The sequence below is a fragment of the Zeus faber genome (assembly GCF_960531495.2).
Source record: "Zeus faber genome assembly, chromosome: 2".
Taxonomy (NCBI): Eukaryota; Metazoa; Chordata; class Actinopteri; order Zeiformes; family Zeidae; genus Zeus; species Zeus faber.
In genome coordinates, this window is record NC_137189.1 from 16,926,048 (window position 1) to 17,057,264 (window position 131,217).

General features: G+C 43.0%; 3 protein-coding genes across 5 annotated transcripts in view; 1 reads left to right on the forward strand and 2 right to left on the reverse strand.

Annotated features, from left to right (window-relative positions):
* fndc1 (fibronectin type III domain containing 1) overlaps positions 1-18,364 on the reverse strand; it is a 35,204-nt gene extending 16,840 nt beyond the window's left edge. Inside the window, exons 1-13 of one of the 2 annotated variants that reach the window (XM_080024462.1) lie at positions 18,251-18,364; positions 11,358-11,570; positions 9,863-9,931; positions 7,389-7,646; positions 7,129-7,227; positions 6,797-6,920; positions 6,314-6,501; positions 5,508-5,615; positions 5,171-5,359; positions 2,698-5,085; positions 2,440-2,522; positions 2,134-2,245; positions 1,580-1,933 (exon numbers count right to left, since the gene is read on the reverse strand). In XM_080024462.1, coding sequence (XP_079880588.1) covers positions 1,580-1,933; positions 2,134-2,245; positions 2,440-2,522; positions 2,698-5,085; positions 5,171-5,359; positions 5,508-5,615; positions 6,314-6,501; positions 6,797-6,920; positions 7,129-7,227; positions 7,389-7,646; positions 9,863-9,931; positions 11,358-11,570; positions 18,251-18,323 — 4,258 coding nt within the window. In that variant the 5' untranslated portion in view covers positions 18,324-18,364. Of the gene's footprint in view, positions 1-1,579; positions 1,934-2,133; positions 2,246-2,439; positions 2,553-2,697; positions 5,086-5,170; positions 5,360-5,507; positions 5,616-6,313; positions 6,502-6,796; positions 6,921-7,128; positions 7,228-7,388; positions 7,647-9,862; positions 9,932-11,357; positions 11,571-18,250 lie in introns of both variants that reach the window. The other variant, XM_080024461.1, reaches the window with a different exon arrangement.
* An 8,587-nt stretch (positions 18,365-26,951) lies between these two features.
* On the forward strand, positions 26,952-119,788 carry otofa (otoferlin a; the record flags this gene model as incomplete). 2 transcript variants are annotated; one of them, XM_079996979.1, is made up of 46 exons in its annotated part: positions 26,952-27,030; positions 33,337-33,395; positions 55,916-56,004; positions 66,453-66,552; positions 68,458-68,657; positions 79,624-79,697; positions 79,885-80,011; positions 80,369-80,423; positions 82,172-82,303; positions 83,256-83,318; positions 83,561-83,645; positions 83,987-84,146; positions 84,269-84,455; positions 84,954-85,140; positions 94,188-94,411; positions 96,234-96,342; positions 96,484-96,670; positions 97,001-97,121; positions 97,236-97,336; positions 97,609-97,699; positions 98,247-98,363; positions 98,542-98,694; positions 102,624-102,816; positions 103,069-103,193; positions 103,479-103,613; positions 104,536-104,697; positions 105,791-105,910; positions 106,035-106,196; positions 106,307-106,469; positions 107,201-107,271; positions 107,489-107,518; positions 107,632-107,766; positions 108,173-108,248; positions 109,099-109,244; positions 111,567-111,701; positions 111,953-112,090; positions 112,263-112,390; positions 112,536-112,706; positions 112,851-113,011; positions 113,094-113,236; positions 113,777-113,865; positions 114,723-114,821; positions 117,029-117,270; positions 117,619-117,797; positions 118,123-118,223; positions 119,608-119,788. In XM_079996979.1, the coding sequence occupies 46 exons, from the start codon at positions 26,952-26,954 to the stop codon at positions 119,786-119,788; spliced, it is 5,985 nt and encodes a 1,994-aa protein (XP_079853105.1). The 2 variants fall into 2 exon arrangements, with proteins under 2 accessions (XP_079853105.1, XP_079853104.1); XM_079996978.1 differs by lacking the exon at positions 119,608-119,788 and adding an exon at positions 118,799-118,979.
* Positions 119,789-124,015: 4,227 nt separating this feature from the next.
* On the reverse strand, positions 124,016-130,457 carry drc1 (dynein regulatory complex subunit 1 homolog (Chlamydomonas); the record flags this gene model as incomplete). Its single annotated transcript, XM_080023191.1, has 16 exons — positions 124,016-124,090; positions 124,654-124,756; positions 124,849-125,004; positions 125,154-125,288; positions 125,372-125,487; positions 125,761-125,850; positions 125,989-126,409; positions 126,525-126,659; positions 126,843-126,982; positions 127,436-127,558; positions 127,646-127,732; positions 128,068-128,205; positions 128,465-128,648; positions 128,796-128,908; positions 130,121-130,205; positions 130,351-130,457. 16 exons carry the CDS (start codon positions 130,455-130,457, stop codon positions 124,016-124,018), a joined length of 2,208 nt encoding a protein of 735 aa, XP_079879317.1.
* Between the last annotated feature and the right edge of the window lie 760 nt (positions 130,458-131,217).

Sequence of the window (131,217 nt, forward strand, 5' to 3'; positions counted from 1 at the left end):
CAGCTGTGAGCCATGGCAGCAAAATACTAAGAAACACGATAATCTTCCATGACGTTTCTCACAATACAAGAAAGGAAAAACAAAACAAGTAAACTGCGAAACCAATCCTGTGCAGATGCAACGGATTCATTAAGGCCAATTTCACACCTATGGGAAAAACGACAGAATCCATAAGGCTAACCTGCACCACAAACAGTATTTCAGTGTTCATCTGCAGCCGGTGTTCCTTTATTACAAAACAACTCAAGGACGAGCGCAAGACATCCCAGTGCAGCGTGAGCCAGGGCATTCTCTCTGTGTTTGGTAATGCAATTCACAAGCAGTGTGGGTCCAGTTTGGGAGGATAAAGAGATTAAAAACAGTCTGGGATGGAAGGAGCCCAGCGCCCCATTGCTGAACCCACCCCAAGCCAGACAGGCTTGCAAGAACACAGGGAAGGCAAAAAGAAAGACGAGGAGCGCTCAAACCGGATGAAACAACAGATAAACATTCGATGAGCAATCGGACAAACAAAAAAGCTGTGCACGCCTTCCTGGGCCGAGCAGCGGCAAGGGGATCCGTAGCCATTACGCAATATTCAATTGCTCAAGAGCTAGAGCATCAGGCGTCAGGGCCACCATGACCCTTTCGTTCAATACCATTCCTGACGATTCCGCTGCCGCTGAGAAGCAGGACGCGCTGCAGCATCAGTCTCAAATCATCAAACCAATGCAGGGCACACACGCACGCACGCACGCACGCACGCACGCACACACACACACACACACACACACACACACACACACACACACACTCTCTCTCTCACACAAAAATAAAACTGCTGTATGTTTCCTAAAGTGGCCTGTGAACCAAAACCAAAACCTACCCTTAAAACGGTAAGTCAAATTGAGACTCTGGGTGTGATTTTCCCCCTTTAGACTTTACAAGGACACATTTTTCCAGTGAGTTTGAAAGTTTGTCTGGGTGGGTTATAGCTTAAACCTTCCCCCTGTTGGACGTATAACAAGTTTTTAGAATTAAAGGGTTGTAGTATATACATGTAAGTTATGGCCAAGATGCAAACTTTGTTAAATATTTTTTTGTAATATTAATAAGTTATTTGGACAGAAATAGCTGTCAAACAGAAACACTTCAATGTTTAAATTCCGATGTTTTTCCAAACTATAATGGACTTTCTGCGCGAGTGTGTGTGTGTGTGTGTCCTCGTCAGATTGTGTGCTAGCACTGGCGGAGCACAGCCGACAGCCTTTGGAGTGTGTTTAAACTGGTATTATTTCAGACCATAACTGGGCCCCCAGATGTGGAGTCTTAAATGTGGCTGGTGTGGTCTCAAAAGGACACATACTTTTGCACACAGCAGATCACACGGTGTTACAGGGTTCTGTGGGCACAGAGAGGAAATACTTATGGCTGCAGTTGAGATGGATGTAACAAACAAGTCAAGGAAGGGATGAAATGGGGTGCAGGAGGCATTCTTGTAGACACACAGATTATAATCCCTGTTTGGAATAGTGAAAATCCAGCCAGAAAGCATTAAGCAGAGAAGTGGTACCACATGTACTCCTGCTTTAAGACTCACCTTCGGGATAACAGTCTAGGATTCCCTCGGGGTCTAGCACTGGGTACCCATATTCGTCGGTCTTGGTAAAGGTCCCGGGTGGGCAGGTGGGATAGGGCTGGGTGGTTTCTTCAATGTGCTGTTCTGTGGTGGGGGGCAGTGTGGTGGGCTCCTCTGTGGTGGTGGTGGGAGCCATTGTTGTGGTGGTGGTCGTGGTAGCGGTGGTTGTCCTGTGGTGCGGCCGGTTCAAGCCAAGTACAGGCTTCCCACCCACGGTGAGGACCTTGTCTTTGGGGTTTATGACTGGCCGGCTGTCCCGGCCATGGCCAAACAGGGCCAGGCCCTCCTCATTGACCAGTGGACTCCCCTGGTGGTCTAGTGGTGCAGGGGGATGAAAGAAAAAGATTGGAGAAAAGCGTATTTAAGGTCTCCTCAACGACTGAGCAATTCATTAATAAATGGTACTTAAAGGGTACATTTTGCGTGATTTTGAGGCCAAAACCTGATTATGTAATAAAGCAATGTCTGTAAGGCAATTTACTATATATATAAAAAAATGTATATTAGTATATTACCAAAGATGGTTCGTCCATCATCTCCAAGCACCACTTTGTTGGGGCGACCCTGAGAGTCCTGGAGTACTTGTCCTTCCTCGTTCATCAGAACCCCTTGAACCAAGTCCACAATCTAAGAGATATGAAACACTCATAATATTAAACAGGAAGCAAGTTTTGTAATAAATTGTTGTATGGTATATCTTATAACACAGCTTAAAAGGTCATTTGAATATTCATGTACATTTTAATATCTGTTGCCTGGGATTACAACAGGCTCTTTGGTCATTAGGAATGATAATTGTTGTTCTGTTAAGATTTACATACCCATTTAGTTCCATCTGGCCCTGTGATGAAATGCTGGCGAGGTTTGCTCTCGTCAACGGAGGAGGAGGGCTCTTTGTCATTTGCTGTTGTAAGGTTGGGACGGCCATTTTTATCTATAACAATCAGATTATTTTGAAAAACAAAATAGAAAGCAAATTTGCTCAATGCTTTACTGAGTAGTGTTGTTCTATCTAAATGAATACAATTTAAAGACACATCTCCGCTGCATCCCCAGAGACGCCAAAATATGTACTTTACCATTTCCATATCCAGGTTTTACCGCTCCCCCATTCGTGGGTTTCCCTCTGAAGTTTGGGTAGCGTGTTCTTGTTCCCTGGCTGTTTGAGGATGATGCTGACCGGGAGTTCTCCCCATATAATCCCCCTGTCCTACTGACACCGGTGCCACTACTGACCCCACGGTCTGAGGTCAACACTGGTTTGGGCAAGTTTGAGGAGGCAGATGAAGCTGAGGAGGAGGAGGCTGAGGAATCAGTGTTGGACAAACTGAGTCGGGTGTTTTGTGCCGGCTGCACTCTGAATGGCAACCTGCCGCGAACCCTCCCGTTGGCACCCACAACAGGACGGCGCAGCGAGGGAGAGGCTGCAGAGCCGGTCCTTCCTCCAGTTGGAGAGTCTAAGGATTTATGCTGGTCCACTGAAGTTAAAGTAGGTGTTTTTGGGGCTGCTGTGGGATCTGGAACTTTTTCAGTCCTCTCATCTGTTTCTCTACTCCCCTCATAGAGATATTCCTCTTCGTGGTCATTGTAATTGTTTTTAGAGCTTCCTCTGTGGACTGGCAAACCCTGTCCACCCGAGGAATGATGGGGATTGGAGTGTGAAGATGATGAGGTAGATGATTGTCTAGATTCACTGAAATCGTTTTTCCTAATTGTCAAAGAGGGTTTGAGTGAACTTGCTCCCTCACCACTTTTTAACGGCTTACGAGTGGACGCCGTATTAGGATCTTCGCTGGTTTCCTGTATTGTGGACACGCCCGCGGCCCCATTGGCCCCAGAGACCCTGGTGGGAGTGCCCCGCGAAATGGGCCGACCTGCGCCGATAGAGGACGAGGACCTGTTCCAGGGGATCCGGCTCTCCTGTCTGGTCGACGGCAGCCTGGCTCCTGATCCAAACTTGCCTGGGTAGCGACTAGCGAGAGAGGGAAATCTTTCAGCAAATGATGGGTGTAGTCTGACAGGGGGATGAGAAGGTTTTTCATCACTGCTCTCCTCCCTTTCCTCGCCATCCTTCTTCTCCTCTGTGGTTTGGGTGTTTGTATTCGGTGTGGCAAGGTGGCTGCTGGAAGTCTGCTCATCAGCTTTGCTAGCTTCACTTTCTGTGTTTTTGTGTTTGCCATCATCTGCATCCTCCCTATATATTGTGTCTTGTTTCGTTTGGGTGTGTGAACTTTGTGGATTGTGTGTGTTGCGTGAAGTAGCAGGATTGTGGGATCCTCTGTCTGATGTTGATTGAGGGATGCCTGAGTTGTGCATTTCTGAGGAGGCTGGACTGTTTGTATGTGAGCTTGTGGGGTTTTGTGATCTGGAGGACTGTGATGCCGCTGAAGTGTCTGTCTTTGATATTGACTCGCTCTGGGTTCCAGTTCTTGCATCAGACCTGGACACTGCTGAACTGAAAGTGCTCAATTTCTCACGGTTCTGAGATCCAGTTGGCATAGCTGATTGTGATGTTGAACTCTGTGTGTTTGAGGTTCCTTGGTTTTGAGTCCTGCTTGGCAAATTTGAAGTGGACCCGTGTTTGACACCAAGTGCAGTTCGCGTTAAATTCCACCTGGACAGAAATCCGTGATTTCGTCGACCAAAGCCATATCTTGAGCCAATCACAGACCCACTGATTCGCCCGCCTGTGGCAGAACCTCTACCCACAAGCGGTGCTACTGTACTTGACTGTGAAGAAGTCTGCTTTGGGGCAGGAGTGGAGGGTTTACTTTGAACATAGGTATCTTTGCTCTCTGGCATCAAAGAGGCTGTATAGTCCTTTTTGCCAACTGCTGACTCCTGAGATTCAGATGTGTGAGGTAGGGAGGAAGAGGATTGTGTAGAGGAGGATGCTGGTGATGAAGAAGAAGACGAAGCCTTGGATCCTGGTTTCTGATGGACCCTGATCTTAATGGGCCTCCTCGGGGGTGGTTTCGGAGGATTAGGGACAGGTTTAGTAGGAGCAATAGTGGGAGTCTCCGTTTTAGGGCTTGGGGTCTCAGGAGTAGGGGTTTGATGCTCCTCACCATGGCCCTTTGTATCCACAGATTCAGGGTAAAATACATTGTTGTCTGGTTCTTTCTTCTCCTCTACAATCTCCTCGATAACCGCTTCCTCCTCTGGCGGTGGCGTGGTGGGTGTTTTCCCTTCTTCCTCCTTTCGCGATCTTCCTCTGCCAGACCCTCCGTTCCTCACCGAGCCCCTCACAGCAGAAAAAATGCTGTGATAGGAACGAGTCTGGGAGAGTGGCCGTGTTCGCCTGTTTGTAGATGGAGCCTGGGTAGTAGGAGGGGCTGTGGTTGGTTCTTCCGTCACCTCTGCTGACTGACGGTCGATATCATCAAGGTAGCTGTCCTGCTTAGTGGGTGTGTGGCTTGGTGTATGGCTGGCATGGCTTTTTGAGGACGACGAGGCGCCACCGCTGGCTGGAGAGAGAGAGAATGTATTACCTTTATGGTTATAGCTTAACCCAGCACAGCTGTACTCACACACGCAGTCAAACTTACTTACTTCCTGGCATGACCACGCTGAAAGCCTTGCTCTGTGGCCCCTGTCCCCTCCTGTTTGTGGCTCTGATTTTAAAGATGTACCGGTCCCCAGGTGTAAGGCCCTCTATGGTGGCTTTGGTTGTGCTACCACGGTGTGTCACACTTTTCATTCCAAACGGCTTCATTGCAGGAGCATAAGACAGGATGTACTCTATAACAGGGCGTTTCAAAAAACACTATTCAATTATCAAATGAGATCTTCCAGGCATTTTTAATAGCTGTTGTAGTTAGACAAGCTGATCATTTGAACTATTTCCAGTTATATTTAAAGTGTTTTTTAAGAGTTATCCTGGTCTGACCTCTTATCCTTCCATTGGGTTCCTCAGGCGGCTCCCAGGTTGCAATGACAGCCGTCCCCTTCCCTCTCAGTGGCTTAACCTCAAAGTCTTCTGGTGGACCCGATGGTGCTAAAGAGCAAAATAACATAGCAAACGATTGGACAGGCTGTAATTAAGAGTAGCACCGGGAGAACAGAAGCACTGGGAGAAAAAAAGCAAACAAAAACAAAAGGGAATTGCTACTTGAGCACATTAAATTGAGTGAGAAAATTCCCTTTCCACCACCTGTTAAGTCTGTGAGGAAAAACGGCCCCCATACATTTCCAGGAACCTCGAACTGCAGCTCAGCTCTGAGCCAGGCAGTAAACGCTGACATCCCAGTGAACCCCGTTTCAGGAGCCATTGTGACATTGTAGGAAGGCTACAATGACGACAAGAACGGCCGGCAAAGCCAGTATCAAATATCCTGAATGGGAGCATTAGACGCTGAATGCGTTCAAGTGTGGCATGAGGTAATACGCAGAGCACTGCAGAGTGATGGGGCGGCGATGTGGGTTTGATAATTCAGTTATGCTTGAATAAAATGAGGGATCAGTGTACGTTACATACATGCATAGCTGTCCAAATAAACCTTGTAAGTCATAACAAAAATCTAGACGCAATCACTGAACATTGCCGATATTAGTCATGAAAACCAAAACTTTTAGGTAATTCTGTCTGACAGATACCTCGAGCAAGCAACTATTGAGGGCGCAGTCACCTCAAGTCATCATTATTTTAAGTGTAAAACTCATCTTTTGACCATACCAGGAAGCTGCAACGCCTACCTGATTCCGGGGTCCTTTGGAAGACGGAAACGCTCCACTTGCCGTGGTTCTCCCCCTGGGTGATTCTGACGGAAAACTCATACATGCCGTCGGCGGACAATGTGTCAATCAGCATTCTCCTCTGCGTGCTCTCCTTGTATTCCCAGCGAGCCGACTCGCCCTTCTCCCTGTACTTTACTGTGTAGTACCTGCAATGAAGTCGGAGAAGAACAGAGATCAGAGATGCTTTATTCCAGTCAATATAATGTGTGTGTGTGTGTGTGTGTGTGTGTGTGTGTGTGTGTGTGTGTGTGTGTGTGTGTGTGTGGAGGCTCAGACAGTGAAACACATCATGGCAGACGACCCACATCTGCATCGACAGACAGCTCCACTTCTATTGATGTCAGAGACATATCTTTGCACTCCCACTCCCATCCAACTTTATTCACAGACATACTGTACCCCCCCCACACACACACATACTGTACTATGCACCAGTTGTACCTGACTCCTCCAGTGACTGGAGTGACCTTCTCCATCTCCACAGCGGGGTCTACCCAGGAGATCAGCACCGACTGAGCAGACATGACCCTCACGGTGATGTCCTTGGCCTCATACTCCTCTGGCTCTGGATAACACACACACAAGCACGGGGGGGGTTGGTCTCGTGTACTATTTCATAAAAGGTTAGCCAGTAACTGAGGTATAAGCAGAGGTATTTACAGGTAATTACATTACGCAGAACATGAGCTCCTCTCCCCCTGGCAAGCTTGTTCAGTGGAGACCGATAGCTGTAGTGAGTATTTAGTGTCTATACCAGATGGATGTGTGAGTACCTGGTGGTGTTATTTTGGTCATGACAGTCCGGCTGACGGGTGCACTCCGGCCCTGTGCTCTCTGTGCCTGCAGTGACACCACATGAACCGACTCAGACGCTATGAACAGAAAGGGATACCAGGCACGGCCGGGGTTTACACTATGGACACCAAGAATACAATACAGGCACAATGCATACATTTAGACTAAATTAATGGAATTGATATGCTTTGCTCTCAATGATTTACTTCTAGTGGAATTACGGTGTGTGCTATTTTACCTAGTTTGTGTGCATTGCGGTTGCGTTGGTCCGATTGGGGCTTGGTGCTGTGCTGGCGCCTCCTCTCCAATAAGGGGGTTCTGCGTACCAGAGCCCGCCGCTCGAGTTGCCGGGGCCCTGAGGAGGACTGAGGGGGTCTTCTGTGTACCCTGGCGTGAGGAGACCCTCCGGATATCTGAGGTGTTCTGTCCACTGCCGCCGCAGGGGCCTGTACGGGTGGTTCAGGCTTGGCCGGAGTCACTGAGGACACTGCAGAACCTTTTTTTTAAGCACATGAGGATTGAGATGGGTTTAATTAGATGACAAAAGAATTAAGCTTGTCTTTATCACCCATGAAGCCCATTTGTCATCCTCAAACTGAAATGGAAAGTGTCTACAAGGTGGCTGTTATCCAGCTCTAAAAGTCACGCCCGTCTGCATACATAATTGCACACCACGTTCGCTATAACGCCGATTATAAACACAGCTTGTTGTCAAAAACAAAGACAGGCCACCGTGGGACTGTGCCGCATAGCATTGTTGTCTGCCTCCACTCCTGGCGATTCTTGCATTATAAACGCATCCCAGCATGACACCCACATGGACACAGACTCTAGACCGCCAGACAAGCTCCGTCATCCATTTTTGCAGCACTGGCGGCCGCGCCGGGCGATAGCACTGACAGCATAATGAAAAACACCTCTGCCCCTCCTGCTTCTCCTCCTCCCCTCCCTCTTGTCCTCCCTCGTCCCCTTCTTTCCTAATCACTCTCAGATGAAGAGGAAAAGGGATCCTTTCCCATCATGCCGTCTGTCTGTGCGCACAGCTGAGGGAGCGCTGACAAATCAAGCTAAAAGGCAGCGGATTTGGCAAAACTCTGAGGGCAATAGGGTCGGCAGTTAGAGGATACCGTTATGTGGGTGTTTCCCCCCCGTATCGCTGAATGAGTGAGGTGAGCCACCCTGCCTAGAGGTTGTATGGACCATGGTTTATGCACCTGTTGAGGAATAATAGTATAGAATAATAGTTTCGGGTTTCAGCTGAGAGTTCTAGGGACACATGAGCTAAACTCCGATCCGGAGGCGCTGGTACTCCTGCCAGGAAATACCTGTGGTGGAAACAGCTGCTGTGATGAATTTGGTACATGTTGCTCAGTCTTAATCTGAGGATTTGAGCAAGCGAGGTGATAGAGAAGAATGCTGAAGAAGAAGTAGAATCCTTTATTTGTCCTACAGATACACACACGGAGTGGTGACAACACACAGGGAGCGCTGGCTGAAGAAATGTGGTTTCTGCATTTTCACATCCTCGCTCTCCTTCTTCCAGGGGCAGCCAGGAGCAGTGGGCAGCCATTTTTCATCAGCACCCGGGGACCAATTCCAGAGATCCATGATCCATGACCTCTTTGCTGTGAGGCAGCAGTGCAAGCACCGTGCCACTAACTGACCGTGGCACTAACTGGCTAATGACGTGCAGGGGCCACCAACTGACCGTACCACTAATTGACATGACAAGCAGAGGGAAAGTTTCTGAGATGACAGGGATGGTTTGTGTCAAGGGGATCCCTTGCCTCTCTTCCCAAGTCCCTTTTGCACTCTCTCCTGCCAGTACAGCAGAGTGAATCCCTTTCCCACTGCACGCAGGGAACACTGAGTGATGGGTTACAGATTAGCTATTTGCTCTGTTGGCAATTTGATGATGCGCCAGTTTCTCTTTCCAACTCTTCCCTTTCCTGCATTTTTTCCATTCACCTCCCTCCCGTTCTTCTCCTCTACTATGTCCAGTCGGCGTCTTCCGCATGCCTATCGGTCTGTCCCGGCAGTCTCTCTGTCCTTCCGTTCACGGACATAAGGTGACTACACGTCCCAAAGAGAGCTGTGTTTGTGCAATCTCCAAGCTCACAATTTTGTTTTCCATGCTGGTAAAGTCAGAGGGTGTGGTTGAGCTTTGTCAGACTCTTTTTAAATTATACAATTACGCAACTACGGTCTATTGTTTGTTCCTAACTGCAACCACTGATTGGGAGAGCATGGTTCTAGTTCATTCTGAAATAAATCATGATAACAGCAAGTAAATTGGTGATTTGAGTTAGTGATTACTGGCCGACGTGTTCTAAATTCTATTGGGCAAACTTTTATGGTTCACCATTAAGACATTTTTTAAAAATTGGATACGGTTAGAGGAAGGGGTGGGAAAGGATATTTAGATTTATTTTCTCTCAATTAATATAAAAAGAGTAACGAAAGAAACTGCCCACATTCCATTTGATTTCACTGCCTCACCAGACCATAATATCGCCATCTATTATCACATTAATGGAGTGGGCTCTTGCTACATCTGCAACGACAGCAGATAATCTCAAAAGGCTGTTTCTGTTTCTTTCTGTCGGGAACATTCAACTTCTTTTATTTTCCCAGGGGGCTTCGGGGCAGACTACTTTGATCTCTTGTGTGTGAAGATATGTCTGCCACATTGGCCTGTGAGACGGGCTTTACCAGCTGAGGAGATGTTGACAGGAGCTCCTCCCAACACGGCAAAGCCATCCAGGTTCACCCACTCGGGATCTGAGGAAGACAGGGGATTTCCGGGTTGGGTTAGACTGACAAAGTCAACAAACGTAGGGTCATCATGCACCGTGAGCAGTCAGGATGGTGGGTAGTCATGATGTGTGTAGGGTTACATCTGAAAAAATAAGAGAGTCAGCCAAAAGTTTTGAGTTGGGACATCAGCGTTTGTTTGTTTGCTCGTTCGTTTGTTTTTTTGCGCTCTCTCTCTCTCTCTCTCTCTCTCTCTCTCTCTCTCTCTCTCTCTCTCTCTGCCTCTCTCTGCCGCTCTCTCACCCATCTCCCCCATGAGTCATGAATCTCTCTTTGAGGCTCGAACGGCGACTGGCCAGTCACATTAATGATGCGGGGGGAAAGGGACGTGGTGTTATTTATTTGTGTTATTTGTGAGCAGCGCTGCCAAACACGCCACTGCGTGGATCGACAAAAGAGGAATCGATCCGTGTTTGGATGGAATGCTTGGAAGCGGAACACCGTGGCGAAGCCGGAGTCAGAGAGACTGCAGCGCTGCCTGGAACACACTGGTCGGCACGCATGGAGGCTGTAACGAAAACGTTGGAAGAGAACGGGTAAAGACGGTACTTGAGGCACACACATAGAGCTGTACTTAGAGCCACGTGCTTTAAAATGTACATCAATGCACACTCAACGGATGACCACAACAGAGGGTGTTGGGTTAGAGCAGCAGGGTTGTGTTTGGTCATTGGTTACACGACCCCTCAACGTCAAGAGACGAAAAAATAACTAATGACAAAAGCAGGCCTGACCTCTTCCATATGGCAAACTGTTTAGAAAAACGCGGAAAGACCCAGGCTTGGGTTTTATAAGATCAGATTAGGAACCTAAAAATAAGAGACTGAAATGACGGCCGAGTGACTGCCCCGTCGTACTGATCTCAAAACCAACATGTTTGGCCTCACAGCTGCAGCCTCCACAGCTCTCCGGTGTTTCTGGTGAAGAAGAGGGCAGCATCCAATAATGAAGTCATACCATGATAAAAATAAGTCCATCGAATACACACACACACACACACACACACACAGACACACAGACACACACACACACATACACACACACACACACACAAACACACACACACTAATACATACACACCACCTCACCTCCTGGCGTCCGCACTCCTCATCCCCTCCATGGTCTTGGCACTCCTCTTGAGAAAGTGCAGATCTCTGTGCTCTAAAAACACTCTTTCATTTAAGCCAGTCCTTCTTTTTTACGAACTCAACTCCCCCGCTCCATTTTCTTTCCTTCTTACTGAGTTTTCTACTCTTTCTACCTCGCTACCAGCCCACCTCTGGCTGTGTAGCACAAGTCTTGATCGTAAACTAATGTGAATCTTTGCACTTTGAAGACCCCACCACCGACACCCTTCTCCACCTCTATCTCTTTCTCTCTCTCTCCATCTTACCTACATCCTCCAGGGGGGGTGCGTGGCCGTGCTTGTCCTTGCCTGCTTTGCCAAAACGGTGAGGCCTCAGGGGCTTGGTGGAGCCGAAGCTGTAGCGCTCCACGGGCCTCCCATCCAGCTGGACGGGCAGTTCCCAAGTTCCCCTCTGGGCCACAGCTGACGCCGTTGTAGCCGCCTGCTGCCTCACGCCGTGTGGCCTCGTCGACTTCTCTGCTGCAACATTAAACAAGTCTGTGTGTTGTTCTCCACGCAAATTTAACAACTGAATAATGAACGTTTAGCGGATCGGCACAATGGGATGCTCTGTGGTCTGACTTGGCTGGATCTACCCGGAACGAAACGAGCGAGATGGTTCTATTCCCTGGATAATAACGGACATTTTGTACTTTTGATTTGTGAATGTGAAGCATCTACCTGGGCGGCACACCAATGTTAAACTTATCTAATGCATTTCAGTCCAAAGTACTTTCTGAATTTGATTTTCAACGCAATTGTACAAAAATATGTAGAACCATAATAAGCTTCCCGTTATTTTTGGCGTTAAGTCGTATGGTGTTATATCAAGGGAAACCTGTCCTATGTGGACAGAAAAACTGAAATATCTGGTCAAGTTTGTAATGATAGTCAGTGATATGATGATAAATAGGAGGTTAGGAGGTTAAATATGCATATATCAAAATTTTGAAGTGACTTTTATAGCACCGGCCACTTGTGGCCAAAACAGTATTCATTGGTTAAACATCGAAACATAATACAAGGGTTAACTATCACAACAGGCATATTAGATACCTTGGTAATGATATCTCCACCCATCTGTCAGATTTGTTTACCCTTATTATAGAACCCAGAATCGCGATTGTGGCGCTGCCCCTTGGGGCCGCCTGCGCGAGCACCGCGTGTCGATTACGCACATTTGAGTATTTTTCGAGCTTATAGAGCTTCTGCGTATTCACCGGGTGTCATGACATTTCACTGCATATATGTATGACCGTATGTGTATGTATGTGACAAATAATCTCTTGAACTTGAACTTGAACTTGAACTTGGTGGTGATCGTAGCGGTGACGGTAACGGTGGTGGTGATAGTAGATACACAGTATATACAGTATATACACACTGGTGTTCACTGGTATATTACGCACATTATAGAACTTTTATTATTAAAATGTGCATATGAACACTAAAAATATTGATATTTATGATATTTAGGTATTTATGCGATCATTTCTCTGAATAGATGTTGATAATTATAAACAAATGCATTCACAAATGTTGAATGCATTTAAAATAGTAATGCAAATATGAATGACATTTGAATTCCAATTAGGAGTACATTTTGCCAAGTTACTATGCATTGTTTATTAACATTGAAAAATAAACATCCAGGTGTGTGACTATCCAAGTGACCTATGATGATTCAAGGAGTTTTTAAAGGGAAACTAATAGTAAAAAAGTTGCTTCTTAAAGGTATTCCTAACCCAACCGAGGTGTGATGAAGTAGTAATGTGGAATATGTCTCTTGTCACTACACAGTTATTTGCAGAGATTGCTTTGGCTGGCCACAAACAGTGACACAATGAGTTGTGCCTTGATTTATGAAATGAGTTTAATGTTGATTTTATCGTGGAAATTCCCTTTGAGTAAAGTGTGGTTTACATAGTTTGCATGCTCGTCCTTTACGGGGGTCAGATATAATCACTGACATCGTGCATCTGTCCGTCCCACTCATAAACAGTTGGTTTCTTGTGACGGCCTTGGTCTCCAAAGGTTTACAGCACTAGTTTTTGGTTTTCGCGAGGCTGCAAAAATCCTTCTATCCCTCTGAATTCTTGTCGTCTGCAGGTGTGAGTCCAGCTGGATCTGCGTGTTTGGCTTCCGCAGAAAAAAAGGAGAAGAAAAGGAGAAAAAAGAAGACGCTCGCCAGTCAAGTTCGTCATGCGGGAGTTTACAGTCGCAGCTCGTTGGCGGCCTCCAGCACCCGCTGAACTTCGATCCTAAGAACGTGCTGAAATTCCTTTTCATCGCCGTGTCTGCTCGAGGAAGATACCACCCCTCTGGCAGATATCAAGGCTCCAATTCCGGCTGAGACCATTTGTACATGCATCCCGATAAAGGTCTGGTCCAACAAAACACAAACAGAACACTATCTCTCTCCATTTTTTCCTCATTAGAAAGAGTCGTAGGGTGAGGTTGGTTTTGGTCAGCCGGGTGGGGGGGGTGACAGCAGTGGTTTCTGACTGACATTGAGAGTCTGACAAGAGCAGTTGATCCAAAATTTGAGCACCAGGGGGTTACAACAAAAACAAGTCATTGCATTTTAGGAAAAGATATTTAACTGGATTGTTTCATTGGAATTTCAGATAATCCTTCGATACTGAATCAGCTGAAATTCAATTGCATGTGTGGACGCACACATGCAATACACTTGGATTTACTCAAATACTATTTTAAGGTATTTGTCCTTGATTTGGATGATTCTCATATAATATATTTTGTCTCCTAAAATGAGAATCATCTTAAAATATTATTTTAAGAACAAATATACAATATCTTTTATAATCTTGAACACCTGATATATACTGATATACTCTATTTGTATTTTTATTTTTTTTTTTTTTACTGAAAGGGTTTTTAATACACGTTAACTGAGCTTGTCCATACCCAAAAACTGGACCATGAACATATTTTAGCGTAACCAATTGAGGTAAATGCATTAAGGGTGGAATGTGTCTTTGTGTCTTAATACAAGGTCATGATGAACAAGTACTTTTTAGACATTTAATACACCAACTTGAGTAGAATGTTGAATAAAGGACTTTTGAGTATTGTTTTCTCAGGGCATTCAGACAATTACTTGTGAATATAGAATATGAGTAGTTTTCCTACTGTGACACACACACACACACACACACACACACACACAGACACACACACACACACACACACGCGCACACACACACACACACACATAAAAGAGTAAACATGAGGAAGAGAGCGGAAAGAATTGGCGATGTAAAGAATAAGAGTAGGGGCTGAGGGTTCACTATATTATTGGCTTTATTTAAGTGTGTGTGCATTTCTGTGTACTTTTTATTTGTGTGTTGTCTGCATGCATGAGTGCATACATAAAGGAAAGGTATCAATAAAGTAAAAGTTCACGGAGTACATACCATAGAAAAACATGTCCTTGTAAAACTATAGACAATTGTTCTGGTCATGCACCTGTACTTTTCCCTACTTTTACAAGAGCCCCCTTTCACCTTAGCCACAAATGCAAAGCCTTTGCCCTGCTGGTCACCTGTATTGGGTTGACATTAGCCCCTAATAACTGTCATCTGTCCAAACTCACATCAATTACCACTTTCACTACCAGCATGGAGGGAAAAAAGCTTGGCTGCCCTTCAGCCCAGGACAACACCCTGAGCTGCATCCATCTGGGCAGGGCAGGGGAATGTCATACAATTGCGTTTTTTCCCCAATGGCATAGCCACCATTCCTGGTTTTGTCGAAATCCTCTTTCACCCTGCACATCTCCGTAAAGCCAACAATCCAGACCTACTTCTGTCAGTCACTGGGGCGCGTGAATCATCGAGACAGTCGCCTCCGCCTAATATTACACTGCTTAAGTGGTGCACTTGTGCTTAGCCATGCGAAAAAGCAGTGTTTTTACAGCAACAAGCTGGGGCGAGTAGCATTGAAACTACGGTCTATAACCTGTTATTTTTAGACATTGATGACCTCCAATTTAATTCACTAAGCTTTTGAATATCTAGGGCAAATTCAACCCCTTGATCAGATGCGGATTAAAAGCAATGATATCACAGTTGAGGTTGCAGTAGGAGGGGGATGCTGTGACTCACTTTATCTTACTTCCTTCAACCACATTAAACCAGGTGGTCTGAGGATTGAGGCCGGCGATCAGGTTAACGCCTATGAAAGTAGTCAGGCGTCAGAGCTGGATGTCTATGCGTTTGGGTATCGCAGTGTTTTTCAACCACCTAGCGTGCCGTGAGAGCTCGCCAGGTGTGCCATGAAAATGCTTCAAATTCCACTTAGCAAAATAAATAGCGGAAACTAGCTCTTGTGTTGCAAGATTGAAATTGCAAGGCTCCACTAATTCATCAGTTCCAGCCAGAATAGCAGCTTTGCGTGAATCAGAACAAGCTCAAGTTTCACACTGAAAGTGAGAACTATTGGAAGTGATTAAAGTCTGAAGAGTCGTTTGGCTCTGAGTTTTGGATGGAATTCTCTCCAGGATCATTTAATTCTGTCAAAATTATTTATTTTGGTGAATGCAAAGTGTAAATCAGCAACATGCAATATCAATTATGCCAAATGCCTCGACTTTTTTTGCTTTACTTTGGAATTTAGTCCAAGGCAATTTAGTCCAAAATTGTTTTCAGCTTGGGAGTCGAGGATTCGCTCGCTCGCCCACTCCTTTACCAGAGTGAGTAACGATTCACGAGCCATTTAAAAGGTTTGTTTGCTATAAAGGAATCGGTCGCAAGCTTTAACTCGCATCAATAACTATTAGTAGGCCATAAAAATAAGCACCGTTCTACCAGTTTTGTGATGTTTTGAGCGGTTAACAGGATAGTGGTGTGTCGTGGGACTATTCCATTGTAAAAAGTGTGCAGTGGCAGAAAAAAGGTAGGTAAACTCTGCTTTATAGGATTCATCTGTTTCTCCGCTCTGACACTTGGCATCCCGGTGTGACAGGTGCTCTGGCCACCCGGGTGCTGCCTGTTTCAACAAATGCAACAGCGCAGAGAGATGACATCATGACGCGTCAGCGATGGCAGATTTGATGGACGACCGAGTGGCAGGTGACGGGGGAGCCGGGTTGAGCTGCGTCATGTGATCAAACAATCCCAACATACCCAGTGTATGGAAACTATTAACTGCATGCTGCTCCCTCTCTTTATCTTACTTTCTCTCTGTCTTTCCCTCGGCAGTTCCCCCTCCTCCTCATACACAAAAAGTTCAAGCTGTGAGCGGTTCCCAGCTCTCCTCACGCAGATCTGTCACAGGGTTGCTCCTGCAGAATTCCACAGCGTTAAGTGGAGCGGAGAAATTAAATTCCGCTGGCCTGTAAGGACATGATTTCCCCTCTCTCCCCTTCACACTTCTCTCTCTCTCTCTCTCTCTCTTTCTCTCCGCTCTCGCCTTCCAGCGGTTGACGGACTGCGGTCCACTGGAAGAATTTGACATTTTTTTGTCATCCAAGGAAGGCGTATCTCTCTCTCTCTCTCTCTCTCTTCTGTTTCCACCGCGGGCATAAAGCTTTTGAGTCATTTACAGAAGACGAGCTTCAGACTGCATAGCTCAGCGGCTAGTGCCGCAGTGCTCTGGGGCCAGGCACTCGACTCCAGGGGGCTCCGGGAGCTCGGCCACTGCCACTCAGCAGTGAAAGACTGTGGCTCTTCATGGAGAGGCTACCTGGTGTGAATGTGTGTGAACGGTTAAAAAAAAAAATGCAAGGTTGTTGCTAAATGATGAAAATGAAAGGAATCCCATCTCATTATTCACAATTACTGATTAATACATCATTAATTACAAGGTTGAAGGGGAGGTGGAGGTGGAGGGGAAAACGAGGAGCATGAGAGAGGACAAATATTCAGGAAGAAGGAGAGGGTCAAGATGAGCAAAGATCAATTTACAGAAGGGAAGAAAATGAAGAGAAGAAAAATATAGAGGTGGGGAATATTGTAATGTGGCCATTCCTCAGACCCAAGTGTTCCTCTCCAAAATTCCCAGAACTTTTTCCATTTAAAAGTTTTCCTATTTTTTTTTCTTTTGCTTTTGAGGAGCGTAGGGTTCTCTCTTTGAAGGTTGATTCCACCAATCAGACCTGCACAGTTGCTTGCCTGGTCTCTGTCTCCCCGAAAAGTATGATGACCACAGGCATCCTTCTCACTGGGGTTACCTGTTGGTCCTTTAAAGCCCCTTTCACTGGGTTTATAGTGAAGCTGTATGGACAGGTGCATGGGTGTGTCCTGTATGCTTTGACTCTCTTTGTGCAACCCTTTCTTTTCCAAAGAGACGATAGATCCAGCAATAAACCAACTGAGACCCTTTGAAGCTCCCTTCTATCCACTTTTTGGACTGCACCGACACTTAGATGTCTGAGGGGAGGTTTTCCTCACCCTCTCAGACCTACAGGCATTGGCCATAAAAATCCTAATTTTAGTTGAATCGTGCCACACCAATGTGTATTTGTCATGTTATTCTAATTGTTTGACAGAGCTCCTTCCTCCTGGATGAGGTAAGGGCTTATTCCATGACTGCTGCTCAGAGAGCCACATCATATTTTCCTTTGCTAAAGTGACATGGACATGGAGAGGATATGTCAAGGTCCATTTTTCATAATTGCGGCTCTTAAATTGTCCCTTTACACATCTGCGAAGCATTCATCATATCCGCTGACATTCTCACCAGCTACTATTTATTAAGCTGTTTTTTATTGCACCAATGATGGTGGCTTAGAAAGTTTTCACACACGCGCGCGCGCGCACACGCGCACACTCACTCACACACACACACACACACACACACACACACACACACACACACACACACACACACACACACACACACACAGAAGAGAGAGAAATACACAACGACAGGATTGGACTGCTGGATTTGGTTTCAGGTAGTTTAGCAACGTTGACAAATACATTTGAAGATCAAGAAAATGTACATCATGATGAATAATACAAAAATATTCCACCTTGATCTCAAAAAAACAAACCTAACTCTTCACACTTGATTAAATGGCCCCTCATCAGAAATAGAATAAAACACATTCACGAAAGTAGAATTTAAAAAAATTAAAAAAATTTAAAATTAAAGTAATGCACCTGCTCAGAAATGAATCAGATATTGAGAATTACCTGTTAATCCTCGTCCCACTGTGCAAAAGGTGACAAATAGCGCAAAGAGCGTCGAAGTCGCAGGGAAAGCCATAGCGCGTGTAGTGCGCTGCTCCTGTGGAAGGACGCAGCAGAGCAGACTGATTGATCGGGGTGGGAGAGGTCTGGAGCAGCAGTGGGCGGCGGGACAGGGGCCCTTTCCTCCCATGTGTCTCCCTCTTTTGGTTAAGAGCGGCATTAAATTTGTGCATAACAGCAGGTGAAAAGAGAGAAGGATGGCCCCTGGCCGCAGAAATATGGAGCGCAGTTTAACTCGTGGCCCAGGGATACCCAATGCCAATGTTTAACTTAAATGTTGTATCAGCATTTGATTGTCAAGACTGATAAAATGGTTGCCGAATTGTAAAAAAATTATATTACAAGTGGTAGTGGTAATACATCATTACATCATTAATCTCATTTTTAGATTTTTGAGTAAATCAGCATGGCAGAAAAGTTTCTAAACATACAGAGGTGTGGAGCACTTTTTTTTTTACTAGCACTGGGTGACTACAACAGAAGTCAGGCTATGAATCAGGAAGGCTGGCTGACATCCAGGTGTCATGCGCTGAGCGCACTCGGCTACGTAGATGGGCACTCAGGGCTTGCGGCCGGCTGGGGCATCTGGCCAATTGCGGTATGACAGGCCTTGCCTTTGCATGGGAGGTTGGTGGGCATGGTGGCCCCCGACAGCTCGCTGGGCAGTTCGAGCAGGGTGTCGGTCTTTTGGCGTGGGACCTGACCGGGCGTGTTGTCCTTTTCTGCCGTCCGCTGCCCGGGTTCTGTGTCTGCGGCTGCGTCTTGCGCCTGCACATGGGTGTGGGTTGTATGTGGTCACCTCAGGGGTGCAAGGTCTCTTCATGCTCTCTGGGACTGGTTCATGCTCCTCGGGGCCGTACATGGATGTTGCTCTGCGGGCTCCCGGCTTCTCTGGGGGCTGGGGGTCTTCTGTGGCTGCAGGGCAGGGTGCTCTGGGCGTATAAGGCTGTCTATACGGCAGCGGGACTCAAGGGTGGCTTGGGGCCTTTTCTGCTGCTTGTGGGCGCAACTCTATAATTCAGACCTCATATAACAGAACCAATTGGTAGAAGTCCCATACACTCTTCGGTTGACACTTCACACGCACACACATCACACACACACACACACACATCACACACACACAGACACACAGACACACACACACACACACAGACACACACACACACACACACACACACACACACACACACACACACACACACACACACACACACACACACACACACACACACACACACACACACACACACACACATATACATACAGGCACCTGCTTTGAACACACCCCAGAACTCCCTGCTGGTTACATCCCTCTCCTTTCCTCCCTGATTTACTGCCGTAGCTATGACAGGAAGGCACGTGCCACGTGCCCAATTGCTGTTCCAGTTTTCCTGCACTCAATTAACTCTGTTTTGTCAATACATGATGTCATCTGATGTTTCTATGTTTACGTTTTTCCATGTACATGTTTATTTGTATCTATGTTTATTTGTCCCACCCATGGTGATTCTCACCCTCTTGGAGTAGTAATGATGATTAGTTGCTTATAGACCAAAACATGGTAAGATGGTTCTCCAAAGAGGGGGATTGGTGGTGGTTCTGTGTCACAAAAAGCTTAGCTTTTGTCATCCTACAGGTTGTTACATCCCACAAGAGCTGCATTGCAGGTTGAGAAGTTGAACGCCACTTGCAGACTAATTCTGTCCTAGATGCAATGCCACAAATACTCTGTGTTGCATGCCCAGCATGCTGACAGCACAGATTAAGAAAATAAAAAAGGATGTGTTGTGCGTTGTGGTGTACATTGCTTTGGTCACTGTGTTGGTCGCTTGGCTGCCTGCATTTGATCGCTGTGTTGGTCACTTGGCTGGCTGTTTTTGGTTGCTGTGTTGGTCACTTGGCTGGCTGTTTTTGGTCGCTATGGTGGTCGCTTGGCTGGTTGTTTTAGGTCGCTGTGTTGGTCAATTGGCTGGCTGCTTTTGGTCGCTGTGTTGGTCACTTGGCTGGCTGTTTTTGGTCCCTGTGTTTGTGTAATTATTATTATTATTATTATTATTATTATTATTATTATTATTATTACAGGGGTGAACATCACTTCTGTTTCCTTATAAGGGCATACATTAAACACCCGACAATTTTCAACAAATTATTATTAATTATTGTCTTATAACAGGCTATCCTTGTGGCCACGTTGTGCTTTAATTTTGAAAAAGAAAATGTTTATTTGTCTGTGTTGGCTCATAAAAGAACATGTATTATCCTATCTCCATGGATAATTGTATGATATATTCATAAAGTATAAAAACCTTCTCATGGCAAGGACCCCTGGTAGACCCCGCCCTATAATAAGGTGTTATTATATATATTATGTTATATATATTATATTTTATTATATATTATATATATTAGATTATATTAGATTATAGTTATACTATATATTATAATATTTTATTATACTTATAATAATAAGTAGTAGTAGAATTATTACTACTACTACTACTACTACTACTACTACTACTACTACTACTACTTATAATAATAATAATAATAATAATAATAATAATAATTATTATTATTATTATTATTATTATTATGATTATTACAGCATTTATTAAAATGAGCAGGTGTTGAATGTATGCCCTTATAAGGAAACAGAAGTGACGTTCACACCTGCACCTGGGACCATTGGCGCCTGTTTAATTCATGACCTGTTTCATGTGATATTATTCACTTGGAAAACTGGAGTAGGTAAAACAAATGTCTTAGCTTAGAATGGGGACATTATTCACTTCATTCACAGAAGCAAAAAGTAAGCTGACAGCCGGTGGCGGTAACGCCAAAAGGCGAACGTTAGCTAACTCGCTGGCTAATCCCCTGACTGAAGTTTAGTGTAGGAGACGGTCCAACGCGGTGTCAAATAGGTGGAGCGAGTAGGTGACAGTGGAGGAAGCTCCATGATTTAATTCAATAATGCTGTAATATGAATATTACAATAATATTAATAAACCAATAATAGTAATGTCAACTATAAGTGTGTTAACAACAATACACGTTGGTTGTATAGCGTCCTTTCCAGTGCAAACGACTTCGTCGGTTTGCTTGTGGAGAGCCGATACGGTTTCATATTTTTCAATCGCTGTATGAAAAGTATCGGTGTCCACGCTTTTCTTGTGTCCGTTATTAGTGCACACAAAGAAACACGGACTCGTCGCTTCAATGTGGATTTCGGCGGGGCTGGTAAATCCACGTCTGCTGTGGGCTCCCACCCCCCCCACAAATACTTGCTGTGACCACCCGATGGCGGTGTGCATGAGGGATGTTTTACTCTGCATCAGCAAATTATCTGTGTCACGGAAACCACTGTAAAATGTACAACCTACAACAGTGCGCACTGTTTACCACGATGTTCAGACTTCATTCCGCATAAAAGCTTCCAGCCAGCAATACATCAGCCCCTTTTGTTTTCAATTTCTCGAATGATCTGCTTCGTCTTTCCACCAAATCTCCTGACACTTCTACAGTAACTCCCGTGAAGCCAGCAAAAAAAATAAAAAAATAAAAAATAAAGCTGACACGCCTTATGTCACCGAATCCCATTTTCTTTTTCAAAGTAGATTGCGTAGAACACAGCTTGATGTCCCCGACCAAAACCAAAAACGCTTTTTTCCCCCCCCTTTTTTGTTTATTGAGGCTGAAACAGATGACTGGCTCAGCCCTTGACAGTGCAGGAAGAACAAAAAAAAAAAAAGATTTGAAACCACAGCAACACAATCTTCCATTTTGTTTGCGAAGATTAAGCCTTCACAAATAAATACTCAGAATTGATCAAACACAAACAGCAGTTGCTCATCCGTGCGATTCCATCGGCCGACGCCGTTCCTTGTCCCTCGGGGCCTTTATCTGCGTTGGAAGAAGACGTCCCTCGCCAGCCGCTCCCCACGAGAAGTTCTGATTCCAGACGGCAGCGTCTGGAAGTGTCGACACTTGTGGCTCGGGGCCGTTTCCCTGCTCGGCGGGAGTCTGTGGAGGTGAAGGGGGCGAAATTATGGGGAAGGCGCACTGACCGACGGTGGGACAAGATACCTGTAGGGTTGTAGTCCGAACAAGAACCAGGTCATTTGAATACAGAGAGAGAGAACGAACGAACAAACGAACAATTGGTTGAATGTTATTGTGGCTCTTCCAACTATTCCCTAGCTGTTTGTGACATGGACAGTACTAGTAATACTGTGATACAAATTTGGGCCTTGGTGGATGACGTGCGCAAACCTTTTACTAAAGTAAAAAGATATATATTTTCAGACTGTTAAAGTGTATTTATGCTAATAATCTGGAGAGAAATGCTCCAGTGCTCACCATGACAATTTCCTCATCTCCGAATACGTACTTGGGGGGAATAAACTTATTCTGATCTTGTTAAACTCGAGACCAGAGCGATCTGTCCCGAAATTCCGACTTAGGTTGCCATTCCTTTGCAGGTTTGGGAGTAGGAGGTCAAAGGAGGTTTTGCAAGTTCTGACTTCAATTGATTGAAGCATATGTGCGTATAAGGAAATGGGAATGACTTCTACACCTGTAGTATGACCACTGGCTGAAAGTGCAAACACCAGGACACAAATTGACTCGAGTAAATTAGCAAAAGTGAAAGTACCATTCATTTCCACTTGTGTAAAGTAAATAAGTACATACCCTTGAATGTACTTCAAGTATTACAAGTAAAATGAGTCGTCATATCCAGTGCCCTTCATTCAAAGTAGCTTTGGCCATAACAATAAAATGATGTAATGGAGGCCAACCACCTGCCGTAGTGGTGACAGGAATTTACCTAAAGTTGGAGAGAAAACACAATGTGATTGGTTTGGTGGATTGGTTCCTCTTGCTTGGTCTTGCTTGTGATATAAGTGTAGTATAGTAAAAAGTTACAGTATAAAGATATTTGAAATGTAGGGTTAGGGTTAGGGTAACTTGTACTTTGTTATTTTCTACCTCTGCCCTTAGGAATAGATGGTAATGGAACATTAAACATGAAGAGTTTAGATTTGAAAGTAAAATCCAGCTATGTGCCTGAGGTTGTTTTTCTGTAGTGTTTTCACCGTCTTCCTTTTATAGTTTAACAAAATTACAGCAGAAATAATTAAGTTTCAATAGAATAAAGTATGAAAGTATGGATCTTTTGTGCTGACCCATATGGTGGCCCTGAGAGCTCAACACAATGCAACTTAAGAAAACACATGCAAACAGATCACCCACAAGCAAATTAAGAAAACATCTTCACTATCACGACAACATATGGGCAGCATTTAGAAAACATGCTGCAAATCCGATGTCGAACGAACTGCATACCAAAATGCTTTGCAAATTTGATTCCGAACCGTACCAAGACGTTAGCAGCAGATCCTTTTAAGTTGCGAGGTGGGGCCAAGACCTGCCTTTTGGAGTTGCTCTGACCCAGTCGTCTATCCCCAATTTGGCCCTTGTCAAAGGCGCTCAGATCCTTACACTTGTCCATTTTTCCTGCTCCTGCAATGTTATTCACTTCACCTGTCAGTGGTTTTAAAGTTGTGGCTGATCGGTGTAAATAAATAAGATACAGTTTATGCAGTATGAACAGTATCGACAGTAGAACAGTGGTGGTGAATATGTTAGATATACAGTAGAACACTATGAACATGAGCAGCAATAGCAGTAGGTAGTGCAGATATGGTATAAGTATAGAAAGTGCAGGTGTAAGTACAAGTAATGCTAGAAGCAAGATGTTATATACAGAATAAGGTATGGGGTATGATATGAATACTACACTATGGACATCATATGTACAGTATAGATTGGATACAAAGTTTGGCCAATTAGTTGGAATGCTGAGGTATATGGAATGTCCCAGAGTCTACATGTATCGGTCACATGGATCATTTTTTGAGTAAATTGCCCCAATAGAGACGGCTCATTAAGGTTGGTCTTCCCAAAGGCTGAGCTTCATTCCCATTGTGATTTCACCAATATTAAGGAACAGAGAGGTTAAGAGAAGACTATAGACCACTTCCTTGAACCACTACAACCTCAGGAACCTTTCCGGTTGGTTCTAAGTAAAGGCAGAGGTACACTTATTCCAAAAGATGACCACACCCATCATCTTTCTCATTCAACTTGCAACTGTCAATTCAGGTCTCTGTCTGCTCCTGACAAGGACAACACTCAGTGGACGAGCGCCCTTATATTTGCTTATAATGAGCAATATGAGTAATAGCACACCCAATACCTTAATCTTTTTACTGAGAGCAAAATGTGTCTTGTGGAATTTCTGTTGCATAAAACATTAGGCAACAGTAAAGAGTGAGGACCATCCCTCGTGAGACCTAACTCGGCTGCTGATTTACTGTAGGGTGTCCTGTCTTATTATACACAGGTTGCCTGAGGTTATTTGTGTCAGCATGTGCCTGCATATGATTACCCAGGGCAGTGTGTGAGGCGACAAGGAACTTGCCATGTAATAGGCCATCTCTTGGTATGCTTGTATCAAAGAGCATAGCTACATTCCAGTTTTATTGATGTGTTTTCATAAAGTGCAAAACGGTCATTTATCTTTCTACTAAACCTCAAAATGAATCATAATCCTTTATTTATTCCATATCATGCCCAAACTGTGATGTATGCTGTCTCTTGTACCTACGTATAAACAAGTCAACCCTAAAAGCACTGATGTGCTCAAGGAGACTACAAATTAAGGTGTGCATGTGACATTATGACTGAAAAAAAAAAAAAAATATATATATATATAGATATATATATATATATATAATACAAGTTATACATCATTCCTTCAACACTCAGTTATCTTACATCTGCTGATGTGGTCTGACGTGGTCTCGTCTGTATTTGTCGCATTCATTCACTGGGATGATGAAATAACTGACTCTCTCTTTAGTGCCTGTCTTGTCCTGGTATCTTTCCCGGTGTTTCTGGGAGAGCTGGGGATAGAGATGTCTGGTAATTATTTAAGTTTTACGGTTTAACAGAATGTGTATTCTTCACTTTCTGAAACACAAAGTCTCACAAAGCTGACCTGCCCAAAGGTTTTGAGCGCCATCTGACGCTTGAAGTCTACATTGAAATGACTCCAGTATGCTGCGCTGACCGCTCGGTTGTGAGCCAGTCCCCGAGGGGTCGTCAACTTGTTGGTGGAGACTAAAGGGAATGTGTTGATTGAGGGGTTCTTGAAGCCAGACATGCCCCTGATGCTGTATTCCCGAAAGTATTCGGTGGCATTCCCAAACGGGTGTCCGTACGAGGATTTTGCGTATGGAATGTGGCCGCTGAACCTGGAGTTACACAAAATTATAAACAACTCATTCCACAGCTATTTGCTTTTCTTTCCTGTGCCAAGTAATCCATTCAATGCCCAAAGAAGCCCAAAATGTCTGGGCTTTCATGTTATAATTTTAGAGTAAAGTGATAATCTTGCGTTCGGTGGATAACATTGCCAGTCCCGGAATTCCATTTGAATCTACAAAGACACTATAGAGTCTACAAAAACACCAAGGTCACTTTCTTTTCTCAAAAGTATGGCTCCTTATGTTGGTTGAAATGGTTGTTCATATTGAGCGTTTACTGACCACAGCTATCTCCCTGATCCCTGCATCAACAATGGAAACAGCAGAGGAGCAATATGCACAACACAGATACATTGAGTGGCTATTTCTTATTAATTACCGGCTAAAAAGGTATCAAATATGGGATTTTTTTTCTCAAATAAATCTCACGGATTACCATTTAAAACCTGTAGCCTTTCTTGACACATCCACAATAATCAGGCATCTTAGAGACCCTCACCCGGGCATCAGAGCAGGTGGGGTGTAGGTCCCATTATTTTGTGTGATCTTCATGCCATTCCCTCTGAGAGACATACTGCATAGGCTACCTGGAACCCAGGCACGGTAAGAAATACACAGCAAAGGACTGAGCCTTGTAAACTAGCCACAGCTATACGCAAAGCGCGACAACAAACGGTTGCCTGGCAACTGTCCTTTAGGCAGCATCGCTACGGCGGACGTCAAATCTGAAAGAAATCTGAAACGTGCGCACCTTTTCCTCCCTTTACACTCCACACTCCTATCCCCACTGCTGCTCCAACAGCTCAATTCCCCCCGGGGATGAATTAAGTGCAGAAGTATTTTTTTTATTTTAAATTATTCTGTTTGATAGCGACTCTTACGCCTTATGGTGAAGATGTGTTCCAGTAATTCCCTTTTTTACTAAGGCCCGTCATTGATTGGACTGTAGTGCTATTTTCCAGTCAGATAATCCTTCCCAGTACTAATAATGCTCCAGCATCTTTCCCCTCCTATTCCTCCTAGAGCGGCTTCCCACTCCACAGCGCGCGTCAGGATGCTGCAGCCGCGGAGCGCATAGCGTCAGCATAGAGCCAAAAACTAGAATCTTTCAATAATTGAAGCCACTTCTTTGTGTCAGCACACGAAAATGTACATCATGTCTGAATAATGAGGAAACCCCTTTTTGTTTTCACCGGATTTGGACGTACATTGAAACCATTTTCAAATAAGAAACTCCCCTCACCTTAAGTTTTTATTTGTATTTTTTGGATTTGGAAGAATACGGAATATTTTATTCCGCCCAGGACTTCATTATGGCTCTTTTGGTTCATCTCAAGACAGTTGCCTTTCTTCGAGGGAAAGGGGACCGAATGGCCAAAGTTACATTCCGAGGTGCAGTATATATTCGTTTTCTATTTAACCGTGTTGCTCGTCACATCTAAGTCTGAACAATACATCATGTGATCTGTTGTGCTTAAGCAACTGGGATGAGGAATAATGAGGAATTAAATGGTTTATACTACTCGTAGTCCGTGCGCAAAAGTTGGGGAACACCCCCGTCACCCCTGCCAAGATCCTCTGCGACGCGGGACGCGCACTGCTTTACAAGAAATATTCATTCATAAACTCGTGAATGCGATTCATGGATTCACAGCTTGGCATTTCATTAAGTATAAATTGTCTTTAATGTGCGATTGAAACGACCGAAAACAAAAGCCTAGAGATGTATTGATCGGTTTGGGGGTAATTCCCGTCGCTTTTCCTCAGGGCATTGCAGAGTTGCATTTTACAACTCCTCCATGTGGTCATCACCGCGCCCGACGCGGGCCATTATTGTCCCTTGCACACTTATTCTTCTTGCTCTGTATTGAATGAACAATGGGGCTGTTGATGGGTGTATGGCGCATTACAGGGTTGGATCAATAGATTAATCTGTATCATCGATCATTCGTGCATGAGCTATGTACTACAGAGAGAGAATATGCTTGTTTCACTGTGTGTGTGTGTGTGTGTGTGTGTGTGAGAGAGAGAGAGAGAGAGAGAGAGACAGAGAGACAGAGACAGAGAGAGAGAGAGAGAGAAAGAAAGGAGACAGAGAGAGAGAGAGAGAGAGAGAGAGAGAGAGAGAGAGAGAGAGAGATAGAGAGAGAAGACAGAGAGACCGACAGAAAGAGAGGGATGGAGACCAAAAGAGAAAGAGCGAAAGAAAGAGAGAGAGCGGAGACAGAGAGAAAGAGAGAGAAGGAGACCGAAAGAGAGAGAATGAAAGAGGGCGAGAGTGGAAAAAGAGGCAACATTTCAGCACCTCGGAGAGCAACTGTTTGACAGTGGAGCATCTCTGTTGATCTCTATTAAGTTCACTGCTGTCAGCATCCATAGGGGGCTAAAAAACTCTATCTGACCCTTCCTCCCAACCCCCAACCCCCTTCGCCCTCTTCATACATGGACAACCTGCAGTATGCACATGGGTTTTTAGCATCACACAAGCGTGTTATGCATGTGAAAGAGCACATTGATTTTCTTCTGTAAAGCTCGACTGTATATGCATCATTCTGTGAACAACCAAGAGGGTCTTGAAAATGTCCCCCCTTTTTTCTCATTCTTACTATTTTTATTTGTGTCGTGGGGTTGTGTTAAATCACTTTAAGAGAGGAATTATTAAGTTTGCGTTGACAAGAAAATGTAATAGATTGCCAGAGTTGAATCAAATAGCCTACCCACCGTCATTTACGCTGGGTAATTCATTAAAATTATACCTGACATCAAGAAAAACAAAACCACCAAAGTATTCTTCACTGCTCTCCCTATCCCCAAGGAAACTATCCTCAACCCCATTCTTAACTCTAAAAAACAATTTAGATATCACACAAAATCAACGCAAAGGATTGTCCCGCTAAACGAACTGCCGACTTTGAATTAATCTGGACTCTATTCATCAACTCCATAAGCTGATAATTTCCTGAACACCAGCAACGATTTAAACACACGCCCTTACAGTATTAATATCCACCTCACATGCACTGTGAAACAGCCTCCTGATGATCAATTTTATCATCATCATTATTCTGATTGATAATGGTGATGGTGACAGGCAAAAAACAACAGATAAACTTGTGGTCACTTTATACAGGTATCCTTCCAAAGAGCCTATCATGATTAATTATGAATGAGAACATAATAAAGTTGTATCCAGGCTGATTGTGAGATGACAAAAACAAAACCCTTAATCCAAAACATTATGTATAAATTTAGTTTCATCATCAGTCATTTAGTTAAAAACTGGATTTTTTTTTTAAGGAAATTGATGGTTTGATTGGAGTGTTTTTGTTCATGCAGTTCACAATTTCTTGGAGTACAATGTTTATTATTAAACAGTTGGGGTGCAAATTTGGCATTGAACACCCATCTCAGCACGTGGCAGAGGAAGTCTTTATTTTCTTCTGTTTAATCATCTACTACTCAGTGCTTCCTCTTCCATTTCTCTCTTGCCTTGTTTTTCATCTCTTTTACCCCTGCTCAGTAATATCATTCATTTAGTCAGCCTTTTCACATATTTGATATCAATACAAGTTAATGGTCTCATACTGATCAACATATAGTCATTTATACAGTATATATACCTCACCTAGAATAGATCAGCTCATCAGAATTTACTCAAATTCTGAATAGCATGTTTTTTGTTTTGTTTGCCTACTCCTTTCAGATTTTACTGATGTGTGTCTTGCCTTTGCCGGTGTTTCTCCTCCTCTGAGATGCTGTTGATAGTCTTTGCTCCTTTTCCCTGGTAGCAGCTGTCAGTAGAGTTTCCTGTGAACTCAGACAACTTCCTGTCTGGAGGGGAAGGGCCTTGCCGGGAAACTCCCTGCCCTGTTAGAGTAAAAAGAACACCAAAAACCTCTACAACCCCCGGTGTAGAGTGGAGATGTTATGCCATCCGTCTCGACAGGCTCCAGTAAACATAAAGGAGAGGTGGTTTCCTTATTTTATGTGGCATATGAATTTCATAATAGAGTGGTACATCGGCTTACGACTGTAATACGTTCTATAAGAACGGTCGTGTGTTAAAACAGTCGTATGTCGAAGCAATTTTTCCTATTTGAATTTATTAAATCATGAAGAGTGAAAATAAACAAAATACACAGCACAAACACAGTCAATATGAAAAAAATATCAATAAACCACGAACTACGTGCACACACGATGTAGGTCGCCCACTGACTGACTGCTGACTGACTGCTGACTGACTGCTGACTGACTGCTGACTGACTGCTGACTGACTGCTGACTGACTGCTGACTGACTGCTGACTGGCCGCCAACGCGCCAACTGCAAATTTCCACGGTCGTACCTTGGAGCAGTCGGTCGCAAGTCGATACAAATTCGCTACTCATATCTAGGATTAGTCGTAAGTAGATGCAGTCGTAAGTTGAGATACCACTGCACAGCTTATCTATTGTTGTCTGTTAATAATTTCAATCAATCACTCCCTAAAGCTAAGAATGATATGAGGGAGAAGGGGGAGCTTCTCGGTCAGTCCATCTCAAGGCCTCCACATTTTTTTATTTTATTTTTTTTATAATTTCCAGAAGAAAATCGGCAAAAAACATTATTTTAAAGAATGGATATCATAAAGGGAGAAACTGAAGGATAAAAAAACAAAACACATTTCTGATTTATGCCATCTCACTGCAAACAAGTCTTTGATCCGGCCCAAAGTCTTTGTGTACTAGATATTGCACAAAGTATCAGTGCCGCTGGCCTTATCAAAGAGCAAACTCCCTCCAACAATTGAGGCGGGAGGAAGGAGGTCAGACAAAACAGATGATGTGTCGCGTCTTACTGTGTATGTCAGAACTAAATGTGAGATGAAGGCATTATTTCTGCCACGGAGAAACCCAATCAGCGCCACTTTGTTGAAGATGACCTAACAGCTTGTCTCTCACTTTTCTTTTATGTTTCTCTTTGCCAGAAACCTTCTGTCTTACTTTAAACTTCTGCTGTTCACGTTGCTTGTTGGGCAAATTTCCTTATATGCTGGTCTGTCATGGCCGTAGGACAAAAGCAGTGAAGCTCAAGCCTTGTAATGCTTGTATCACGCTTTCTTTGGTTCATTTTTACTCACTGAAAACCAAACTATGTCAGTCTGCTCAACTTCCAATTGTTCTCTGTTTTCTCAACGAACTTGTGTTTTCCAGCTTAATGTTTTGGCATAGCTGATTGCACCCCGAGTCAAGTCAAATTCCTGATTGTTGTTCACTGGAGCTCCTCTTTGTTCCTGCCTGTCATCGGCTGTAAGCGGGTAAGAAGGCGGAATGCAGGCGCAGGATGAAAGACGAGACACTTGGCACCCCGAGGGAAGTCTGCTAACAGTGCAGGCGCAGTGTGACACCAATACCCTGATTCCACTGCGTTTAACACTGACCCGTCTGAAATCCCAGTAAAATGAAAGGGCGATTTAGAGAGGAGCAGCTGTTGGCCCCGTTCTCCTCCATTGTGTTACGCACTATCGTGGTGTCTTTGTGGTGCTTTTTATCTACCTTTTCTGTCTCTCAATAACCAGAGGGAAATGATGGACTGGCTGCCTTCTACTCAGAGGAAATCCTGGTTCATTTAATTTACAATTCGGAAAGTCTTGTTTTCATTCTTGTGTGTATGCGTGTTTACGGCTTCCTAACCCTACAACAAAGCTTTATTTGTTCACCACTGCTAAAGGGCTCCACGATGAACAGTGTTGTCACGGGGTTGGTCGACAGCACCTTATGTTGTCTTGACATGGTCCGCGGCTCGGCTGGTTTAAGACACATCAGGGTGACCGCGATGCCTCCGCTTTGGCTCATGGAGGAGGCGTATTATTTTCTGACGCTGACATTTGAGTTATCATTTCTTCTCCTTTGAAGGATATCTGTTTAATTAAAGAAGGGATTTCCGAGTGGGAGGAGATAAGGGAGGGCGAAATTCAAATTGACATTGTCAACAGACTGATGTGTGCACATACACCCAACGCAGGCTGACTTGAATTTGAGGGGCCCTAGAAAATGTTGAAAACTGAAGACTGATTTCTGGCTGCTTTGATTAACGAAATGAAATAAATGGCTGCAGCAGGGTAATAAAGCGTATAGTCAAGGCTCTCATTACCTTGACCCTTGTGTCTCCTACACCATTGTTCCATTCAATGCAAGTCGCTGTCTGAAGATCTTAGCTTGCCCTGGTATGAAATGCACTCGATAAATAAAGTATGACTTGACTTGACTTGACTTAGCTTCAGAAATCCCTGCCCTTTACATGAACGTGGACGAGTTAGCAGCTCCATATGTGAAACCGGTGCCACCAAATATGGTAATTCATGTGGACATGTGTAGAAACAAGATGTTGAGTTTTGAAGCGCTCAAGCAGAATTTATTAATGTCCGCTTCAAACAATTATCACAGTCCAACTGACAGTGTCTGTAATTACCTGATGAATGCCCGTCTGTGTGTGTATTTTTGCACAATGGTGGACTAACACTGTATATATAGTATATATGTGTGTGTGTGTGTGCATGTGTGTGTGTGTTCTCAGTAAGCATCAGCTGTCCACTTGCGCTCAAACAAGCATCAACGCCCACACAACACACAATGCCTCGGACACAGAAAGCAAACTGCCTCATTAACAAAGGGGTGTGCACACACACACACACACACACACACACACACACACTGCACACTGTGCACTTCTGGTCATCAGCCTCACCTCACAAAACAGCCAGATGATAACTGTTTGATGTCCTCGTCCATGAGGCATTTTGGTGTTATTTTCGCTGAGAATATTTTATTGTTGTATCTATTTTCTATGTAGACATCAGGCCACTTTCAATCAAAACACTATTATTTTCAGGTTTATATTGGAATATTGGATACAGTGGAGTGTGTTTTGTGTGATTCTTATTTTATGTTTTTGTTGGGACACTGAGGTTCTTGTGGATCTACAGCACTGAAGTAGTCGATCTGTCTATCTGTTATGAGGGAAATTCATTTTTTGTCTTTCCATGTGTTTTCCTATAAATCTTTGTCATTTTCATTCATAATTTCTCCCTCTCTATCTCTCTCTCTCTCTCTCTCTTGCTCTCTTGCTTTCTCTGTTTATCTCCCCTGTCACTTTCAGGGTTATTATGAGTCATATTAAAGTGCTCTATTTGTCTGCCATTTCTTTTGTTTGTCTGCCGTGGCTCCAGTCAGCCTCTGACTGTTTATTTGTGGGTTCTTTTAGGTCATTATGTCATCATTTATGTGTATGATCCTATTCTGATATGTTTTGTAATATTTATTATTAATTCATACAAAACACGCCTACATGGGGTTTGCCAGGTAGTAAAATACAGTACAATATCCATCCACATCCAGTATCCATATCCATCCAAGTAAAGCAACAACAAACAACATCTGTTAAAGTGTATTCAGCATATTATCTCCATTCTTTTTTTGTGAATTCCGCCTACAGTACCCATCTGCTACAAGAAGATTAAAACAAATGCTAATATTTATTTTTTGAATATGAATACCCTGGGGTATTTCTTTGCCTATAAATGCTTTATGCTCTGATGTGTGTCAGCCAAGGAGCGCTAACTTCACTATGCTTCCCATTCCATTACTTTAATGGAATGGGAAGTTTTAATGTCCCATTTAAACCATTTTTAACCTCCATCATTCTCTTCACCTTCCAGGTCTGTCCTTTTACAGCCGTATAGTGGAGAACTGTGAGGAAGAAGCACACTTTAATGAGGTCAGTATATTTTTTTCTTCCTCCATTACACAACATTGATCCTTGATAGATAACACAAAGCAATTATTTTGGCACAAACAGTGATGCGTGCACATTGCATCATGTATTTAAATTTTCAATGGAGAGTTGATAGCATACACTGTAGAAATAATAGGCATAGTGTCTGTGATGTAATCTGTTGATATCTGAGGACAGGATCTGAAGCCGCGAGTTGTGGGTTTCATGCTTGTTGCCAACTTGACAGGAAACAATGTCTGGCGGAAAACCATCAAAAAGTTGAATGTGAATGAGGGACCTGCCAATCAAGGCAACTCCACCCCCGAATATATCTTTCTCTGACCCATAATATCCTCTTTGTGGAATATTCATTTTTAAAATCACAACCCAGACACTTATAGAAGGAGTAAAGTTAGTTGTTGAGACCCTAAGACATTAACTTTGTTTCACATTGTTACAGTAAGTTTCTTCTTTTTCCATTCTGACTTCCATTCAGTTTAAGGTTGTCTGAAGCAGTATCTATGCCATCTATTAGACCAACTACAGTGTAAGGTACTTCCACATTGGCTTCAACACTGGCAATGGTTACACTGTAATGGTTGCAAGGTTCATGATGGTAGTCATTGGGTTTAGATGGATAGAGGTGCAACTACTGTTGCCCCTGGGCATAGAGTTTTATACCTGCATCTTAAGTATATTCTCCATACTTTCCTCTGTTAATTTTATCTTTTACATTATTTAGTAGAAGAAGAGACCTTTAATAATGTGTCTTTATAGATAATCCCCCCAGTTGATATATTGTTTTAATGGTAATTGTTAGCAGTAGGATTCTCCTAAATGCCAAACAATGTTTTTGATATTTCCATTTCATTGAGATCCTCATGAGGTATGGGATCTGGCTAAATCCAGTTTAGTCTGGTATGGAGATGTATCACATAATGTATATTATCATGATCACGCGTTCACCTTTTAACTCTAATTGGTTCTCAAATGTTGATGGAGCGTATCCTATCTAGTGTCTGTTAATGAAATTCCCCCAATGCCTTGGACCTGAGAATGTAGATAGATGTGGAGATCTTTACCCAAGCGTGTCATTGAAGACTTTGTGCTGTGCGATTGAAATGAGACATTCCACAGTCCACTGTTGTCGTGTGGAGGAATGGAACACCTCAACCAGGAAGCAATAATAAAAAAGAGAAGATGAAAGAGGTAACGAGAGACAGTGCCTTTAATTGAAAACAGAAAGTATGTTTGTGTTGTATTTGTTATGTTATGTTATTTCCCTCTGCTTTGAGGTGTAGAAAATTATATATTTTTCTGTGGAGAGACATCAAAGACCTGAATATGCCATTCATTACCCAAACATGTTGGGGCTCTATCCTAGAGTGGAGAGAAGAGGGAAGAGCGAGGGAAAGGTGGGGAAAGTTTAAAAGATGACAGCCTACGGAAGGAGGGAAAGAAGGTTACATTAGACACGCCGGGGAAATCACTAAGGGATGAATATGTGTGTCCGTGTGAGAAAGAGAGAAAGTGCGGCAAATTAAAGCGAAAGGCTTAAAATTGAAGACTGGCCTGACTTCTTTTTGTCCCTGAGTCCCTGTTTTGTCTGCATTTAGGGAAAAGAAAAACAACAAAAATTGGAAGCAAGCCCTCTGCTTAATGGTGCTCAAGCAGAGGCGCTGCTTCCTCTGCTGAAACTCAGCAGCATTATTTTTTGGGTAATCAGGAAAATGTAGAAATTACTCACTCTCTGTATGCGCAGCCTAGCATACGCACTTACATATGTATGTGCATGCAAATGCCCGCCCACGTGGACAAACATAATTTCAGAAATACAAACACCCAGCTAGATGTATTTGAGTTTTCAGTGTGGCTGTCTGTTCAGAATTGTCTTCACAAAACAGATTTAAGGTGGCTCAGAAGGAAGCATCCAACCAACAATGTGCATGTCCAAACCCTGGTGTCTGGCTCATAAAAAGGTACTCAGTTGAAATGTAAAAATGCTCATAGGAACGCCACTAGAAATCTATAAGGTTCTATATGCCGCATTTTATTCTACTCTATTCCATAGTAGCTGGTATGGAACTTCGGGGTTGGCGATGAGAAGTGATTCCATTTGACAGCCTCATCCGACGGTCTGGCCTTAGTCCAGCGTGCCCCTGTGCTCGGGAGATCATTACCGTCACTCAGCATCAATGCAGAGCCCACCCTCACCCAGGGGGCAGCCCGTTCTTCCAGAGTGCCCACAGTGGTCTGGACCGTGGATTTGTGTGTGCATGTGCATGTGCCCCGCTGGTGCCCGGGCGTGCACGGACTTGCAACGTTGTCAAACTTGCATCTCCCGTCCACCGATCCAAATGCTGGAGCAGCTCCACATCGCATCTTCCTCATCTGACAACTCCATTCCTGGCGCGAGAACATCTACATGCCTCAATTAGCACAGCCCGGTCGCACAGCCCAACCCCTCCGTGCAAGATCCATTAGCATAGAGGGATGTGTGACTCGTAGCTTCATGCAGGCGCTGTTTGTAAGCCTTTCAACTAGCGAGTGGAGAGACCGAATGGGGAATCTCTATTCATTATTCATTCTCGTTTTGGGGCCGGCTTTTAGGAGAGGTACACTAGGGCTTCCCCCCGTCTTGTTTTGTATTCAACTGGAGCAAAGGCTGAAGCACTGCAGTGTAGTGCTACAGTGGACAAGTGTTATCTTCCATGGAGACTATCTGAGTTTTGTGTGTGTGTGTGTGTGTGTGTGTGTGTGTGCGTGTGTGCGTGTGTGTGTGTGTGTGTGTGTGTGTGTGTGTGTGTGTGTGGTGTGTGTGTGTGTGTTTCTGATTTCATGAAAATGAATACGATAATGTATGCTTGGGATTCAAGCTTCCAGGTTTGCTGTGGGGGGATTTGAACTGTACAGACAAGGCGAGAGGAATATTACAACAAAAACAAATGAATACATACATACTCTTCAGTCATTACTTTTTCAACTGCTACAAGCCAACACTCAGAGGCTTGTCTGACTTTTTAACGAGAGAGGCTGTGATTACATAACGCAAGATAAAAAATAGAAACACGGATACATTAAATCCCATGACTTTTCCATGGCTTTGTTTTTTCTATGCATCTCGCCTACTGAACTCCATGAACCGTTGCAGACTCGCCACATTCGCTTTTCACTAAGAGCCTCGACTGAGCCTCGGTCTGCACCCATGACCAGGGAGTTCACGTCGCAGAAGACCCACGCGAAGCAGAAGCTTGACCGTTTTTGACGTCACCTCCCACAGCTGGCTCTAACTCTGGCTGTAACACTTCCCCCCGATCACCTCCGTAATTAGGATATCAGGGAAACAGAGGCACTCATGTGAATCAGTGTCAGCTTTTATTGTGGGGGAGTTTAATTTCCTTGTCCGTGCTAACCCAGTGGCCTGTTTATCACGGCAGTTTAATTGCCAAAGCGGTGTGTGTGTTCAAATTTTGGCTCCAATGTAAACAGCCCTGGGAGTTGATCTGAGGACAGGGAGGCCACCTCAGTTCAAGTCACCTGTTTATTTGAAGAGCTTATACTGTACAGTGTTATGTTGAAGGACAGGGCTGGTATTTTTTGCATTTTAAAGCGCATCTTTAAAGCTCTAAACTCTTCGATTTGTATCGTTTGAGTTTGGCGTCTGGGCTTTACTGCTCATCACTCCCAATGAGGTGTACGTCAAACATAGGCATACTTAATGAGCTCGATATATAGGAGTAATGAGTTTGAATCCCCCCATTGGACAGAAGAGTAGAGCCCAAAAGGTGGATGCAGGAGAGGTGGAGGGAGCAACGCAGCAACACAGCAAAGCCGGTAGGGCGGGAGGGACTAGCTGCTTAAATAACTCTTACTTACTTAATATTTCTTCTTACTTCTAAATAACAGATCGTAGCCGACAAAATTCCAGTACCGGTAAAAATGATGACACATGATTATCCACCAAGCGCACCCATTCACTGGGAAATAAAAACATTTAGCCACTTTTCTCCCCAGTGACTACAGGCTTTTGACTACAATTTTATTGAGTGAGAATTCAGATTACCATCAGCGTGATTTTTGTGGTGAAAAAATCCTCCACCTTTAAAACCTCCCTATGTTCACATTTGCTCGCAATTCATATTTGCTCTCCATTTTTGATGCCAAAGCGGGGGTAATTTGCATGGTTATCACTGATCATCACGGGTATCACTTATCACCATTGTGGGGTTGCTAATACATGATGTTCAGTTACCAACCGCAGCTCCCATTTTTGCCTCGTAGAAAAAGTCAGGGGAAATGCAGGCCTTGAACTTACTATCATGATATAATACAAGAGTATACTCCAGGCTATACTCCAAAAAATAAAGTTGACCACCACTGCGCTGTTGTGTATATCCAAAACAAATAAACACCAAAACAAATATTTCATCCGTTTCTTCCTGCACCACTGTGGTGGAAATAATGGGGTTCTAGCCTGCGGTTCAGGTGCGGACTGCAGTGTTTCTGACTCTAATAATAGAACTAGACTTTTAAGATTCGGGGCAGGCCAAGGTAGGTGCACTCCCTGACTGCAGGTACATTGTGTAAAAGAGTGGGGAGGTAGAGGTATAGGGCAAACGCTGCAGAATCTCTGTGACCACAAGACTCCAAGTTCTGCTAGGTTCTCAATCTGTTTGGAAAGATAGAAACACAAAGTCATCTGAATGCAGCAGAGTAATTTTTAGGTGTGAGCAAATAAAAATAACTGGTTGGATTACATAAGGACGTGGGTTTCGATCTGATTTGGGCTGAAAGGAGAATTGGGGAGCAGGATGGGGAACACTAGACATTGCGGATAATTGCCTGGAGTAAACATTTTGGAAGCAGCTCAGTGATCATACGTTTTGGACATAGTAACAAACAATAGATTTCTGTAAATATTTTAGAGATTGCAACCAAATAGTTTTATATTATATTAGTATACATGTCAAGATTTATTTTCAGGCTTTTCAAAATACAAAAGCATGCAACAACGTTCCCGTTGTTGCATGCTTTTGTGGACCTTATTTTGCTATTTTAATTAGCATTTATTATACTCAGGTGCAATGCCATATAAAGAATTTATGCAACACTAGAAAGGTAAAACATCTGCTGTTAATGAAAGTAACAGCAGATGAGTTTTAAAAGTGTTTGGCATTGCCGTCTATTTTCCCTGCTAATGAGTTTTTTCCGTGGCAAACTTGACAAGTTCATCGTTCATTAGCCCTCTGCCATCTGGACGACACAGGGAGAGTCTGAGGCAGATAATTGCAGGTTTACCAGGATTGAGCCGTGTTGTCATTTGAAATACAATGAAACTCCAGTAAATTCGATCATCTGAATACTATGAAAGTGTATGACATTTAATCAGTTTAGTCTCTTATAAAGTATGTGTCTGCTTTCCACTTGGAGAAAGGAAAGGAATGCCTCTGTCAAAATTGAGAGAGGCACTTGGAAGTAAAAGCCCTTGCCAAAATATCAGTTATTAGTTCAGGTAAATTCCCTAAAAAAACAAAAGCCCTTGTTTTGTTAATGTATCATTGGATGCCTTTTAGGGAAAAGGTATTCAGCCTTTTTTTAACCAGGAAATTCCCACTGAAAGAAGCTTTTCTTCAAGCGAGAGCTGGCCAAGATAGACAGCAGAAAAAAAAATTCAAAAGTAGAAAAAACACATTCTCAAGATGTTGCCTCTAATGCTTTCATTTGAGATTTACAAATTGAATCAAATCAATTGGGTTTTAAATGACTTCATTTCAATTTCAGATGCTTAACACAGAATTGGTGACCTGTTTCAATATGGATGTGTTTCTAATTGTTTGTCAATGTTTTGGGTTTGTGGTGGAAAAAATCACCCTGGAGAAGAAATGATTATGAAAAAGATCTGAGTTTGTCTCTGCAGAGGACAAGACTGTCTAAATAGACAGATACATACCCTTTTATAACCGTGGAGTGTGTCCTTGGCTGAATATTCCAACAATTCATCTGATTAAATAATACTGTCTACCAGACTGACTTATTTATTGGGAGTGGCATTGAGCGAGAACGCTATACTCAGTCCACCATTTCATTAGCCAAAACAATGTGTTGCTCTAAGTTCTGTGACCTTTCCAATTCATAATTCCCCCCTTTTGGGGCTACTAAGCCCCAAACATTATTTTCTTGCAAGGCAATTGAGTACATACACTGAGTACCCTGAAGGGAGTCTTCAGGGCCTTCTTTGCTTACCTGTGTTACATTTTATGCAAAAACATTCTCAATCGTGGTTATATTTGATTATCAGAAAAAACTGTCTACACTCAATACTTCTATGATGGATAAAAAAAAGCAAAACCATCGTTGTATAAACAGAAAAAGATTACCAAATATAAATCTCACTTATTGCAGGTGTGTTTACAATTCTTAGAATATAGTGAGTACAGGCTGGAACTCTTGTGATACATGTGTTCTTGAATACAAACTGGAACTCTTTTGATACATGTCAATGGGATGTACAGTGGCCATATCTATACCGATTTGAGATTTCCTGTAAGAGTAGTTAGTCCACAAATACTTGATTTTACTTGCTGTCTGTGTTCCAACGCAGATCCCTCGTTGGTGACACAGGATGTCTTCCTGCACGTCACTTCATTGGAGCTTGGCACGCTACTGTTGGAGTAGGAGTAGTCTTCAACAGGGCAGGCCCCCATCATGTAAAGTTCAGTTCTACCCAAGTGAACCCGTCTTTCTCATACCCCACATTCTCTTTTACTTCCTTTCTGATGTTCTTAATTTTGTCCAAGGCTTTAGTGAATGTTCCTTCCAGGGAAGTATTGTCGAGAATGAAGGTACATCATAAGTCTCCTATCAGAGCTCGTACTCTGCCTTTCTAGGCCAGCAGCCAGTCTAAAGCTTGTCTATTTTTCCAGGTCATGGCACCGGTTGCGCATAGTTGTTTGCCCTAATGCTAAGAGAGCTTCCTCAATGTAGTTGATGAATCTTTGTTGATTGTAATAGATTTAATTGATCCAGTCGACATTTTCTTTGGGGTGATCCACACTAAGATGGATTTGAGTCCTGCTGCTTTTTGATTTCCAGCCTTGAATTCATTTGGGATACCCCTGGGTTGTGCTAAGCTATCTATGGTGACTCGGGAATCAGGTTCATAGGCTCTCTTTATTTTTATTTTCCCGTGGTGTGATGTCTTGACCAAAGCGTCGGTGGGGAAAGAAACTGAATTTAGTGTTTGTGACATGCATTTTTTCAGCTCTCACTTTGGATCATAAGTAACAGTTACTCAAGTTGTTTTGTTCAGTCGTTGTCCTGAGCTTGTATATATCGTTTTTCAACTGGGTTTGGGATGGTGGAAGTTGATCTTGACTCCATCCCCTTTTTTGTCCCCCCTTGTTGGATACAAAGTCAGCAGAAGCATTCTGACCTCTACTACCGCTTGTTTTATCATGGAAATTAGGTCCCATGATTGGCCAGAGGTCTTAGAATTTCATTAGGAACCCAGGTCCAGGTCGTGGTAGTCATTTGTTGAGATTCTGCGGCATTTGGGGAGAAGCTTTGACCATTGGTGTCATTTGCAGTGGGTGTCCCATCAATAGAATCATCAGTGTTACTCGTGGCTCTGTTCCCATCATCCTGTATGATTTCAGTTGGTTGTTTTTCCACTTGGTCCTTTTTTCTGGTTCCTTTTTCCTGTCTTTTCTTCTGGAGTTCGGGTTCTTCAGGAATTGGATTTTCCTCATTCTCTGCTTCTTCTGGGGCCTTTATAGAGTGGTTTAAGTGATACCATGTTGATGATCCTTGCACTTGGACTGCTGTGGTGGTGGCTCTGTCCACCCTATAGGGACATTTCTCTTCTTGGATTGCTCCACTTCCTTCTAAATACCCTAACAAACACCTGATCTCCTGGTTTAATGGATGGAGCCAGATCTTTGTCGACCTCCTTTTTTTATCTGTATAGTGACAGCATGATCATGAATTATTTTTTGCACATTAATTATTTGTCTTAAGAAAGCTTTCATATCTTTTTCCATAATTTCTAAGGATGGCCCTTTGGCAGATCCTTTGTACACTGGTGCAGGCATGGGTCGACCTGTGAGCATTTCATGCGGTGTTAGTTGCGTTTTTCTATTCATGCTTCCTTTATAGGACATCAAAGCATTTGGTAGTGCATCTACCCAGTTCATTCCTGTGTGCATGCATATTCTTTAGCAATTTGTTTTTTATTACCCCATTAGCTCTTTCTACCATTCGCTGGCTCTGGGGGTGATAAACACAGCCTAGCCTTTGCCTAATTCCTAATTTTTGTACTTTTGTTCCTACTGTTTTTTCTACAAATTCCTTGCCATTGTCCGAACTTATTATTGATGGGATACCGAATCTTGCTATAACTTCTCTGCACAGGAATTTAGCCACTGTATCTGCATTTTTATGTTTGGCTGGTACTGCCTCTGCCCATCTGCTAAATCTGTCCACTACTACCAACATGTATCTTTTTCCTTGTATGGGTTTAATCATATCTACAAAATCCATTGTTATATGTTTAAACAGACTTTCAGGGACTGGGATATGTCCTATTAGAGTAGTTACTCCTTTCCTGATACTACCTTTTAGGCATGTTTCACACCTGGTTATTAGTGCATCTACTTGTTATAATTTTGGAGCTCAAAAATTCCATTCCGTTATTTTTCTTAATACCTCCCCCCTTGCACAATGGGCTAGCCCATGTACATCATGTATTAAAAAATGAAGGAAACCGTCTGTGGCCACAACAAAACCACCATGCGCATATGCCCTTGTAATCCTGTGTTGCTCGTTTTTGTTCCCAAAGGTGTTTTTCGGCTATTGACGCTTCTTTTTGTAGGAGGATCAAGTCTTTTTCCATGACCAGATCCTCCAGCTCTGCCAAGTGTTGTCTTTGGATTGCTTGTGGCCACAGCTTTAGCTGCTAAATATTCTGGATTGTTGCCTGTAGTTATAAAGGATTTATCTGACTTTTGAGCTGCACACTTTATTAAGGCTTTGCAGGTTTCATCATTGCTTGTAACAGTTTATATGTTTATGGTGTTGTATAGGTAAACCATCAGGCCTCTTGAACCCTGGAGCTTTCCATGTGGCTTTCCAAATAGTGGCAGACACCACACCTCTGACAATTCGCACACTGTGGTCAGAGCAATTAGTTCTGCTAGTTGCGCTGAGCAGGGCTGTGGGCATTGTCCTGATTGGAGGACTGTTGTAGTGTCATTTCTACTTCCTGCTGACAGATGGTCTCCTTCTCTATAGCAGGCGCCGTCTACAAATACTGTATTGCTGTGCAGTTCATCCTTGTGTATGTATAGGACTCGTTCCTATATATATATATATATATGCAAATGCAATATCTACTTGAAGGGCTAAGGGGCATGCTAAAGAACGCTGAACAAAGATCAATAACTGTAAACCATTTTGCATCTGGGGGAACATTTAAGAGCAGTGTGTGTGGGTTTGGAACTTCCGATTGATAATCTTCTACTACTTTATCTAATGCTTCGGTCACGCACTAATCGGAATGCAAACTTGAAAAGCTAAGGGGCACACTAAATCTTCTGTGGTGGAAAAAATGACCCTGGATAAAAATTTGAATTCTTTTTATTTGCAAATTAAATTAAATTCTCAAAATGTTGCCTCTAATGCTTTCATTTGAGATTTACAAACATTGAATGAAATCAACTGGATTTTAAATGACGTCATTTAAATTTCAGATGCTAAACACAGAATTGGTGACCTGTTTCAATATGGATGTGTTTCTAATTGTTTTTTAATGTTTTGGGTTTGTGGTGGAAACAATCAACCTGGAGAAGAGGTCCTTTAATTTAAAAAAATCTGAGTTTGTCTCTTCAGAGGACAAGACTGTCTAAATACACAGATACATACCCTTTTATAATATCTAGCCGTGGAGTGTGTTCTTGGCTGAATATTCCAACAATTCATCTGATAAAATAGTACTGTCTCCCAGACTGACTTATCTGTTGGGAGTGGCATTGAGCGAGAACACTACGCTCAGTCCACTATCAATAGCCAAAACAATGTGTTGCTCTAAGTTCTGTGACCTTTCCACAACATGTTTTTTCAAAAGGAGATTCAATCTCAATGTGGCTACCTTGGTAAAATAAAGATTGAATAAAATATAAGACACATTAGGGACAGAGACAGAGAAGACATTATGTGAATGCAGAGAGTATAGTAATATATTTATATTTATACATAATTAGTCATGTCTGGATCCTGCTCCTTCAGACAGCAAACACCAGCAGTGAAAATTCAACTCTGGATTACTATGGGAAACCCAGATTGTGGGCTCCACAAGTATATGACTGATCCTGACAGACATCAAGTTTTGAGACTATGTCAAGGTTGTTCAAGGTGTTTTCTCACATAAGCTACACTGCAACAAACTGGAGATGGGTTTTTCCTTTCGCTGCAGAACAGAAACACAGGGGTGATGGTGGTGATGGAGGCTGGAGGAGGGGGGTGGTGTTGGGGAGGGTGGGTGGAGGGGGTCTAAAGCAATTTAAGAATGCAGCGGAAGTGACACAGGAGAAATAGAGCATGGATAGAAAAGAAAGGAGGGACGGACAGCCCTAATGAAAGAGAAAAATACATTGAAGGAGAGATAGAGAGAGAGAGCGAAGGAAGACGGAAGAGGAGGGAAAGAAAGTAAGACAAGATCGAGTTTCTCAGCAGAGCTGCGGTGACTTATCAGAGATGCTGTTTCATCAAAATCGCCAGACAATCACACACACACACACACACACACACACACACACACACACACACACACACACACAAACACACACACACTATCAAAAGATGGGCAGTGCCTGGTGCAGAGGGGCAAATGCCTTTTGAGGAACTCATTCACTCTCTTTCTCCGTCTGTACATTTCTTCCCTCTCTCACACTTGTTGATAAGGAGAATCCGTTTATCGACCAGTACATAAGATGACAGTGGTTCCGATTTGCTGACGCTGCAGAGTTCTGAGCACCCTGCGATGTAGCGTGATGAACCTACAGGAGCTGAGCTGATGTGTTGTGTGAACGCATTATGGTGAAGGAGTGAGAAAGACAAAAAACTGACATACAGTACATCCTAAAAAGACAAGCTGATTTCTCCCAATCAATCAATCATTTAATAAATATAACATAAATTATATATACGTACATATAACACGTGTTCTGCCCGTCAGGCATGATAACATGAGGATGCAAGGTGCGAGGTGCGAGGGCGTCACATAGTACTGTAACAGTGTTACAGCACTTTGAGAGTGAGAAGTAAAAGAAACACAAAGACAAGCACACACACACACACACACACACACACACACACACACACACACACACACACCGACAGACACATTAACACACACACACACACACACACACACACACACACACACACACACACACACATATACACATACATTATTCAGACAAAAAAGCTCCAGATGATGGATGTGTAGGTCGTTAACCATTAAATAATTCACTATTGCAGAGGTGGACTTTGCCTTATATACTGAAGGTATAATGGAGTAACACACACACAAATACACACATGCATGCACGCACGCACACACACTCGCACACACGCACGCACGCACACACACACACACACACACACACACACACACACACACTCACACACACACACACCGACAGACACACACACACATACACACACACACACACACACACACACACACTCACACACACACACACACACCGACAGACACATACACACATACACACACACACACACACACACACACACACACACACACACACACTCACACACACACACACACACACACACACACACACACACACACACACACACAATGGCAAAAAGTGATGGCTTTTACCAGTAAGAGAATCCCTCACATCACACATGTATCTGGTCTTGACTTTGCTGCCGCTGAGATGAGCTGTAATGAGATGCAGCTTACTGGGTTGTTACCCAGAATCCCCACAGTCACAGTCACAGTCGTCTATCTCAGCATCTTCTTTATTCATCTCATCTCTTTTATCCTTCGTGTGTTCTGTACAACTGAGCCGCAGGACACTTGATATAATCGACGGATCGTGAGTCACGGTGCGGTTGTAAACTTCCGATGACAGAACTTGCATGTACTGTATATATTCGTGGTTGTTAAATGCACAGTAGATGCAACATGATTCCCCCTGGCAGGTCAGTGTGTCAGAGAGACTGTGCAGGTTCTTCATAATTCATCACACAGATGTTTTATTTTTTTCTTATCCAATGGCAACAGTCAACTGTGCATGACCTCCCCGTTCCATACGACCTGCATCCTCCCTTGCCGGATAGCCCCTCTGATAGGCCGGTGTGCCCTTAAGGACTTCCTCTTATTCTTTCCTTCGTTTAGGCTGACATGTTCTGTTTCTGTGACAACGGGGAGGTCAAGTGGGGAATGGTAGCCAGATCAGCAGAAAGACTAAGGCAAGGCAAGGCAAGTTTATTTGTACAGCGAATTTCATACTCAAGGATGATTCAAAGTGCTTCACATGAGGCATGAAAGATATAACAAAGAGCAAAGAAATAAAAGCATTGAAATAAAAAGCAAAAAAGAGATCAAAAGACATAATGAATATAATAGCCCTTGAACACCTTCAATGTCACTGCAGTTGACTTATTCAAGATTCAAGATTCAAGATTCAAGAGGTTTATTCGTCACATACATATACAGTGGGGCAAAAAAGACTTTAGTCAGCCACCAATTGTGCAAGTTCTCCCACTTAAAAAGATGAGAGAGGCCTGTTATTTTCATCAGAGGTATACCTCAACTATGAGAGACAAAATGAGAAAAAAAAATCCAGAAAATCACATTGTCTGATTTTTAAAGAATTTATTTGCAAATTATGGTGGAAAATAAGTATTTGGTCAATAACAAAAGTTCATCTCAATACTTTGTTATATACCGTTTGTTTGCAATGACAGAGGTCAAATGTTTTCTGTAAGTCTTCACAAGGTTTTCACACACTGTTGCTGGTATTTTGGCCCATTCCTCCATGCAGATCTCCTCTAGAGCAGGGATGTTTTGGGGCTGTCGCTGGGCAACACGGACTTTCAACTCCCTCCAAAGATTTTCTATGGGGTTGAGAACTGGAGACTGGCTAGGCCACTCCAGGACCTTGAAATGCTTCTTACGAAGCCACTCCTTCGTTGCCCGGGTGGTGTGTTTGGGATCATTGTCATGCTGAAAGACCCAGCCACGTTTCATCTTCAATGCCCTTGCTGATGGAAGGAGGTTTTCACTCAAAATCTCACGATACATGGCCCATTCATTCTATCCTTTACACAGATCAGTCGTCCTGGTCCCTTTGCAGAAAAACAGCCCCAAAGCATGATGTTTCCACACCCATGCTTCACAGTAGGTATGGTGTTCTTTGGATGCAACTCAGCTTTCTTTCTCCTCCAAACACGACAAGTTGAGTTTTTACCAAAAAGTTCTATTCTGGTTTCATCTGACCATATGACATTCTCCCAATCCTCTTCTGGATCATCCAAATGCTCTCTAGCAAACTTCAGACGGGCCTTGACATGTACTGGCTTAAGCAGGGGGACACGTCTGGCACTGCAGGATTTGAGTCCCTGGCGGCGTAGTGTGTTACTGATGGTAGCCTTTGTTACTTTGGTCCCAGCTCTCTGCAGGTCATTCACTAGGTCCCCCCGTGTGCTTCTGGGATGTTTGCTCACCGTTCTTGTGATCATTTTGACCCCAGGGGGTGAGATCTTGTGTGGAGCCCCAGATCGAGGGAGATTATCAGTGGTCTTGTATGTCTTCCATTTTCTAATAATTGCTCCCACAGTTGATTTCTTCACAACAAGCTGCTTACCTATTGCAGATTCAGTCTTCCCAGCCTGGTGCAGGTCTACAATTTTGTTTCTGGTGTCCTTTGACAGCTCTTTGGTCTTGGTCATAGTGGAGTTTGGAGTGTGACTGTTTGAGGTTGTGAACAGGTGTCTTTTATACTGATAACGAGTTCAAACAGGTGCCATTAATACAGGTAACGAGTGGAGGACAGAGGAGCCTCTTAAAGAAAAAGTTACAGGTCTGTGAAAGCCAGAAATCTTGCTTGTTTGTAGGTGACCGAATACTTATTTTACAGATGAATTTACCAATTAATTCATTAAAAATCCTACAATGTGATTTCCTGGATTCTTTCCCCCCATTCTGTCTGTCATAGTCGAAGTGTACCTATGATGAAAATTACAGGCCTCTCTCTTCTTTTTTAAGTGGGAGAACTTGCACAATTGGTGGCTGACTAAATACTTTTTTGCCCCACTGTACATACTTTGATACATATATGCAGTGAAATGTAATATATGATTACACACATACTGTATGTCCTAGACTGAACACACAACAAATTTCTTTCTACTAGACCAACTAACTGATTCCTCAAATGTAATACAGTAGGTCGAATAGTTATAGAATAAAATAAAAATATATAGAATAAAATAAAATAAAATAAAATAAAATGGAAGAGATAAAGGGAATAGGCTTATGTATATGGGATAGACTTATGTATATGGGATAGGCTATTATGTAAATACAGATACGCATGTGCATTAGAGTGGCATGTGAATAAAGTGAGGTAGTGTTTGTGGGATAATACAGTACAGTATACAACAGTACGGCGCAGCAATACGGTAACACTGAACAACCCAGCACAGTGACACAGTATGCGATACAGTACAGAAGGTAGTGGAGCCTATGTGTGTGGCTCGGTGAGGACCCCTGGGGAGGTCAGCATTGACAGTTCTTATGGCTTGCGGGAAAAAACTCTGTCTCAGTGTCTCTGTTCTCGCTGTGTGACTGCAAAGGCGCTTGCCCGACCGCAGCAGCTGGAACAGTTCGTTGTTGGGGTGGTGAGGATCCTTCATGATCCTGTGGGTCATGAGTCCTGCAGGGAGGGGAGAGTAGTTCCAGTGGTACGTTCAGCTGAACGCACCACCCTCGGCAGGGCCCGCCTGTCCTGAGCAGTACAGTTCCCAAACCAGGCAGTGATGTTGCCTGTCAGGATGCTCTCCACCGCTCCACAGTAGAAGGACTTGAGGATCCTCACCGAGACTTGGAATTTCCTCAGCTGCCTGAAGTGGTAAAGACGCTGCCTCGCCTTTCTCCCCAGAGTGTCTGTTTGTAAAGTCCATGTTAAATCCTCGGTGAAGTGGACTCCCAGGTACTTGAAGCTGCTCACCCTGTCAACAGAAGTTAATCATTAATCAACCATTAATCACCAAGGACGTATGCATCCTCGGTTGTAATCCTCACCTAAAGTCCACAATCAGCTCCTTAGTTTTGCTGACGTTCAGGTGGAGGCTGTTGTCCGGGGACCAGAGTGACAGGTCAGCCATCTCCTCGCAGTAGGCCTTCTCATCGCAGTCGGTGATCAGGCCCACCACGACGGTGTCGTCAGCAAACTTGATGATGGTGTTGGAGCTGGACCTGGCCACACAGTCATGTGTTTCCAGGGAGTACAGTAGGGGACTGAGGACGCAGCCCTGGGGGGATCCTGTATTCAGGGTGAGGGAGCTGGACATTTGCTTCCCCACCCTAACCACCTGGGGCCGGGCTGTGAGGAAGTCCAGGATCCAGGCACACAGCGGAGTATTCAGTCCAAGCTTCTTCAGCTTGACAGCCAGTCTGGTGGGGACTATGGTATTGAAAGCTGAACTGTAATCGATGAACAGCATTCTCACGTAGGCCCCCTTCTGGCCATCCAGGTGCATGAGCGTGGTGTGCAGTACCTGGGAGACCGCGGCATCCGTGGATCTGTTCTGCCGGTACGCAAACTGCAACGGGTCCAAGGTGCAGGGGAGGGAGACGCAGATATAATCCTTAATCAGCCTCTCGAAACACTTCATGACCACCGAGGTGAGGGCCACCGGATGGTAGTCATTCAGGCAGGCAGGAGAGGTGATCTTCGGGACAGGAACGACGGTGGACCTCTTGAAGCAGGACGGGACCACTGATTCAGCCAGGGAGATGTTGAATATTGTAGCGAACACCGGAGCAAGCTCTTTAGCACAGGTCTTCAGTACTCGCCCAGATATGCCATCTGGGCCCACAGCTTTCCTGGTGTTCACCTGCATCAGAGCCTTCCTGACGTCATGCATGGACACGAGAGTGCGCGCTCATCCCCAGTGGTGTCACTCCAATTAGCCGGCGAGCTAGCGGTGCAGTTGCCAGACTCAAACCGCGCATAAAAGGAGTTCAGTTCGATAGCTAGGGAGGCGTCCACACTTGTGGCTGGAGAAGAGCTGCTCTTGTAGTTTTTTATCATCCGCAGCCCCTGCCACAAGCTTATTGTGTCCCCCTGCTCCATCTGTACCTCCACATTCTCTTTATGTCAGAATAAAAAAAAAAAAAACTGCGGCACATGAGCCAAAAAGGGGTAACTAAAATACTTGCTGGCAAACTAGGGAAAAGTCCACAGCTTCAGTCACACGGGCCCGGCCGCCACGCATCTCGGCCACGCAGGCACTATCCCCTACAGCAGTTATATTACTTCGGTCTGAGATCGGACGCATCAGGGGAGCTCCTCCCTTGATTGGCCTGATCCCCAGCAGCTGAGTGGCTCCGGGATGACTTCTTGCACCGCCTGTCTGTAGCAGCGGCTTGACCACAGCCCCTTGGTCCGCCACACACCTCCACCATTGTGCTTAGGCTGGGGTGCTGTCCGGCCGATAGCTGACGCCCCCCACCCTGGAGAGGGAAAGGAAATCAGCCACAGCTATATGGGTGCCTGGCCTGTGGACCACCCAGAAGTTGAAGGTTTGGAGGGCCAGGTAAAACTGGGTGATCCGTGCATTGGTGTCCTTCATACGGTGGAGCCATTTTAGTGGGGTGTGGTCCAAACAGAGGCTGAAGGCCCGACCCAGGAGGTAAAAGCGCAAGGTGGTGATGGCCCACTTTATTGCCAAACACTCCTTCTCTATGGTGTTGTACCTTGTCACCCGCTCTGCAAGCTTGCTGCTGAGGTACAGTGCCGGATGGTCCACACCCTCCACCTCCTGAGACAGGATGGCTCCAAGCCCTCTGTCCATCTTGACCACCCTTTCGAGTTAGGTCAGTCAGTGGGCTGGTCAGTGCCGAAAAATCCGGCACAAACCTCCCATAGTAACCGGCCAGCCCCAAAAACTGCTTTACCTCCTTCTTAGTCTTGGGTATTAGTGTGCTTGCAACTGCAGCTGTGTTATCCACCTGGGGTCGGAGCAGACCACCACCCAAGCGGTACCCCAGATACAGTACCTCCGTCGCCCAACTGCACACTTCTTTGGGTTGGTGGTGAGCGCCACACGCCCGCTCCCACACAGCAACAAATGGACGCAGGACATGGTCCATGAGATGTTGGAAGGTTGCGTGGGCACCAAACAACCCGAATGGAAGCACGCAAAACTGGTAATGCCCTTGTGGAGTGGAGAAAAGCTGATTTTTCCTTGGACTGCTGGGACAAGGGAATCTGCCAGTAGCCCTTGGTTAAATCCAGCTTGGTAAAAAAACTAGCTGTACCTTACCGGTCCAGAAGCTTGTAGACGCGGGGGCACCGGGTAGGCATCCAATTTTGACACTGCGTTCACCTTCCGGTAATCTACGCAGAGCCTCACAGACTCGTTGGGCTTACCCATCAGCACAATGGGACTGGACCATTTGCTCGTAGATTCCACTATTACCCCCATATCCAGCATTGCCTCTAATTCCGCCTGCACTATTTTACATTTGGATTTGGGCGGGCTATACGGCCGGGAGAGAGATGGTCACATAAAAGGGCCACGGTGCGATCATCTGGCTTTGAACCTCCGGCCCCAACTCATCCCTCTCAATTACTGCTGTGGCTAATGCTACGGGCTGAACTACGAACTACGACCTTCCGGTTTTCAACGTTTTGTTAAAGCGCTTGACCAGCCCGTCAGTCTGCGGGTGGTAAACTCTAGTAAGAATTGAACTGACGCCCAGTAACTGAATTGCCTGACTAGGTAAACACAGCAACCGTGCTGTAAAAGGGGTTGTGGGGAAAAGTAATACTGAATTATACAACAAGCTAGTGGCCATTCCTTTCTATCTGAGCCCATTATTTATTCTGATAAAAATGAAAATGGCTTCCTTGGCAACTGGGTCACTCATTCACTCCTAAACAGTGAATGTAAGTTCAAAGCCTACTTGTTGGAGGCAGAATTAAAGTCTTAAAATTCTCTGCAACGAAGAGATTAACAGAGCTGAAGATGAGTTTAAAAGGTAGTACTGGGTTTTTGAGAACACAGCTGCTTGTTTAGACTTGTGGAATTATAATGAACAGATGGGTGGGGAGGAGAGTGGGTGGGGAGGAGAGCGGGCGGGGGGTTGCGGATTTTTTTCTGAAACTTTTGTAACCTCATGTAAAAAAAACTCATCTGCATCCTCTGACTTTTAATTTCCAGAAGTAAATTACACTGTAGCTTTCCTTTTGTTTTGGGGGGGGATTTTGCGCAGTGGTGTAGCCTAATCCCAGGCCTGTGTTTGCTTGAAACCCTGTACCTTGCTGTGCTCCTTCACAGATACAGTACATTCTTGCCAGAGAACCAGGACTGGTGCTGCGAGATAACAAATACACACACACACACATCCCACGCAAATTTATAGGGCCCTTTATGGATGTGGAATGGTTCATTACAATGAGCCAAGGACATAAGCTTCATCTGTATATGCATGTGTCTAAATACTTGATAAATCGTTACAAACAAAGTACCTCAATAAACTGGTGAGCGGTTCTCCTAATAAGACTGAGAAGCTAATGTAGCGCCCCACTGTTCTTAAATTGCCAAACAAATTAAACATCATCAGAAGGGCGTGTGTGTGCGTGTATGTTGAGCTCCGGCGTGATAAAGATGAAGTTATGGTCATCTACCGTTGCTGTTGCTTTCCGAGACTCAGCAGCAACAGGTTATCTGTGTGTGAGCTCAGCAGTGGAACGTTATCGACGACGATGGCTTCTGTCTTTCTCGGGCCATCCGAGGAGATTGAAACTGAATTGGTTTTGGGAAGAAAAAACGTAATACTGAGTGGCTCTATAACAGGCATGGGCAAACTACAGCACCCGGCCCAGGTCCGGCCCACGAAACAATTTAAGAGTGGAGTGCCAGGTATACAGTAGATGGCTCTGCTAAGCCTGAGAGAGTGTCTGAGAAATTCATCCGTTACAGAAGTGCAGGATCTATTATTTGCAAGTAAAGAGTTTCTACACAAAAAATATCCAGTTTTTACCAAATTAAGTCCCATAGCAACAGAATGCAACGTGGAGACCTGTGTGACAGGGCTTTTTTTGTTCTGTTCAATTAGGAAACGGAGGAAAATAAATACATCTTAAATAAAAACACACTGTTTTTATTAGTTTTATTTGGAGACACAGGAACAGGGATGAGCAGTGGACCGGAGATCGTTCCCTCTGCATGACGCAATCCACTGTCCTCATGCAAGGCGGAGCTGGACAGTCCCTGAGTTGTGTTAAAACGTTTTGTTTGATACAAGTAAGAAACTAACGAAACTGAATACATCTATAATAAAAACACAGGAAAAACACCACAGGAAAATACTCTGAGTTATTGTTTACGTTTTTCAATTCTATATAAGTAAGAAAATAAGGAAACTAAATAAATCGAAATCCTTCTCTCAATCACTGTTCAGCCTGAACCCTGCGCTGCATCTCCACATGCCGTTCAGAGCTTTAACTAATTATTATATTATTTTATTAGATTGATATTACTATATCAGAATTTGATTAGATTAGATTAGATTCAACTTTATTGTCATTGCACAGAGTAGAAGTACTGAGACAATGAAATGCAGTTCAGTATCTAACCAGAGTGCAAAAAGCAATCAAGTGCAAAGTGATGAATAGAATAAGTACATACTGTAGATAACAGCGAGGTTATACAAATTATTGCAGTATAGTAAAGAACAGTTTAAACAGTAGGAACAATATCAACAGGAGGAACAGTATGAACAGTTTTAATAGTATAAACAGTATGAACAGTGGATATGAATATGCCAGGTATATATAGTATATACAGAATGAACATGTACAGTAGGTGCAGTAGGAAAAAAATTATAGTGCAGATAAGTACAAGTGTAATGTTGTGGCTATAAGATAATGATGGGTATAATGATGCTAGAACAGGTACAGGTAATTAGTTGGTGAGATAAGTATAAGGCAGTTGGTGAGGTAAGTGTAAGTGTAGTACAGAAGTATGCAGTATCAGTGAGTAGGAGCGAGCAGCCAGTGAGGCAGACAGTCATTAAATAATGTATAGAGACATTGGAAGAAGGTGTGTGTGTGTGTGTGTGTGTGTGTGTGTGTGTGTGTGAGGGGGGGGGGGGGCTGCTGAGAGGCAGACACTCCATGCTGGTACCAGTACGCATTACAGCGTGTCTTAAGCTGTTTCCAGTGGTGATTGCTGCGTCAAAACATTAGAAAATATAATGTATCTACGTTGCTCCATCTCTATTGTCAGAGACAAGTTTGAAACATCCACTCTGCCTAAGTTCTACGCCTCTTTGAGCTAGGCCAAGACAATTGGCCTTAAGTAGGTTGGTCCTGTTGGGATCCACCTACATCTGCACACAAACCTCTCAGCCATGAACATCAACAAGTCAAACACAGATCCAGGCTAAATGATTAACATTTGCCATACCAAGGATTTCTACTTCAAAAATAATACCAGACCTGAACAAGCTGACAAAGCAGGGAGAACAGCTGTTGCCATTGCACAGAACTGTTCCCATCGATATGCATCATACATTTGTGATGAGTTCTGAATATGACATTGCAATAACTAAATGCAATGATAAGAAAAGGAATATGAAAAGAAAAAGAGAATGTGTTTTGAAGCAAAATGTTCTTCAATTGAGACTTGACTGTGGAGCGAAAAAAAAAAATGAAATGACAACTATATGCACTAATAACAAAAGGAAGTTCACCTACCTGAATAAAAAATATGGAAATGACATGTTGATAAAACAAATCAGCTACTTATGCACTACTGCTAAAACAGATCTCTGAGAAAATGAATCAAAATTATAAGGAATATTCATTTTGCAGTTGAGGTAAGAAATAGATATAGAATAGAATAGAATATAGTTTTAATCTTGCACACACACCGCACACATGCGCTTGGCGGTCCCCTTGAGGGTGGTGGAATACGGCGGTATGAATTACAGTAGCAGGTGGGAAACCCTGGGTCTCCGTAATAGGACCGGCCTGATGGATCGCCTGTCTCACCGCAACAGGCCCGTTGCGCCATCCTGAATCAGAGCGCAGCGGCAGCGGAGGTTAAATGAGCTTTGAATTACCCCGGCCCCTCCCCCACCCAACCGTTCCATCTTTATGGATTTTTTTTCCCTGGCCGTTGTTGAGTTTTTTTTGGGGGGGCGGGGGGTTTAAGAGAGGATTTATACGATGGGAAGTTACAAACATATAGATTTAAAACTGCAGTTGCTTTGTGCCTTGGCCAATTAATTTATTGAGGCTATGTTTAGGCTACAGGCGACAAAATTCATATGTACTTCATATGTATTCATATGTACAGCACTCCTAAGTCATTGAAGTAGTATAGTATATCCAGGGCTGCTTACATGTAAAGGGCTGCATCTTTCTTCTTTGAAGTTCAAATTATTATTATTTTTTTCCTTTGCCTGTACACTTGCATTACCTCAAATATCCACTGGACTGATTTGAGTTTTTTCATCATAGAAACTCAATTTCAACTAGCCAAAATAAGAAAAAGAGTCATATTTTCTACAATTATACCTGTTCGAGTCCCATACTGACTGCCTTTCCAAGCCGACACTTGCCCAAATAAATGTATATACAAGTGATTCATATCTTATCACTTATAATAATAAGATAATAATAATAATTATAAGTGTGGCATCATAACAAAGTGAACCCCGATTGGCTGACAACAGAGGAGGATACTTTGAAATAAAAATGGAATATGACTTGAACAAAACAAAAATTGGAGAGGGTCCATTTCAAAGAGCTCAGTTTCATGCTGTGATGTCCATACCGTTCCTACTGATCCTGTCACTCAAAAGCCAAGATGAATGTGAGGTGTAGTGATGCATCTAAACAGATGGAAAACTGCTCACAGATCAACTACGTTGCATCACACCACTAGTAGAGAACACCAATGAAAATGCTTGTAGGCAATGAAGCATTTTTTTTTCCTGTCAAAGCCAAATAAGAAGTCACCTGTGAAACTAAATTGCTCTCAATATACTGAAACAATTAAAGTGCTACAGTATTCAATGTCAGAAAGGAGAACCTTCCATGGCAGGCCATTTTATATGCATTAAAATCCATACAATTCTGTTAATGGGCCCCCGGGGGGTTCACTTTTCTTCCACCTGTAGCATAATGGAAAGTTTAACAGTGTGCAGACCGTATGAGTCTGTATTCCAAGGTCTTTATTTACGTCCCTCTCAGATGTTCCGGTGGCCGATCGCCAGCAAGCTGGACGGCAACGAGACGCTGGAGATCCAAGTGTACAACTACAGCAAAGTCTTCAGCAACAGGTGAGCTGAGATGATGACATGGCATGTTTTGAGAACCAATTCGTATCGAGCTTCACATTATACTTTCCAAACTGACGTATGGTTTGTGTCATCTAACTAAAGGCATTTTCGTGTGAAAGCCCTCGGCCCTAGAGAGCTCTTCTCTAAATTGACACAATTTAATCTGCAATTTGCACGGCCAAATCACAGGGCAAGCTATGAATTACTTTTTTTTATTAGGTATTAGACCCCCCGATAATAAACACATCTGTAATGTTCTAGTCCCCAAGCCATTAGACAATGAACAACTCAGTGGGAGTGGGACTATCAGTCACATGGGTCACCTTTGTCTCTGTTTGTGTGTCGGTGTGTGTATATGTCTGTGTATAATAGATTAGAATTGCTTGATAAGATTTCTGTGGGCAAAAAAGATTAATTTCAAAATCAAACAGGCTGAATTGTCCTAATGCCTTGTTTGCATGCCACTTGCTTTGTCCCTGACACATCTGTCCCAACGGGCCAAAGCAGACTTAACAGCAGGGAGGCTGCTGGCTTGTTTCCAGGCGCCGACTCAAGGGTGTATATTCATGGAGAAAACTGTTGTAGTTACTAGAGGCTGCCTGGTGTTATTACGGCCACAGAATTGATGGCGCCCATAATCATTACTGAAGGGTTCTTGAGCAGTTTTCTATCAACCACTCGACATACTGTATATTCATGGGAACGCATTTGCGAGGTTCTCTTGGCAGATCTCGAAGGACATCAATATTATTTGTACAAACTATTCCCATTTTCTCCCTCTTGTCTGCATTACTCTTGATTATTTTCAAATTCTATCTCAGTTTGTGAGCACTGGATTATGTTTGAAAGCAGCTGCTTCCGGGAGCGTGACTGTGATCAAGGGTTATTTAAGTAAACCTGAACCGACTGACTCGACTCTCGTCCCCAGCCCTGGAACAATGCGTCTGAATAATTTTGTGAGTCAGGAAAGCATGTCTGCCTGGTTTATGCGTAATAAATCTGTCAGACTGTTGGGAGCCAGCTGTGCTTATTGACTGGCTGCTTTGTCCATGTTACGGACACGTACACTACCCACGCAGTCATCAACGTCACAACCAATGCTCTGTATGTGAGAGAGTGTGAGTATATTAGGAACAGTATATTACTGTTTGCATATTAAAGCAATTAATTGCATTGTAAAGTGAGTGGATTTAAACAATATTGTGACCAACCGGCCTGCACATTACCCTACTTATTACACAGCTACTTATTAAATAAAAAAATACATAAAATACAACAAATACTGATTTGAAATGATCAGCTAGTCTTCCTAGTTTAAGGCTTCCGCTAAGAAAAAGACTTTCTAACACTCCAAAAATACTTTGCACTCCATATAACCTATTCACTGTCAGTGGGACATTGGACACATAGGTGCTGATCCCATGGGTTCTTCCATGCCCTAGCAACCACGAGAAGGTCGAGCACTCACGGAGAAGGTCAAGCACCCACAGGAAGAATGCAGAGGGAGAGGGAGACAGGGGTGAAAATTGCAAACTCATGCAATGCACATGAAGGCAGTTCTCATTCTCTAATGGATTTGATCAATGTTTTCATCGGTTATGGCCAAGATGTGGGATAATATTAAATGAGAAAAGTGGATCCACAAACTTTCCAGAAGAGAAAAAATTTGAACAAAATACAGAATATATTATATTCCATTATAATTTGAATTACCACCTGGTGCCTGAATTTTTGTTTTCCTCTACATAAATAAAGACCTTCCACCATAAATTGATGCAGAAAAGGCACAAATTGGTGCAGAAAAATTCATCAGAATTCAGGAAATTAAGTGTTTCCTGGGGGAGGACTCCCAGACCCCCTGCTTAATGTGTCCCACCCAATGTTCAAACTAAGCTTATGCCACAGCATGATTGAGTAAAGCAAGGTGGAAAAGAGGCCACAAAGACCGCCCTTGGTCCACGTTTTATAATTTATGGTCCTACATAGATCAATTTCATTTTCTGTGCTGTACTTGCCAGGTGGGTGAAGTTTACCTCATTGCAGAACAATACAGTACAATGAATTTCAAATGGGTTGGAACTATCTGGGGGGAATACTTAAGTATTCAGTATTAAAAAATATTAGTAAACAATACATCTTGACTGGCCTTATGTTACATTGACCTGATGTGTTGAAATCTAACATTAAACAGTACAACAAACACACTGAATTATATGCAAGTTATATTTGACCCAGATCCTGTCTATTCAAATATCAACCTTTTAATTAATGGTGTTCACGGTGTTAATGGTGTTCAACATATAAAACAAACTTTTTTGTATCACTCTTTTGTCATTGATCAATGTCACAGAAATCCGGGAAAGCAGCTGTTAAGTTTGCCGCCTCTAAGCAATTAAAAAACTGTATTTACAGTTCTGTATCATCATAGTCAAAAGCAGAGTGTGAATTATACAACGGCTGTGGAGTAAAGCATCTTACTGGCCCTGGTTTTCCACTAACTTGTTCATAACCAGCGATGCAGCACCAGTTATTCATGCATCTACACAAAAACACCCCTACCTGACTGGAGACGGTAAATAATTCAAGGTGTATAGTAATCGTAACGTGTTGTTCTCACACCTGCTGCTTATGTCCACACGCCGTACCATTACCAGTGTAAGCGATAGCCTCTTCCATCGCTGTGGGGCTGACTGACACCCGTACATGCAGGGGCCAGTGTGTCACACCCTGCTGGGATCAGAAGTGCGATGAGCGGAGTCACATTACTCATAACACAAGGCCAGGGTGGTGACGGTGCACAGCCATTGAACTGACAGACGTTGTTCGGCGGTCTTCTTTTTTCCGCCTTTGACTCAGAGCCGAGGGTCATTTGCAGTAACTGGCAATGAAAAAGATCTTTAATAGCAGTGGCGTTTGCATACATTTTTGTGTTTATTGCATGGAAGTGCGAAATGCAAAATCAAAGGCTAATTTCGTTTTAGCACAATGATGCAGTTTTAGAACTGTTGTTTCAGGATCATTTGTAAACCTCAGAGTTGATGACAAGAACTTGTTTGTACCTTAAATGCATTCAATATTTTCTTCAAGCTACGGGCTTAAGTTGATATCCTTGCGAAGAATGGATTTCAATGTTTTTTTTAGGAAGTCAGTAAGAGATCATGTGCAGACAGCCCTTGATTATGACCCCCAAACGCTTCTAGTATCAATGTGAAGGGGATTATTTTGCAATAATGACCGGCTGGCTGCACATTATCCCACTTATTACATACCTAATTACTAAATAAAATAAAACATTGAGATGAAATACCGATTTTAAATTAATTAAACGTGTATGCCTGGTTTTATAAATTGTATGAAAAGTTGTACAGCATGCATAGTGTTATAACTAGTATGCCTAGCGCAGTGGCTCCTCGCTGACTGCAACGAAACTGCTCAGAAAAATAGCCCACAACAACGTAGCAAATTATTCTCCCTTAAAAAATGATTATAATAGCCTAACCTATTTAGTGTTTATAATGTGAATTTGTTCATATGCACATTAGCCTCTTCATTCTTCTTGTTAGCGTTAGCATGTAGGCAGTGTGAAATGAGGGATGGGAATCCAGGCGGAGGAGTTGTTGCCCGTCACAATGGTCATTAAAAACAGACAGCGGCCATTATTCAGGATTAACTGACCATTGATTGCTGCTATTGAACAATCAGAATGGAGTACTCCAGATAGCTTTGTAATAATATCATTATAATTCTCATCAACATGCTCCAGGAAGGCAACTCGACGTGTTTAACGTAGGGCTGTCAAAATCAACGCGCTAATAGCGAGTAAACGCAGATTTGTTTCAACACCACTGCTAGCATTAACGTTAAATTGGATGGCGATTCTAGGATTTTATTTGAGGCGGGGTCCTTGGCACAAAATCCTCGCTGTCTGATCTGTTTGTGGGTGGCACGAAATATTACTGATGATTGGTTATATTGTTTAGTTTGCAAGCTGCATCGACACAGACATGTCTTACTGACATATCCATGACAAGACAACGTACTTTCTCTGTCTTTCTCTCTCTCACACACACACACACACACACACACACACACACACACACACACACGCACACACACACACACACACACACACGCACACATGCACTCACACACCCACACACACACACATGCACACACGCACGCACACACAGACCCCTGGCCATTTCACACCGGAGGCTTGTCGGCGCGGCCTCTGCAGAGAATACTAAAAATTAGCATAAAGCAAGCATAGCATTTGTCCCCTCCTATGTTGATAAGAGCAATAAACACTTCAAAATGATCCCTTTAAAGTACATACTGAACAGATAAAAAATATATTTACGATTAATCACGATTAACTATGGACAATCATGCAATTAATCGCAAATATTTGATCGATTGAGAGTCGTAGTTTGAAGCCAAAATTCCAAAGGCAATTTGTTTCAGCTTGTTTTGTTCATTACAAACATATAAATTTTATGACCCACATCTGTTGTTTCACAGTTGATTTGTGGCGTTTTAACAGCTGGTGAAGAGGGCGGTGCGATGATGAAATGTTCCACCGCATTCACTCCAGATGTAATCGCCAATCACTTGTACTGTTAATGGTTGAAAATAAGTAATTTGTGATCCCGGACATCAGTGGTGGCCTCCTCCCCAAAATGCTAATTAAACCCCAATCTGTGAAATAACCCTGAATACAAAATGATTCTATGTCTATGTAATCCTGGTTTTCTCCAATTTTTTTTAGGCGTTGCACACAAGTCACAAAATTCTTAGATTTTCTGTACCTGCCTTTTTTAGTCCCTATCGGTGCTTCCCTTCAGTACCATCTGTCATTGTGTTTCTTTTTCTTTATTTATGCTCCCCTGTGCCCTCACAAAAGAGATAAGATGGTGTATAATTCATGTAGGCACTCAAATGAAGCGCCGGTCCCCGCCGCCCCCCGCCGCCCCCGCCACATGTACTCTGTCGCTTTCTCTTAATGCCGTGCTCCATTTCTCTTGGTCACTCTTTGTCTTTTATTTGTTCACTTCACTTACATCTGTGGTGCGTTTTTGTTTCATCTCCTGTGTTTCTTATCTAACGTGTGTCTGAAACTTGCTTGGTGTATTGCCGCTACGCAAATCTTTTCCCGCTGTCTCAAAATTTGGTTCACTCGTTTCCCTCTGGAGAAATTCCTGCCCTTTTTTGTTGGGATATTTTCTTGTCTCGCACTCTTTATGTGGTAGCATTTGGAATGAACGTCACAGTCTTCAGGGTTACAGTGTGTCTTGTGTGTTTGTGTGTGTGTGTGTGTGTGTGTGTGTGTGTGTGTGCTTGCATGCGTGTGATCATAAATGATTAAATCAACCAAACACATTATTCCACTCACCCGTTGTTTTTAATAATTCAAGGAAGTCTCTTCAATAATTTGCTTATGAGAGTTATTTTGAGTTAAATTTAGAAATAATTATACCAAGGGAATGGAAACAGAGTTGATGCAAAATACATTTTCCACCACCGCGCCATCCAGTGGCTGGAAGAAACACTGGCAGTGACGCCACATATAGCCAAGTCTGTTGAGACAGCATGATCTTTACTGTTTTAAATTTTCAAGTTTGTACCACTTTGCATCTACAAAATGATCTGAACCAGTGGTTCACGACCCAAAACTGGGACACGGGTGCATTTTCAGTTGTCCGCTATGTCTTTGACTTTGTTAAAGCAAAGCAATGGCAAATTCATTGATTTACCTCTTAATATCCTGATATCATCATGAAAGCCTTTTGCATTGTATTGTATAATAGGTCTCTATTGTTTAAATGGCTTTAATTTGAGTTCTTTTTTTTTTACATTTTTTCAGACCTGATTGCACTTTATCTGCTTTTGTGTTTTCAACATTGCACAAAAGCATTGAGGATATCTGCACAACTCATGAAGTGAAATAAATAACAATTTTTCAATTAATAAGGACAAATGTTGATCCTAAGCTTAGAACCACTGTCCTTAACCGCAGTTAATAAAGCAGTGACTGTTTGTGGTACAAATGGAATAAAGCTGTGCGCAAGTCATGGTAAAAAAAATACTTTGACATGTTCTGGCGTTATTGCTGTATTCTTCCCTTTCTCTCACATCCTGCGAATAGGCCTTTTATGTTTGAATGCTTTGTGTTTTGTTTGTGTGTAAGGTTACACAACTCCATCAAGGCAATAAAACCCAACTCATAAACTTGCTTGATGTTAAAATTAACATTTTGTACTCTTCTCCAACCGAATTATCTCCGGCTTTAATGCATTTGAGACCAGACCACCGATCCTTAATCATCTTGGAAGCAAATTTGCGTGTCGTAGTTCTACCCCTTGCCTACATTCGCCTGAGCCCGAAATTTGTCACCGTTATACCTCAAATTTAACAAAAAAAAATCACATTCAAGATTTCCCAATGGGAAAAAAACCTAACAAATAAATAAAACCACACACTAAAAGCAAAGGGAACTCTAAATTATGGAGCAGTTGAAAGTAAATTGTTTGCCGAAGTCAGATCAATAATGAATGGAGCCTTTTGAAGTGCTAAAAAGTGAGGCAGAACATGATCGGCCCGACCAGCTTCAATTATTCAGCCACTTGTATGCAAGGCTAAAAAGGACTGACAAACCTGTTTGCTTTGCAAAGTAGCCCGTGGATGTATCGATCACTATCATTTGCAAGGACAGAGTGGAGCGTCTTGCCGGCAGAGGCGAGGGGGGAAATTAAATGCTCCTTCATTGTACTGCCGCTAAAATCTCCTTGTAAAGGGACCATGCATTACATTTTAACCTGATTACTCGTCAGCACACAAGATTCTAACGATAGAGTGAGAAACCATTTCGAATTTTTTCATTCCATTTGAAAAGGCGGTCGCTTTAACCCTCACCGTCGCTTTAACTTGGAAATAACAATTACAACATTTTGAAAGCATGAGTGTTAACATCAAATTGTTAAATATTCCCATGTTTTTTTCCTTGTGAGCCCCATCATCAATCCCCCATTTTTTAGAGGTGCAGCGTTCTCCTGGGACCCTGTGAAATACGTACCTTCGCAGGAGCAGCATCTGCCAGCGCCTGGGGGAAGAAGGAGCAGATCTTTTATCAGTACAGTAACATGCAGAAAGCTGCAGAAATGTACCTAATCCTTGAGCCCTTTCTGAAGAATGAAGCTCTGTTTCCCCCTCACATCTGTTGGGCTTGTTGGGGAAAACAAAAATAAAAGCACCATACACTGGTGTAGTCTATACAGACATGTATTTTAACACACATCTTATGGAAGAGTATAAAAGCAATGAAATTTCTCCTTGAGGTCTTTTGGACAGTAACTGATATAAGGGCCCTGGGGTTTAATTTGTGTTCCTGTACATGTGATATATAATATGTGAATATGTATATGTATGATTGTTGGTGCAAGATTATTTGTATCTAGAAAGATAATATGTCTTGTGTCCATACACTATGATTCTTATAGGGTCATTTGTTGGAACGCTGCCATGTCGCCATGGTGCAGGGTGGGTAACCCCCTTACGCTCTTTTATGTGTGACTTGCCCGAAACACATTGTTCGGTGGGGAAACTCTCTAAATTATTCACCACTGGTAATTAGCTGGTTGAATGTCACCAGTACAGGGTTTCTCCCATTGTACTGTATTCTACACAAGGTATGGATGAATGGTATAGAATGACAAAACCCCCATCTATGCAGTCTGTGAAGGCGTTTGGGGGGAGTCATGTCAAATATCCACACCAAAAAAAGTAGTTTATCTCATAGACGGGATCAAATACGGAAAAGCAAACGGCACTGCTGCCTCACAGCAAGAAGGTTCTGGGTTTGATTCCTGCCTGGGGCACTACTGACACCGTGCTCAGGTGGGGTATCTCCCAATAAGCGGCCTTTCTGTGTGGAGTTTGCATGTTCTCCCCGTGCTCACATAGGTCTCCTCCAACATAGAAAAGGACCCCGATTTAAAAAAACATGCCAAACACTTTCCTGTCCTGTCCCTGACCATAACATGGATCCATCATCTAGAATTGGTCCCCAGGCACCGAAGAAGTGAGGGCTGCCCACTGCTCCTGGCTACCCCTGGAGGAAGGACAGCAAGGGGGGGAGAAATGCAGAGGCTACATCTCTTCAGTTACCACTCCCTGCATGTGTGCGTGTATCGCCGTGTTTCCGACCAAAGTACCCGGAACTTTTAGTCCCAGGAACCTTTAGTCCCAGGAACCATTAGTCCCAGGAACTTTTTTTCAGGAACTGTCTACGTAAAGGCCCCCTGCTGCAGAAAGCAGATGCAAATGCACACTGACGTCTGAAAAAGCGACGGCTATTTCTAAACGTCATTTTTGCGTGACTATACAACAAACTGCTCCACTCCAGGCCAGTAGGTGGCGCTAATGCAGAAGACTATACAACAATAATGACAGTCACAGCAAGTGAAAGTTTATTTATATAGCACATTTAAAACAACAGTGGTTGACCAAAGTGGTGAACAGGCTTAAAATACCAAGTACACAAATAATGTAAAAGCAAATAATGTAGAAACAAATAAAATACAGATGAAAGACAAAAGAAAATAAAACAATAGACATAATATAAAATAGTAAAAGAGTAGTAAAACAACTGCAGCACACCAAAAATCATTCCTTTTCGTTTTTATTGGCAGACAGATATGTATCATCAGAAAAGCAATGAAAAGGGATATTGTGTTAGAGTGTGTTAGATAAGTGTGTTTGGGTCGTCACCACTCCCTGCATGCGTGCGTGTGTGTTAAGTGCATGGCGCCTGTGAAACGAATAAAATGATTCTCGATTCTTGAAATAAGCATAAATCATACGGTTGGTGTAGATGAAGGGTAATTGACACAATTGTCATTTGGCAGTACCTGAACCAGTGTAGCGCTATTTGGTAGCGTTTCCAACACAAATCTCCACGGCATCGCCTTACATACAGTACATTGACTCATAACATTATATAGAATTGCATAGTAATAATTCCCCCTGCATTAATGATAATACTTCAGGGGATGGTAGATGTGACAAAGAGACTACTATTGTGTATATAGAGATTAGTACAACTTCAATGAAGTTTTAATAATAATGCAACATGCTGGTCTCAGCATGTTGCATGGAGGATAATTAGGATTATTACGTTTTATTACATATAACGTCTCTACATAGATACCAGACAGACATGTTAACAGCTGATAAAAGTGTTGAGAGTTTTAACTACTTTAATTCTTATTGTTAATGTGCAAAAGAAAAAGCATACATCTAGAAATCAAACACTATACCTTTATGGAAAACTATCCAGAAGATTTCAGTTAATCCAGTTTCATCGTGAGTTTTCTCGCTTGAAATGTCACACACACTTTTATCAGATAGAACTAAAGTTGAAAAAAACATGTGAAGATATTGATCTGCAAACTGATTTGGTCCTGCTTCTTCACGCTAGCTTCAGGCTCCGCTGAGTTGAGATGTTGTCCAGCCAGCCTCTGCTGCTGCCTGTGGATTGTTGTTTGAGACAAGAAAAAGTAAAATCAGCGCTCTTTGTTTTGGCCAATAAACAAATTAAATCCAGTCCAAAGGCCAGAAAACAGAGAAGATGTGAAGTCCATTTAGTCAAAGTTGTTTTTCCTTCGTCACAGATATAAGAACCTAGAGTACTGTCAACTGGATGGAAATGGCCTTTTAGGTACTCGATGTATTGAGAAGTTTGGGGAATAGATACATTGTTCTTATTGTGAGGAGTTGCCAGACCAGGACGATCTGTATTCTCAGCCTCATTGGCACAGCAAAGTGGACTTTATGGACCAATATAAAAGACAATTTTTTCCCCTGCTGTTTCTGCTATATTGTTTATGGACTGTTTACATTGCATTTTGTTATGTACTGTTTGTTTTGGCCTGTGTTTGTCTTAAATCTGTTAAACAAACTTGCACTGGGCTTCTGTTTGTCTACTACATCAGTTGAGATCGAATGGCAAAAGAGCATTGACTTGCCAAAATGTGAGCAACCATCTTATAGAAACCAAGGTAAACATGAAGGTTGACATTGGATATTGGTTTGGACCTAAGGTTATATACAGTATACTGGATATGTGTGAGTGCGTGTGTGTGTGTATTTGCTTTTCTGTCCCCATCCCCTTGGTTTGTGGCTGAACCGCTTCAGTGGTTCGTCTGCTTCGTCTAGAAATTCTTCCACGTCGAACTCCCCCACCCCCACCCCCTGTACTTTCATGTACTGCAGCAAACTGTGAAAAATGGCCGACTCTCGTTCTGCAGCTCATCACCATCTGCGCCATAACCCCCCCTACAACGACCATAATAACCAAAGCTGCATGAGTGGACGGAAACATTCCTTTTATTGATTCCATTGATTGGTGTTAACGTCTGTTGTCCTCTGCTGCTTCTTTTGTCCCTGCCCAGACTGGTGGGGACATTTCGGATGGTTCTGCAGAAGGTGGCGGAGGATGGCCACTTGGAGCTGATCGAAACGCTCATCGATGACAACAACACCTCCATTAAGGTAAGCGGGAGCACTGCTTTTAGCCGAAAGGATGGGAAGGGTCGAACATGGTGGTCTGCTTGAGACAATCTCAAGTGGGAAATCCAAATAAACAAAACAGCACCACCTCCTTTTTCTCCTCAATAAGTGCCCTAAACTGTATCAGATGACGGTTTGCATCGGCTGATTACCCTCAAACATTCCTATTTTGTACCACTGTGAAAGAGAGAGTGAGAGAGGGAGAGAGAGAGAGAGCGAGGGGGAGATAGAGAGAGAGGGGGGGGCGAGAGGGAGGAAGAGAGAGAGAGAGAGAGACTCGTACTCTATGTGTAAAGTGAGCTCATCTGTAAGAGGCCTTACTGTACCCTGGGGTAGAAAAGGGTGCGGGGTTGAGCTGGAAATGCTGATATGATACTGAAATGGTAGCATGGGAGATGACCTGGGGGCTATGGACACACACACACATACAAGCACGCAAGCACACACAATCGCCTAAATACTTGGAGATTGCTCGAAAAACTCACAAGTCCGCGGTCCTCCGGCCTCCCCATCACGCACGCACACACACACACACACACACACACACACACACACACACACACACACACACACACACACACACACACACACACACACACACACACACACACACACACACACACACACAGAGTATGTACAGATATATACTGTACATACACCTCTGTCGTATTCTCTCACTTTAACTCTGTGAAATGTGAGACCCATTCCAACTGAGAGCAGTGCCTTTACATGTACTTTTAACTGCGCACGGGCATGGTTGCTATAGTAACTTGTCTTAGTCCGTAGAGTGTGCAGGGATGGCTGTGAGGGTGTAGGGAAGAAGGAGATAGAAGACAGGGAGAGGAGGAGAGAAAAAGAGAATGCCCTGTGAAAATTACGCCTCCATCTCTCTTTGTCAGGAGAATAAATTGGCCGCTGTGTTATAAAGATCAGGCCCCATCGTCTGGGGGATTCTAGCTGTCCTTCCCCAACACCAGTCCCCGGCAGACAACACAGACAAACTGTTTTGTTGCCTGTGTTACCTGCTCTGCTTAGACTGAGCGACATATTCCATATTAGTCAAACTAGAGACATATTCCAACCAATGGTGACAGAAATGATCGATTACGCGGTCAGTATTTATATAAAAGTGCACCATATTATATCTTATTGGGGAAAGCTGGAAAAAACATGTACATTTTATGTAAAAGGTATTCTCTCCGCAGGTCATTGTTAGTGGTCAGTGTTCAAAAGTAAGTGTGTGTGTGTGTGTGTGTGTGTGTGTGTGTGTGTGTGTGTCCCAGGTGGGACTTTATACTGGCCTGTGCACTCCGATTTTGAATCGGCTTCAAAATATCCTGTCACGCTGCTGCTTAAGGTGGTGTGAAAGTACAAGAATTGTCGCCCCGAGCCTGAAGTGTACGAGAGCGAGGGAGAAATGGATGGAGGGTGGGATGAGGTTGGATGGGATGAAAAGGAAAGTGCTTTAATACACTAGCATCAACAATGCTTCAATGCGTCATTCTTTTTCCTCAGACTGGACATTATCATTTGAAAATATATATATATCATATATCTGAAATTGTCATTATATTTACAATTAAATATAGAACACCTTTTACATAATATGTGATTTTTGTTTAAAAAAAATAAATTAATTTGAAAAGTATTACACATTCTAAAAAAATTAAAATATTTATATTAAAAACATTTTTCTTGCAATCAAAACCTGTAGCTCTCCTGCACTCTCAATACATTGAAGCTGCCCAAGTGCGCTCAAAAAAACAGTGTAAAATCATCAGTGTGCCAGTGCGTTGTCTATTTGTCCGGTTTGTCCAACTGTTCATCAATAGTAGAGGCTGGACGCGGTTTGCTGTCATTGATCCAACTCCTCTACCTGGTTTGCAGACCAACGTTTCAATACAGATAAGATACCAGACCATGGACGGCTCAGTGGGCGTGTGGAGCGACGGCGAGTTCCTTGACGTCCCGGACGACCGCGATGGGACATTCGCCTTCGAGACAGACAGTCTACTGTCGGGACAGAGCCACTGCTCGGTGGTGTCCAACCGCCGGTCCCTGCAGGGAACCATCCCCACCTTCAGAAAGTGAGTGGACCATAGAAAACCCTTCAATATTTGTATAGGCATAGGACCTTCTAGGTCTTCCATTGCTACCTTCAGGCAGTGAATGGACCCTAGAATACCCTTCCATGTTGTAATAGTCAGAGGACCTTCCAGGTCTCCAATCCCTGCCTTCAGGAATTGAGTGGATCCTGGAAAACTCTACGATGTTTTTATAGTCAGAGGACCTCCTAGGTCTTCCGTCCCCTCATTCAGGTTGTGGGTGGACCCTAGAAAACCCTTCAATTTTGTTGTAGTCGTAGGACATTCCAGGTCTTCCATCCCTACCTTCAGGTAATGAGGGGATTTGGAAAACTTTACAATGTTGTTAAAGTCATAGGTCCTCCAAGGTCTTCCATCGCTACCTTCAGCAGGTGAGTGGACCCTGGGAAACCCTTGAAAACAATGTTGTAATAGTCATATGACCTTGTAGGTCTTCCTTTTGTCCATCAATATCATCATCATCATAGCCTTGATCGTCGTCCAGGCGAAACTGTCCCCTACCATTAATGTTTTATAATATGTAATTTTATAGTATACATACTACTATACCTATATGTATATCATTTAGAAAAACCTGGAATTTAAGTAGGTCAATTAATAATAACCATTATCTAAACTAGTCCAGATGAAAGAGAACAAAACTGAACCCTTTGATAATTCATGCAAGCGCCAGAAAAGAGGATCTAAAAAGAGGGCGAACTCTCCTATGGTAAGAATCTAAAAACTGATTTAGATTGAAATATTATGCAGAGTATAAGAAAAATATCCATATCCCTGTCCCTGAGGCTGTTCTCTGTAGCGATATTTGGCCCCCCTCTGTGGTTGGAATGTTTTGTTTTTGCTGAATAATGTGTGAAATAACGTTGCAGGGGGTATTGATTTTCATTGAGGCTGTCTGCTCGACCCAAGCCCCAAATCCATCATCATAATGCAAGTTAACTAAGTGTGTGTGTGTGTGTGTGTGTGTGTGTGTGTGTGTGTGTGTGTGTATGTGCCTGTGCATCTGTCTGCAGGTGTGTTTAGGTATGTGGGTGTGTTACACGTCTACCGATGTGAGACCTTAAGACAAAGTTGGTTAATCAAAGTTTTGGGAGCTTTCAGTTCCCAGTTTCAAAACACTATATCACACACACACACACACACACACACACACACACACACGGTTGTATTCTAGGCAATCATGTTAGCCTCCAAACGCCATCATTGATCTGCATTTCTTTTCCTTCAAACGCTCTCTCCGCCCTTGGAGTGTCGTTCCCTCTCTCTCTCCTCTCACCTCACTGACAAAGGGCTGTCAGTCAGGTTTTTCCGTGGGGCTTTTGTCTGAGTGGCAGAACACGGCTTGTAAAGAGTAGAGCGATGGAGAAAACTGTCGAAGAGCTAACTCCAGTGGAGACAAGAGAAACCTGTCTTATTCCCTCCCCATCACATCACAATGGTGGATGGACAGATCGATTACCTGGTCGCGTCTTCACAATAACTTTGCAAGTTCTCGTCTTTGAAAACACTCTGACACTGTTGAAGCTCAGAATACATTTTTGAACTGATTTTATCTTTTTTTTTTTTAATTTTTAATCTTTTATATATAACCGTATTTCATATAATTAGCTTGCGAATAAGTAAGTCAAAGTCAGTGATATTAACATATCTGGGGTATCTGATCCTTCCAGGGAGGAAGAGGAGGAAGAGGAGGATGATGTCTTTAACAGTTTGGGTTCCAGGTATATGCATGGGTTGCCGTTTTCTTTTTACTCCTTTGCATTTTCGTGTGGTTTTTGTGTCTCTATTGGCCGAAAAATAACCTGTCTTAATGTAATTAACCTGCTGTCCTCCTAAAAGCCGAGGCAATATTTCACACCAATTAAACCTCATCTCTTATAATCTTTCTACCAGTGGCGTCGTTAGGGGTGGGCATGTTTTCTGAATAGCCGCCGTTCTAATAAGTAGGTTATTTTATTTTACTCTGTTTCCTTATGGCACGAAACAAGCACCATGCGTAATGGGGACACTTTATCCGTCAGTCAGTCCCCCCCACCACCACCTCCGTCGATAGTTTGCCCAGAGGTGCATAACGGCTAGAGCCTGCTTGGGCTAAGCCTGTGATGTCTTTGCTTCCGAGCAACGCCCGTGCTTTCTACCAAGCAATTCCGTTTTTTTCTCACCAAGACACAATTGCCTCTTCCTGTGATAATTGTACATTATTTGTCACAGTTTTTCACAGTGATAAAACAGCAAATCACGCCCTGAAAAGTGTCTTGTGGGAAAGTGTGTCTTGATCAGTGCCAAATGCTGAGCATGCAGCCTGCTATTCAGCGTGTGATTAGCATCCTGTTTTACCAACCCGAGACTAATCATATAAAATGAGTTTCAGGTTTTTACATCGCTAGGGGCTAAATATCCTGCAAAAAAATTGAGAGCGGTTCTCCCCAGAGAATGTGCCAATGTGTGTGTGTGTGTTTGTGTGTGTGTGTTTCTTTTTGCATGAATGTGTGTGTTTTTTAACACACACAAAATAGACGGCAGAATTTACAGAGATCGGAAATTAAGGACTTGAAGTCTCCGTAACAGCCGACTCTGTAATGGTTTGAGTCCGACTTAGCGGGGCGAGGAGATATTTAGCATTTCTCAAACCGTGAAGTGAAGAGATGGAGATTAATGTTCAGAAAGATCCAGCCTGCTCATTCTCTGCTACAAACCACTCTAGAGGTGTCAATCTGCACACACCAAAGCATCCTCCATGAGCTGGCGACACGTGGCCTATCCTTCTTTACGCTGGTGTCACTGCATGTTTCACTGCTGGTGAGGAGGATGCAGAGTGTGGGGGGGGCTTGGGTCCTGCATCTGACGGAACACATTCCCTGTGACAGGAGCTTAACACATTCAGCGGTTTTCTTTTGGAAAAGCCGGCTCGACAAAGTCTGATGACCGCGATTGAGCCTCGCCAGGACCGTTGAGGTGACAATCAAACGGCTAAGTCTACTGTACCACTTCAGTTATTAGCATGTTTGCTTCATCAGATAAGAGCTGGAAAGTTTGAATTCACCCCTCAACTTCATAATGAATAAATTTAAAGAATTAAAAGAGTAATCAACACCATTGCATATATCACAATTGACGGTATACCCATTTTTAAATGTCTAAATTTGAAATTTGACTGACCAGTAAGACTGAGCAATCCCTATAGAACTGTGGAGCCTAAAGGCATTACGTATCCATGCACGTGTAATTATTTCCGAAGTGCGTAATACAGTATATGCGTACTGTAAATGCATAACAGGCACTAAATCAATAAAACACTAAATTATCCTGCATCTTTAGTTATTCATGAGCGGCTATCTTAGAAGTGTTGATACATCCACAGATATTTATTATAATTGACCTTTTTGAGCTTTTATGAATATGCTTACAAAGGGAAAGTCGAAAAGGAGTTGCTTGGTCAGCCAGTATGTACTAGAACCTCAGAGTAGGTTCAATGTTCAATCATGATGGTCTGTCCTGATCAGAGCTTAACTCTTGTCACTCCTCGGGAAGTGGCTAAAGTTACCCGTCTCCCCCTCTCTCTTATCTCTCTTCGTAGTATAGTTGCCACTTAATCTTTGGATATCAAAGTACAGGAGATGAATAAAAGATCTGCATGATCAGATCCTCTAATATCCTTGACGGCGGGATCATTAATCAACTTTGCAATGCCAAAATCAGAGAGGAAGCAATGTTCTTGGGGGAAACCCTTCATGAACCGGTAAAAACCGATGCTTAGTCATGTAAACAGTGTGGTCTGTATTCTAAATATAGCCACCAACATTTGCACAATATGACATTTGCATTTATAGTGGACAAATTAGCCTGAGCCAAGAGGAATAGTACTGATTTATTTATTTGAGCTGTTTTAAATGTGTGGTATACCCGGCAGCCGGTATGAAAGCTTTGTGCCTTCAAAGGTTGTTGATGGAGCCTGTTGATGATGCATCGAGTGGTATTGTACTTTGATGCTGGTGCTCTGCAGCGTTTCATCTCTCAGATCATTTGTTTTTCCGTTTGTTCAGATGGAGGTTGGCTCTTGTACCAACAGCTGCAGTGTTGAGCGACTAAGAACTGCGGCAAAAAATAAAGAATAAAAGAATATTGGCTTTGGAGAGCATACCAAGTTTGCTTAGTATACTGTATACTGTGAACATAACTATATTCTCTGTAGTGTGGTGGGACTTGAATAAAACATCAACAGTCCTTTTGACAGTTTTAGAGTTAAGAGGTCATATTATTGACATAACTTGTTTTAATGCAGCTTTCCTCTGTTTTGGGGTCTATGTCTCAGCTTTGCGGTGGCTTGCAGTGGCTTGCAGTGCTTCAGTGTCTGATCTTTCTTCTCTGTGTGATAATAAAAATAAACTTTGCATTTGCTCCGATATGTCCACTTTCCTCTCAGCAAAAGCCCCCTTCCTTATGGTAAACCAACCCCACAAACTGTCACTTCCACTGGTACCAGAATCCATTCCATGAGCATGGAATGGATTCTCCCCCCAACCCACTGTACTGCCCACTGCAAAAATCCACACCCAACGCATGCAGGAAGAAGCCTCTAACAAAGAAATTCAACCAAATGACCAAAGTCTTGCTTTGTCCCTATTGTGTTTGGACTACATAATAATTCCTTACTATCCCTTACTTATTATGAGAGGATTTAGATTGTGTCATTAATAGGATTATAGCTAAAGCCCCTGCTGCTGGAATCTCTGCGATTTGGATGCTGTGAACAGAGGAAGATTTCTTCCCTCCCGATACAGTCGAGCCCATGATTTGGTAGAGGCTCAAAGCTTGATGCAATAACAGAGTGAAATATGCAACAGTGCTTTTCCCGGCTCAGTGGGATTAAAGTTTCAAGCGTTGTGTGGGATTCTTAGACAGCCTGGTTATGATGTTCTCATAACCAGAAACTCTGTCTCTGCATTCTCCTAATGTACGCCCTTCCCTTGTTTTCTGTTCCTACTTCGTCAGTAGGTTTGCATGCGTTAATCAAAGTAAGTGGAGTAACCAGAATTAGATGACGTTGTGATTTAGGTGTTTACGTGCTTTGTCATCATTTCAATCAATATGTCTTTAACCAACTGCTCAATCAATGTGTATGCAATGTTAATATTGGATCATATCATCTCGGTATGTCAATCGAATATTCTCCGGCCCTTATTTGGATCAGGTATTACAAATACAGGGGCAAATTCACAAAAGGAGTGCGGCTTCTGTGGCCGCTTAAACGGTGAAATGCTAACTGCGCTGCCATGCAAACAGTGTCTCGGTGCGCCTGTGTTATTTGCACTTGTTTAAATTTGGTATTATTCATTCGTTTGTTGCAAAATTGGCCCCTTTGTATGCAAAGGAGCCTCATTGCAAATAGCGTCAAATTCACAAACACGCTAATAGCCACATGCAGGTAGAGTGACACTATTACCGTCTGTAGAGAGCTGGTGGTAAATGTGCGGACAAAAATAAAGGCAGCATTGCCGATCCGTTCCCTGTGCTATCACAGCATACCTGTCAAGTTAAACATTGGGGGTGCTGGCGATTGCTCTTATTTACCTTTGCCACATGGATAAATGCGATGAGATACCGCAAAAGAAGAGCAAATTGCACTCAGCAGCAAAACTTTACGGGTGTGTTTGCACTGGTATATCAATAGCGCACTATCTTTTGTGAATCGGACACAACGACTACGCGGATAGCGGGCGCAATTGATGCTCAATTCATTGTGCTATTAGCTGCCGCAATTCATTCCTTGTGAATTTGCCACACAGTGTTTACGTGACAGTTCCGATATTTAAAATTCTCAAATATGAAAATTGAAATCGGAACTTTAATGTGCATACAAACACACTGACTGTCTTTCTTTTAAAGGCACACACACACACACACACACACACACACACACACACACAAACACACTGAGAGACTTATTTTGTGCTTTGTTTATAAAATGTAGGCCAAAGATGCTCAAAGGAGTTTTTTTCTTGGGCATGTTAAATATGCATTAGACACTAACTACGTGACACTAATGAGTGTAGCAAGCAAAAACTCCCCAAAAAGCACAGTCAGGGAGATTTGTTGACTAGATTAATTTGCGCAAAATATCCTCGGGAAAATCAGGCAGTAACCCACAAAAAATGAAATCATAAACACATAAAAAAATGTTTTGAATACTTAAAAGACGAGATACCTAATGTTTCGGAGCCAGAAAAAAGGACACCGTTCTTACCAAGTAGTTTAATGTCCCAAGTTTTTCTCCAATGTCTCTCTCACTATTTCGGATAAGGACACTGCAGAGCACTCAGCAGCTTTTCTTGGAGCAAGAGAAAAGGGAGAAAGGGGAAGTGGGAAGAGGTAGAGGCAGTCTGGCTGTGCTTATTCTGGACTTTTTCTGTTTTCCTTTTTTATCTTCACCCAATTTTTGTGCAGCCAAAGTCTAGGGATACCAATTCTTCAGATGTTGAAAGGATTTTGTGTGTGTGTGTGTGTGTGTGTGTGTGTGTGTTCAAGTTCATGTGTGTGTGTGTGTGTGTGTGTGTGTCTGTCTGTCTCTGTGTGTGTGTGTGTGAATCTGAATGTGCATGTGCGCATGTTTGGTTCTGTGTGATGTGAGAACACCTGGGCCGCAGTATCTCGTTCTTTCCATTGAGACGAGCCCTCGGAGCAGAACGTACAGCATATCAGTAAATGTTGATGAATTATATATCACTGGCCTCTTGTTTTTTTCCCTCCTCCTCCTCATCTTCCTCCTTATTTATTTATATAAAATTTTCCCCCATTTGTTTGGCTGTGACACTATCCAAATAATGCAGGGTGTGTCCAACCGCCCCCACCCACCCCCATGCGCACGCGCACGCACACACACCCACACACACCCACACACACACACACACACACACACACACACACACACACACACACACACACACACACACACACACACACACACACACACACACACACACACACACACAGACACACAGCATAATGCCTAGACAGAACACAGAATGCACAGAATACTTTAAATCCTAGATGAATGAATGATGAGATGAATGACGGTTCTTTGAGTTTACTGTTATTTATTCACTCTTCATCTGTGGTGACCCTCACCAATTCCTGGTTAATAATGTTAATGTTTAACTGTGTTTGAACAAGTTTTGAGCTACATATGTAACTCCTTTGAAATGACGTGATTGTCGTGGCTGTAAAGCTGGCCCGCGGCGGCATTAGAGAGGGGGTGATTTGAATTAATCCACTCACTCCGCGCACTTCAGAGCCTATTAACATGAAGATTATTCAGCTTGATTATGCTGAATAATCTCCTCAATGTAATTTGCACAGCTATTCAGGCAAATTTATTCATGCTTGCATGTACTGTATTATTGATTTTCAGACACAAGCGCGTGCGCGTGCACACACACATTCATATTGCACATTTTTGTTAGATAATTTAGTGCAATTGTTTGCTATTCTATTGCAGAGGGGGCATGGATTCCAGGTACACACACACACACACACACACACACACACACGCACACACACACACACACACACACACACACACACACACACACACACACACACACAAACAGACACACACACACACACACACACACACACACACACATGCACACACATAAAGACTCACAGATTCACACCTCGTCACACAGACAGCGCTAGCTGTCTGTGAAGCGTCCTAATGGATGGAAAGGTAGTCTGGCTAGAGTTTATTATGTAGAAAGTGCTGCTATTATCCCAAAAATAGCACAAGGTGCATCTGTATATCACTGTACCTCGTCCCTATTTCTATGTTTGTTTTTTCAAGAGCAAATACTTTCCATAAATCATATTCTATTTTTCCGAATGATGTCTAATACAATCTTAGATTTTTCGGTTTTCAGTGTTTAAATGCCGATTTAAAAGCCCAGAATTTTTATTCTTATTTTGGACTTTGAATCTTTATGTTTTTTAATCCCTCACTCACTCACTCACTCGCTCACTCACTCACTCACTCACTCACTCACTCACTCATCCTACCATCAGGACAATTGAAAATTGGCTCCACTTTAAAAACAAAACTGAGAAGAATCACTGATGTCTTTAAAAATTCATCTCAGATGTGAGCTTGACGATGAGTGCTGAGGTTTTCTTTTGGCATTCCCACTTTGCTGCAGCAAAGGAGAGGATAAGCTTTTCAGAGGCAAAGACGGGTAAGAATAGAGATACTACTCCACTAGTTTGGTTCCTTCCCTTTTCTTTTTCTTCTAACAAGTACTGTTCCAGCGAAAGGGGCATCAGCTGCACTACTAGCAAAGCCCTGCCACAAGCTGCGTGTTCCATCCCCCTTACTCCACTGATGATAATATTGACTGTCTTCTGTAGTAGAATAATTGGGACTCGGGCTATTACTTTGCGCTGATCGCTTTTTTTCTATGGATCCCTCCACAGGGGAAGTAGTCTGGGTTTCTCTCCCCCCATCACATCTCTGTACCAGTATTTATCACCTCAGAGAAGGAACACAAGCCTCTCAAGAGCGGAGCGACGGCCATGTTCCCGCTGGTTTCCCGCTTTCTTTTGAAGTTTAGACTCCTCAGGCAGGTTGGAGATTGTGAGAGAGAGTGACGCTGATAATCCTTTGGTGTTGACTCTGCTGTGGGTGAAAGAGAGGAAGACTTTTCTGTGTTTAGGCAAGGAACTGCGAGGGGGGAACTCTTTAGGGTTTAGGAAAAAGCTCCTAAAAGCCATTAACGGCATTAACTGATTTCTCGTTCTAAGCCCAAACGCTTGTGTGCCCGTTTTACAGTACTTTCACTCTCTATTGTTAAATGATGGAGAAAGCAGCTGGCCAACTGTCCCTTCCAAGACTCTACCATTTTTTATGTTGACTACTGTTGTGCTCTCGTTAATTAATGTTTCATGGAAAACTCCCAATTTCTACAGATTCTCCTTTACGACTATTACTCACAAGCGAGAGTGGCTCCTCGCTTACTCGGAATGAGCTGCTGTTTTACGGCAGCGGCAGCGCTGAGAGCCACTGTTACACACAGTTACATACAACTTTCAAAGTGTAATATCTCAGAAATTCTTTAGTTAGGGTCAAATTTGAGTACATTTTTTAATTGAGATTAATCCCAATTAATTGCACAAACAACAAGTGATTAATCGTAATTCATTATGATTTACTTAAAAAATTCATTTTTCTGATCTACATCCACTCTTATAGGTGTTCTTACCACGCCTCTACCTGCTTGGTCATTACTAATGATTTACTGTGTGTAAATATAGTAGTCTATCTATATAGTCATCTGTTTCAAGGTATTCATCATAAAATATTGTGATATTTGATTATGTCAATATGGCCCAGCCCTAGTCTACCGTATGGACTCTTCTTGTCCTCTGTGAACCTTTAGTGGCTGCAGCTCCCTCCCCTCTGCTCCAACTTCATCTCCAACTGTCAAACCTCCGTCTCTCTCCCTCCACCTTGCTCCCTCCTCTTCACCCAACAGCGTTGTCACACGTACAACTCTTAGACCCCATCGAGCCTGCTCATCTCGCTGTACCCGTGATATCAGAAGAACATGGAACTTTAGCTGAGAAGGAATTTTGAAGGGGCACCTTTTTAAGGAGAGTGACCACTTCTCTCCTTGTGTGTCAGGTGTGGGACCAGTGGTGTTTTTTATGTGGTAGGTACGAAGCTAATTCCTCTTTTGGTAGCGAGAGTAAAAGAACATTACGCCGTTGGCTAAGCAATGGCCAAGGTTAAGATTTGGATTTGGTTCAATTTCTTCATTTTGTCTTCCTTGAATATGCACTTAATGAATGGTGAGCTCAAACCTTTTTTTGGGGGTCAACAGATATTTTCATTGGATTAACAAAAGTTAGAAAAACTTGTCAGCGATATGGAAATGTTTACGCTTGAATCTTTGCTTCATAGACGTGGGAAGTTGATGTTCAGCGAGGCTTAGCTTCCAGTATCTCGGGCCTTGATTGGAACAGAGGGAAGGAAAGCTTTTACTTTGAGTTGACAAGCAACTGCTTAGTCTCCGTTGACAGTAGTTTGTAACGCAAGCAAGATTCATTTCCCAAGTCTGTTTTGACGTCGCCAACAGCAATCACTCAGCCTCTGCTCCGCACTATCAAACAAAATCTAGGTCGCCATTTCTGTGAAGCGCCACTGCAGTATATCTTTCCATCTTAGTTTCCACGGAGAGAGTTCCACCGGAATAACGGGAGGAAGATCAAAGAAGAAATCGAACTCTGGCGCCTGCAGCCTCTCCGAAACGCATGAGAAGGAAAATAAGAAAAACCCTCCCATTCATTAATTTCCTCGAGGTGTATCCATATCCGCGCCAAATTGGACGGTCACGCTTGTTTTTAATTATTAAGGCCCCTCATTTGTCGTTCCGTGCAGTGACATCACCGTCCCTTTGTGGTTCTACTGATATGCGATCCAGATAATATCACTGTGAAGCCATTGGATACTCTTGTTTTGTGATTGAGGCTCTGGAACATTGTGGATGGTTTGGGGACCGAGAGGTGGAGGGGTTACCAGGGATTAATATAACTTGTTTGAGGATACTGGAGGCAATGAATGGCCCTGTTGGGTTATGAAGATGTATATGATTAATGGAGACAAAAACGGTGATGGTGTTGAGCCTCATAACTCATACTCATACTGTACATGTAGAGTATTAGGATTTCCTATCATTCAATTATTAAGTCTGTGATATGTTCCCTGGGCTGTTATAACACCATCATGATGCCTTACAACTATTCAAGAAGAAATCCAAGTGAATTTTTCTCTTTATGAGGAACGTGGGGTGTTGGAGCTGGTTGAGCCAAGATACTGATCAGCGGTCAATCATAATTTAGTCCCCCTTCATCACACCAGTCCTTTTGCTCTTCCTGTTCCTCTCTCCTTCATCGGTACCAGAGCTGGGAAAGGAGTGTTTTCGGCCATGAAGCTCGGCAAGATCAAGAGCTCCAAAGACGATCACAAGAAAGGAGGTAAATGGTGGAACCTACTGGGGAAAGAAACATAATAACTGTAATTCCCAGTGTGGCTCAGAATTGAAACACCATTCATTTGGTGCTTGGAAATTGGCAAATTTAAACATTTTAACCCAATAATGGCAAAAGTCCTGTGAAGTTCTAACCAGAATGACCTGCTCCATGTGAATGTTTGATAATGTAGATGAGCCGGCGATCTTGGAGATGGAGGACTTGGATAGGAAGGCCATCCGTCTGGCAGGAACCCTGGACCCGGACACCATTTCCCTGGCGTCCGTCACCGCAGTCACCACCAACGTCTCCAATAAGAGGTCGATCTACGTATAGGAAGATGTGAATTGTCTTGTATATGAATTGTCTTTCTCTCTCAAATACACACGCATATGCACACCCCAAAAAATTCCCAGAAATGTAATCATTCAAATTAACATAGATTTTATAGTATTTTCCATGATTCAGACAAAATCTATCTATACAAACTGAAGCATAAAGTCAAACCTCGGTCTATTACATGAAATAAACAGAAGTGTGCGTCTCGAACTTGAAATGCTATAAACAGGTGTACATTTACATATATGTTGACTCATAGAAAAGTTATTTTCCTCAAAGGCTAAACTGTATTCTGCTGCTGAAGTGGACCACACTGCGCTGTATTCCAATTCCTCTAGGTCAAAACCAGATATCAAGATGGAGCCCAGCTCTGGGAGACCAGTGGATTATCAGGTCGGTGTGTGTGTGTGTATGTGTGTGTGTGTGTGTCTGTGTGTGTGTGTGTGTGTGTGTGTGTGTGTGTGTGTGTGTGTGTGTGTGTGTGTGTGTGTGTGTGTTTTCAGTGTTCTATACATGAACAAAGGCATGCAGATATGCTGCAATATGATGTCCATGTCTTTCTATGTCTTTCTATCTCTCTTGACCCATATCGTGAAAACCCACTCAGCACCGTGCATCAGAGATATGGGACTTTGTCTGTATTTTTAAGCCAATTTCAAATGTTTCTGATATAAATAAGAATAACACTTTATAGCATGTGTTTTTCATCTATTTTACTAGGTAAACATGTTAGATGTATGTATGTAGAAATGTAGATGATGTTGTGGTTACTATTTAATGTGTCACATTTACTAATGACGTATGGACAGATATCTCTCCAGATATCTGTTTGTTTCTTCAGCTATGTATGTGTATGTAGGTGTAACTATTTTTTTGTAAACAAAGAGTACATCTCATAAAAATTAGTTAATTATCTGGCCCCGTCGGACACTTACTGTTGCACATTATTGAAGCCACATTTCACTGCACCACTCCGCCCACAGTTTTCGAGCCACATACAGGCAAAATATATCAATACAACCTCTTGTGTGCTATACCTTAGTACAAGTTTTCGCCTTGTGGTTTACAAAATATTCAAATTTTTGTGCCAACTTTTGGCCCATGAGTGCGGCAAAGAAATCCAGTCGTCATGGATACATCATAATACAGTTTGTAAATATATTAGGGGAATTCCCCACATAGCCCTGCACATACAGTACATACATACATAGCTATGCACACACACACAGAGTTAGCCCAAACACACACACGCACGCACGCACGCACGCACGCACGCACGCACACACACACACACACACACACACACACACACAGTGCCAGCGCACTTTTACACTTTCACCAGGAATTGTCTCATTATTTTAATTATTCAAATCAGCTTTGTAATGGTGACAATTCTTCAAAGGTTTGATCATTGTACTGTTTGTGGGACTGTGATACATAAAAAAGGCTCTTCTGAAGACAACATACTAATGCAAGATAGATTATTCATTGTTGACATAGGGTTGCCTCAGACTGGAGCTTATTGTTTTCATTTAGTTAGTGTTGGTTTGGAAGGAGAGGTGCTAGTATTGAGAAATCAAAAGATGTGGGATTGCTATTAGCGGTTGCATCGCTGGAAGAAATTAGTGTCGCGCTCCAACTCTGGAATGCAGCTTCAGCCCTGTCTGCCACGGCAGACAGCAGCCGACATCACTTTGTTTGGCTGAGGCGTAGCAGCAGATGTCTTGTTTTTCTGTTCCTTTTTTATTCCTCTGTATTTCTTTCCCCCCTCTGTCTTCCCCGACAGAGGGATAATTAAGCCATGGGAAACCGCTTGGCTCTTTAAACCTTTAGACTGTGTTTGTCTCACTGAGCGCTCTTTCATATGCCGGGTTCAATTTGAACTGGGGAGTTCTCACGGAAAATCACAAGCACCTGGGCCAGTAATGTGTCAGTGTAATGACTGCCTGGCGTGGGGATCAATAGGGGTTTCTCAGACTGAAATAAATACGTAATGATTTTCCTTCTTATTAGGGTAATGACTGGCTAGTTGCGTGACTAGTCATAACAGCGCACATAATATCTGGAATAATAACAGCTGGATTAGCAGCACTTTGTTTCACTTTACATAGTAAAATGTACTTCCTCATGTTCTCCATCAGATTAGCATCACAGTGATTGAGGCCAGACAGCTCGTGGGCCTCAACATGGACCCGGTGGTGTGTGTGGAGATTGGGGACGATAAGAAGTACACTTCTATGAAGGAGTCTACAAACTGCCCATATTACAATGAGGTAAGACTCATTCTTAGGTAATTCAACCCAAACTACACTACATCTTCATAAAACCTATCTTTATTATAAGTTACAAGACATAAGTGGGATAATATGCAGCCAGACAGCCATTCTTGCAAAATAACACCCTTTGTCAGGGATTATTTAGACCTTTCATTTTTCCTGTTGTACACATGACAGCACGGTGGCAACAGTGATGGCACTGTTGCGTCGCAGCAAGAAGGTCCTGGGTTCAAACCCTTCCCGTCCCAGGTCCTTTCTGTCTGGAATTTGTATGTTCTCGTGTTTGCGTGGGTTACCGCCAGGTGGACCGGTTACCTCCCACCAGCAAAAGACATGTGTGTTAGGGGTTAATACCCCTGCCGGTGCCCCTGACCAAGGCACTGGCAAGAAGAGCTGGAGTTGGTCCCTGGGCACTGCACTGTGGCTGCACACTGCTCCTAAGGTGTTGAGGATGTATGCGAGTGCTGAGAAATGACAAGTAAAGAAATCTTAATGACTTGACCTTTTGCCTAATGAGCTTTTTCCCAGCTTCGGTGCTTCCCTGATAACGTGTGGTATTCTCAACTTTGATGGAACAAATTCTACGGAGTAAATGTTGAAATGGCAAGCTCTTCCGAAGGAGTAATGCATTACTCATGTGAAAAGAAAAACCATGACAAGACATATTATATCCTGAAAATGAGAGAATCAAAAATGAAATTATCGGAGACTCTCTGCCTTCTGATTTTCATTTCTGCCCTGTGAAGATGTCCTTTGCATATCTTCCTTACATCATCTCTTCTAATGCAGAACTCAAAGAGCCCTAATCAAGGATTAACTGTGCTGTGCTCACAGAACATCCACGTGATAGTAAAGGTGCAACATACAAAGTTTAGATGAGACGAAGTGCTGAGTAATAGATAATTCTGCACTACATAACAAATTGCCTCATATTTCCTTCCCGCTGTAGTACTTTGTGTTTGACTTCCACGTCCCGCCGGACGTGATGTTCGACAAGATCATCAAACTCTCGGTAAGTATATTCCAAGCAAACTCACCAAAGTGCAGATAAACAAGAAGTGCACTGAAAGTAAGAGTTATTCAGCTTATTTGGGGATATCACAGCCGTTATAACTGACCTTCTGCTTCTAAAAGCATGAATCCAAAAATCCTCCCAAAACTCCCCCTCTCGGAACAAAGCCGTTCCCATGACAACAGTGCGCCTCTAAGCTTATACACAATGCTCATAATTCATCCTTTGCTCTTTCTGACTAGGTGATTCACTCTAAGAATCTTCTGCGGAGTGGAACCTTGGTTGGCACTTTCAAACTGGATGTTGGGACTGTTTACTCACAACCTGGTAAATTCAGAAGCTTCAACTTTATTCTAAATCGGTTCTTATTTATACATCCACACATTGGGCCAAAAATGAAAGGGTTTCCATGTGAATAGTTAGCCTTTTCATTATTGTTTAATCCTCACAGCACCAATTGTGTGATATACTAAACAGATTGAAAACAAACATATCAGTATCAAGCATTACGAACAAAACTGGATGATTCAAAACTGGATGGATGGTTGATTGGCATAGTTTGGGTAAATAAGATATTTTGGGATTATGATCCAAAAAGAGATGCTTCCTTGATTGTTCCATTGTTCCTTCGCTTTTGATTGATTAGTTGATCGTGTCACCCCTCGCAGAGCACCAGTTCTACCACAAGTGGGCCATGCTGTCGGACCCCGATGACATCACTGCCGGCTGCAAAGGATACATCAAGTGTGACATTGCTGTGGTTGGGAAGGGCGACAACATCAAGACCCCGCACAAGGCCAACGAGACCGACGAGGACGATATCGAGGGGTAAGGAACTACAATGGTAATAAATATTTTTTCACAATCATCTACCTCTAGTGATTTACCATTTTTTTCCAGAAGATTACATTTGTTTTAGTAGAGAGTTATTATTCTGGCATCTTCTCCAGGAACCTCCTGCTCCCGGAGGGCATCCCCGCAGAGAGACAGTGGGCCAGGTTCTATGTGAAGATCTACCGGGCCGAGGGCCTCCCCAAAATGAACACCAGCATTATGGCCAACGTGAAGAAAGCCTTCATCGGGGAGAACAGAGACCTGGTGGACCCCTACGTTCAAGTGCAGTTTGCTGGGCAGAAGGTTTGCTCCCTCCCAGGTCCCTTAACATTGAACGAGTTCTATTATTTTAGTACAGCATGCACTTCATCTGTGAACTGGAGGGTTTTGCAGAATATAACATCTTACTCAAAAAGGAACATACTGTCCCTTGAGGGAGGTTCTTTCCCAGTAAGTAAAATTACTAAAGAGAAGATGAGAAAACCGTTCATGCATAGTAATTATTTTAAGTCAGAGTGGCAATTTAATCCTTTTTTGTGAAATTATTTTTTTCAAACATACAATGAATGGCTTACAAGAACAGCAGAGCATAGTTTAACATACCTTTGAATATTAATGGAGAATCATAGTATAATAGCATAGTATAGTATTGTATAATAGTATAGTGCAATAATTTATGATACTATAGTGTAGTAAATTGAACAATTTCGGCTGGTAAAGGTATTGTCAATGTCATCCTAAATCTATAATCTCCTGTTACATTGCACCAGAGTGATTTAAGGCAGCGTTATCTCCCTCCAGGGGAAGACCTCGGTCCAGAAGAGCAGCTATGAACCCATCTGGAATGAGCAGATCATCTTCACTGAGATGTTTCCCCCGCTCTGCAAACGCATGAAGGTCCAGATCAGAGACTCGGATAAGGTCAATGACGTTGCCATCGGAACCCACTTTGTCGACCTGCGCAAGATATCCAATGATGGCGACAAAGGTGGGATTAAAAACAAATTAATAAAACCGACACACTGGTTGATAGCGGTGTAGCTTATTGGCAGTGATAAGCTTTTTGTACACTAATTAGTGACTACTGTATTTACAGTTATTATGTAGTAATTAGTGGCGCGCCATTGTCAGTTGTTTTTATTGAGCCTTCAAAGCCAGATGACCTGTGTGACCTTTTAATGAGGCTATAAAGTCATTCAGTTGATGCTATCATTCAAAAGGATGTGCAATGAATGGACACGTCAATATAAATGCAATTGGAGTGGATTACTCATGGATCATATTTTACCGCAATGCCATATGTTGAGCAAATTAGTAAGAAAAAGATAAAAGATGACACAATAATATTACAAATATCAAATCTTGCCTCCCCCGAGGAAGTGGGTGTTTCCTATTGAGAAGTATTCTGCTCAGACATGAAGAATTAATGATGACCACAAAATAGATTTAATAATATATAAATATAATAATAAAATAGGTTTAATAATATGGCAGGGTTCAAGCCTCAATCGCTGGCAAGCAGAGACAAGGGACTGACCCTGAACAAAGGGAACAGTATAGTTACATAGTTAGTTACAGTATAGTCACTTATATAGCCTTGAGAAACCAATATCTCTAATATCGTTGTTCGAGTTCCATACATTGGACCAAAACACATTTGGAACCTATAACCCATCGCTTTGGACTAGAGACCTTTCATAACAAGCCAAGACTTTCTGGCTCCTTCCTGACTGATATAAAAACACACATAGGAATATTGGAATTTGAAAAACCTCTATACAGCCTCCCTTTTTTTATTTTTTAAAACAGGGACACAATTGAAAAAAGGTTTATTTCATATTGATATCACTCTGCTACCCAGAACCCGACTGGTCCTCCCCCTCCTCTTCTAAGTGCAGTAGGATTGGACGGATTTACTATTAAATCTCTGATTAACGATCGACGATGGAGTCCATCGTTCGTGACTGAAACATCCGAGCATTGAAATGGTGTAAGTGCAGTTTACCGTGTTCTGAAACTGAAGTGGAGAGGGAGAGAGGAGTGGGAGAGGGAGTGTGGGGGGGGGCCGGAGGCTCTGTCGAGCAACCACTGGCGATCTCACTTCCCCGCTCGACAGTCACGTGCAGAGACTTTGAGGGGCAGATGCCAAAAAATGTATTAATAAATTAAGGTATATGGACCCCCAGCTCTGGTTCTAGGCATTTTGCCACTCTGGGCAAATGTAGCAGCACAGCGGAGATGCTGTGTGCACATTGCAGGTGCGCTGAGGTGCGAGGTAAATGAGGTGTTCCTCATGAATATATCTTGCCCAGACAATACGATACCTCAATATCAATTCATGCTTAAAAAAAACACGCCTGATAAAAAGGGCATCGTGGAGTCCATGCAGGTGCTCGGGCACCACCCACACGTACCTGCCGTTAAATATGCAAATCTTGTGATAAAATAGAGAAATATATGATATAATCTCATAGAAACAAGAGTTAGCAACTTAGTTTCTTACTTGTATGGAAAAGGAAAAATGGAAACCTAACTCAGAGAACTGGAGTATACTTTTTTTGTTTCTCCTTCAGGCAGTGGTCTTTTTATTTGAGATCTATTTATTTTAGTTTGTTTCCTACATGTATGAAACATTTTTTCTTTAAACACAACTGAAATTTGCCACATTACATTACGTTCTATATGTGTGAAGCCCCCAGCGTGCATGCACGCACCCCCCCGTGCACCTCCACGCACATGTACCCCCCTGATAAAATCGTATATCGTGCGTTCGGTAATTGGAATTTTGCACAATCGGCCAAGCCTAAAGTTCAGCAAGTTTGGTTTGTTTCTTCACCAACCGAGTACCTTTCACCGAGTACCTGTTGGTACCCGACCGGCCATTTTCCCAGAGCTTCACCATACTGTGGACGAGAGGGCCAAGATGGATAGGCGTGTCCTGCGGTATGCAGAAACCGTGGTTCCTTAGTTCACTGGAACCAGAAGTAGATTGCAATTAGTTTTATACTGTCCATGATATTCCTCCCGTTAACAGTCAATCCACATGGTCATTGGAAGCTACAGAAGAGTCTGATGATGAGATCGATGTAGAATCAGAACTCTCTCATTCCGGCTCGGCACAGATAGTAAAATTCTTGACCAGGTTTTGAATCATGGTCATGTTAGCAGTAGAATACTGCAGACAGATCTCAAAATTAATTCACGAAAAATAGGAAAGCAACAACACAATATTAGGCGACTAGTAAAACAACAAGGATAGGACCAGCAACACTCAGGATCCATGCAATGGTAGGTTAACCACTAAAAAACCTAGAAATAGCTTCCCAAGTCTTTGAGTTCTGAGTACCTCCTGTTTCTTGTAGAGATTGTTAGTTCTAACAATCTCTTCCTCGATTTCTCTGAGGTTTTAATTGCAATAGTTATATTTCCAAGACCTTCTGATTCTGGTGGTAGACATGTGCAACATACCTCTCCGACAATAGCACATACCACAACTTGAGCAGCCCTCACAGCATCCAAGACTCTACAATTATCAATTGCAAATTGACGAATCAAGGATAGTTCACTACTAAGAGCTTGGAAACCCATGAGTTACATCATGGCAAGTAAGTATTCCAAAATATGGTCTTAAAAACGAATTGAGCACGTGTATAAATTTGATAATCACTCCATAATGCATGGTATCTGTTAGCCAAATCTACTGAGTCTGTATTTTTGAGATATGTGTAGCCAGTGACATCTGATGAGTCCCTCTTACACCGCATTGCGCTCGCATGAGTAGGAAGAAATTGCATCAGGTAACAACATGCATCAGGTAATTTAACGTACACAGACCACAAATTCCTCTGAACAATGTGGCAAGGATGGTCCATTTGTTTTTTCCCACAACACCAGTAAAGACCTGGAATGGATGTGGTTCCCAAGTTGGAAAATTGGGTGTACCGTATTTTCCGGACTATAAGGCGCACTTAAAAGCTTTTCATTTTCTCAAAAAAAGTGCGCCTTATAATCCGGTGCGCCTTATATATGGATTAATTCTGGTTGTGCTGACTGACCTCGAAGCGATTTTGTGTGGTACACGCCGCTCTGTCAACATGATTTAGTACGACTTTGGTAAACTACAAAGCCAGTGTGTAGTCAGGAGCGTCGCGGAGTAATACATACTGTGCTTCACCATAATATTTCAGTGTGTGTGTATAAGGACCCCAAAATGGCACATGTCAAGAGACACGCTTACGACGCGGACTTTAAACTCAAGGCTATCAGTCACGCAGTAGAACATGGGAATAGAGCAGCTGCGAGAGATTTCAACATTAATGAATCAATGGTACGGAAGTGGAGGAAGCAAGAAGATGACCTGCGCCAAGTAAAGAAGACCACACAGAGTTTCCGAGGGAACAAAGCGAGATGGCCACAGTTAGAGGACAAAATTGAAAGGTGGGTTATTGAACAGAGAGCAGCAGGTAGAAGCGTCTCTACAGTCTCTATTCGACTGAAGGCAACAGCACGGGACGTGAAAATCAATGACTCTCGAGGCGTTCCTTCTTGGTGCTTTCGTTTTATGAAAAGACGTAATCTCTCCATCCGCACACGGACTACCGTCTCGCAGCAACTGCCAAAAGATTAGGAATAAAAGCTGGCCACTTTCCGCGCATACTGCAAAAACAAGATCACTGAAAAGAAGATCCGGCCAGAGCGCATCACCAACATGGACGAGGTTCCCCTCACCTTTGATATCCCCGTGAACCGCACTGTGGAGAAAACAGGGTCCAGGAATCATCACTGAACTGCCAGGTAACAGCAACGACACTGACTCGGATAATGAGGAGAGGGATCCGGGCATGCTGGATGCCGTAATCGCCCAACTGTTAAACTCGGGCACTGAAGATGAAGAACTTGAGGGATTTGTGGATGAGGAATGAACTGAAAAAGTGAGTGTGTTGTGTTGTAATTTACATGTTATAACTGAAAAATTTTGAGAGTTATTGTGAATACGCTAACGTTTGATTTAGCAGTATCAGACTGTTTTTTTTACGTGTTACAACTGAACAAGGTTGGGAGTTATTGTGAATACGCTCATTAACGTTTGAACAATGTTGAGAGTTATTGTGAACACGTTTAATAAAGTTTGACTGACTGACTTATCTGACTGTTTTGTTTTGCTTAATGCGCCTTATAGTCCAGTGCGCTTTATATATGAAAAAAGATGGAAAATAGACCATTCATTGACAGTGCGCCCTAAGGTGCGGAAAATACGGTAATCTCCTACGTGATCATCAGGATGCAAAAAACCTATATGCTGAATTTCCTGGGGTTTCTGTCGTTGCCAATTCACATAAACATCAAGAACAGAGGCGGTATTTACTGTAGTTGAGAACCTGGAAAGACTGGTCGATAAGTCAGTGGGCAATGGAAAACATGTTTCTTGTAAAGTTGGGACATCCCATTAATGACGGATGTTTCCGGCACCTGAAACATACGTAGTGGCATGTATCTCCGGGAATGTCTACTCTGTTTGGTTACCTCTGAAATGTTGGAGTAAACCACATATTCGGTCATCTTATGAAGAAAACGATTAACCTTTTAAACAAGTTTTCTCGTTTTACCAATAAAAATATCTTGAGGCTGGATTACAGGTCTGACTTAGGATGTTGTTTGTGATTGGGCTCCTACAATAGGGTGAGTTTGAATAACGTGCTGGTAAACGAGCACACATGAGGAAGGTAAGCCTTCAGGTTACTTCAGCCTTTGAGTGGCGTAGTTATATAAGTAAATGATTGTGGAAGTAATGAGCATGCATAACAACAATTTTAAGTCAACCTTCAAACCTTGCTCTTTGATTGGTACCACAAATTCGATGTAAATGGACCAGGATCAGGCTCTAAACACAACTCAATTTCCTTGTAAATTAGATCATCGTCATTTTCCTTAACAGATACAATTGTGAGTTAGAATCATTAGACAATTGAGAAGGCCACTTAATTGGAGTCTGTACTTCTCCTTCCACTGCAACATACAGTATATTACTAGCTTCTCTACATGAATACAAACAAATCTTGTGTGTCGTCATGTATTGGATTTGAGAAATATGCAGAGAAAAGATCTACTACTGTATACCATTTGGAATCTGCTGGCAGCGCTGCTAAAATGGAATTAGTATCCGGTACTACTGGAGTTATGGGGAAAACTTCTATCTTGAGGAAAAGTCTTGTGTACAGTACGCAAATTGTTATTTATTGGTTCTAGGCTTTAGGATTAGGTTCATGGGAGTGTTATGTTGTGATCGTATTTTGGCAATCACACATTGTTGTAATAAACTTTGATAACTGGTGGAATTCCTTCCTCTATCTCTTTCGAAATTTGATATTGCTTCACAAATACTGGATATTTACCATAGTCAATTCAAGCTTAATAGGGTGGCATTTCCACTAATCCCATAAATCTGATGGTAGTGAAACTAATATGGAGGGAGGCTTCAATGCGACTTCTGTAACCTCCTTTTTATCAGTTTGTGGTTTGATATAATTTTGTAAATCCTTGATAAAACAAACGTGTTATATGTGTCGTATCCATAAGACCAGACAATGTAACTTTTATTTTGTTCTTTATTCTCTGGGGGTTTATGAAGATGTTGATAACAGGACTCCAATAGGGGACCAATATCTGTAAAATCGGTTCTTCGTGTGCACACAAAGGGTTCAATGTCATTAGAAATATATTTCCACAAAAGCAGAAGTCCATGTGGTGATAAATAAAAACATTGTGGAACTTCTTGCATTTCTGTCTGATCAATCCGCTTATCTGAAAAGGGTGGATTAACAGATTACATATTTACAATTTTAGCGGCTGCTGCAGCTTTGCCAATTTCTCAGTTCCATCCATTGTAAATAAATTATAAATAAAATCAACATTCTGCTAAATAGATGTAACCTTATGAGACACGCAAACGCTAATAGTGACTAGTTAATATGTTTTATTTACTGGAATATAAACACCATCAGGTCAGCATAGAATAGTTGCATTAGGTTTACTCAACAAATCACCCCCTAATAAAGACATTGAGACTGTAAAACTCACTATAAACTGATGTTGGAGTAATTTCTTCTAAATCAATTGGCTCTATTTGCGGGATGCCTCTAATACCGACGGACTGGACGGTTTTTGTACTCAAAGGACATTGTAAATCTTTTTGCCTTAAACATGAGATTGTTGCTCCTGTGTCTAGTAAAAAAGAAATCCTTTTCCCTGATACATATAGACTTAATAGTGGTATTTCTGAGGGTTTATTAGAAATATTTAATAGTGGAGTATTAATTAAGAATTTAGAATCACCATCCATGTCCCGCTTGTCGGTGTACCTTTTTCCTCCACAATAACACGGTTGGTCTGACCCCGAGGGTCGTAGAAGCTCCCTGTGGATTCATGGCAACTCTTAGCTGAGGAGAATGGGGGGTGGAGAGAAGTCCACTGTGGGCGGTGGTGGGGTGTACAGCTGTGTCTGAGAGCATCAGACCTTTCCTGTGACTTGACACTCATCATGCCGCCTTCTCATGCAATCTCTGGCCCAGTGTCCCTCCCTCAGGCAATAATAACATACATTTGCCCTCTGCGTCTGTGCCCCTCGACTGAAACCTCTTGCTGTTTGAGGAGGCCAGTGGAGGCCTTGTCTATATGCAGGGGGTCCGTTTTGCCTCGGGGCTCCATATCCTCAAACTATGCCTCGTTCTGGCTGAGGAACGGCTTGAAAAGCCCAGAATCTCCCCTCAATCTAAGGAACCCTTTGTACCACCTGTGTTTATGGCTTGTTTGTGACAAATAATTCAATCACATGCATCGGTCCACCAACATTCTGTTCAACAGCCTGGCTGTTTTCCACACTATTTTGTGTACTTGCAAAATTGGTCCATTTTTTAGTCTTGTTTTTCTTTCTTTCTGATTTTTTTATATTTCCTGGCCATTGTGCACTCATCATCTCCCATGCTTTAAATGCATATGTCACAATTTGGATTTGGGACTGCTGTGTTTTCAATAATATACCCAGGAATCCATTTTAGTGTTACCAAAGCTTCCTTCTCTGGGATACCAATTATCAGTCCATTCTACTAATTCAGTTAAACATGGTTCCACATAGTGGAATCCTATTTTATTCTGAATCCATTCCCTAGGAGTCATTTTGCTAACAGGTTCAATTGGAATATTTTCACACGAGGGTTGTTTTTAGTAATGCCTTGATACCTTTTCGTTCTCTCCTGGGCAGATCATGTTCAGATGTATTTTTAATACTTACAAGTTTGCATTTTGATAGCTTACTGGTTTGTGATCCTACTTGCTGGTTTGTGATCCTATGATTATGATAAGTCAATAACATGTACTTAAAATATAAAGATATATCAGTAAATTAATTACACATGGTATATACTGTACATAATAGTTTATTTAACAAATACATAAGTATTTGCAAAATAAACTAGTCTTGTGAGTCATTTTTTGTTTTGTCTTGGTGGTGGACTGCAATGTTGTTTCATCAAGCTGCTCGAGTCTTATGGTAGGATCACCGCCGGCTACAGGGGCTGCAGCATGAAGCTGAGCAGCTCTCCTCTCGTCCCTGTACGGCTTCAGCGCCGGCGATAGGGTTTCTGTGCCCTTGGCGTTTTTCAGGCGTTGTTGGCTCAAAATCGACTGACTCTTGTGGGTGGGCCAAACATTTCAAACCTTTCTCCTTTTCCATATTCAATATACATTATATGGAAAGATGGTGCTGTGTCTAGTTATTCTTTTATTTTAAAAAATGTATTAAAAGTGTGTAGTTTGTTTACTTGGAAAAATAAATATCCTCTTGAAAAAAATCACATAAATAATCTTGCCATCTGTCCCTAAATAAAGAATTGACCATGTTAAAAACATATATTATGACGTGTTCCTTATTTTATCAAGAGTTTAAGTGACGCTTTCATTTAAAAAACACAAGAACAATGCAGAGGTCTAAGCATCCATTTTCCAAGGACCAGCGCCGTTGATAGCGTATCTTCCTTCCTATCGGCTGCCACCCAGCGCTCTGCGCTGCTCATTTGTATAATGTTGAAACCTGCTCAACTTTCCTTGTCGGTGTGAAGCTGTCAGCTTGTCACCGGTCGTTGCTCCATCCCCTGCAGCCAGATGAAGCCGAGCACTGTTTGAAATGCATTGCAGCCTATTGCTTTGCAGCACCCCATTGCTGGCGGTGTGACCGTACAATCACGCTTTTGTCTTTTTTTATTTTATTGCACACTCGCAGTTTAATACAATCTTGTCTTGTTAATTTCATTCTTCATTTCTTTCCTATTTAATTCTTATTTTAAACCCAGACCTCATTTCTTTTCGTTAATACTTTTTATATATACGCAGGTTCACGTTTTGTATCCTCTTCGTTAGTATTATTTATTTTAGAGATGTCATCTGTTAATCAAACTAATATTAATGCTTCCTATGTTTTGAGAAAGCTTACTGTCAATATTGGACAAAATTTTATGTTCAGCACTGCAGTCCAACCGTGCAACACTCTAGTAATATTTCACCTTCTGTGTTCTGTATTCAATTTAATTTAGGTTCTTTATAGTGTGGACAGCCAGGCAAGCGGAAAAAACAAACATTGTAAAAATGGATATGAAATCTGCTTACCTTAGAAGCTTACCTTAGGTGCTTCCTGTTGAGAAGGATTCTGCTCAGACATGAAGAATTAATAATGACCACAGAATAGATTTTGTTATGCAGGTCTAATAATACTGCCGGGTTCAATCCTCTGGCAAGCAGAGACAGGGGACTGACCCTGAACAAAGGGGACAGCTCACATATATAGCCGTGAGTAAACAACATCTGTTTCTAATATCATTGTTCAAGTTCCATACATTGGACCAAAACACATCTGGAACCTATAGGCCATCGCTCGGGACTAGAGACCTCTCATAACAAGCCAAGACTTTCTGGCTCCTTCCCCACTCACACAAAAACACATAGCAATATTGTTATGTAAAAACCCCTCTATCACCCCCCCCATAGGGTTCCTGCCAACCATGGGCCCGGCTTGGGTCAACATGTATGGCTCCACCCGCCAGTACACCCTGATGGACGAGCACCAGGACCTGAATGAGGGACTCGGAGAGGGCGTGTCCTTCAGGGCCCGCCTCCTGGTCTCCGTTGCTGTGGAGATCCTGGACACCAGCTCCACAGAGATCATGAGCTCCACAGAGGTGCAAGTGGAGCCCGTGTCCAACATCTCAGAGGTGAGTTGGTCCATGGAACAGCTAGATCCAGAGCCTCAGAACACTCATCATTTGTTATTATGTGTACCTGATTGGCTGGATAGATCAATAAATAGATCACTGATATTGAAATCAACTCCAGCTACGATTATGGTAGGAAAAACCTGCCTGTATGGTTTAAGTATAGATCTGCATGCAATTATTAATGTTCAAATTGTCATTAAGGGAAACCCAACTGTGGCGTCAAGAAAGCTGAAGAGACAATTGACCAGCTATGAAAATACAAAAACAAAATTCCTTAGGGGGCTCCTGAGAGGAAAGCACCAAAAATAAGCATGTACAAAAGTATATAGGAGTGTGACATTGTTGGAAAGAGCAGCTGTTCCGCAGATTTGCTCGGCCTTCATGCTACCTGTTTAAAGTTGTAATGGAGATGTTTTTGAGGTGAATTCCTTGGTTTTTCCTAATCTTTCTCTTAATTTGTTAAGTCTTGTTTTTCCACAACACGATCCGCGGGAGCCCAAACCCGTTGTCCCCTTTGACCTCTCTCATTGAACAGTGTCCACGCCATAAACAGTCTGGTGCAAAACAGCGTGTTCATGTCTGTGTTAACGACTCACCGGGGATTTTAGAAGCATTAGAAGGGTTCACCTCGGCTGGTGCTCAAAAACATATTGCCCAATCGTAAACCTGGAAATATCACTTCCCTGAGACAGAGATGAGGGAGTTCATCCATGCTATAGCCTTCCTATGGGCAGATTTTAAGTAAGGGTTTTGTGCCTTCCTTGGGCTAGAAATGAGGGAAAGGGATTCAGACCAAACTCACAAGTAGTCAAAGTGCACCAAAATGGAGTTGTGGCTCTCTTTAAGATTTTGTTATTGAAAAAAAAAAAGTATTTTTCATTAAAATTATTAAATTTAATGGAATTTAAAAAGTTATAATAATATGAAAATGATAAATACGACAATTATATAATGATAATAATAATAAATATAGCTGCAGGCAGCAATACACAGGGTCCATTTTAGTCATATTAGGTTAGTATTATAGGTTTTGGAGGGTCCGAGGTTCTGCACTCTGTGATTATATGCAGGGACGTGGGACCGTCAGTGCAGTTCAAACAAGACATCAAGCGTGTTCTGCCGTGTGTTATGTCGAAGTTGGTTTTCCAGATAGTTTTAGGCTTCAAAATTCTAAGAATTTTCATTCGTTTTTCCTTTTACATTAACAATAAGGGGCTGCCGTACAATTATAGTAGGGGTTGGACCCCTAATTATATAAAGATTTTATACAAAATAGCATGAAAATAGCCTCAATACCCCTCCTCTCTGAAATGCTGCATGTGGACGAGCCGTGTCTTTGCTTTTAGATTTTGGGTTTCTTCCTTCCTGACTTCTTGACAGCCCCTGCCATGCACACCATTATTGAAGAGAAATAACAGTATATTGTCTGTCAATATAAAGCAAAATTCACAGGGAGGTTATTTGTGGGGAGAGGAACATTTTATTTAGTCTCATTCAAAATTTTCAACAGTGCTCTTTTAAGAGGATTACTATAAAGCTTTGCAATGCAAGGCTAGGTGTAATTTTATTTCCAGGCACTTCATAGAAGTTGTAACCCAGCACATAACATTGCATCATGTTCTACTGAAAGTCAGTTCTCCTTCAACTATTCAGACTGTTTCATCTTATCAACAATAAGACTTGAACACTTGCAATAATTCTGTTTAACCAAAATACTCAACTACGAATGCAACTATGCACTTTATATACATTTATTTATGAGAATAAATAGTCAAGTTTATAAGTTTTAAATTCACCCTGCTTTCACTTCTTTCCTCAGAGTGCCACAGGGAAAATCGAAGAGTTCTTCCTGTTTGGTTCCTTCCTGGAGGCCACCATGATCGACCGCAAAATTGGTGACAAACCAATCACCTTTGAGGTCACTATAGGTAACTCAGTTTGTATATAATTTTGATTTTCGATTTTACTGCTGTATCTCTTAAGGCTTGGATCTCGAATCCAATGCATGGCATTATACAATAGTATCTCTTCTCTTGGCATGCACATCCCTTAACGACATTCTTTGTTAGGTAACTATGGCAACCAGATCGATGGGGTAAGTAAGCCCGCCTCGGCGAAAAAGAAGAAGAAAGACAGCGATGGTGAGGAGGAGGAGTCTGAGCTCATCCAGAACTCCAGCGAGGACGAGGCGGAAGAGGAGGGCGACCTGGTCTCCGTCTCCTCCACCCCCATCATGAAGCCCGTCATCACAGACAGGTTGGTCCACACAAAGTTGCAGGGAGGCCCAGGGTGGCCGGAAAGCAATTTATTTTTCTATTACTCATAGCATCGTGGTTTAGTGTCAAACCTTATATAAACAAAGATGTCAAAGTTTGAACAAATGAAAAATGATTGAAAAGATTATTCTTGGAACACAACAAACAAACAGAATACCACAACCAATGTGTAGCAAGCATTGACTTAAATATGACATACTGTATATTGTATATAACAGATTTCTAAAATGTTCCCGGTAGTATTGGACAGAATGTAGTAATTTGCTGATCTCAGCCGGACTGACTTATTTATAATGGTCGCATTTGACAGGAACTACTTCCATCTTCCCTATTTCGAGAAGAAGCCTTGTATCTACATCAAGAGCTGGTGGCAGGACCAGCGCAGGCGGCTCTACAACTCCAATATCATGGACAAGATAGCTGACAAACTGGTCAATAAATGTTATCTGTTCTCTCCCCTTTCACTACACTGCATTCTATCTAGTCCTTTGAAATGAAATATACGTACATGCCAAAATAAAAGTATTTGTGTTTGTTCACTACAGGAGGAGGGTCTGAACGACGTTCAGGAGATCATCAAGACGGAGAAGGCCTTCCCAGAGCGCAGACTAAGGGGGGTGCTGGAAGAACTGAGCACAGGCTGCAGGTAAACTGTTCAGTAACATAAAGGTCCCATATACTGTATCATTATGGTATAAGTTCAACTGATGTTTTTGCTATATAACAGCAGAATTCTGGTAATTATATACTTGTATTCATTGCCTGACCTTTAACATTGCATAACGTAAGAGCTTTATTGTCATAGATGTACGCTGAAAACTATACTGTTCAGTCTTAATGGTCTTTGGATCATCACTTTCATTCTATTTCAAATTCTTCACTCCAACTTCAAACTTCTTGTTTTCTTACCACTTCCAGCCGTTTCGTCACCCTGGCCAACAAGGACGTGAACCAGTCGGGCAGAACCAAGCTGGACCGAGAGAGGCTCAAGGCTTGCATGAGAGAAATGGTACAGTGCTGATCCAGGAGGGAGATAGCAAAGGGAGTTCAGGAGGGGTAGTGAGAGAAGGAGAGTGAGAGAGAGAGAGAGAGAGAGAGGAATACAGAGAAAGGAGGGAGTTGGAGGAAAAGGCAAAGAAGCTGTGGCACTTCACCCACATTACTTGTAACTGCAATTATTTATGAATAAAGAATTTTGTTTAAATATTTATTCATATTTTCTGGATAGTTCACCTACTATTTTAACTGTGGAAATCCGTAAGATCATATGTGATTATACTGCAAGTCCCAAAATTCTAAATTGCAACATAATTATTTCATTACACATGACATTATTATTATGTCATGTGTGTTTACACTCCTAAAGCAGTCGCTTTCCTTTTTTTTCTATGTCACTTGAGGTGTGGATGCCTTTTGGTGGCGGACCCCGCCACCAACCATGGAAACAGCATATAGAGGAGCACATGCATAACAAAAATACATTGAATGGCTGTTTCTTATAAAGTAATCTTACGGATTACCATTTTAACTCAAATATCACCACTGTCCCTCTGCAGGACAGCATGGGCCAGCAGGCCAAGCAGCTCCGCACCCAGGTAAAGAAGCACACGGTCAAAGACAAACTGAAGTTGGTGCAAAACTTCCTGCAGAGGCTCCGCTTCCTCGCTGACGAGGTACAGATTTATTTCAAAAGTTAAGTTTACCTTTGTGAGCAGGTATTCTGATTATGTTACTAATTTTTTGTAATCCAGTACATAACTAAAAACAAATAATGCCTATCAGTAACTAACTGCTTTCCAGAATAACCTCGCCCAACCTAATCTGTTATGAATGTATTACCAATCCATTCAGCCCCAGCACAGTGTACCGGACATCTTTATCTGGATGATGAACAACAACAAACGGATTGCCTATGCCCGCGTGCCCTCCAAAGACGTCCTGTACTCCATCGTGGCTGAGGAGACAGGAAAGGACTGTGGCAAAGTCAAAGCTTTTTTCCTCAGGGTAAGCTATTATCCTCCTTCTCCTCTTCATCTGTCCTCCTGTGTTTAATCAACTTCCATGTCTTATTACATGTATGTCCACATTGTGTCAAAATTAAGGAAGCGACGGTAATGAAAGCAAAAAGGGAAAATACTCCACGTTTTGAGTCAAGGTATGGGTTTATTTCTGATGACAACCAACAGAATTGCTTGGGATTTTGGAGTTGGGCATACAAGACAACACAGCACCCGCTTGATATCAACGACCGGCTCTTCGTAATGACAATGTTGTGGTTATGAAAAGGTACAGACCTAGGCCAGTGAACAGTCTGGATCTCTGTACGACATTTGTATCTGTTCTGGCCTCAAAAAACATAGAAGAAAAACAACTGGAACTGGACAGAATCTGATGCGAAAAAGTTTATTGTGTATCAGAGGGACATATACAGCAGTAAACTTCGAGTAGGCTTCGCGAAACCGACTGAACAACCAAGCCTTTGTTCTTCTTTTATATCCAAAAAAAACCCTTCTCCTATTACATGTTCTACCCCTTTCAGCACCGCGAACCACTCAAAATCCTGTTTGTTTGGTTTACTCATTTTTTGGGTAGTTGAATAACCAATCACATTCTTTGTGGGGGTGGGCCAATGGCAGCTCGTAGTCCTGTCATCATGGACTCTGGGTGCGATCTTCTAGACAGCCAATCATAGCCTTGTTACTGGGAAACCTCCCCTTTCTTGGAAAGAGTATTCCTGGAACACTCACATCATATCTTTCCATATTTGGGCATATATCCTTTTCCTTCTGTCGGACAAAACCTTGAGCTGTTCTCTTTGTTTCAACTACATTTTTTTCCTCCTGTTTTTGTAGAAGACTTGAGCTCCCTCTTCTGGTTTTATATTATACATTTTTAAAAAGGGTTTTTTATACATTTTGTAGAAGGCTTGAGTTATTGGCCGCTAAACTGGCAAAAAATAAAAAGCAAGCGTCTTATTCACAAAGCACTCGCAAAGGGTGAAATGAACCACCAACTGCGCTGCCACGCAAATAGCTTCTCGATGCGTTGGTGCAATTTGCACATATTTAAATTAGGTATTATGCATACATTTGCCAAAATTGGCCCCTTTCTATGCAAATGAGCCTCGTTGCAAAAAATGTCCAATTCACAAACACCAGCGCTAATAGCCACACGCAGTTAGAGTGAAAATATTACCTTCTGCAGAGAGCTGGTGCTAACTGAGCAAAAAAATAAATTTAAAAAAGGCAGCACTGCGTGATTGTTTTCAGAGAGCTGATGCAATTGAAGCGCATTCATAAGGGCTATAAGGGCCCAGCCTATTGAGTGATCTGTAAATACAATTTTCACATTATTATTCAAATTTTTATTACTATCATGGCATCCGAAGGTAGTGAAACAAACAGTCTGTCGTGGTTTTCAAAACGCACTCCAAAAGCAATTTGTTGACACTTTGAATTATTTATTGTACAAAAAAAATGTTACAAACATTGACAAATGTTGCTTAATTCCTATTGAACTCAAAAGATGTTGAAAAAATAACTAAAAGTTAAGTTAAGGGAATAGCGATAAAGTGGTCAAACTTGGCATTGAACCACAGCCTTTGTCCGACACTGCTGCTGCAGTAGCCTAAAGCCTCAGGACCATGGACAGTTCTGCTCAAACCCTGTTTTATTTATTGGAGACTGAAAGAAAGAAAATAAAGAATGAAAAATGAGGTTATTACATATGGAAGACTATAAGGGGCACGCATAAAAAAAAATACCCGTGTGTGTCGAGAATAAACTCGGAATACCAATGTGGGGGGAGGCCTTGGATCTCACTGCTCTCAGTGCTCTGCTACGATCACTCCCTCTCCATTACGCATTTCAAGATTCCAGATTCAAGAGGTTTATTCGTCACATACATATACATACTTTCATACATATATGCAGTGAAATGTAATGCAATGCACCCGGTGATAACACACAATATGTCCTAGGAAAAACTTATTTCTAAAAGACCAACTAACTGACTCCTAAAACGTAATACAGTAAGTCGAATACTTTTAGAATAAAAATAAAAATATATAGAATAAAATAAAATACAATAAAATGAAATAAAATGGAATAGATAGAGGGAATATGCTTATGTATATGGAATAGGCAATTATGTATATACAGATATGTGCATTAAAGTGGCATGTGAATTAAAGTGGCATGTGAATAAAGTGAGGTAGTGTTTGGGATAATACAACACAGTATACAACAGTACGGCACAGCAATACGGCATCACGCACAACCCTGAACAGTGACACAGTATGCGGTACAGTATGCTACATACAGTACAGTAGGTAGTGGAGCCTATGTGTGTGGCTCAGTGAGGACCCCGGGTGAGGTCAGTGTTGACAGTTGTAATGGCTTGTGGGAAAAAACTCTGTCTCAGTCTCTCTGTTCTCGCTGTGTGACTGCGGAGGCGCTTGCCTTGACGCAGCAGCTGGAACAGTCCGTTGTTGGGGTGATGAGGATCCTTCATGATCCTGCGGCCTCTGCTACTACACCTCCTGGTGTATTACTCCTGCAAGGGGGGGAGGGTAGTTCCAGTGGTACGTTCAGCTGAACGCACCACCCTCTGCAGGGCCCGCCTGTCCTGAGCAGTACAGTTCCCAAACCAGGCAGTAATGTTGCCTGTCAGGATGCTCTCCACTGCTCCAGAGTAGAAGGACTTGAGGATCCTCACGAGACCCGGAATTTCCTCAGCTGCCTGAGGTGGTAAAGACGCTGCCTCGCCTTTCTCACCAGAGTGTCTGTATGTACAGTCCATGTTAAGTCCTCTGTGATGTGGACTCCCAGGTATTTGAAGCTGCTCACCCTGTCGACAGAAGACCCATTAATCACCAAGGGCGCGTGCGTCCTCGATTGTGATCCTCGCCTAAAGTCCACCATCAGCTCCTTAGTTTTGCTGACATTCAGGGCGAGGCTGTTGTCCTGGCACCAGAGTGACAGGTCACCTCCTCGCGGTAGGCCTTCTCATCGCAGTCGGTGATCAGGCCCACGACAGCGGTGTCGTCAGCAAACTTTATGATGTGTTGGAGCTGGACCTGGCCACACAGTCATGTGTGTACAGGGAGTACAGTAGGGGGCTGAGGACACAACCCTGGGGGGATCCTGTATTCAGGGTGAGGGAGCTTGACATGTGCTTCCCCACCCTGACCACCTGGGGGCGGCTGTGAGGAAGTCCAGGATCCAGGCACACAACGGAGCATTCAGTCCAAGCTCCTTCAGTTCGACAGCCAGTCTGGTGGGGACTATTGTTGAAAGCTGAACTATAATCAATGAACAGCATTCTCACATAGGCCCCCTTCTCGCCATCCAGATGCGTGAGCATGGTGTGCATTTGGGTACCATGGGGGGACACGAGATCAGCCATGGGCCTAAATGCGTAATGCAACCCATTTTCCAAACAAAACAAAAAAATTTAATAATTTAAATGAAACAAAAAAAGCCCTCTCCACAAAGCCATTGATACCCATTTTTCTCCTTCTTTCTGCCATTGTCCTGCCTACTGTGTTCTTGGCAAAAAGCCAACATTTATACTTTGCCACATGGATAATTGCGATCACAAAACAAGGGCAAATTGCACTGAGCAGCAAAACTTTGTGGGCTGGCATATCATTCGCCCAATATTTTTGTGAATCGGATGCTAATGGTAATGGTGCTATTAGTGGACGCAATTCATTCTTTGTGAATTTGCCCCTCTATTTGCAAAAAGATGTTTCAGACAGCAAGGAATTCAAGAATATACTGTAATGAGTTTCTGCTTTCATATCTGGTCGCATGTGGAGCAAAGGTCTTACTCATTAGGTCGTCTGATTCCACTGGTTCTGAAATTAATGGTTCTGAAATCTCAAAGCTTCAAAGCCAGTTTCCAGCCATCTGAATTGTGTTTGACCTCAGCTGCCGGGAAAGAAGGGTTTCGGCCCCGCGGGTTGGACGGTGCAGGCCAAGCTGGAACTGTACCTGTGGCTGGGCCTCAATAAGCAGAGGAAGGACTTCCTTAGCGGCCTACCCAACGGCTTTGAGGAGAACAAGGCCGCCAGGACGAGCCCCGGGCTACAGTCCGTCCCCCCCATCAGCCTGATCTACAACAGTAAGACACTCGTTTATTCTAAATTGTTTTAAAATCCAGTTCTGCAGATGCCATGAGAGTATCTTTGTCGCAGATCAAATAATAACATACATTTTGTGTCTTCAATTCAATCAGCTCCTACTCTACCCTGCAAACTCTGAATTTCATCTCGAGTCATTTTGATTTTATCCACATTGATTTCTTGGTATCTCGTTTATCTGTGCATCTCTTCTTGAATGCTGAATGCTTCATGTCTGTGTGTGTTTCTTCCAGTGAAGCAGGTCTTCCAGCTCAGAGCTCACATGTACCAGGCCCGCAGCCTGTTTGCGGCTGACAACAGCGGGCTGTCAGACCCCTTCGCCAGGGTCTTCTTCTCCACCCACAGCCAGGTCACCGAGGTACGAACGGACCTGTTCATATGTGCAAGGCTGACATTGATGCTGTAGGAGCCTTCTCCTGAGAATACAATACATGCATTGTGTGTGTGGTGAGTGGGAAACAGGTGTTTGACCTCAATAAAGATCCAAAAGAGGATCGAAACTTTATTTAATTAAAATGTTTTTGTGGGCCTATCGCATTGATCTTCCAATACACGGCACCCACCTGCTATTAAATTGGAATAGCGAGGCATCATCAATAATTTTTTTTTTCTCTCTGTGTTTGTATTTTTATTTGTGCGTTAGATCCTGAGTGAAACGTTGTGCCCCACGTGGGACCAGCTGCTGGTGTTCGATGATGTGGAGCTGTTCGGAGAGGCCAGCGAGCTGAGGGACGACCCCCCAATCATCGTGGTGGAGATCTACGACCAGGACACCGTGGTACGCCGGGACGGATTATGGAGGCTTGTCGGACAAAATTTATCTATTTTACTGTATCTCTGGAAGGTAGATAGGACAGTGGCTGGGAGATATGGACTGTTTATACTGTATAATATGATATTTGTCATACAAAGATAGATGGAAGCTCTAGATGATTGCTGTGGAAGGACTTCCCTGGCCACCGATCTAAAACTTGTTTTGCTTGTCCATCCTCCGTGTTCTAACTGTATGTCTGTTCAATCCCATCCTGCTCCTTTTAAATCACCCCTGGCTTCCTCTTTGTGCTGTCTTGGCTAAGTAGAGTGTGAATGCAGTAGCTTTACAGCAGTAGAAGATGATTAAATGCAGCATGAGTAGCTTGCTGTTCATCTTTCCCGACATGTTTGCATGTTCTCGCCTCCTCCCCATTGTTTGGTCATGGTCATTGTTTGGTTATCACAAAATCCTTGTTGTTAACAATAGCTGTACGACATAAAAAGTAGAAATATTGGATTTGCACAACACTGCCTGGCACAGTTGGGAATTAATGGTTGGTTGTAATATGCCTCCTTATAATCACCCATAAAATGAAAGCATAACAAATCTGTGTACCTTCAGGCTACGTATACGGTTGTGTCTAAATTTTATTATTATTTTTTTTTATTTAGTTTTAAATGTTATGCATTGCGATTTCATCGCTCTACTTTCATTCTCTCTCATGTGGGATTTTGGTAAGTTTTCTGCTCTTTCACTTTTTTTTTTTTTTTTTACGAGTTAGACCCGATTAATTTCCCCTGCCCAAGTGGCTTAAAACTATACTCACTTGGATTCACAGTGACACCCATTGGCTACCACTAGAACTGCATGCGTCTAGCTCCCCCTTCCTTGCTCCCTGACTGTTTTCCATTGTTTGTTTATTTGGTGTCATGGTGTCGACTTTCAGGGAAAGGCCGAGTTCATAGGTCGGACGTTCGCCAAGCCCATTACTAAGATGTGCGACGAACACTATGGTCCCCCGAGGTTCCCCCCGCAGCTGGAATACTACCAGATCTACCGAGGGAACTGCACTGCCGGGGATTTGCTGGCCGCCTTCGAGTTGCTACAGGTCATGATGTGTACATGCACTAAGATTTGCACACATGCACGTGGGCAAGATATAAACACACACAGATAGACATAACCCATGAATGGTTTCCCAGGTGCATGTACAAACTATAAATAAACACTGGATTCTCATCATAGGGACCGAATGGAGGAATTTCTAAAAGTGCAGTTGGCCTATATCTCCTTTACACATTGTTTTCAGTTGTAGCATTATAGCAATAACTTAAATGAAATAACAAGGACACATGCATTCACTGTAACAGACAGTGACTGTAACAGGCATGAAGCATGCACAAAAGGATCTTTCTTTCTTTCTTTCTTTCTTTCTTTCTTTCTTTCTTTATTTCTGCCCTTCCTGCTGTCTACAGTGCCTCTCACGGATGTCCTGTTGCTCTTTTTCCTGTCACTGCCAATCTTGAGTTCTCCTCCGCCTCTGTCTCTTTCCCATTGGCCAAAACACAAATTTTCCTTTCAAGTATGTCCTTCCCCCTCTCCTCAATCCCTCCTCCTTACCTCTATTCCCTTTTTTCCCACTCTCTACCTCCTCCCACCCTTTTCAACCCGGATTCCATTTGGTCACAAACCTCAAAACCTACTCACTCCACGGACAAGAGTCCTACCTTCCTAACCCATCCCCTCTCTCTGCCTTTTCTTACTTTTTCCACCCCTCACCACATTTATCTTCTTCTCCTCTGTCCTCACTCCCCTTGACTCCCTATCTGTCCTCCACGTCGCACGTCCGTCTCCTCCTCCACCTCTCCACAGATGCCTTTTGACGAGGAGGAGATGAGGCGCGCTCTGATCGCTGTCCATAGCTTTGCTATTCCTCAAATCAAGGTGCTTTCTTTTCACCTTCTCTCTGCCCAGCTCACTCTTTCTCACAGACACAGTCACTCTGTCGTCTGTGTTTCTACCGCATAAGTTCTCTTTTTTTCTCTCTCTCTATGAGCGAACAACTTTCCTCTGTGTACTGTGCGTGTTTCATGAAGTTGTCATGAAAGATTTTGCTTGCATTCTGACTATTTCAGCACTAGCTGTGTTTCTCTTGGAAATCTGGGGTTGCCTGTACTATCTCCTATTTCCTTTCTACATAGGTTGGCCAGGCAGGGAAAGCCGGCCTCCCCCCCATAGAAGCCTCAACAGACTCGGAGCGTGGGCCCATTCTCCCTGTTCCCTTGGGAATCCGACCAGTACTGAGCCGATACCGCATAGAGGTGAGGGCGTCACTGACATCTTCAAGCTTTGCTGCAAAACACCAACTTTACCAATATTGTCGTTGAGTTAGACTGTGGGATCAACCAAACCTTTCCTTCATTTTTAAATTTTCCTCTTGGCCAGGTCTTGTTTTGGGGCCTGAGGGACCTCAAGAGGGTCAACTTGGCCCAGGTGGATCGGCCCCGTGTGGACATAGAATGCGCCGGCCGAGGAGTACAATCCGCCCTTATCCAGAACTATAAGAAAAATCCCAACTTCAGCACTCTGGTCAAGTGGTTTGAGGTGGTGAGTACAAAACAAACACTTCTTTGAGATTTGGGTTCATTTAAATTCAAATAAATTAGCCTTGAATGAAGTACTTCAGATCGCTATCGTTGCCGCTTTTGTGACCGCAGGACCTGCCAGAGAACGAACTCCTCCACCCTCCTCTTAATATCCGGGTGGTGGACTGTCGGGCGTTTGGCCGGTACACCCTGGTGGGCTCCCACGCCGTCACCAGCCTGAGGCGTTTCATCTACAGCGCCCCTGACAAGCGCTCCAACAACTGGGCTTCAGCAGGTGCCTTTGTAGAGCTAGAAGGCTTATAGTTTGCAGTTTGACTTTTTAATACTATATTATTTTCTACTTATTATTTTCTGTCCATCGTAAGAATTTTTTGTCGTTGTGAGTTCCAGCTTTGATGTTTGTTGTTCTGACATATTCTTACCCTTTTTATCCTAGAACTACTGTTAAATGCACTGTATGGTGAAAAAAACACCAACTTGTTTCTAAAGGCTGATTTGTGATTTTGTTCATGCTAAAGGCGACAAATAGCACCTCCAAACAACAAACAAGTGGTTTTAAACCTATTTGTCACAATATAATGCAATTCTATCTAGAAAGTCAAAAAACAGGTTAAAAACAAACTTGTTTTAGCGCTCTTTGACCAATGCATGATCTTAAAAAAGTGTGAAAACAAATTTCTTACCTACCTTCTTATTTCTCGGCTTGCTTTGCTGTTCTCACTACTCTTACTGTACCTGTGCATGTCCCTCAATACTTTATCCTCCAACAATCTTCCTTCCCTTTCTTTCTCCTTCCCTTCCACATCCTCCTCACACTCATCTGATTTGATTCCTAAATGGGTTTTTGGGTGCCCCCATCCTCTCCTCCTCCCCTTGCGGCCATATTAATACCTCCAGCAAAGCTAATGAACGGCTACATGGTCCTCACCAACGGCAGCTCCCAGTCGTTCTCCTCACCCAACCTGTACTCCCGCACCCCTCCCCGCACCTTCTCTCGGCCCGCAGGTGACATCATCGTCAACATGGACTCCGAGCCCTCAGTCAAGAAGATGGACACAGTGGTCAAGCTGGACGCAGTAAGACTTTGGGATTGAGGGTTACACCATTGCCAACTTTGATTTCTAAAGAACATGGTTTGAAAGTCAACTTATTGACTTTGAGGAAACCTCCTGCATCCGTGTGTGTGTGTGTGTGTGTGTGTGTGTGTGTGTGTGTGTGTGCGTGTATTAATCCCTGTGTTTTTAACCCCTGTGTAAATTTGTAAACCCCGCCCACCTTTCCCCTGCATCGTAGACATCTGATGCAGTTGTAAAAGTTGACATGGTGAGTCCTAATCCCTCTAGAAATACGGCAACATCAAACAGTGCACTGTGCTTTTGTGCCTTTGTGGGATATGCCGCCGGGCGTCGTCTTATCCCACTTCCCTATTTTAAAAGAACGAGGATGACGCCGATAAAAAGAAGAAGAAAAAGAAGAAAAAGAAGGGAGAGCTGGAGGAGGAGGAGGAGATGGACGAAAGCATGCTGGACTGGTGGTCTAAGTACTTTGCTTCCATAGAAACACTGATGGAGGTGTGTGGTTCTATCTGTCTATCTATCTATCTATCTATCTATCTATCTATCTATCTATCTATCTATCTATCTATCTATCTATCTATCTATCTATCTATCTATCTATCTATCTATCTATCTATCTATCTGTCTATCTATCTATCTATCTATCTATCTATCTGTCTGTCTATCTATCTATCTATCTATCTATCTATCTATCTGTCTATCTATCTATCTATCTATCTATCTATCTATCTATCTATCTATCTATCTATCTATCTATCTATCTATCTACAGTATGAGTTCCTACAATGATTCAAACTGTGACAGGAGCTGTAGTTTTGTTAATAAACTCACACGCTGCTCTAGGATCCCCGATAGGACGCGGTTGTGTTCCTGACTCTGGTTTTCCCTCGCGGGTCTCCAGATCTTAAAAGCCCAGGAGGCAGCCCAGGCGGAGGCCGAGGAGAGGGAGGACCTGGAGATCGCTGCGGAGGGAGCAGGTATATTACAAACTGTAGAGCCAAGCGAGGGCTCATGCCTGCCAAAAACTGAGCCTGGACGCCTGCTTTGTTTGGGTTTGGTAAACTTTAAAGGATTCCACTGGAGTTTTGACGGCTGACGGCTAAAGTACAAGTGGAATGCCACCCTGTGATATTGTTGCAATGCACGGTAAAATAGGGCCCAAAGCACAAAGACACTTGATATGCTCTAACCATATTTATCAATGCAGTTTCTTTATCTCTGCCGTAGCTGAGGTCTATGGCAAGTGTCTTTTGGCACAAATGCATGTAAACGTTTGCGCGATCTTCCTTCCTCTCCCTCATCCCTAGTGCATATTCCCATCACCATACACCCCATCCACATTTAGAATAGAGCGGGACATATATATCTGTTTCCATTATCGCAACTCCTACATCAGCATGCCTCCCCCTCAGCCCTGCTCTACACATGAAAGTTGGCTGATGCAACTGAACCCAATGCCTGAACCCATGACACATGCCGACCTCCCTGTCTTTTACAAAATGATACCCACTCTCCACTCGATGATCCAACCTTCCTTATTTAATAGATACGTAATAAAGTACTATTGACGTCTCAAAATTTCCATTAAACTGCTAAAATTGCTCAAATGTTCTGCCGATCCCCTCCTTGAGCACCATCTTAGATAAGAGTCAAGTTCAGATAAATTGATGATGTTCTCCATATGAAGTCGTTGCCCAAAAGGGCGGCAGACGCATCAACTTTCATTGATTGACATGTAGAGTGCTGTGTCCCACCCCACCTTCATCCCCTCACCACCTCACCCCCTCTCCCAACCCCAACTCGACTTCCACCTCCCGCCTCGATCAGATATCAAACCTGATGACCTCCTTATGAAAGGCTCCAAGTCCAAGGAGAAAAGCCGGGACAAAAGGGGCGCTAAAGACAAGAAGAAGGGCCACGTTGCCGATGGCTCTGAGAAGCGGCCCTTCAAGCCCAAAGTCGACGAGCTGCTCGTGAGTGTGAATTTAAAAAATAATACTGAAATAAAAAAAATTATTGGAGTAATTGGAACAACTTCAATAGAAATGTAATACTTTGTATGTCATTTTAGTAGCAAATTTTAATTTAAGCTCAACTCAGACTTCTTCAGTGCCCTGCATTGAGAAAACAAAAAAATTGCTTTAAATTGTAAAATCTATAATTTTGTTAGGTTTTCTCAGCGTAAAATGTACACTTTAAGCTCTCACTTTCAGACCTGCCAACCTGCATGCATTTTGTGTACCAACCACGCAATTCTTGGTCAAAATACGCAGGTACAATATGCCATCTGAAACCATGTAAAAAAAAATTCTATATATACGTATGTTATATATATAATTGTAAATTAATTAAGCAAAATAATCCATTAATACAAAACACTACCGCACATTTATTGGGTATTTAAAGTACATCCCTCGGATTGGACCAGATGCTATGACCTGTGGTTCTGTAACCCCTCCCCACCCTCTCTTCTCAATCACTCAACTCATCCACTCATCCACCGAGGCGTAATGCTGCACTGCTGAGGTAAAATGGGAAGTGGGGAAGTAATAATCAAGCACAAAAATGTGACTGTAATGTTACCTATAAAACGGGATATGCACCGATCCGCCGGTGACCGGAATCGGCCAGTTTTCAGCTTGATCAGGTGTGACCAGGGACCGGCTGATCAGCATCAGATATCATATATATCAGATTCTGTGCCGGTGAAACTTACACGCCCGATACTGTAATCATGTACTGTACTCGTAAAAATGCTTCGATACTCAAACCTGATACCAACGTATTGTGACGTAGTTGCGTAGTTGACGCTTGAAAAGGAGAACGAAAGAAAGAAAATGTCAGCTGTTTGGAGGTACTTCAAGGTAAACAAAGAAGATAAGATCATAATGTATCTATCGCTGTCACTATAGTGGAGCGTCTGCTCTGGTAGTTCCTAGTGCATGAGCTCCACTCATGATGGTTCGACTCTTTTCTGAGACTCGACACGGATCACTCAGTAAAACGAGTCGTTCGATTTGATTTAGTTGGTTTCAGTGGAGGACTTCCAGTGAACCAGATTGAGAGTCGGCCATTTTTTTTTTTTTTTATGAATTTGCAATGATTCCAATTTATTTTTGAATGATATCAGAGTACCATATAAAATAATAGAAAGGTATATTTACACTCAAAAGTGAAAGAGACTTTCATTTGAAGTTTGAACTGGACATTTCCATGTTAGTTATATGTTGTGTCCTACTAAAACTCAGTGAGAGTTACAGGTTGAGTTATACTGAAACTTGGTGGTTCTCCCATATTTTATTTTGTTGGAACTCAGTGACCATTCCATGTTGTAATTTAGTGGAAATCGGGGACAGTTTCATGTTCTATTATTGTTCCATTGTAAATGATGAACAATAATAAACACACTATCAAAATCAGAAATCTCGCTATGGTGGTAACTGAAAATTGCAGTGTAGTCCATATGCCCAGCTGTCCTATCACGTGAGTGTGATCAGATCACATCACACGATGTATTTGTCATTGACGTATAGCAGATATACCCCAATGAGACCAAATGATAAGAAAATTTGATTTCTCCCATCACGGATATAAACTCTAAATGATCGGACAACAATGTAAAATAAATGTAATAGTCAATGTTTTATTGTGATATAAAATTGAATGAAAATCAGAATCGGCCAAAATCAGAATGGGCAGGTCAGACTTTAAAAAAATCAGGAATTGGAATCAGCCAAGAAAATTTAAATCGGTGCATCTCTAGTCGGTAAAGATGTTTGGTAACTTAATTAGATGATGCATTTCAAGGGGTATATCCTAATGATATTTATTTGTATACTGTATATAGTTGGCCATAGTAGCTCACATACAATGTGATTAGCGTCGTTACGAGACGCTACGGTGTGAATAACTGACGGAGTTATTTGGCTTCAGTAACTTTAACACCATGGAGGCTCCCTGTTACACTATTGTGGTACTCAAAATATTTTCCCAAAGTTGGCAGGTCTGCAATTTTACACGAAAAAGATGATTGACAATTTAAAGCAATTTTGTTAAAGTTAATCTGATGATGGCAAGGTCCTGAAGAAGTCAGTATTTAACTAAAATTACGTACAAGGTATTACAATTATAATTGTTTTAAATGTGTTTTCAAAACTCTTGAATATCTTGAGGATCCATACAACCATATTTCTGCTCTTATGTGATTTTTAAGTTTCTTAAATTTCGATTCCAAGCGGCATTTTTCTTAAAACGGCTTGAAATGAACATGCAGTGTATGTTTTTTTGCTGTCAAGGTGTTCAACAAGGAGTTGGAGTCTGAGTGCGGTAACTTTGAAGACTGGCTTCACACCTTCAACCTGTACAGAGGGAAGGCCGGGGACGATGACGACCACGCCCTGGACGATGACAGAATTGTGGGAAGATTTAAGGTAGGACAACCTTGTGGACTGAAAAAGAAAGCCTAGAATAAGCCATTAGGCAATAGGCCACTCCAATAAGCCAACAAAGCCTAAATCAGAATAAAGATAAACTGATAAGTATATTTGTTGCTTTTCCATGTAAAAAAGTGAGTGTTTACAGTAGTTGAATCTAGGCCCCTTTCTTGATTACCCGTAACTTAAACGGTTCACTGGTCGTATTTATACTGTGAATGTTAAATATTTTGTTTCTTGTGGCGCAGGGGTCTCTGTGCATGTACAAGCTACCCCTGTCGGAGGAGATCACCAGGGAGGCTGGCTTCGACCCCAACATGGGCATGTTCCAGAGCATTCCCCACAACGACCCCATCAACGTGCTTGTCCGGGTGTACGTGGTCAGGGTGAGTGACGGATTTGAATATTTGAAGGTCTTCTTCAAAACAACAGTTTTGTCCACTAACATTCTTTACATCACCATATACTGTAGTTAAATATGGACCTTAATAACACAATCTTCAATATCACTGAGCCCAAATCATATCCCTGCCCATTTTCTCTTGTACTTCACTTCAGGCTACGGATCTCCACCCAGCTGACATCAATGGCAAGGCTGATCCCTACATTGTTATCAAACTGGGAAAATCGGACATCAAGGACAAGGAGAACTACATCTCGAAGCAGCTCAACCCTGTCTTTGGCAAGTAAGTAGAATTGATTTTATCACAACCTCAAGGTCATGCACAAAATAAATTGAGCAAAACGTAGCCGCCTCCTTCAAACTGCTTATTTGCCAATCCTCTCTTTTTAAGCTTCTTCGCTTCATCACCCTTCCTTCTCTCTCCTTAGGTCATTTGACATCGAGGCGACATTCCCCATGGAGTCCATGCTGACAGTGTCGGTGTATGACTGGGATCTGGTCGGCACCGATGACCTGATCGGAGAGACGAAGATCGACCTGGAGAACCGCTTCTACAGCAAATACAGAGCTACTTGTGGCATCTCATCCAACTACTCTGTGTTAGCTTTCCTTTTGTCACAGTTTATATCAAAACAGATACATAGCAGACAAATGCCTTATTACCTAAAAAATGTGATTAAGAGACACAACCTTGTCTAGATCCGAGCATATCAGTAATGTTGTGCTTGTCGTTGTGCTGGTAGCCATGGATACAACGTGTGGCGTGACCCCATGAAGCCCAGCCAGATCCTGGCCAAACTGTGTAAGGAGGGCAAGGTGGACGGACCTCACTATGGACCAGGGGGCCGGGTGAAGGTGGCCAACCGCATCTTCATGGGTCCCACGGAGATCGAAGATGAAAACGGTAGAGCGAAATGTGCTTAAATTGGACATGGGAAAGAGGTGTTAGGTTAGAAGTTAGATGTTCAATGGTTCCCGTCCTTCAGGTCTGAAGAAGCAGACAGAAGAGCATCTGGCCCTGATGGTGCTGAGGCACTGGGAGGAGATCCCCCGGGTGGGCTGCAAGCTCATCCCTGAGCACGTGGAGACCAGACCCTTGCTCAACGTGGACAAACCCGGCATTGAACAAGTAGGGGTTCCTCGTCTGTCCTTGTTTTTGCACCCAGTTTTGTTTCCAACACTGCTTTTACTTGGATACTCTATTATTATAAAAAGTGATACATATAAACAATAGCCCAATCCCTTTTTTGTGTAGTTTGAGTTAAATTAGATGAACTACCAGCATTTTTAAACCAATTTCTCGAGCGGTGGTGGTCCACCACTGCTACATGAATATAATGGGAACCCCGATTCTCCCCTTTTACTCATCTTTCTTGTCGCTTAAAAAAAAACCTTCCCCCTAAAGATATTTGTTTCCATGGCACCACATAGCGTCATCCACACAAAAAACCCTCCAATGACACTTCAAGTGTCATTTGGGACTTAGCAGCTCAGCACCTGACCAGAGTGGCATTTTAAAAAGATTCTCATAAATAAATGTTCCTATAACTTCAGAACTATTAGCTATTGTTCAATTCTAACTTTCAAACAACTTTGGAATTGTAAAATATCTTAGTATTTGACAATAGTATTGGACGTTTTATTTTCTCTGTTCTTTCTCTGTCCAAAGGGCCGTATCGAGATGTGGGTGGACATGTTCCCGAAGGACAAGGCTGCCCCTGGACCCGCAATTGACATATCGCCACGGAAACCAAAGAGGTAGGCTGAACGCCAGAGATAGCGAACGAGACACAAAGCTCCTGTAATCACAAGCTGTCACAGTAACGGCTGTTTAAAGTGACACATGGATCCAGATCAAATTCAATGACATTAAACATGGTATCGTTTTGTTCTTGTAACTTTACACGTGTGGAAGTGTAGAGAACCTTTAGCCCTGTTCCCAGGTTAACCGCTAGTGAGTCTATATATCAACCAAGGGTTCTCAACCTTTTTTGGTCCACAGCCCCATTTTTAGGTTGCAAAATGTATGACAGATTTTCTTTACTGTTTGGAGCCAGCACCAATAATGTTTTTTGTTGCAATTCACATTTAGGCCTCTAAGCAACAGATTGAGGCTAAATAACTGTACTTTCAAAACTGTGGATATGCATTGCATTTTTGGCAACTGTTTCATGTGCATTTGAGTATCGGTTACTTTTATTATATGACATGGGCGGAGCTTCAAATGGATTATATGGAAATTCCGATATATTTCCAACCTTTTGAACTATATTTTTTATGAGAAAATATATCAAATATCATTTTATCAAAGAAAAGTCCTGTGACCCTGTATGCATATACTGTAAGTGATTCCCAAGGTTGAGAATGTTTGGGATAAATGGTGAGCTCTCTATTTGAATCTCCCATATAAGCCCAAATGTGTGTATGTATGCACTGTATCCGTGTATGTGTGTGTGTGTGTGTGTGTGTGTGTGTGTGTGTGTGTGTGTGTGTGTGTGTGTGTGTGTGTGTGTGTGTGTGTGTGTGTGTGTGTGTGTGTGTGTGTGTGTGTGTGTGTGTGTGTGTGTTGGCGTGTGTGCATGTGTGTGTTTGTTCCTTCCTGCCGTCCTCACCAGATATGAGCTCAGAGTGATAATTTGGAATACAGACGAAGTAATACTGGAGGACGATGATTACTTCACTGGGGAAAAGTCCAGTGACATATTTGTCAGGGGGTAGGTACGGAGGGGGATGCGGTGACCGAGCCTTGTCCTGCGTAAGTGTGTGAAGTGGCGTGCTTGCGTGGATTTTTGTTTTTGTTAATCTTTTTTTATTTTTTTTTTCGTTGTTGTTCTGTTTTCCCTTTTTTTTCCCCCTGTGTGTGTTTTGGTGTTTGTGGTGTGTCTTCCTGTCTCTCTGTCGTCCTCTCTCTCTCCTCTCTGGCCATTGCGCCGCTGTTGTCTAGCTTTGAGCTGCGTGTTATTATTTGGAACACTGATGACGTAATTCTAGAGGACGATGCTTTCATGACAGGAGAGAAGATGTCTGACATCTATGTCAGGGGGTAAACACACGACTCCATCGCATGGCTTGTACAAACCGCTCCTCCCCCCTTGCTCTCCCTTCCCCTTGCCCCCCAGTCTCCCCCTGGTGCCCCAGTCCCGTGCCTCTCCTGCTTTCCCGGCATGCACGCTCCCTTATTTCCAACCCACTTATTTATCAGTAAGAATTTTTCTGATGCCCTCTGAGATGCAGCCAATCAGGACCATAGCACCAACTTTCAATTTTAAGGTGATAACTACTCCCTGAAAGAGCTAAAGAACAACAACAAAATAACAGAGTGGAATCCAAATGTCAGATTTGACAACATGTGTTTCCATCCTAAGTTGAGGGGCATTTTTAACCAAACTGCTCACCAGTGACGCAACAAATTGACTTTCTAGCTGAATTTCTTTGATAGATAGCCCATCTTAAATAGGTCTACAAATATTATTACACTATTATCAGCTGATAGTTTGATAGTGGCATCATAGTATGAAAATTCATCGCCATTTTTTACATTTTGTTTCAAGGTTTGTGTTATGGTCCTGTACTGCTATTTGTATTTGACATTACCTTATGAAGGCAGAGCCTCTAATAGCCTCTAATAACCCCTTTGCATGGAAGTATAAAAGCAAAGAATGTGCACGAAAGTTTAAAAAAAGAATCTCCGATATTCTTGGCAACACGGACTCCCATTTAGGCATTTGGGATTCTTGCAACCTGCTTCTCTCAGTTTACACCTATTTCACCCTTAGCCACCACGGCCCATTTATTTTCACCTCAGGGTGCCATCCTCAAACAACACTGTGGATACTTGAATTATATTATTTATACTTCATAATACTGTCACTCTAATTCACGCTAAGGCTCAAGATTGTGACTGTTTAAGGATGGGTCACATGACCAATGACACAATGTCAAACAGGCATGGTTCCCTTCACAGCTAAAATAGAGCTTCCTTCTACTTTCTGCTTTTGTTTTTAGTTTATCCCAAACACCCTCATTTAAACAAATGGATTTCAGGAGTTTCCAATATATTTTTAACCAAATCAATGTATTTTTCTTTTGTCATCATTCATTATCATCTCAATTAAAAATTACAGTTAGCGTCAACATTTCATTATTTTGCGAACAAAGATTCCCCCTGACTCCTCCTGACTTGGGAAAGAGACACCCTCACTCATCTGTTGATGAAAGATCTGCCGCTAGCACATGCACGCTGCGCCGGAATCGACCATCTGCTTGCCATCGCCGCTCTGCACTCTTATTCCACTTGTGCATTTTTCTAGAGCAAATCACAGATGTGAAGGTTTAAAAGAGGCATTTCTAATATAAATGTTGGTGCAGGTGTTGTGTCTGCATGGTACAATGTTCAAAAACAATGTGAGTCTCCAACACCAAATTAGAAGAACATTCAAAGTTACATTTCATGCTACTTTGTCAGCAAACATTTTGTCTGTTTGGCTTTAAATTAAATTTACAATAAACAAGCTTATCAAGCTGGACCAAGTACATAGACCCAGCGGTATTCATCTGATTTGTTGTTGGGGAGTTGCATTATCTACTGTATATATCTGTTGAAATTTCTTTAGGTATGAGCGCATCATTTCTGTTACGCATGTGCTGTAAAGGTACTTTTATGAACTGCACTCACATTCTAAACATACACAGCTCCACTAATATGTTAAATGAATAGAATCACTTATTGTTTTTACACAATACGCCATGGAAGTGCATGGGCAGCATTCTCAAATCACAAGCTATTGCATCCTCAAACTGCACAAGCTATGGTGTCATCTCACCACAACGCAGTTCCCGAAGGACAATTATGTCTGTGTGACGCCACTCTGTCCCGTTGGTCCTCAACCCCTCTTGGACCTTGCCATCCCTCCTTCTTCAGGTGGCTGAAGGGGCAGCAGGAGGACAAGCAGGACACGGACGTCCACTACCACTCCCTCACCGGCGAGGGCAACTTCAACTGGCGCTTCGTCTACCCCTTCGACTACCTCATGGCCGAGGAGAAGATCGTCATCTCCAAGAAGGAGTCCATGTTCTCCTGGGACGAGACGGAGTACAAGATCCCGGCACGCCTCACCCTGCAGGTGTGGGACGCCGACCACTTCTCTGCCGACGACTTCCTGGGTAAGAAGGGCCGACGGGGAAGTTGTTCTTATCACGGGATCGAACCCTCTCACTGAACCGCTTCATTTGAAGAACCTTTATTTGACTCCATAGAGTTCTTTGTTGTTCAAAGAACAGAAGGAGTACTCCAATGATTTTGTAAAAATCATTTAACCTTAGCTATGGTGGACATGTTTGGTAACTTGGTGTTGGGGAACAACTGCCAATAATATTCCTTGGACCAGGGTCAAGGATTGTTCAGTCGTTCCGAAACAGTCAGCGATTGCATTGAACAGTTTTCAAGTTTCAAGTGCGTTCAATCATCAACGTTGGTGCCCGTCAGTGTCTGACCGTCCCTGTTGCTTCAAGGTGCGATCGAGCTGGACCTGAACAGGTTCCCTCGCGGCGCGAAGACGGCCAAACAGTGTTCGATCGATATGATTCGGAGCGAACAGGAGCTGCCCACCATTTCCATCTTCAAGCAGAAGAGGGTCAAAGGATGGTGGCCATTTGTCGCCCGGGATGAAAACGATGAGATGGAGCTCACAGTAAGCCTTTCACATACAAAACGTACACACAAGTAATAATTCTATGCTTTGTGAACACCATTTGATTCATTGAGATGCATATATACCTTTACTCTGAAACGGAAGGTACTTATATAGGCTTTAATGGTATGTAGGCTCCATGCATTTCAATGCACACGAAGGCAATACTTCCAAAAATTTTAAATCCTTGTCAAAAAGCAACTCAAAATCTTCACAGGGTTTCAAGTAAATCCAATCCAAGCAAATACAACGTTTCGCGCATTTTCAAATATAGCTGTAAGCCACATGTCTGTAGGATTGGTAAAAAGCCACGCTGCCTTCGCAGGGGAAAGTGGAAGCTGAGCTCCATCTGATGACAGCAGAGGAGGCAGAGAAGAGTCCCGTAGGGCTGGGAAGAAACGAGCCTGATCCGCTGGAGAAACCAAAGTAAGACTTTCAATGTCAATTTACTCAGACACACACACACGCACACACACACACACACAAACACGCGCACACATTCACACACCCACACACAAACATGCACACACATACAAAAACACGCGCGCACACACACACATGCACACACACACACAGTCGCATATAAGTACATGCATGGACTGTAGACTGTTGTCTTGCCTTCACCACTGTACACCGAGGACAGTGGCTTGGAACAGTGAGAGTGGCACAGACCTGCTCAGCTCGCACCTCTTTTTTATGCATTCTCCTAGTGCAAAAAGAGCAACTGATTTAACGAAAACCTGCTGAAGGGAAGTTGAGGTCCTCTTTTGTACTCGGTCTTGTGTCAACCATAGAGTGGCTTTTTGCGGCATCAAAAATGCGCCACCCCCCACTCCCCTTGCACTCTCACTCGTTTCTCCTCCGTACATTCTCCCTCCCCATTTACCACCTCCTCTTCCCCTAAACCCCCTCCCCCATTTCCCCTGTTTCTCACTTTCATCTCCATCCTCTTCCTTCCTTCCTTCTACCACTCTGTTTTCGTTTTCTCCTCCTCGGCGAAGTCGTCCGGACACCAGTCTCATGTGGTTTCTCAGCCCGCTGAAGTCCATTCGTTACTTCATCTGGCACAACTACCGCTGGCTGATTCTCAAGGCCCTGGGCCTGCTGCTGCTGCTGCTCATGCTGGGCCTCTTCATCTACTCTATTCCCGGCTACCTGGTCAAGAAGATTCTGGGAGCCTGAGCCACTGGTAGAGCCCCACTGCCCCCTTCCCCCTTCCCTTTTGCCCTTTACTCTCTTTTCCTGTCTCTGAAATGCTTTGGTTCTAGGGGTCTCCCCTCCTGCTTTTGGTGCCTCAAAATCCTCTACTCTGGCGGACTATTTTAAATCCTTGTCTCTCTAGGGTCTTTACCCCCCCCCCCCCCGCACACCTGTCTGTCTGTCTCTCTGTCTGTCTGTCTGTCTGTCTGTCTGTCTATTTGTCTGTCTGTCTGTCTATCTATCTATCAGGCTATGTCTGTTGCCGGTCAACCTCACTCTCAGTCACAAATGGTCAATTTGTTGAATCTCCATTTCGTATCAGTGTTCATCCAGCAAAGGCATATCACTGTGCTTCCCTTCTCAACGGTGGTTGATGTGAGATCAGTTATTGTGAGCGTTACGTAACAGAAAAAAATAAGTTTACATAAAAAACGATGCTCAAGCGACCTTCATTTTCTTACCCGTGACTAACACTGACTTTTCCTTTTTCCTTCACCCCCTCCCATTTTCACTCATCATCTCACGTCGAAACTTTTAATCTCATCACCCGCCTGCTTCACCCATCCTCTGTCCCACTACTCCAATTATCAACCGCCTGTCTCCCCTCCAGTCGTCCCGACACCACCTTCCTGTGGTTCCTGAGCCCGCTGAAGGCCATCCGCTACCTGGTGTGCAACCGTTACAAGTGGCTGATCATCAAGATCGTGCTGGCCCTGCTGCTGCTCATCATGCTGGGCCTCTTCCTTTACAGCATGCCCGGCTACCTGGTCAAGAAGCTGCTGGGGGCCTGAGGCCGCCGGGCGGGGGAGCAGGGTGGAGGGTGGAGGGTGGAGGATGGAGGGTGGAGGGCTCCTGGACTGACTGGCCAGCTCGATGGAAGGTTCAGATGTGTGGATGGCAGAAGCCCAGGGCTAATGAGGATGGGTATTGGCACTTATGTAAGAGCCACACCCATCCTCACCACCAGGGTAGAGCAAGACATGGAGATAGAGACCCAGTCTCTTCCTTTTTTCTCAGGAGCAGTGGGGGCGGAGGGAGGTAGAGGGAAGGGAGCGTCGGAGACCTGATAGCAATATATATATTTTCTTCTCTGTGTACCCTTCTTGATATTTAACATGCATCTCGACAGCATCCACCATCCAAACCGGAGGAGATCCAAAAATGAATCTTTGCTAATAGAAGTAACTACTCCTCAAATAACAAAAGAAAAAACACTTCATTGTCTGATGCTCAGCCTAACCAACAAATAATATCTGCATTCTTAACAATCAGCGGTGTCACCCCTGAACTGACTATTAACCAGTATGCCACACGGTTACCCCATGATCTGACCCAAACTCCTTTCCCAACATGAAAATGATGTTTATCTCTTTGTACAGCCTTTAATTTATTGATTATTTATTTGTAAGGACGGCGTTAGTCAGACCATTGCATGGACACCCCCATTGCGGGACGTTACCTATATTATCTTTCATTATCGTTACGGTGTCTTGTTATGGAATAAGATCGACAGGAAACATCCAACCAATACCTTTCATAATTAGGTCCATGTTTTTATTAGCTCTTGCGTTCTTTGCACACTTGAATAATGATGCATAAAGAAAAATACAGATGTCTATTTTCATACGGTAATAATATTCATTGGGGAACAGAACAAGGTCATCTTAAAAGCAGTACATTTATTGAAACTGTGTTTATTGTAAAAGTAAATTTTGCTTTATCGGAAATCTGCACGATGGATCAAAGCATCCACATCAGACCTGAGCCAAAAGCCCTTGGCATTTTTTTTAACATCTAAGGAATGAAGAAGGGGTCGACCCGATGAGCACAACAGACCCGACTAAGACAGTTGTTAGAAATCATCTCTGAAATGTCATTGCTTCGTTCCGAATTCCTCTCGTCTTGCACTTACCGACAAATTACAACAAACGCTAAGAACAACTTAAAAATACTGACTCAGGTCTGATATTCCAAATACGAGAACACTTTACCGGAATCGCCGTGTTCCACTAAAATGTAGGCTTCAAGACCTGCTTGCTGTCTCTGACAAAACGACTAATGTGAAGAGAAGTTTTTAAAGTGCACTTGCGAGGTTTGATGAGGAGACTTTGGAGTCGAATCTCTTGACTTTGGACCATTTATGAATGGCGATGTTTGTAGTGCGTGGAACTCCATTTTGCTCGTGCTTGACCTGTATTTTCCTGAATTTGTGTTGCAGTCTTTTTTTCGTGATCCGTGTTTCAACAACTACAAAGTTCTATGTTTGCACTAAACTTGCCTGTTTGTATGACAATTGAGTACATTTCTATCTTGTTGAACTGTGTGCAATATTTATTTTTTGTCCTGTTTTAGCAAATAATTTGAAATAAACAGAAAACAATCCAAATGACCCTTTTGAGTTTGTTGAGTTGCTCAGGCGTTGCCAGTACTCCATTGAATTAGAGTTGTGTTCTGTGTTCAGCTTATTACTGCCCCAGTCTTCTTCCAAATCATTAGTGTTTATCTCATAATCATTTGGCGCAGCGGTCCCAACACCAGCATGTCGTGGCTGCTGAGCCCGCTGAGGGTGGCATGCATCCTGGGCTGTAGGCACTACAAGCTGCACTGCATTCTCCTGCTGGGAGCCGCTCTGGGGTTGCTCTTCCTGGGCCTGCTCCTCTTCTCACTGCCTTCCATCAGCAACAAGATCTTTAACACAGCTGGATAGACTCTGCTGCTCAACACCACTATATAAAGAGGTGGAAAGTTCCAGGTTCAGAAATTTCCTGCCATGTTTTTGCTCCAGCCCTGCACTGATCCAGGCTGGTTGAATCCACATGGGTGACTGCAAATTTTACTTTCTGAACCGGGATTTTCCACCTCTGGATACATATTTGTAAGGGTTTGTATCTTACAGGAACTCCTTGCAGAACTTCGTCCAGCAAGTGCTGGCTGTCTATGTAGTCTCTTAAAACTGACCACCACAGATACTACCACTACTATAGTTTCGGTTTTACTTTTTCTCTGTTGAATGGTCTATTAAATCCATGGTTTGCTGAGAATAGGGATATAGGGTCATACTCATATATATATATATATATACTCATATTCATAGATACAATTTAACTGGATATAAATATCAGCATTTGCGCGGCTGTGTCCCCATCAGCTATCGGGAAACATTTCCGTAACAACTTAGGATAGTGTAGTACTAATGGGTAGTGTAGTACTTCTCCATGACTGGGTAGTGTAGTACTTCTCCATGACAGCGCAAATAAAACATGTTTTTTTAAAACAAGGTTGATATCATACGGACCTGTGGCTTCTACAGGAGCAAACATTTATTATATACATTTTGTAATATTTACGCAATTATTTATAAAGGTTTCAAACCCTAACATTACCCCTAAACCTAGAATCTACAAAAACTACAATTCTGAGCCATTTTGTGATGCATCTTGATGCAACTGACTCGTGGCGAAGGAAGTTATATTATTATAAACCTAAAAAGGAAATGAAGGTATCGGTGAAAAACAACATGCACGTGTTACTAGGTGTTTATTCGGTCGGGGAATATACCTGTGACAAAGTAAAAATAAATCTGTTTTTTTTTTCAATTTAGATTGTGATGGGTTTTGGACTCCACACTTGGAACCCCACTGTTGGATTTTTATTTTTCTTAGAAAGCAAAGCCAAACACATTTCTGTAGGTTAACATAGGTAAGTTTGAGACACTTCAGTGGACCCTAAACTTGGATATTGATCTTTGAACCCTGACTAGAGGTTACCTTTGAAGCCCTATATCTCAGTAATTAAAAGAGCTACCAAAATAAGTTTTGGACAGCTCTGGACATGAACGTTTAGAAGGTGGTAGTGTCAATAGGGGGCGCCACTTAAAATGGCTTAACATATATCTCAGGGCTTTACAAATGTTATATGTTAATTCTGACAACACAGGTATATCCCCTGACCAAATTAACCCCTAATAACACATGCATGTTGTTTTTCACCCATACCTTATTTTCCTTTTTAGCTTTTTAATAATATAACTTCCTTACCCATGAGGCAATTGCATCAAGATGCGTAATAAAATGGCGCAGAAATGTAGTTCTTGTAGTTTCTAGGATAAGGGTTTGGCATTAGGGTTTGAAACCTTGCAAATATGCAAATATTACAAAATGTATATAATTCATTTTTGCTCCTGTAGAATGCCACGAGTCCGTATGATATCAACCTTGTTGATATGTTGATTACTACACTGCCCATAATCTTAAAGTGTAACAGCGACAGCAACTCTGATTGGTGGAGCTTGCTGTTACTATGGAAATATTTACTGCATTGGCTGATGGGAACACACAAAAGCTGATATTTATATCCAGTTAAATTGTATCTATAATGAAATTCATACTGAGGGTATGACCCTATATTGTTAATCTCACCAAAGCTTGAATTTAGAGGCTTGGCGATAATGGCGCCACCCCTTGCGGTCGCCTGCGTCGGTCGACTTTTGCACATTTATTACATTTCACTGCATATATGTATGAAAGTATGTATATGTATGTGACGAATAAACCTCTTGAATCTTGAATTTAAAAGACCATGAAGAGGAAAAGCAAAATCACTAACCCGCTTCTATTTTGTGCATCAGAACGAAATGTAAACCCATGCATTTACATTGTAATACATCCATGCCCCCTCTCGCAGTGACATACTTTCGCCAGGTTTGTTTTCGTTTTAGGGAATGTATCTGACCCCGCCTCGTTCCCCATACCCCCCTGCTTCTTAAGTCCAAAGTACATACAGTATATGCAGTGAAATGTCATGACACCTGGTGATTACGCACAATAAGCTCTAAAAATACAAAAAGTACTAAAACGTGCGTAACTAACGCGAGGCGCTCGCGCAGGCGGCCGCAAGGGGCATACTGTAAGCACAACCTCTACTCTACAAGTGTACAAATAGGACTCCATTCAGAAGCGTAATGCGATAGAGGCTTTATTTTTTCCATGTTTCCTGAACAAATGAAGAGCCTCCTGCAGTCATTCTAATTGTTGCTGTCTGAGAGGAGCCGTCCTCAGCATCTGGATGGGCGGGATCTCCAGCTCTGCATTCACCTGTCAGAACAAACTGCTATTACATACATGCCAACATGTTTGTATTGCAGCCGTTTTGTATCAGTGTCACTTATTCATTACTACTATTAATAACTATTAATTTGTTTCTGGGAGAAAGGCATTGAAAATGATGTTTTTTTATTGACATATTCTATAATAATCTCTAAATCTGCCCGAGCCTTGTGGATATGTCCGATTTCACATTAACAGTGAATAGGTCACATGTGGGACAACGTTTTTTTTTTTAGGGTGAACGGTTTGCTACGTTGTTGCAGTGTAAGCTAAGTTGTCGTGGAACTATGTTAAACTAAAACTAGGCGTACTGGTTGTAAAATAATTTGAAATCAATATTCTGTCTCAATGTAGTCTCTTTTTTAGTAAGTAGCAGTGTAAAAGCAGGATAAAGTGCAGGTGACGAGGACCCTGATGCAAAAGGATCTTGTACCTGGTTATTGCACATTGTCCCGTACATTATTATTTGGGGTGAATGAGACAAAGACAAACTGGTCAGTTACTCAATATAGAACACTGGGACAGGTGCAACCTGAGCACAAAACACAAACCTGTGAATTGAGGTACTGGTGCAGCAGCATCCGTAGCTCTGCGTTCTGCTGTTTCACAGCCTGTGTCTCAGTGATGAGCTGGGATCTTTCGGCCAGGATAGCACTGGGGGGACACGGGCAAAGGGCCTTACTTTCTGGGACATGTCGGGATACAGGACTTCTCTATATTTGCAGTTGGAAACATGAAATACTCACTGGTACTTCTCCAGAGCGTGTTCCAGGGCGTTCCAGGTTTTGAGTTTGGTCTGTGGTATAACGTTGGCCATGTTCTCCCAGAAAGCTGCATCCTCATTGTCACAGCGGCCTCCTACGTCGTACAGATTGGTCGATGAAGGAGGGGTGGGGAGCTCTCTGACGGAGGATAACAAATTAGTGCGCCATCTTAATAATCATGTCTCTAAAGCTTTTGATAGATGCCCAACACCACATTTTCTATTTCGATACTGTATCTATTTAGAGTGCGAGAGTAAAGCATGTTCCCGAGTAAATGCTGATCCAACCTGATGCGTCTCTGCTCGGCAGTTAAGGCTTTCAGGGCGGCCAGGATATCGTCGGGGTGGAGGAGGTCAGACGCCATGTTGGTGGTGGAGCTGCTCCCATCATCACCCTGGTGGGAGAAGAAAGACCGGCGGAAGCTTCTTCGGTTAATGAACAATAGTGTTTTTGGTTCAATTCAACCAAAGTTCACATCAGTTTTCCCCGGATCCATCCATCCCACCCTCTATTATTAGCTCCTTCCCTCCTTACCTCAGCCTGCTCTCTCTGCTGGCGTCTGTAGTCTAAGAAGAACTCTGCAAGCTTGTAAATCTCCTCTTCACGCTCAATGCCCATGGCCTGAGAGAGGACACAGAAAACAGTTATTCAGTATTTCTGGCCTTTTTCAACCTTCCCCAACAACAAGACAATGTGCGCCCCGAACGTTTTTTGAGAGAAACCGTTTTTTTGAACCAGACTACAGACACAACATACATTATCTGACTGAAATACAACATTGAGCCCCACCCGTCAGATCCTCCAAGCAGACCTGTCACTAACAGATTCTGCCCGGTCCTCTGTGTCGAAAAAAGAAAATAAATAAGAGAAGAAGGGTTTGTGACGTTCACTCACAGGGAAAATGGCTTCCAACTTCACGAGAGATTGCTCATCTTTCTCTAGCGGAGACAGCAGTCTCCGGAGTTTGCCTTCAATGAGGAAGCCCTGGGACGGCAGGTAGGGGACACAGGATTATTACCTTAAAGGCAAAATTGATTTGTAGCTTTGGTGAGGGGACGTAGGGGGTTGGGGGTGCAGGTGTGTTCACATCACTCCCCATGAACCCTTAAATGAGATGCTCACCGCCTCGTCGCATAAGAGCTCCAGCAGTTTCTTCACCGTCGTCGCCGGTACTTTCTCTCTCCATCCGGCCGGGTCCTTCACCTCCGCACAGCTGCTGCGCTCACTGACCATCTCGGAAGTGTCTCTCTCCGCTCCCACCATGGCGCCGGTGTCGGACTCGGACCCGGGCCCAACAGAGGCGTCCGCCGTGGACGGGCTGGATCGGGCCCGCTGGCTGTCGGGACTCTCAGCTGGTTCCTGGTTCTGGGTTGGACCCGAGCGCACCATGAAGTCCATGCTGGGCCGCTGCCACGCTAAGCCCAGCTGCTGCTCGTGGATCAGCCGGTCGATGTCCAGCGCCCGCTCCACCAGCTGCATCACCTCCTCCTTGTTCATGCGCCACACCTCCTCGAACTTCTTGGTGTTGACGGCCGCAAAGCGCCTGGGGTGAGTGAGAATGGAGAGAAATGAAGAATGAAGAGATTAAGGAAGAATAAAACGGAAGGAGGGAAAGCAGAAGGGAGCACGGAGCGATACAGCTCTTTGTTTTGGATCACCTGGTCATCTTCTGCATGTGTCTGCATTGCTGCACGCTGCGTTCCAGCTCCTCGGACAAATGCTGCCTCGCCGTTTGACACTGTTTCTCCTGCTTGACAAACTTTTCCTTCAGGGTGTTCATCAAGTCCTGCCGCCTGAAACAGGTTAGCGACAGTTTGTCTTTGAGTGTGTGGCTCTGCGTGCTTCAGGTGAGTGGAGTGGATTACCTCACTAAATGAAGACCAACGTTCCTCAAGGATAAGAGCAAAGCCGCCAGTGGACATAGTGCGTGCGCACCCCGGTTGAAAGCGACAGTCATATTTGCGTGTGTGCGGTACCTGGTGATCTTCCTCCTCTGCTGGGCCTTGACGTGGTTGTTCTCCTCGCTTCTCTTCTCCAGCACCCTGATGTTGTAATCCAGTTTCTCCTGGTTGAGTTGGGTAGTGGCTTTCATCTGCTGCAGCTGCTGCTCCAGGGTCTGCGTGTGCGGGGAGATGTGTGTAAATCACTTCTCTGGGGTTTCTGTTGAGCTGGCCTGTGGCTTAAAAAAAACTAAAAAACGGCAGCCGGCAGATTCGTCCTCCACTCTTCAATAAAGTTCAACAGAACTTCTCAGAAATAGTGCTGAGCTCATCAACGTCAAATTCAGCCTTCAGGCGTTCAGGCTTCCGGCAGCAGCCTCGGATGGCTCCAAAGAAGCTGTCATGGAGGACAGCAACAAATGTTCGCAGTAATAGCACCGTCACCACACAGAATCTCTGCATCAGCATCTCATCATATTTTTCTTCATTTTTTGATTCCTCATGCCTCTGGAAATGATTCGTCTTGCGGGAGGTTTTCTGGCCACTGTTGCCACTTAGAGAATTGCTTACAAAATGATGGCATTATGCCGGTGTTGTGTGCGTGTCTGGGCATCTGTAGCTGCACTGACCTCAACCTCCGTGTCCAGTTTGTCCTTGATCATGCTGTACTCCTTCGAGTCCTCCACCCTCAGGTGCTGGAGCATCGTCTCATATTCCTCCACCTTCTTCATCCTCTGGTTCAGGTTCTCTAGCTGGCAAAAAAGAAAAGAGGGTTAAAAAGGAGAATGATACACCCACCCATCTGTCTGTCTGTCTGTCTGCCACACTCTTGTCTCTACCTCTTTGTCACGTCGTTTATTCAGGTATTGCTCCCATTTCTTCATGTTGCCAGTCAGTAAGACTTGGCGTTCCTCCTCGTACACGTTCTGCAAACAGAAGAAGTCAACAGCATGAAACCTTTAGTTGGATTGGCAACAGAGAGCAAAAACACCATCTTACATCACATAACATAGTAGGTTAGGACCGGTGTCTGAAAGTGATGCCATAGGCAGTTAAGTCTCACTGTCGCCCTCTCCTGGCCGGTCACAGAACAGATTAAGCCAGATGAGCTTCTGAGTGAAAAGTCAGGAATTTAAAATTCAAAGCTGATTTTTTTGTAACAATAGCTACTTTCCTTTTTGTTAATGCCTCCCGTTGTGTCTTTTGTTAGATATCTATGTATCATATATAACATGGAAAACATCTAGCAAAGTAGTCTTGCCTCGATCTGGTCCAGCTCCTGCCTGTAGGTTTTCATCATATTCTTCGCCTGCTCCTCCATTCTCTCGATGGTCAGGTCCACCTCGTCCGCTTGTATCTTTAGATCCTTTACGTAACTGTCGTCTTGATCCTTCAGCTCCTTTTCACCCAAGCATGTGTAAAAAAAACCCCAAAACAATGTTTTATCTCTGGAATGTCGTTCCTGATTTTAGGTTCTGAGACATGCCATCTTAAAAAGGTTGCTGTCTAGGACACTTCAAAAGGAGACTCTAAGAGGCTATAATACATCCATTACTGGAAGATAGGGTTGTGTGTGTACGAGTATGAGTGTGTGTGAGTGTGTGTGTGTGTGTGTGTGTGTGTGTGTGTGTGTGTGTGTTTGTGTAAGGGGACTTTACCTGCTGCAGGTCAGCGATCACCTTGTCCTTGTCCTTCAGGAGCAGGGCACACAGCTCCTGCTGGCTCTTCAGGGCCTCCAGCAGCTCCTTGGGCATCAGTTGCTGCTTGGCTGTGGCCCACCTGCTGGAGACCTCCTCGAACTTCTCCAGGCTGGACTTGGCCTCGTTCTCCAGCTCCTCCACCCTGGAACAGAGACAGGAGGCGGCAAAGACAGAGCTTTGAGAAAGGGGGCTTAAAATGATGAATGTGGAGGTTAATCCAAGATGTTCTGATGGAATTTTAGAAGATCAAGGTGACAGTTTTCAAGGAATAAAACAATGAGAAAAAGACCTGAGTCTGCGAATCTCCTCCCCCTCTGTCCTTCGCATGGATTCTTTGGCGTCCGCCGCCACCTGGACGTTGGTGACCAGCTCTGTGCCATCATTCTGCAGGTAGAAGGTTTTCTGAGGACAGAGGTGAGGAAGAAAGAGTGGTTGCGGTCGCTGCTTTACTGAATGAAGAAGTTTCATTTCAGATCAAAGATCAAAACAATACAAATCATTTTCTGTGACAAGGAATCATTTGCTGATAATATGTGACTTGTCAGAATATAAATGCAAACATTTGAAAATCAATTGATTGTACACTAAGTGCTCAGTGTTTCATATGATAAAGACACACCCACAAATCGTTGTAATAAATTGTAAGTCGAGCCTTTAGTAAAATGAATATATTAATGAATTACCTCAGAAATAAAAGCACTGTTGACAATATTAACACTCACCAGTCCAGGCACATCCATCTCAGATTTGTCAAAATGTGACTATGTGATCCAGATTACTTTTTGGTAGTTTAATTTTATTTTTTTTGTTCAATTCATCTTCATTCCCAATATTGACTCTAATATCTTAAGAGACCTTAACATAACTATAATTGATTCAGCTGTATCTATACTACTGGTACAGGTGAATATTTAAATTCATATATTTTTTAAGTATATTCCACACACACACACACACACACACACACACACACACACACACACATATATATATATATATATATATATATATGGATATATATATCGTATATATATATATATATATCCAAAACCTCATCGGCAGTGATCTCCTATGGCCGCAACCTTACCGTCCACCTCTGCCAAGTATCATTCTTGCTACTGTCCAGTCCCTGGAGAACAAGATGGATGACCTTCGAGCAAGGAAACAGCCTATCCCATGTACACAACTCTATTCCCTTCCATTGTTTACCCTGACTTTGTATTATCTTTTTGGGTGTTATTTTATTTATATCATTCTATTCACTAACTGCTTATGTTTTAGGAATCAGTCAGTTTCGGTTAGTTAACTAGGTAGAAATTAGGTTAGCTATTATATTGGGTTTAGATACTATTGTGTATAATCTCTGGGTGCTTTGCAAAGACATCTCACTGCATACAGTATATGTATGAAAGTATGTATCTGTGTGTGACAAATACACTTCTTGATATATGTGTATGTGTGTTTGTATGTATTTAGATACACACACACATATAATTTATAATTGATTGTGTGTGTGTGTGTGTGTGTGTGTCATATATATGTGTGTGTGTGTATTTATATATATATATATAGTGTGTATTGTGCTTAAATGTTTTATGGATAGGTTAGAATTACCTTTTCACTTTCTTCCACTTGCTTCTGGCTCGCACTCTCCTCATCGTCGAACACTATAGAAGGGTCCGCCACGCTCTGCTGTCTCCTGAAACCTCAACATGAACGTCTTATTATTATTTATTAGTTCATACGCGACACCGGATTATTATTGTTTATTAGAGTATACGCGACAGCGGATTAATCATGCAACGGCAACGAAAAAAAGTGGAAGAAAAGCTCCGGAGCGTCACCGCTTCTTGGCCGCATTCCGTGCCACGATCCTCCGGCGACGGGCGGAGATTCTGCTCTGGGGGTCGTCGGACTCCACGGACGGTCCCGGGGATTCAGCCTCACTCATGTTCACGTCGCGGGGTCGGGTCCAAAGCGACAAGGCTCAGCTGGGCGTCAAGGCCGAGCGGGGAGCAGTGTTTGGGGGAGGCGTTGCTATGGTTACAGCTCCACCTGCTGGTGCTTCCGTGCTTCACGCCACAACACCTGCAACCGGAGTGCAGGAGCACTGTGACGAGTTCTTGACGAGTCACTCCGTTGCAAAGGAGTCGTTCGCTTGTCCGTTGCGTTGAATTGTTTCCGAATTATTTATTTAGGCCAAAGAAGGCAGAATGTGGAAATCAGAAAATGTTTTATCCAAATTCCTGTGTTCACTTCAAAGTGTGAATCACAAAGATAACTCACTTCTGTCAATATGATTCAATTTAATGGAATACAAAGCCTAAATCAGTCCCATTCGATATGAATTGTGCCAAATGCCTATTGGCCTTTTTTTTAACCTTGCATTTTAATAAAGTCCACAATAATTATTTAAAGTTTTAGTGAACTCCCGACTCCTGAGTCTGTCAAAAGATTTGTTTGCGATGAACCTATCATTCACAAGTCTAGTATCACTCGAGTACAGTTAGGAGATTGAGTGCCTCAACCCAGCCAAAATGCCCTGCCTTCTAAGGGGAGAGTTGTGACATCACAAAGACGTCACATATCATGACGTCGGCGCTATGCAGGGAATTCCCCTTATTTGTATTTCCGTGACGACTGGATATTCTCTGCCACGTTCTATTTTTCCTTTGGAAACCTCTTGGGCAAAATTGTGTCACAAAAAGTAA